Raw genomic sequence first — 144,179 nt, 5'->3', positions numbered from 1 at the left:
TTCTGTGCCAAAAATCCATGTTAAACAAAAGGCAAGGCAAGGCATCTTTATTTATACAGCGCATTTCAGACCAAGGCAACTCAATGTGCTTTACATAAAGACAAAACTTTTTTTAAAAACAGCGTAAAACAAAAAACAAAACACAGTTAAAAGCAGGAGCAAATTAGGATAAAAAAAAGTGAAAGAAAAGAAAATAGATAAAGTTTAAAGGTATTAAAAAGAGCTCAGCTATAAGCACATGAAAAGAGAAATGATTTTAACCTGGATTTAAAAGTGCTCATAGTTGGGGCTGATTTCAGATCTGCTGGTAGTTTGTTCCAGTTGTGTGCATCATCACAGCTAAATGCTGCTTCACCATGTCTACTTTAAACTCATTAGTTTAAACTCCACTATCTGACCTGAGTCAGTAGATCTCAGAGCTCTTTCTACTCTACTAACATGTCATTCATGTATTCTGGACCAAAACCATTCAGTGATTTGTAAACCAGTAGCAGAACTTTAAAATCTATTCTGTAGCTGACTGGGAGCCAATGTACTGGGGGGAACTGGAGTGATGTGATCTGATCTCTTTGTTCTGGTTCAAACTTGAGCTGCAGCTGTTTGATACTTTTATGGGGGAGTCCTGTCAGAGGACCTTTACAGCAGTCTATTGGAGATAAAAGCATGACTCAGCTTTTCCTGATCAGTTTGGGACATAAAACCCTTAACTCTGGATATGTTGATAAAAGGCTGATTTGGTGACTCATTTGATATGGCTGTTGAAGGTCGGATCTGAGTTTATCAGCACGCCAAGGTTTCGGACTTGGTCTTTAGTTTCTAAAGACAGTGACTCAAGGTGTTTACTGACAGCAACCCTCTTCTCTTTATTACCAAAAACAATGATCTCAGTTTTAACTGAAGAAAATTTCGGTTCATCCAATTTTTGACTTGCTCTAAACAGTGACGTAATGGACAGTTCAGAGTATTCTGCCTTCTTGGAGACCCTGAATGGAGTCCTGCATGGGGCTCCGGTAGGGGACTCCATAGTTCTGCTGGGAGACTTCAACGCCCACGTGGGCAATGATGGAGACACCTGGAGAGGCGTGATTGGGAGGAACGGCATCCCTGATCTAAATCCGAGCGGCCGTTTGTTATTAGACTTCTGTGCTAGTCACGGATTGTCTATAACTAACACCATGTTCGAACATAAGGATGCTCATAAGGGTACATGGTACCACTCGAGTGAAGAGAGGGTCAGAGCTGTCAACTGATCACCATCTGGTGATGAGTTGGGTCAGAGGATGGGGGAAGATTCTGGACAGACCGGGTAAGCCCAACTGAGTAGTGTGGGAGAACTGGGAACATCTGGAGGAGGCCCCTGTCCGAGAGATCTTCAACTCACACCTCCGGCAGAGCTTTTCTGGCATCCCTGTGGAGGTTGGGGGCATTGAACCGGAGTGGGCAATGTTCAAAGCTTCCATTGCTGAAGCTGCAGCGGTGAACTGTGGCCTCAAGGTCTTAGGTGCCTCAAGGGGCGGTAACCCTTGATCACCAAGGTGGACAGAAGGAGGCCTTCCGGGATATATAATCCCAGAAGACTCCCGAGGAAGTTGCAAGGTACCGACGGGCCAGAAGGGCTGCAGCCTCTGCTGTGTCAGAGGCAAAGCAGCGAGTGTGGGAGAAGTTTGGAGAAGTCATAGAGAAGGACTTTCAGGTGGCACCAAGGTGCTTCTAGAAAACCATTCAACATCTCAGGAGGGGGAAAAAGGGAACTGTCCAAGCTGTTAACAGTAAAGACGGGACGCTGGGGACCTCAGCTAATGAGGTAATCGGGCGGTGGAAGGAGCACTTTGAGGAACTCCTTAATCCGACTAACAAGCCCTCTTTTGTAGAGGCAGAGCTGGAGGCTGATGGGGAATCATTGTCAATATCTCTGGCTGAAGTCACTGAGGTAGTCAAACAACTCCACAATGGCAAAGCCCCAGGGGTTGATGAGATTCGTCCAGAAATGCTGAAAGCTTTGGGTTTGGAGGGGCTGTCTTGGTTGACACGTCTCTCCATCATTGTGTGGAAGTCTGGGACAGTGCCAAGGGAGTGGCAGACCGGGGTGGTATTTCCCCTATTTAAAAAGGGGGACCAGAGGGTGTGTGCCAATTACAGGGGTATCACACTACTCAGCCTCCCTGGTAAAGTCTACTGCAAGGTGCTGGAAAGGAGAGTTCGTCCTATAGTCGAACCTCAGATTGAAGAGGAACAATGCGGATTCCGGAGAATCGGAGCAGCGGGGGCGGTGTTGCAGTCGCGCTACCACACTGTTGTGACGAAAAGAGAGCTGAGCCGGAAGGCAAAGCTCTCGATCTACTGGTCAATCTTCGTTCCTACCCTCACCTATGGTCATGAAAGCTGGGTCATGACCGAAAGAACAAGGTCAAGGTACAAGCGGCCTGGTTTCCTCAGGAGGCTGGCTGGAGTCTCCCTTAGAGATAGGGGGAGAAGTTCAGCCATCTGTGAGGAACTCGGAGTAGAGCCGCTGCTCCTTTGCGTTGAAAGGAGCCAGTTGAGGTGGCCCCCTGGGCGCCTCCCTAGGGAGGTGTTCCAGGCACGTCCAGCTGGGAGGAGGCCTCGGGGAAGACCCAGGACTAGGTGGAGAGATTATATCTCCACACTGGTTCCGACCCCGGATTAGCAGTTGAGTTGTGAGTGAGTGGACTGCAGTCATCTGGAGACAGTGCAAGATATATCTGTGTGTCATCTGCATAACTATGATAGTTGACATTAGAATTCTGCAGAATTTGACCCAAAGGCAGCATATATAAGTTGAACAGAAGGGGTCCAAGGGCTGACCCTGAAGAACTCCACATGTCATAGCCACTCGATCGGATGGTCACAAAATAACTCCACTCCTCCAAGTAGGACCTGAACCATTTTAGGACTGTCCTGCAGAGTCCTGCCAAGGTTCCCAACCTGTTCAGCAGTATACTGTGATCAACTGTGTCAAAGGCAGCACTGAGATCCAACGGGACTAGAACTGACACCTTGCCCGAGTCAGTGTTCAACCTTATGTCATTTAACACTCTAATAAGAGCTGTTTCTGTACTGTGGTGAGGTCGGAAGCCTAATTGAAATTTGTCAAAAAGTCCACTGGAGTTCAGGAAGTTGCTGACTTGATTAAAAATCACTTTCTCAACAATCTTGGCTATAAAGGGGAGATTTGAGACGGGTCTGTAGTTGGTTAAAATGGTGGTATCCAACATTCTCTTATTTAAGAGTGGCTTGATGGCAGCGGAGCTTACAAAAGTTTTAAATGTCAGTTGGCATTGTGTCAAAACATGTCGACGATTTATGATGCTGAACTGTTTCTTCTACCGTGTTTTGGTCAAGTGTATTAAATTAAAAAAAGCCTTCGTTTGCGGGGTCTTGTGAAAGTGGAGCAAATCTGTTCTCTGGTAGAATCCCTGTGTCTGGGGGCAGTTTACTCTTTTTGTAGTAGCTTCGCTTCGTGGTTGCTTTCTCCGTGGTATTGGGGTTGAAGAAACATTCCTGTGTGATGGCAGAGCAGGCCACTTGGTGTCATGATGAGTCTCTGTGTGCTGGGTTCTGCCTGATAAACGTCTTCTTATATTTGAGGGAGGCAATTTGCAGTGCTTTGGCTTTGCACCAAGAGAGTTCCAGGGAGGACTGTTTGATTTACTGGCATTTACACCTGGCTCCTGCCGTGTCTTGGTGGTGCTAGTTAGCTTTCTGTTAGCCTGCTCCATTTCAGTGTTTTGGGTTATCGGCAGAGTAGTTTCATTCCCATATTGTCCAATTATCTCCACGTTCACTTCGAGTGGAAGCATTTTTGCTTCCATTACTGCTATCTTCTGGAGCAGTTTGTGGAAATCATCCTTGGAAAAGGGAGGCATCTTGTTGCTAATTAGCTTCTGTTAGCTGAGCTGCTCAATCCCAGTCGGTGTGTAGCGTTTTGGTAGGCCAAGTTTGAGCAGTACTCGTAACAATATTTATTTATGGCAGTAGTCTACTATCTACAAAAAGTCTATAGTCCCAGTGATTTATTAGTATCCTGGAGCCGCTGCTCATAATTTATCATAGAAGAAAAACAAGAATAGCAGCAAGAATTGAAAGCAGAGCCGAGAGCCGAGAGCCGAGAGCCGAGAGCCGAGAGCCGAGAGCCGAGAGCTGATAACTAGCTGGCAATTTATTTTAAATATTTCAAATACTTATTGATCTAATTATCACAACCATGTAATTATGCAGACCTGTGTTACCAAACGGTGTTATGTAACCACCTGCAAATCAAACAAATCCGTCCTAACTGGGAGATGATCGTCACCCAAACTGGTTTTCCCATGTTAATGGTGTCTACAGTGGGAATACAGGAACAGAGGCGGGGACGAAGGAGGATAGGAAGAGAAGGAGAGGAAAGGGAAGGGAGGAGAAATGTGTGTGTGAGAAAGAGAGAGAGAGAGGGCGAGCAGGGGGAGGAGAGGGAAGCAGCAGTGGCAGCGCTGCATCATCACTACTGCCACTTCAGCGGAGAGGGGAGGCAGCTCGCTCTCTCTCTCTCTCTTACACGCACATTCATGCATACACACTCAATTACTTCACACACACACACACACACACACACACACACACACACACACACACACACACACACACACACACACACACACACACACACACACACACACACACACTGGAAGTCAGCCGCCTGCCTCTGAGCCTCACTAGAAGCTTCACGGAGAGAAGAGAGATTCCCAGTTTATCCATCACATCTGGATGCTCAAGCCTGCCTCCAGGACTCTTTCTGCTCCAGACGCTGTGTGTGTATGTGTAAGAGTGTGTGTGTGTGTGTGTGTGTGTGTGTTTGTGTGTGTTCACCCCCTGTCAGCGGACCGTGGATGAGGCTGCCACTTCCACATCTGACACCGCTTGTTTGGACTCTTCTTCTTGCTTTTGTTTGCTGAGGCAGCCGAGGAGAAGATTTAACATTGGGGATTTCTTGTTTTTTTTTCCTTTGCAAAGGGAAAAAGTGGATGCTTGTTGTGTGGTGACGTGCCGGAACGGAACGCTTACCTCCGGATTTACAGTTGACGGGAGGTGGGGGGGATGATAAACAGCTGTGAAGGGAGGACAGTTTGCATTGCAGCATCAGACTGGCATCTGTGGTTCTACGTTGGGGATCTTTTTTGTGCCTGTTGTGGTAGCAGCAGTGGCAGCAGTGGCAGCAGTGGCAGCAGTGGCAGCAGTGGCAGCAGTGGCAGCAGTGGCGGAGGTGGTCGCCGTTCTGGCGGTGGAGTCAGGCTGCAGGCACTGATGGATTACTGCAACTTTAAGGACTGGCTCTCTGCCCGTTGAGGGAGAAATTATGCTGATTTAAGAAGAAGAGGAGCACTCTTTGTTTTGCAGAAAACGGGACGAGCAACTTCAGGGTTAGACTTTGATGACAGGATGGCGGCTGCATTGAACTGAAACACTGCCCCCTCACCCCTCCCCCCGCCCCCGCCCCTGCCCCCGTCCTGCTCCCCCCCCTCCCCCCTCCAGTCCAAACATGAACTCTTCCTCCAATGTGAACCAAAGCGGCTCTTCCCCGTTCTGCCTGCTGGGCGCAGTGGGTTACTCCCGCAGCCTGGACACCTGCGTACTGGAGGTGGTCTTCATCCTCTTCCTCACCGTGCTCATCATCGCTGGCAACCTAGTGGTGATCTTTGTCTTCCACTGTGCCCCGTTGCTGCACCACCACACCACTAGCCACTTCATCCAGACGATGGCTTACGCTGACCTGCTCGTTGGCATCAGCTGCCTGGTGCCCTCGCTGTCCCTCCTGCACTACCTCCGCGGTCTGAATGAGGAGCTCACCTGCAAGGCGTTCGGCTACATGGTGTCCGTGCTCAAGAGCGTCTCCATGGCCTCACTGGCGTGCATCAGCGTAGATCGCTACATTGCCATCACCCGCCCGTTGTCGTACGCCACGCTGGTGACACCGTGCCGGCTGAGGGTGTGCATCGTCCTCATCTGGGTTTACTCTGCTCTGATCTTCCTCCCATCCTTCTTTGGCTGGGGGAAGCCGGGCTACCACGGGGACATATTTCAATGGTGCGCAGACTCCTGGAAGACCAACCCGGGGTTCAGCACCTTTATCGTGGCACTGCTCTACGCGCCAGCAGCGCTCACCGTCTGCTTCACCTATGGGAGTATATTCCGGATCTGCCAGCAGCACACGAGGGAGATCACTCAGCGCCATGCCCGCTTCAGCTCACAGATAGAGGGCGATAAAGGCGAGCACAGAGAGCGGTGCGAGGGCTGCCCGGACAAACGCTATGCCATGGTGCTTTTCCGCATCACCAGTGTCTTCTACGTGCTGTGGATGCCGTACATTCTGTACTTCCTCTTGGAGAGTGGCGGGCTGTATCACCACAAAGTGGCGTCCTTCCTCACGACGTGGTTAGCGATCAGCAACAGCTTCTGTAACTGTCTCATCTACAGCCTCTCCAACAGCGTCTTCCGGAAAGGTCTCGGCCGCCTTTTTAGCCCGTTGTTTCCTTCCTGCCTCGGCTGCATGGATGCCAAAAAGGCTCCAGCTCCCGTCCCGCGACCAGGCCCTCGATGCCAAGTATGATCCCCTAAGACGATGGATTCGGTTCTGTCACTTTGGAGGCGGTGACCCTCTGCGTGTGTGCGCGCTTAGCTCTCGGGGCTGCGTAGCACAACAAAGGTCTTTTTGGTCCCACAGTGAAATGTGTCAAGGACCCCCCGCCTGCGCGGAGAGAGGTGCCCAGGCAGGTCCCCAGGCAGGTGCCTAGCAGTCGGATTTTGCAGAGGCTGTGAAGCGAAATTCACAAGCTGGCGACACAGAATAAAGTTGATTTGTTGATGAAGACAATGGACTGCAGGATTAACAGTAAGAAGACTTACTTTAATAAACATTTTTAAAGGCCTGCACGAACTCAACAACTCCCAGATGCAAAAAAGAAGCACAGCATGACTTGTGTTGTGCGATCTGCTGAAATGCAAAAAAAAACATCTTTCAGGGTAGTAATTAGGGGATGCAAAAAAATAAAAATGAAAACACTTGAAACGCGGAGCTCCAGATGATTTAATGAGTGTGTGAAAAATGTGTGTGTGAGTTGAAAATGTGTAACGGATGGACTTTAAGCTCATCTCCCAGAGAAGAAGATTGAGGTTTTTATTAAGGAGTTTTTATCAAAAGCAGTCCTTTTTCTTTTGAAGCTGTTTTGCTCCAAGTATATTTACACAGTCTCTGGTTTCAAGTGAAAGTGTTGATTTAGGAATTAGCTTTACTTTTCCAAGATGGCTGTTGGGAGGTTTCCCCTGCCATTGTGTCCCTCGTCAAAGAGACATATTTATTAGGAGAGTTGTATTCTCTCTGTTTATTTCCTCCTCAGGTTCATTGGCAGTTCTTTTTTAGCCTCTCAGATTTTTTTGCCTTTTTTTTTCCGATCTCACTCGAAACAGCACACATAAAACCACGTAGCGTCTTAAGATAATCACCTCCGACCTCCAGTGTTGATGATGATGAATCTGCTGTCTGCCGGGGTCCACGTGACCTCCACACAAAGCCTACCTTCACTGTCGTGTAACTTTATTTATCGTGTCTCTCTGAGCCCTGCAGCGCTATCGTTGTTCATCACAAGCTCGAACCTCAGAGGGGTCAGGGGGTCAGAGCAACTGCTTGTGACTTCATGTAAATACACTTCAGAGATGACATATTTAACCAGGGGCTAAATTGTAAAGTAAACCTCCAGTAAAACACATTAGTTTGAGGGTGAATGGTATATATATATATATATATATATATGTTTTATAAGAGATCTATATATATATATATATATACATAGAGATCTTATAAAACATATATATATGTTTTATAAGATCATTTATTTGTCACAGAAGAAGAAGAATTATTTCTTTACACTACAAGAATGTTTGAAAGGTTTAAAGTCACGATGAAATGATGTTTCTGAGAGCGTCTTGCTCCGGAGTTTGGCATTTTTGTGGTTGGAAATGAAAAAATAAGAAAAAGTGTTTACACAGATAACACAACATTTTAAGGCAATAGCATACAGTATAAAGGTCATTTCAGAGGCAAGGCAAAGCAATATAAATGTATATTTTCTGAGAAAAAGGCATGCTAAACTTTAAACCGGAACTGAAAACCAAACCACAGATTACAACAGGCTGCTGTTGTAGTTTATTTATTGATTGGTTTTATTTAAGGGGGGGGGGGGGGGGGGGGGGGGTTCTTATGCACTGGTCAATTCAGAGTTTTTTTCTATTTCTCTTCCTGAACTTGTTTTATTCAGATTGGTGGCAAAAAAACATTTATTGATCGACTTTGTCTTTGTGTCTGTAGATTTCTCCGAAATTCACCCAAAGTTAGCATTAGATAATGATTAATTTGCAGATTTAAACATGCAATGTCAGAAAACTTATATACATTTATACAACTTAATATACAAATGAATCATCTTAATCTCAGTATTGAACTGGGGACGTTTCATGATGATATCTGTTAATATTTTTGACTCTACTCACCTGTAATTTCTCAAAATGTGTGAATTCTATATTCTCATGGTTTTACATTCACAGCCTCATTTATACAACATTTATTCAGAAAAACATGCAGAAAATCGATTTTATTTAAGACTGTTCCCGGTATTTGCTGATTTCTGGAGTGATAAAAAGAGATATCTGTGAAAGCATGAAACAAGATACATATTTCTTAACTTAATGCCTCAGTTGCATATTTAAGTATGAAATTTCAAATAAATATGTCAGTAATCAACTCTGGAAGTTGCATTGTGATATCTCAGAGTTATTTATTTTTTTATTTTTTTAAAACTCAGATCAGGGTTAGCTTGAGCCACATTTTTACTTTTTCTTCAAGTATTATGTGTAAATCACAGTTTTGATGAACACATCCTGCTAATATGACTTTGTCAGCCCCCATTCATTGAGACTGTTGTGGAGTTAAATATATATACATAAATTATCAGTGTCAAGCTGCTCGTAAATGAAATATTTGATGAAACATTATCACATGAGAAACCTCTTATATTTTGAAATCCATCTTTGTTCCATAGTGTTAGGCGAGGTAGTGCGTTATGGCGTTCGTTCGTCTCACGGTGCCTCTGTGACTCATCTTCATACGAGGTCACAGCAGACTTTGTTGACTAGAATGGACTTGAGTCTCACTGTCACGTTGTCATGTTGCGACGTTGTTGGTGAGCGCCACTCGTACACAAGGAGCAAGGCTCTCCTGATTGGTTAGCATGACACAAAAAGAGGACAGCATGAACATCATTCAGAAAGTTGGCTGAATAAAAGTCTTAAACCGCAGATTTTTATATTAAATTATTACAGTGTTTCAATTAAAAAACAATTAATCTTTCAGTCTGACTACAGGCGCAGTTCCAGTTGAAAACATTCACTTCCTCTGGTCCTCTGCAAAACACTCGTGGAGTGTAAAGCTGACCAGATGAATGGTTGATGAGAAAATCAAAGGACAACCAGACAGAGACATGTATTGCAATGTATTCAAATGGTTATTAATTCTATATCATTTCCTCACATTCCCTGAAGATTTTAGATGTTAAGTTCAATCTGTAAGAAGTATCCGTTATTGCCTATATAAGTAAGATGATATTCACCAACGTCATTGGCCGATGTTTATCTGCTGTGTTGCATAAGTTGTTCATATGCTGAATTTGTGCTCCTTTAAAGTGTAAATAAATGGCTGATTACTTTAAAACTGTTTTTTTTTTTTTAAGTTAAGATTTGTTTGTTTCCTTGGCACAAAACGGAAAAAAACAAACAAAATATCCAGCGACAAAAAGTTTTTGGCCAAATTGTTTTTAAAACATTTGTATCAGCCCAGAGTTTCTAGACCAGCCTGAATATACTGTGCGGCGCTCACAAACATTTGGTGTAGTGTATTAAATAAGTATAATAGGCATTACATGTGAAGTGAAACTTAATTACTTAACAAACACATTTATTTTGAACCCAAACCATAATATTTTACTAAATCTAAACACGTCCCTTTGATGCTTAGACTTAATTAACATTAATAAGTTTGTTTTGAATTCACAACGTTAATCAAGCTAACTGCGACCGTGCACTGTCAAAAGTGTCGGTATGTGACACGTAGGGAATGGGAATGGGTGGCAGCGGTTACCGTGTCTGTGGTTTGCAGAAACATAAAATGCCAATGTTTAATTCTGTCGACTGAGTTGGTTTTATCACTTTGAAAACAATCAAAAAAGTTGAGACTGAAATGTATTTTTTTTTACCTTGAAAACCGTCGTCGCTCGTCAGATTAATCGGATTAAATGCGAAATTAATTGCAAATACATTTAAATGTTTAAGGAAAGTCGTGTTTTACTTCATCGTTTCATGGTGACTTTAAAAGCAGCTGTAAGGTGTTTGCTTTATTTGACGTTTCTCCTCCAGAGACGCCACATTTCACAACAGGGGGTTCAGGGGTCAGAGGTCAGAGGGGTTCAGAGCACGTTTACCGGTGCGATGGACTCACCAGCTGCTGTCAGGGGGGATTGAACCTCCCACCGACCCTGATGCCCCACAATGCGTTCTATTTATACAACATTTTCCTGTGTAACGATGTGTTATGTATCTGTTATGAAAAGTGTTTTGATCCCTGCATGATTCAATCTGGATCGATGTTTCTGTCTCATGATGCTACTGAAAGCAATTTACTTGACTGTGCTCCTTGTCTCAGCATCCTAACAGCTGTAGTGTAACACAGACGTCTTATCGCGTTTCCTTAACAAGGGCAACGAGTTCCTGTTCATGTCAGAGAGAAAAAACCCTCCGGCCTGCCTAAGATCTCCTCCTGCCGTCGGGTCAAAACCGCAAAAATATGCAAAAACAACAAGTTTTACGATTATTGAAACAGTGAAATATTTGCGCTGTTTTTCCTCGACAGCAGTGCAAACGCTGCACAAAACAGATGGAAAGGGCTTTCGCTGTCTTAACTCTGGTTGAGCCATTTTGCTATCCAGCATGTGATCTGAAAAAGTTGCTGCAGATTATTGTAAATGAGATGTAATGGTTTAAATAAAGTGAGATGTTCTGATTCCGTGTGTTTGGATTCATTTTAAAAAATAATAATACCAAAACACAGGTTTATATATTATGGCCCCCGACTGTGGAACAGCCTGGAGAACCTCAGGGCCGCAGATAATGTTGTTGATGTTTTTAAAGAGGCTCAAGACCCTCCTTTTTATTCAGGCTTTTAACTGACCTTTTTGATTCTTTCTCATTCCTTTTCTGCTTCTTATTTTTTTGGATTATTTTTAGTTAGTTCCTTATTTTACTGTTTTGACTGTTTTTATTCCCTCAGTTTTTAGCTTCTATACCTCTTATCTTGTTTTACTGTTTTAAGCCCTCGGTTTTCCAGTGTTTCCACCAGGACCACACCGGGAGTTGTCTCTGGTCCACCGATGCGGGTGCTGTCCCGTGGACGGCCCTGGCCCGGGTGTCAGAGAGCTGTACACCGTGGTGTGGAGCCTCCTGTCTGCAAACGCCTAAACAGTGGCACCAATGGTCAAAATGACTCATTTTGTCTGCAAAAGGCTCTAACTCCGCCAAAACATTTAAAATGTGGACCAAAAGCAAATTTTGCCCTCAAACAACACAACTTGCACACAAGTGCATAAGCGCTTCCAATCAGTCATTAGACAAGGGGCATCAAAATACAAAATTCAGCTCTCAATGTGAATCAGTGCTGCATTACTGGTCAGCAGCTTACATATCAGTGCCAATTTGCTTTCTTGCAAAAAATAGATCCAGAATCATATACAATGATTTTTCAAATTTTATTGAATGCAGTATTCATTCTTTTTTTTTGAGATTGTGGCTAAGAAATGAAATATTCCAACAGAAACCACATATATATAGTATAAAAATCCATCACTGTGTAAGACATAAGGAAAATGAAAATAAAAATTCTGTACAATAAAGAAAAAAATCTCTTCTAGTCAATTCTCTCTTGACGAAAAAGGCCACATAGCCTCATCTACATCACACTCAGTATTTTCTCTTGCGATGCACCGAGGGAAAAATCTTCTTGCATGCCTGATCCAGCCTTGGCATGCATCTGCATCTATATCTTGGGCAGCAGCGGTCATTGCATCGATCAAGTGCATCTGGTCATAGGGGCGATGATCGTAAACCTTCCATCTCCATGCCCTGAAGAATTCCTCTATAGGATTTAAAAATGGAGAGTATGGAGGAAGCCTGCAGACTGATTGCAAATGGAAAAGTTGTGTGAAGCAGTGTCAAACAGGTACTTCAGTGATTTCATACTGGTCAAGAAGTTTCTAAGAGATTGGGACATACAGTATATGTTCTGTTTGGTTACCACAGCTAAAGCACTGGAGTTTGGACTGCTTGAATGACATCTGCGTTAACTGATTTGCAAAAGGGTGCGGGAAGTGTGTCAAAACAATGACAATGGGTTAACTCATTTGCAAGAGGTGTCTTTTGCTCTGCTGAGAGAGTGATGATGAAGACTGAGAGGTCACCAGTTTCTTCAACCAGGTCAAAGCAATCAAACAAAAACTGAAAGCCTCCATTTCCATCCCTGATGATGCTCAAATTTGTCCCAGAGCTGAAGAAAGTCTTTCCGTTTGTCCTTATCAATGTATGTCAGTCTGTCCTGACCTCTACAGTCGGAAACATGTCAAAAAGGTGGAAAAGGCCCCCCAAAAAACTTTAAAAGTTAAGAAGAAAGGAATAAAACATAAAAGATTAAAAGCTTTATTACAAAATGGTTCTGGTTGCAACAGCAATATGTAAATATCACTGACAAATATTAAAAAATAATGTAATGTAATGTAACTGTGGCGCCCTGGGAGAGGGTTACAGTTTTTTTTTTGTGCAGTTTACGACAGAGATCTACTTTGCGGACATAAATGCTATTTTTACACTTCATTCCAGTTTAGCGAAGAGGTTTTGAAGATAAAGCAGGCTCACAATAACTCTGTAAATAAATTGTAAGATTACACCTGGAAGTGTTTCTTAAGGGGGTTGTTTTAGGAGAACAGACTCTGTTTAATATCAGATCATTTCATAGTCACCGTGTTCCATCCTGCTGCAGTTGACTACACGTTTATTAGTAATGTGTCCACCCATTTTGTGCATTCCTCCGGCTCCAGCATGTCCCTCTCCTGCTTTATTTGGCTCACATGACTCTTTGTGTTTCTGTGGCAGCGAATGTTCCCGCTGTGCTCACATGATGTGACCGTCAATGTTGGATGCAGTTCATTGGACTCACATGAAAGTTATTGATCAGGAGAGAATACACTGTGGGATTGTTTTGTGTTTTGTTTTTTTGTCCGGACTGTGTGTTCTGGCCTTCAGAGTAGAGCTATGATCAGGCTGTGGATGATCACTGAACAGGCCTACCAGGCACAGGCCCAGGGGCCTATAAAGTCAGGGGCCCTGACTCATAAAATGATGCTGAAAAACCCCACAAATGATCACAAAGAGATGCTAAATAACTGAAAGTATACACAAACGACTGGAGACAAATATGACCACAAAAGCACACAAAATGATAAAAATAAATGTAACGCATCACAAAAATATGCTAATTGACTGAGAATAGATGCAAAAGGGGCAACCGGTGGCACAGTGGTTAGAGCAGTCCCCCCATGTAAAGAGGCTGAAGGTCCTCGAGGCAGCGGCCACAGGTTCAACTCTGGCCTGCGGCCCTTTGCTGAACGCCTCTCACTCCATTTCCTGTCTGTCCTATTACAAAGGCTTGAAAATCAAAAATAGATGCAAAACCACCTCAAAAATAGATGCAAAAGAGAGATACCAACATGCCAAGTTTCCTTTACATGTCCTTTTTTTTTACTTAATTGTTGAATATGAAGAATGAGCAGAACACCTCCATCTAGTGTCTCAAGATCATAGTATCAACAACAAAAATTAAGTCCAGCAGTCGGGTTGCCAGGTTTGTCAGACCTGGCCCAGTATCCTACAGAAGTCAGTTTGAACCATTATAGTCTATATGTTTAGGTCATATCTCCATGACAACACTTAGGAGGGTGATTTTTTTTGTACCAGACACGGGACTCCCACTCCTGTTTATCTAGTAACACATTATCTAGCCAATGTGAGCTAATGTGGCTAATTCTTTAAATGTAGCTAGACGGCTGTATCTCCCTCCCCCCCAACATCACATCAATGCCCTTTTTTGGTAAGAGGAAATGTGGAGGAGTCAAAGTCTGACAAGATGGCTGCTCCCAGAGGCTCATATGATTGGATCAAGTTGAGAGAATGGACCCCAGCGGAGAGGGTACGTCCATTTTTTATGTTTGAGCCTGTTTGAACCCATCCCCTCCGGCAAATCGCACCATAAAAACAAGGATTAGAGGAGTTTGACTGACAGTTACTGTTAGCCGTTACCGTTAGCTGTTACCGTTAAGTAAACAGTTAGCTTACCAATCAGGGAGAAATGTAGCCATTAGCTACATTTCATAGCTGGGACAAATAACCCAGAGCCAGCATACAGTAGCTGTCTTTGTCAAACCTGTCAAATTTTTTTTTGAAATATTAATTCAGACTAAATTGATTTTTTTTAATGGAAAAGCACTACTTTCATTCTGTACCCCTCTATACGGCCTGTGGGTGTATTATTATTATTATTGTTAAATATAGCTTTTAATGAAGATTCTACATATTCGACCTTTATTGTCTCTTAAATGTCTTGTTTTAACGTGCTAAAAGTTGGAATAAATTTAAAAAAATGCTGCTACAACATCGGTTGACAGGTGGGGATTGTTGTAACAAAGTGTTAATCCCAAGTGATACACATATAAGCCAATATAGAGATAAAAATCAATTCATTATCATTATTCATCATTATTGCATTATACTATGTACAAATGCACTGTGCTCAGTCTTATTGTTACTTGAGCAGTTACTTTAGCTGCTAAAGAAACTTCCCAGTCTCTAATTGTGTTTGATGACTTTGTAATCCAGCAGAAGCTGCTTCCTGCTTCACGTGGAGTTCGTTTGCGTGGCTCACACAGATCCCACAGAGCCTCCCCTCTCACAGCTTTGATCCCCCTGATTCGAAAACATGTCATGTCAAAGTTTATGTTTTTATTTTCCTGTGGGAAAATCATGATGTTGTGAGATGCAGATCGCAAGTCGTAGTCTCCACCCACCTCCTTCCCCCCCTCCAACCTCGGGGGAAATGCCCGTTCACCGAGGCCAACAGTGCCAAATTTGGACCAGGACTGAGAACTGAAAGGGAGGTGGAGGGAGGGTGAGATTTCATGTATTTAGCTTGGAACAGTCCGGCTCGGCTCTCCAGCACAAACACACACGCACACACACGCACACACGCACACACACGCACACACACGCACACACAACCACACACAACCACACACACACACACACACACACACACACACACACACACACACACACACACACACACACACACACACACACACACACACACACACACACACACACACACACACACACACAAATGCATTTTAAAGATAATTTTATGCTTTATTTAGAGACAGAGAAAGAAGGGAAGACCTGCAGCAAAGGGGCCTAGGCTGGACTCGAACCAAGGAATCAGCTTTAATGTTACATACGTGTGCACTCCTTAATACTGCACTCAGTCTTGGCTTTGCCTGATGCTCACAATAATCTTCTATCAACCCCAACACACAATGTAAGTAGTAGTTTTAGATTCGATTCCAATTCCGATTCTTTGTGTCACAATTCGATTCGGATTCAATTCAAACCTTTGAAACTGGTATTTTGCAGTATAACTCTGTTTGTAGTTTTTTATACAATATAATATTTGAGTGTGAAGTATATTTTGAAAGACCTTTTATCCTGAAATTCCACAACAAAAAGTTAATATAAATGTGAATATTATGCAATTAACATTATTTCCATATTGATTTGGTATTTGGGCCTGGTTGTGTAACACTTTATTCTGAAAACTGAAAGTATTGCTTTTCCATGAAAAAATATAATTAGTCTGAATTAATATTGAATTTTTTTTTTGACGGGATTGACAATGACTTTCTGTCACGTTCCATTGTCCCAGCAGCTGATTGACCGGAGACAGACCAGAGTTGAAATAGGCCAAATATTCACTCCATGGACTGAGAGAAAGGAGAGAAACGGCATTCAAACGCACGCCCAAATGTCTACGGTTCTCCTTGATCAGTAAACTAACTTTCATGTTTACTTAGTTGTGACTGCTAACGCTAACGGCTAATGGTAACTGTCAGTCAAACTCCTCTGTAATCCTTGTTTTTTATGGTGTGATTTGCTGGAGGGGATGGGTTCAAACAGGTTCAAACAGACTCTGGTCTCCTGTAGCTACTGGGCCGACCAACCTGGCAACTCGACTGCTGGAATTGTTTTTTGTTGCTGCGACTACGATCTTGAGACACTAGATGGCGGTGTTCTGCTCATTCTCCATATTCAACCTAAAATACTTCATCTGCTCTCTGCAGATAAGCGCTTTATACTGCAGAGTGAGACAGAATGACAGTAAAGTGTTTACCTTCATGTCAGCTCCTTTGTCCCATTTCAATGCATTTAGCATAAATGTCAGAATATGGTAGACTACAAATATAGGGAGTGGGCGTTCGTAGTTTTGCAGAAGAACTTGACTTCCATTTTGCAAAGCTTGGATATTGAATGAGTCATGTCCAGCTCCTGCCCTGGAAGTAGTGAAGTAGACTTTTAAAAATCGATTCTTGGAAGTTATGAATCGATTATGAATTTTAGAAGATAAGTCGATTTTTATCCATCCATCCATCTTCAACCACTATCGGGGTCACAGGGGGGCTGGAGCCCATTCCAGCTGACATTGGGCTTGAGGCAGGGTACACTCTGGACAGGACGCCAGTCTATCACATGGCACATAGAGACAAACAGAGACAGACAACCATTCACACTCACATTCACACCTACGGGCAATTTAGAGTCATCAATTAACCTAACACCTGCATGTCTTTGGACTGTGGGAGGAAACCGGAGAACCCGGAAAAAACCCATGCAGAACCAGGAACCCTCTTGCTGTGAGGCGACAGTACTAACCACCACACTACCGTGCCGCCCCTCGATTTTTACATTATTCGATTTTTTTTGCACACCTCTAGTGTTAGGGAGGAAGTTGACAATCAGAGCAGTGAGTCGAGGCCAAAAAGTTTCAAACAACTGCTGTTCATCATCCGCAGCCATCTTTGTTGTTTACTTCTTACCGAGCCATCGAAGGGGCAACTACGACGGTGCATCCCTGTAATCATCTATTACAACCACCCATAAACAGCGAGTGTGATTTGATGTTTTTCCCCTGATAATGCTAACGTTACACTGTGAACAACAAATCCATGTTGAAATCTGCGGTAGGAGAGGTAGTTAGCATTTTAGAAGTGACGCGATGGTTTGTGTTTCCTCGGCCCACGTGTCACTCTTCCACCAAGTTTCAGACCAACAAACATGGCCGTGTGTGTGTGTGTGTGTGTGTGTGTGTGCGTGTGTGTGTGTGTGTGTGCGTGTGTGTGTTTACTACACTGCATTTATCTGACAGCTTTAGTTACTTTTTTATCCCCTTCCTGTCCAGTGAAAACCATGTATCTCCAGATTTTTTTGATGTTAAATGTTTGTGATAAACCGAAGGATGAAGTGTTACTTTACTTGTTGAGAAAATTCTCCTCCTTCTAAAGAGAAATAAAGTTTTTTAAAAAGCCTTTTAACCCAGCACAGTGCTTTCTGTCATTTTCCTGACTAAAAGTTATATTTTGACCCCTAAAGTCGTAGCATTTGGAGACCTAAAGTCGTAGCATTTGGAGAATAAAAGTCGTAGTATTTCTAGGATCACCTAGAAAATGAATAGAAGCTTAAAACACGAAAAGAGTTTTATTCTTTTTAGAGATACGTGGTTCTCACAGGACAGCCCCGGTCAAACCTCTGTATTTCATTTTTTTTAAAGTTTAGAAACAACAGTGAACATAGTAATAGAATCCCAATCAGAACATCCTTAAATGAAGCATGTACAGACAGAAGAGTCTGCTTCAACATTATAAAGCTGTTTAGAGAAACCAGCTCCTTCAGTTTCACTTCATTCTGCAGCTGGTTCCATGCAGAGGGCACAGCAGAGCTAAAAGTCTTTTCCCCCAGTTCAGTACGGACTCTAGGCCCAGTTAGGAAGATCAGATCCTCAGAGCGGAGCTGACAGGTTCCTGTGCTTGTTCCAATGACATATTTGATGAGTATAGTCTTATGAATAAGGACGTGCCAATGATGGAGTCTGAGCAGGGCAAACCATCCAACTCGAGCATACAAGGAGCAGTTCTGTGTGGGAGTCTTTAAATTAGTGACAAACCTCAGTGCTCCGTGGTCGACCGTGTCCAAAGACTGTAGGCACTTTGAAGATGCATTCATATATTAAACATCACCGTAGTCCGACACAGACATAGACGTTGCAGCAACACGTCTCTTTTTGACTTCAAAGGAAAAACAAGATTTGTTTGTCTGTAAACGTGAGAACTGAAAAAATAAAACTCACAATGACAGAAGTACAAGAGTGCACACAAACTTATCTTTTATACCTTTTTTTTCAGACAAAAATAAAATTTGTTAATAGCAGCATGATGTAATCTGGGTTCTTGTGTGTGTTTTTTGTGAGTGTGTGTATGTGTGTGAGCCCCTGATAACCAGAAATAGAGACAATATAAACACTGATGACTATCGCGGCCAAAGAACACTTTGCCGCAAAAGAACTATGTACCACTGTGTTAAAGCAGCTCCTTAACCATCCATTAATCATAGATCATGACCATGTTAGGTTTGAAACAATACCACGCAGTAAAAGTAGACTTTCTCCTCAGAAAATGTTTGTTTTAGTGTTTTAACGGTAGATTGATCTGAGATTATGTTGAATATAATTTGCCTCATTAGGAAGACTGACATGTGTAGCAGTGTGTGTCTGGAGCTGCTCAGGTTTGCGGTGGGAACCTCTCGTACAGAAAGCTGAAATTCCTCGGCTTCCCTCTCTGTTCATTATTCTTACTTCCTGCCATTCTTCCCCAGGCCACACTCAGTGGATCATTTCATTACAGCTGTTTTATTTTTACCCTACAAAGGCAGAGAGCAGTTACTGTAGTAAGTATGCAACTGGTCCATTAAATTATGCTATAATTAATATGAATTCCCCAGGGTTAGCCTCGTCCTTCACACCGGTCTTTTGTCAGTCGTCACTGCGTTTTTATTCTAAAACAGCGTGTTCAAAACAAAATCCCCCCCTTGCCACACAAGCATTTTAGCTCCGCATCAAAAATAATCGTCGTCAATGTTTACACGTATGAAAAAGCATGTGACCATTTGCTTCCACTGGGCGCTGTCAACAGGAAGCAGATTGTGTGGACGTTACTTTGGAAGAACAGAACAAAAAAAACACCCATACCGCCAAAGAATGACACTCATTTTCCTTAATATACAGAAAAATACACCTTCTGAATTCAAGGTTCCTTTTGAATCAAAATGTTGGCTAAATTACCTACCTACCCGTACCATGCCCCGTGCTTTAGGGTACTTGTCCCCCCATCCAGGCCCGTTTGAACTCACACTACCTGAGCCTCGTGCAAATGCTTCTTGCCTGTCCATACGTCATCACGCCGTAACACGTCACACGCATTGATGACGTCATCGCGATGCGTCGCTTTGTTTCCAAATCTTTCCGTAGACCTCAGAGTTTTTGTGCATCTTGTCGACTGTTTTTGAATCTTTTCATCGACCAAATCTGCAGTAAACACTCCACCTCCGCATCACACCAACGTGAACCTTTCGCCGCTATTGTTTTAAATGTATGCGCATGGTCCGTCCTTCTTTTTTCTATGTTCCAACAGGCGCACAGAAAATGACGTCAGAACGGCCGTAGGCCTTGTGCTCGTGCTCATAATGGCATGGGCGGCAAGCGTACTGCAGCTAGGCGCGGTACAGTTGCACTCACACTGGTCAAACTTCACCCGTGGAACCTGTTTGGGAACGGTACGGATGGACAGTGTGAGTGCGCCCTTAGTCTTTTAACCGTTCAAACAATCACCAGCTCTGGTTTGATCCAAACAAATCCTGAATTCAACGAGTATGATGTGAAATGATCGACCCAGTTTTCCCGCTGTCTGATGAGCAGCAGGTGCTCGAAACATCTCAAAAAACTACAACTGGTTATGTAGCTACCAACAAACTGTTATCTCCGCTTACTGATCCGTTTGTTTAAGAAAATGAACTTTAGTTTGAGGATTATTTGCAGTTCAACATGTTTGGTAAAGTCTGTGCGAAGAATATTAACACTTTTAAAATGGATCGACCACACATGGTTGTTGTTTACATGCAATAATTATTTTTGCAGCAGAAAGATAAAGTTCCAATCTTTCAGGTCATCATGTTGTATATGCTTTTGATAACGTCATCATGTTATGTGAAGTCTGGTGCAAAACGATCTTCCTGTTTCCATGATCATGTATAAAACGATCAAAAATAAAAAAGTATCCAATATCTGGAGAGTTCTTTCTTTCTGCAGCAGCAGGCGAAGGATTCTATCTCTCCTGTCAGTACGTTGAACGTTAATGGCGACGTCATCACGTTACATGTCGGGTTCAATTGCGAATAAAAATGATCAAAACGTCTTTTTACACTCAGCTCATGAAAATGTTCATATCTTAAAAAACTAATAAATGTTTATAGATCAATAACTTATGGAGTATAGGAAATATTTTCAAACATTTAAACATTTGTTTTGTGTGTTTATTTAGTGTTTATTGAGTTTAGTTCTTTTTATTTCTGACACAATAAGAAAAATTCCTTTTATTAATCCCGCAAGGGATTAATGTTATTATATTATTCAGGTTACACAAACACAGGCCTGAAATACACACACATGCACAAACAGGACCTATATACATGCAATTAATGGAGAGATGTCAGAGCGAGGGGGCTGCCAATGGATCGGCGCCCGAGCAGTTGGGGGTTCAGTGCCTTGCTCAACCGCGCCTCGGCAGTGCCCAGGAGATGAACTGGCACCTCTCCATCCACCAGTCCACAACCGAACCAGTGACCCTCTGGTTCCCAGCCGAGTCACCTATGGACTGGACCTATGGCTACTGTCGCCCTGTCGCTAAAATACTTTTATTAATTATTATGGTTTGATGACTTGCATAACCTTTTATGTGTGATGTGAAGCATTTGAAGTTACTCCAATAAATGACGTCACAATAAGCAAAAAATACAAACGTAGACACTGGAGGAGCGTTTCTATTCAAAGAGTTAAATAACATGTAAGTTTGTGATTTTAAGGTGGTTTAACCACCAAATCACATGAGATTCATCAGAAACCAAGAGTGAGACGGCAGCTGCTGTCTTCTGCAGGTTATTTGACAGATTCTTCACGCTCCCATTAAATGATGTTTTAGATACAAACAGACCGAACGTGAGACAGAAATGAAGATGGTTCATCAACAGGATGTCTGAGGTGACTGAGTTTGTTCTTTTTACTGTGGAGGGACTTTCTGAAGGAGATTACATTACTGGACAATTTACTCTTGAGTGAAAGGAATCCATGTAAACAAACAAACTACTTCTACGCAGCAATAAAACCTTAAGTCTTAAAGAGAATTTCATTATCCTAATGTCCTGCCTCTGGTTTTAAACAGTGTTGGGCAAACTGAATCCACTTTATTGCACAATAACGTTACAGAACAGTCTCTCCACATGGAAGAATTGACAGGAAATTAAGTTCAACAGTGACAGACGATGATGAACAAACTTAACGAGGGGAGCGGCAGCGTTTTTGACAACATGACCATGACCCAGAATGTAATGTTGACAACGTGGCCTTTCTGTGTTTCAGTTTTTCAGAAAACCTCAGGTTTTGGGAGGTTGTTTTGAAACACTTGTTTACATGCAGTTTAAAAACGTATTATTAAATTAGAATTAAAATTATATTTGTGTTAAGACTAAGTCTATTTTTATTCCAGCTCAAGGGTTCACTATGTCAGACGCCACAACCGTAATTGGTTAATTTTCCCATCTAAAATTGGTATTGGTCTGAACATTCCCAAATCGGTCTGGCCTAAATACAAATATGAGGTTTTTTAGCTCAAGGGGGAAAATCCCAGTAATGTTACATGTTAGAGGCTTCAGCGGTGTTTTCTGCTGCAGGTTGAACAAGCTGTTCATTCACTTAATGAGATAACATCAGCGATTTAAGCTGCAGCATGGACACAATCTGATGAACACTTAGTGAGCTGATGGGACCACAAACCGCCAGGGACTCACACGCTGCCAATTAACAACCGCGGTGAGCAAAGAGCCAAAGATAACCGGCGACGACTTCAGTCCATAACCAGAGTCTTTTCATGCCTGTTAATCTGTAAACATCCCTCCTGCCAAACTCCACAAATGAGATTGTTGTGCAGCTTTGCCAGAAGCAGACCACAGCTGTCGCGTCAACAAAGCTGTTTTCACTTTGAATTGATTTTGAATGAACGCTGTAACACACTCATCGTCCAAATTGAGTCCACGCCACTCTTTTTTTTTCCTGCCGTGAACCCACATTAACCGCGCCGCTGTTTGTTTTTTCTTTTTTCCTCTGAAAGCTGAGTTAACGTAAAGATGCTGCTGCTGCGTATTTTCGGAAACCTTTGCTAACTGTGTTCACGACAGGTATCTGGCACCAGAACATGTTCAACAAACAGGCTTCAGTTCCAGTAACACTTCAGCAGTCAGCTGCTGTTGTAGCAGCTCCAAGGATCAAATAAACCCTCATCCAGCTGAAATGTTTTTTATATTCTTAAGTGGTATTGTCGGTGCCACTGTTGCAAAGACAACCAGATGGGGCTCTTTCTGTTTTCCTCAAAGCTAACGTTAGCAACAAAAACAAGACATGCTGCACTTGTTTCCAAACAAACTGCTCAGTAGAGACGATGATGACATATCTGTTGAATTTCATTAAACATTTCACGTTTCCTTGTTTATTGAAGTAATGTTATCGCTGATATGATTCACTTGGCTCTCATTTATTTGAAAGACAGATAAAGTGCAAAGTCTGGCAATCAGCAAAGTGTTTTGTGCATGAACTACAGAGCTTTTATTACGAAAGGTAAGAGAAAAAGTGGAGCTACCTGCGCTGCTTTTGTCTGATTCATGCATGTATTTCAAGACCAAAAGTCATAGTATTTGGAGACCAAAAATTGTTTTATTGGGAGACCTAAAGTCGTAATATTTGGAGGATGTATGATGTATGATTCATGGATGTATGAGGTCTAGTAGCAGACCTCTGTGTTGTTGTCTTATAATCCTCACGCCTAGACACTTGATGATGTCTTAACTTGTGGTGCCGTTATTTCCAAACGTAGCACAGCTAACAAGCGTTTATTGATGATCTTACTGTGGTAACTTGCGTCACTGCTTTATGCTTAAGCAGCAATCCTATTATTATATGTCCTAAAGGGTCCGGCTCGGTCTGTGTGACGTAAATGTCCTCATCCGCCCATGTCTGTGAGGGTGTAAGAGGACTGTCAGCGTGCAGCCCAGAAAAAGTGGCCGTGCAGACTTGTCCGCAGCTGTTCATGAGTGGTACAGATACAGATAGTATCAACACAACTATTACGCCTTGTGGCCTTTGCAGATGTCTTTGGACGAAGTATAATTGAGGGTTAAGGTTGGGTGGGGGTTTACATAAAAGGCCTCAAACTACAAATAAAATAGAAAAAAGAAAAAACTAAATTTCTAACATTTTAATGCAAAAACTGTTCTTATTCTTACATTCAGCATTTGCAAAGTAAATATAAGGGTTAGTGACTTATTCCCATGACCTCCTTCTTCCTTTATTCATTCCACCCTTATATGTTTCCTACCCTCCTTGCTCCCTTACTCCTTCCTTTCCTCCCTCCTCAAAAGCATCAGCAGCAGCGTCGGGGTTCAATCTATTATTCAGCGAAGGTTCTATGCCGCACACAAACACAACATCAATAATGGAACCAGCAGCTAATTAATCATTGAAAACAGCAGGAGCGTAATCTATGGACCACTATGGAGTGTGTGTGTGTGTGTGTGTGTGTGTGTGTGTGTGTGTGTGTGTGTGTGTGTGTGTGTGTGTGTGTGTGTGTGTGTGTGTGTGTGTGTGTGTGTGTGTGTGGGTGTGTGTGGAGGCAGATATGCTTCCTGCTGCTGTAATCACACCCGCACCGTCCCTCCTGCGGGACGGGCTGCTGTGCTGTTCAACTGCGTGACACCTCTAAGCACATTAACCAGTTCTTAAGTACAAATTCAAGATGCTTTAATAGGGTATTTGCATGTTATACAACTTTACACCTCTACTCCACTATATCTCGGAGGTAAATCTTGTATTTTTTATTCCTATTTATTACTACATTTCATTGACAGCTTTAGTTACTTTTCAGATGACAGGAGACCAAAAGTTGTATTTTCGAGACCAAAAGTCGTAGTAATTAGAAACTAAAAGTCGTGGTATTTGGAGATCAAAGTCGTAGTATTAGAGACCAAAAGTCGTAGTATTTGGAGACTTAAAGTCTTAGTATTTGGAGACCAAAAGTTGTAGTATCTGGAGACTTAAAATCGTAGTATTTGGGGACCAAAAGTTGTTTTAAAAAGCCTCTTGGATCGGCTTGAAAATGCATCGTCACACGGTTTAAATTACAAAAAGTTGACTTTTTAGAAATACGTGGTTCTCAGGACTGCCACGCTACAAACATGATGATCTTATAGAATATGATGCAATAATGAAGATAAAACTAGCCAACAGGATATAAAGGAGCTAAACCTTAAACATCTACAGCAAGACTATTCATCCAGAAACACCAGCTATAATAGGAAAACATTTTACTGCACTATACATGCTTTTACTTTAACTCATACTTATTAATAAAGTGATGTGACAGCGCACTAAAATCCTGTTCAAACACTATTATCAAACACAAAAGGCACCTCTTTTCTTATAATTTAATATTTTGGAGACACATGGTTTCCACATGATAGTAACGCCTTTGTAAACCAGTTTGAACTGTTTAGCAAAGCGGTACCACCTGAATGAAACATCAATAAAACATGCAGGTGGTGTGGCCAAAGCTCTTTGGCCCTCATCATATTTAAAGGTCAGCTGAGTGACTAACTAGCTTACCCAGATCACTATCCTCTAATTTTTCTATTTTGACTTTGAGGGCAGAATAATTCACTTAGGTTTTTTTTTTATATGATTATCTCCTCTCTCTCTTGATTTTCCTGATTCTGGCCCTCGGGCATATCAGAGCGAAATGTACTTGCGTATGTAAACAGCAGGAAGTAATGTAATTAATCAACTAGTCTGTAGTACATTAAATCAATCTGCACCTATTAAGCGATAATCAATTGGTTGCTCGAGTCATTTTTGTCAAGCTCCTCTGCTTTTTTTTGTCACATGTGACAGTAAAAATCGTCAGCGTAGACTGTTCAGACAAACCAACAACATTGAAGACATCACTGTGAATGCCATTAATTATGCCCACCAGATGTAAAAGCCTGGAGGGTTCATACGTCAAGTCGTGTGTTTATGTGTCTGTCAGCAATATTTCTTTCTTTCTAATATTTCTTGTGCAAACGTGTAAACTCAACTGTCACCTTTGTTGTCTAAACTTAACCGTCACCTTTTGTTGTCTAAACTTAACCATCACCTTTTGTTGTCTAAACTTAACCGTCACCTTTTGTTGTCTAAACTTAACCGTCACCTTTTGTTGTCTAAACTTAACTGTCACCTTTTGTTGTCTAAACTTAACTGTCACCTTTGTTGTCTTAACTTAACCGTCACCTTTTGTTGTCTAAACTTAACTGTCACCTTTGTTGTCTAAACTTCACCGTCACCTTTTGTTGTCTAAACTTAACTGTCACCTTTGTTGTCTAAACTTAACCGTCACCTTTGTTGTCTAAACTTAACCGTCACCTTTGTTGTCTAAATTTAACTGTCACCTTTTGTTGTTTAAGCTTAACCATCACCTTTTGTTGTTTAAACTTAACTGTCACCTTTGGTTGCCTAAACTTGTATGTTGGATATTTTCTGAACTTTAGACGACTCCTTTTGTTTCAGATTGTTTGTTTGTCTCCCAGTCAACTTCTGTTTCATTTATACAAACTGCCCACACTACCATGACACAGGACTGGAGTGAAATCAGCAGAATAAATCTGGATCTCCTTAGGAATTGGAAATAAGTAAACAAGTTTTAAGTTTTTATGATTAACAGTTTTAATAAGCAAATAAATATACATGTAACAAGGACAGTAAAGGGCAATATACACACATACAAGTAAAGTATATTAAATCCTGACCAATGATTTTTTGAATACAGTTGTGAATTGGTGAGCCTGCTACAGTACCAAAGGACGTAAACATAACATAATTCTACTTAAAATAATTCAGATTTTCACGTTTTGACGCCTCCCCTCCTTTTTTCTTTCCCTGACTCATTTGGGAAATCTTTTCCCACAGTTTTGCATGGATTTTTAATAATTCAGAAAGAGTTTTCAGAGACACACTGAGCTGTTCCACTCCTAGGGGGGAGTCGAGCTGATTTTGGGTCCCGGCTGGATGGATGAGCCTCCGGCTGCTTCCCCACAATACAGCCCAGTGTTGAGGAGAGAGACAGCAGCTCTGTTTTCAGCCCGTCTCATGATCTGCAGGTGCAGCAGCAGAAACGCAGTGAGGCTGCAGCGCTTGTGCTCCTCTGCACCCTCCAGCCAGTGTGACTTCAGATCTCATCTTTTATATCTTGAGTTGCACAAACACTTTGTTCATTAATCGATTCTTATAATTTCAGAAAAAAAAACGTGGGAAAAGCTCACCACAAGTTTGTAGAGGCTCGTACGGTTCTTCTAAATTTGTAGTTTGGACGAAAAACAGCTTAAAACCAAAATAATTGAATTGAAATGTTAATCTTAAATATGTTTATAAAAAATGTTGGATGATGCCGGATCACACATGCTGTAGGTGTTAGCCAGAAAGCTGCTATGCGATGCAAAGCAGGTCTCTGTTGCACGTTTCTGTGCAAAACCAACATCCCTACTCACCATCACTGAAGCTACTACAACTGCAGTAAAACTACTAAAAGTAGTGATACCACACAGTAGAAATACTCTGCTACAAGTAAAAGTCCTGCATTCAAAATGTTACTGAAGTAAAAGTACAAACATATTAGCATCAAAAGGTACTTAAAGTACAAAAAGTAAAATTACTCATTATGCATATAATTATTGATAGGTTAATGTAAATATCACTTTACTGTTGCAGCTGATAAAGGTGGGGGTCATTTTATTTACTTTATATTCTGCTGTGTAGCATATATCAATATATGTTATTTAATTTGCTGACAATATTTTGCATTAATAATCTGAATCTGTAAAGTAACTTAAAATTACCAAATAAATGTAGTGGAGTTTAAAGTACAGTATTTGTTCTGAAATGTAGTGGAGTAGAAGTATAAAGTAGAATAAAATGGAATTACTCAAGTAAAGATTCCCCAAAGCAATTTCAGTCAGAAGCAACTGGACTTGGTTCTTTGTCTAGGAAGACGTTTCACCTCTCATCCAAGAGGCTTCATCAGTTCATGTACGCATCTGACCAAGCTGGGACTGGTCCAGGACCAGGACCAGGACCGTTAATGCTCTAACAATGCTGCCCTTTTATCCCTTCAGGAGATTCAACAATCTAACCTCAAAGAACAACTGTTCACAAATGGCCTCCTGTGACCCCAACGACTGTCGTTCAGACTCAATAGAGCACTAACGAAGTCCAAACCTACTTCCCACCAACGACTGCCACTCTATCGACGGTCGTTGGCACATGGAGCACAAAGGGTTCCAGTGACATCATCGGCCTTGTGAGAGGTTAAATACCTGGATCTCCACACCAGTTAATTGGACCAGTCCCAGTCTGGTTGGTCCTGGTCCTGGTCCTGGTCCTGGTCCTGGTCCTGGTCCTGGTCCTGGTCCTGGTCCAGTCCCATCCTGGGCAGATGGTACATGAACTGATGAAGCCTCTTGGATGAGAGGTGAAACTTCTTCCTAGACAAATATCCAAGTCCAGTTGCTTTGGGGATAATGATGACCTGGACAAATGAGAACATTCACAGGCTCAAGTAAAGTACCATAAAATGAAATTAAAATACACTACTTGAGTGAATGTACTTAGTTACTTTACACCATGCAAAGCTTCACAAAGAGGTAAAACACCAACCGACAACAAATGCAGAAAAGACAAAACAGAGGTGGATAAAAACAAATGGACATCCACAGGGTTTTAAAAGGTCTTGAAATGTATGATATTTAACTTCAGGATTCCTGCATAAACCCTGCCTTTATTATAATGTTTTTTAACACCATAAGGATATTTTTGGGATCATCATTAATGTCCAGAGAGGATTTAAAGTTTAGTCAGTTTGTGCTGCTGCAGCTGGTCTCAGGTCAGACCGTCACAGAGGTTTGCTGCCATCTTCTGGTTTAGTTTATCACCTTTTTCTTCCTTCTTTTTCCTTCTTCACCACCTCAAGACTCAGTTTGTATTTGTTTTCTTTCTTTAACTGACACTTCACTGCTCCTTTCACTAATTCTTTTCTGTCTTCAATTTTACTCTGTAACATCTTCTCTCTTTGCATCCCTTTGTATATCCCTCTTTCAACCTCCTTTTTGGGTTTCTTCCTCATTTAAAATCATTAATTTAGCTATTTATTTTATTTGTATTTATTCTTTATTTAAATGTTAAGCAATTGAGTGATAGGAAACATTATGTTTACTTATTCATTTTTTTATTTATTCTTTATTTAAATTGTCAGCAAATGAATGACACGTGATGTTTATTTAGCTGTTTTTTGTATGTAGTCTTTATTAAGATGTTAAGCAACTGACTGACACTGAACAGAGTTCATGTAAATATGTATTTTATTTGTATTATTTCTTTAATTTGTCAGTGTTCCTTTTTAGAATTGGTTGACAATGTAATACATAGTTTGTGTAATAATATTAAATATTCTTTGATGAAGATATTTGTTTTGGGGAGCAGCCTTTTGAGTCATTTCAGTGCAGAAAAGGTTTATTTTCATTTCAGTTAAAAATAAATTGGTTTTCCCCTAAAATCCATATGGCTCTCCTTTCAACCATCAAATGTGAATCAAATCGTTTTGAAACATGAGCTTTTGAGAAGCATTAAACTGTCGATACCTTAGACAGCCTTATTAGAAGTTGCATACTATAAGGGGGTACCTGAACGCAACACGTGTAGCGTAAAGTTTGACGGTCTTTACCCTGAAGCTTCCTCAGTTCTGTCAGGACCTGGAGCTTGATATGAGCTCAAGAGAAAACCCTGAGACCTGTGAGCAAACTCCTCCATGAAACAAACTCCTCCATCAGAAACAAACTCCTCCATCAGAAACAAACTCCTCCATGAAACAAACTCCTCCATCAGAAACAAACTCCTCCATGAAACAAACTCCTCCATCAGAAACAACTCCTCCATCAGAAACAAACTCCTCCATCAGAAACAAACTCCTCCATCAGAAACAAACTCCTCCATCAGAAACAAACTCCTCCATCAGAAACAAACTCCTCCATCAGAAACAAACTCCTCCATGAAATAAACTCCTCCATCAGAAACAAACTCCTCCATGAAACAAGCTCCTCCATCAGAAACAAACTCCTCCATCAGAAACAAACTCCTCCATCAGAAACAAACTCCTCCATCAGAAACAAACTCCTCCATCAGAGACAAACTCCTCCATCAGAAACAAACTCCTCCATGAAACAAACTCCTCCATGAAACAAACTCCTCCATCAGAAACAAACTCCTCCATCAGAGACAAAATCCTCCATCAGAAACAAACTCCTCCATCAGAAACAAACTCCTCCATCAGAAACAAACTCCTCCATCAGAAACAAACTCCTCCATCAGAGACAAACTCCTCCCTCAGAAACAAACTCCTCCATGAAACAAACTCCTCCATCAGAAACAAACTCCTCCATCATAAACAAACTCCTCCCTCAGAAACAAACTCCTCCATCTGAGACAAGCTCCTAAAGCAGAGACAAACTCCTCCATCAGAGACAAGCTCCTAAAGCAGAGACAAACTCCTCCATGAGGAACAAACTCCTCCATCAGAGACAAACTCCTGCATCAGAGACAAACTCCTCCATCAGGGACAAACTCCTCCATCAGAGACAAACTCCTGCATCAGAGACAAACTCCTCCAGCAGAGACAAACACCTCCATCAGGGACAAACTCCTCCATCAGAAACAAACTCCTCCATCAGGGACAAACTCCTCCATCAGAGACAAACTCCTCCAGCAGAGACAAACTCCTCCACCAGGGACAAACTCCTCCAGCTGAGACAAACTCCTCCATCAGGGACAAACTCCTCCATCAGGGACAAACTCCTCCATCAGAAACAAACTCCTGCATCAGAGACAAACTTCTCCATCAGAAACAAACTCCTGCATCAGAGACAAACCTCTCCATCAGAGACAAACTCCTGCATCAGAGACAAACTCCTGCATCAGAGACAAACTCCTGCATCAGAGACAAACCTCTCCATCAGAAACAAACTCCTCCATCAGAAACAAACTCCTCCATCAGAAACAAACTCCTCCATCAGGGACAAACTCCTCCAGCAGAGACAAACTCCTCCATCAGGGACAAACTCCTCCATCAGAAACAAACTCCTCCATCAGGGACAAACTCCTCCATCAGAGACAAACTCCTCCAGCAGAGACAAACTCCTCCACCAGGGACAAACTCCTCCAGCTGAGACAAACTCCTCCATCAGGGACAAACTCCTCCATCAGGGACAAACTCCTCCATCAGAAACAAACTCCTGCATCAGAGACAAACTCCTCCATCAGAAACAAACTCCTGCATCAGAGACAAACCTCTCCATCAGAAACAAACTCCTCCATCAGAAACAAACTCCTCCATCAGAAACAAACTCCTCCATCAGGGACAAACTCCTCCATCAGAAACAAACTCCTGCATCAGGGACACACTCCTCCATCAGAAACAAACTCCTGCATCAGAGACAAACCTCTCCATCAGAAACAAACTCCTCCATCAGAAACAAACTCCTCCATCAGAAACAAACTCCTCCATCAGGGACAAACTCCCCCATCAGAGACAAATCTCCATCAGAGACAAACTCCTCCATCAGAGACAAACTCCTCCATCAGAGACAAACTCCTCCATCAGAGACAAACTCCATCAGAGACAAACTCCATCAGAGACAAACTCCTCCATCAGAGGGTGCTGTGGTCTCAGTTAATCATCTTCACACTTGTGTCTCAGAGGGAAGATGGACGAGACGATCAGTGACCCTCTGTTGTCCTGATCATTGTCTCTCTTTTTAGGTCCTGACTCCTGACATAACACACTAGAATTTAAAACTGTGATACAGCAACAAAACCGTTTTCAATGACATGGCAAAAAAAGAAAAAGTCACTGGCATATATGCCATATAGACTGTATGTATATATATATATAGAGAGAGAGACAGAGAGACAGAGAGAGAGGGAGATTTTATTTGTTAACAACCTGCATACATTGGATTTTCTTCCATTTCTAGATCATTAAAATAAAAATAATAATATAATCTAATAAAAAAATCTAATAAAATAATATTTCAGTTTATAATAATACTATAATAAATAATCAAATATAATTTAAGAAATAATCAAATATAATTTAAGAAATAATCAGATATAATATAAGAAATAATCAAATATAATTTAAGAAATGATCATATATAATATAAGAAATAATCAAATATAATTTAAGAAATAATCAGATATAATATCAGAAATGATCAAATTTAAAAGAAATGTGATTTAGTGCACTGCCACAACCTACTGAAAACTACTAATAAATATCCCTATGTCTCATTTACAATACAAATCACGTTAAAGCTTGTTTTCTGGTTTTTAAATACATAAGTACTCTATATGAAAAGGTTAAGCCTACTCTTGTATACTCCTGTGAGTATTTAACACATAAATATATGGAAAGTATTCTCTCATGTAATTAAGAACTTTACTGAAAAATATAAAAATCACGATATCTCGATATATTATTTCATCACGATACAATTCAATGAAATAATTATAAATGATAAATGATTATGATGATTTGCCCTGCTTTAATATCTAATGATCTAGAACAGCGGTGTAAAACTCCAATTCACAGTCGGCCAAACTCAATATTTACTAAAAAAAAAAGACTCTAAGGGCGCGCTCACACTATCCTCCCGGACCGAGACCCGGACTTTAGGGTACTTGTCCCCCCTCCCTCTCCCCCCCGCGCCCCAGCCCCGTTTGTACTCACACTACCAGGGCCTCGGCCAATGCTTCTTGCTGTCCATACGCCTTCAAGCCGTAACACGTCACACGCATTGATCGCGTGTGTGGCTTTGTTTACAAATCTTTCCATAGACCTCGGAGTTTTTGTGCGTCTTGTCGACTGTTTTTGAATATTTTCATCCGACCAAATCTGCAGTAAACACTCCACCTCCGCATCACACCAACATGAACCTTTCACCGCCATTGTTGTTGTTGTTAAATGTCCGAGCATGGTCCGTCCTTCTATTTACATGTCCGAACAGGCGGACATAACGCTACTGCCGTATGGCTCGTGCTCGTACATGTGCAAACGGCTCCGCTAAAGCCCACCTCTTTCAAGCGGGCCGTGGCGGCCCAGCTGGCCCCAGTTGAGCGCGGAGCGGGTGCGCTCACACTACTTAAAGGTACTAGACTTTAGCTGAAAAACCGGTTTTGGCCGCGGCCAAAAGGACAGTGTGATCACGCTCTAAATGTGCATGTGTTCCCTTCTCTCCAGATGTGTAATGTTGAACCTTTCCAGTGCAGGTCCTTGTTCTTGTCGTGGTGTTTCTTCTCTTTGATTCTTTGGTTACAGCCACGGTGACAAACAGCTCTTTACCTTCAGACACAGATCATCTGAAAGCTCCTGTTCTCCATCTTTCTTTGGGTCGTTTTTGGGGAGGGGTGGATTAAGCTTGTCTGCAGAGACTGGTAGCATGGATGCTCATGTTTGTCAACAGAAAGTAGACGTGTATGTGCTTTATACTCGCGGGCCAGCTCTCAGAGAACCTGGATATGATCGTGCGGGCCAAATATAATTACACCGCGGGCCAGATTTGGCCCACGGGCCGGAGTTTGACACCCCTGATCTAGAGGGTTCGGTCATCATCAACATGGATGTTAAATGGGAACCGTGCGATCAACCTTCCTATGTTGAAGTTTTTTGCAAAGGTGAACAAACTGTTGTGCGTCTGCGCTGCAGTGCATCATGGTCCCAATGCTGCGGAGATAAGATGACAGACTGCCATCAGTGAGGGCGGCATGTGCCCACGTTGCGTAATCCAACACCTTCTGGCTTTTTTCTCACCGCTAAAAATACCAGCAGGATCTGGACCTCCATCTGATACCGTCCCCACCGTCTGCACTCGCATGCTTCTGCCTCACCAAACACAAACACACACACCCCTTTACTGCAGATTTAATCCATCAAACAGGCGTCGCACCGTCTCCATTCTTTACAGAACAAGTGAAGACAAGTCTGCCAACAGGGACAGAGGACGTGGTGCAGTCTGTGGCTAGAAGACGCTGCAATAAGAGAAGAGAAAGAAGGAGTTCAGTTCATGTCTGCATGGCCACAGCAGCGGGACACTATCAGGGCCGTCACAAGTGTTGAGTTGTGTCAGTCTGTATTTCAAAACCTCTTGGACAGATGGACAGCCACTTGGACAGATAGACGTCTATGTGGATGGATTACTGAACAGGCCTACATGGCTCAGGCCCAGGGGCCCAATGGGTCAGGGGCCCTTAGTCACAAAAATGTTGCTGGAAAGAACAAAAACAAAACAAAAAGATGTTAAGTGACTGAAATAGATGCAAAACCACCAGAAAAAGATGCAAAATGACTAAAAGTAGATGCAAAACCAGCACAAAAAGATGCAAAATGACTAAAAATTGATGCAAAACCATCACAAAAAGATGCAAAACTACTCAAAATGGATGCAAAACCACCACAAAAAGATGCAAAATGTCTAAAAATAGATGCAAACCCACCACAAAAAGATGCAAAAATACAAAAAATTGATGCAAAACCACCACAAAAAGATGCAAAATGACAAAAAATTGATGCAAATCCACCGCAAAAAAAGATGCAAAATGACTAAAAATTGATACAAAACCAGCACAAAAAGATGCAAAATGACTAAGAATAGATACAAAACCAAAAAAAAAGATGCAAAATGACTAAAAATTGATGCAAAACTAGCACAAAAAGCTGCAAAATGACTAGAAATTGATGCATAACCACCACAAAAAGATGCAAAATGACTAAAAATTGATGCAAAACCAGCACAAAAAGATGCCAAATGACTAAAAATAGATGCAAAAATACTAAAAATTGTTGCAAAGCCACCACAAAAAGATGCAAAATGACTAAGAATTGATGCAAAACCAGCACAAAAAGATGCCAAATGACTAAAAAATAGATGCAAAAATACTAAAAATAGATGCAAAACCAGCACAAAAAGATGCAAAATGACTAAATAGGTACAAAACCACCATAAAAAGATGAAAAATGACAAAAAATTGATGCAAAACCACCATAAAAAGATGCAAAATGACTAAAAATTGATGCAAAACCACCATAAAAAGATGCAAAATGACTAAAAGTAGATGCAAAACCACCACAAAAAGATGCAAAATGGCTAAAAATAAATGCAAAACCACCACAAAAAGATGCAAAATGACTAAAATAGATGCAAAACCAGCACAAAAAGATGCAAAAATACAAAAAATTGATGCAAAGCCACCACAAAAAGCTGCAAAATGACTAGAATTGATGCAAAACCACCACAAAAAGATGCAAAATGACTAAAAATTGATGCAAAACCACCACAAAAAGATGCCAAATGACTAAAAATAGAAGCAAAAATACTAAAAATAGATACAAAACCAAAAAAAAAGATGCAAAATGACTAAAAATTGATGCAAAACCACAGCAAAAAAGATGCAAAATGACTAAAAATTGATACAAACCAACCACAAAAAGATGCAAAATGACTAAAAATTGATGCAAAACCACTACAAAAAGATGCAAAAATACTAAAAATTGATGCAAAACCACCACAAAAAGATGCAAAATGACTAAAAATTGATGCAAAACCACTACAAAAAGATGCAAAATGACTAAAATAGATGCAAAACCACCACAAAAAGATGCAAAATGACTAAAAATTTATGCAAAACCAGCACAAAAAGATGCCAAATGACTAAAAATAGAGACAAAACCACCACAAAAAGATGCAAAATGACTAAAAATTGATGCCAAACCACCACAAAAAGATGCAAAATGACTAAAAATTGATGCAAAACCACCATAAAAAGATGCAAAATGACTAAAAATTGATGCAAAACCACCATAAAAAGATGCAAAATGACTAAAAGTAGATGCAAAACCACCACAAAAAGATGCAAAATGGCTAAAAACTGATGCAAAACCACCACAAAAAGATGCAAAATGTCTAAAAAATAGATGCAAAACCACCACAAAAAGATGCAAAAATGACTAAAAACTGTTGCAAAACCAGCACCAAAAGATGCAAAATGACTAAAAAAAATTCAAAACCATCACAAAAAGATGCAAAATGACTAACAATCGATGCAAAACCACCACAAAAAAGATGTAAAAATATTAAAAATCGATGCAAAACCACCATAAAAAGATGCAAAATGACTAAAATAGATACAAACCAGCACAAAAAGAAGCAAAATGACTAAAAACTGATGCAAAACCAGCACAAAAAGATGCAAAATGACTAAAAATAGATACAAAACCACCACAAAAAGATGCAAAAATATTAAAAATTGACGCAAAACCAGCATAAAAAGATGCAAAATGACTAAAATAGAAACAAACCAGCACAAAAAGATGCAAAATGACTAAAAACTGATGCAAAACTAGCACAAAAAAATGCAAAACGACTAAAAATAGATATAAACCACCACAAAAAGATGCAAAAATACTAAAAATAGATGCAAAACCACCACAAAAAAAGGAACAAAACATCAAGTAAAATGCTAGAATTCAAAAATTAGTTTTTGGTCACAGGTTTGATCTTCAGCTGAACAGCTGTTTTTTTATTATAGTCACTTAACACGACGCTGACCTCTCTGCTGGAGAAGGAAGTCTAATTTACTGTGGAGAGGTGGAAACCATTTAATCAGGTACAGAAGCTTTCAAACCGATTGCATTCAGGTGATTTTAGAAAGATTCTCTGGAAAGAAAAGAATAAGGACCGCTGTAGGAGAAAGGAGTTTATTCAAGAGATGTAAATAAATATCCCAGTCATAAAGCATCAGATAAAAACATCAACACTTTGACTGATGGAGATTGTTTTATCTCCCTCCTGAACATAAGTGGGATTGGTTTTTATTCCAGAGGCAAAAGAAAGTGTGATACGTGTGTTTTTTAGGTCTCCGGTGTTGTAATGTGCTCGCTGCTCGGCACCGAGGTGAGATTCAGTGGGATACTGCAGACCAAATAAGCTTCCTGCAGAGTTCCATACATATTTGTGCTTCAGCTTTATTCATACAAACAGCTGGTTTGAATGTCTTATTTGATCTTCTCAGTGTGTAATCAGACGTTTCTTTTCTGTTCAGCTCAGATGTAATTAGCTCTGCAGCAGAGTGCGACTGGAGGAATAACTCGCCCTGATGAGGTCAGCCACAAACACCACACACACATTATCTACAACTTCTTTTCATGTCGCCTCGGTTTCTGTCACACATCCTTTTTTGAATTTCCGTGTTTTGCATCTGTGATTTCAAACAGCAGAGACAGGAACTAAAATAAACCAGGACTGTCGTATGGAAGTTCAGAAACTACAAAACTATCGAGTCATTTGAAGTCATAATCCGTCACATTTGACATACGTTGTTCCTAGCAGCCTCTTTGGTGGTAAGATGTAAGATGTGCCGACGGGCCTGTTCATTCAGAGCCTCCATCTGGTCACGTTCACGGTCACTATGTGTGTTGACCATCCCCCACCACAGTGACTTCCTGGTTGATCCAATCAGGAAGTGCCAAAAACTGCAGTTCTCTGAGTGGCAGGTTTCATAACAGAGCAGCTTCTCATTGACCCCCATGTTAAACAGGCCGTTTTCACAGCATCATTAAACCTGTTTAAGGCCTGGGACAAAAAAACATTCTAGTCTGTATGTTTACGGCATATCTCCATGACAACACTGAGGGGAGTGGATTTTTTTGTACCAGGTTAGTTTTTATTTTATTGGAGGTTAAAGTCTGTGAATAATTAGGGGCGTGGCCTCTTGAGTGACAGCTAGCCTCTGACCCTCACTTCTCCTCTGACGTAAATGTCAGCCAGATGGACGCATCTCCCTCCCCCCACATACATGCCCTTTTTTGGTAAAAGGGAATGAGGCGGAGTCTGACAAGATGGAGACTCCCTGAGGCGAGGACGATTGGATCAAGTTGAGAACGGAGAGGCTGCGTCCATTTTTTTATACAGTCTTTGGTCAACACACATAGTGAGCGTGAATGTGACACGATGGAGGCTCTGAAAGAACAGGCTTGCCTGCAGTTACATCTTACCACCAAAGAGGCCGCTAATGAGAACATTCACAGGCTTAGAAACAACGTATCTCAATTCTTATAGTAGTACATCTTTTAGGTTTAAGAGCATGCAAAAATTTTGCCACATCTTTTTTTATTTTACCACTGGGTTATATTGAGTTTGAATAAGGTTCTTACGTTTTCCATATTCTTCGCTCTATAACTTGCTGATTTTACGGTGACTGTTGTAAAAGTCTAAACACTGAGACAAGGAGACGACCTAAGAAGCTTTATGCAACGATCCTATATTCACCCCTTAAGCTCAGGGAAATATTAGTTTTTTAGGGACTCACATAAGTTTAAACTTAGTCATTTATGCAACCGGGCAGTGGCGTTTAAAATATGGTTTGTGGCGTTAACATCAGGCTCATCTCCAGTACAGAAGCTTCATCTGTCTTTCGGTTGTTTATTTGTGCGTTACAAAATCAGATCCAAGTGGCTTTGAGGGTTCCTGAGTTGAATATTGCTTTTGACACTTTTTGTACTTTTAGTCAGAGAAATAATCCACGATAACGTCTGAGCAGGATCAACTTTATCAGTGCTTTAACTCAAGTATTTGGTCTCAGTGTGAAAACGCTTCCGCTGCAAACTCAAGTTTAATGGTCAATGGAGTTGAAGCGTGCTTTCCTTAAATGTTTCTCACCTGTTTCTTAGTAATTCATTCATTCATTAATTTTGATAAAGTATCTGGAGACTGTAACCGTCACCAGCCGTGTTTCCGTTTGATTCTCAAGCGTTTCCATCGACTGGTTTGGAGTGAATTAACCTCACAGTTCTTTGCTATGAGCTACACATGGCTGTGATCCTCCAGTAAACAGTGAAGAAGGTTGAGTTGGTAACAGGAAACAAGCGAACCATCTTACGAGAGAAAAATGGAGAGAAGTCCGAATAATGTGCACAAGTACCCACAAAATGAATACAGTGAGTGGGACGGCCAGTGCCATGTAAAGAGGCTGACAGGCCTCGAGGCAGCGGCCGAGGGTTCGACTCTGACCTGCTGCCCTTTGCTCCATGTCTCTCACCACATTTCATATCTGTCCTCTGTAATGGAAAGGCTTGAAAAACTCTCAAAAAATAGATAAATTGACGCAGCGTGAGGACAATAAGCTTCATCACTCACTCGAGCATATTTGAGCTTTGTGACCCAAAAACCCAACAGACGAGTGACAGCAGGAGACTTTACAACATTTTAAAATCTTATTCTCTGGAGAATGAATCATTAAAACATCTCTCTCTTGGTGCATTGAAATGAAGAATACTTAATCTACTATATACTATAATGTTTAAATAGGGATTATATACCATCAACATGAATACAGAGTTATTGTAAAACGAACTCTTAATATTTATACATATCCGAGCTCTTCGATCACTACTGTGATCACTACTGTATTTACATTCAGAGATATAAATGTTTCTTTCCCCGTCGTTACATATTCAAACATATTAACATGTTTTTATATATATATATATATATATATATATATATATATATTTAAAACTCACACACATCCATATGTACAGATAGTAAATATATTTACATACAGTAGGTCACGTTGTCATGGTGACATTTGAATTCTCGAGTCGCTTTGGAAACACGCTGAGGTTCCCGAAGGCAGAGAGAAATATTGCTTTGTGTTTTTATTGACATTTTCTGAGCAAGTAGAGTCCAACAAAGTCTTGTCTGCTGCCTCGTCTCAGCATTAACCCGACCTGGTTGCCCTAGGTGTTTCCTCCTCCATATTGCTTTAAATATTGCTATTGGAGGGAGAGCAGCGCTGCAGCAGCAATTGAGAGGCGCTGACAGAGTTTAATAGGGATGAGGGATTCAACGGGAGGTCGAGTCTGTCGCCGGCGGGGTCAGAACAGATCCTGAGGTCCCAGGTGGATGATGATTGGTGTGGCGATGGTCTGCGGCTGGTAGAAGGCACTGTCGATGTACAGGCCGCCTGCAGACACAACAGAAACCATCATTAACACTTCATATAGTTCCTAGTTGTGTCACGAGCATGATTGGAAACGCTTCAACCGGGATTACATACTGCTGTCGTTGTCCTAGCTGTTGTTGTTGTTCTCAGGAGGGTAAAGTAAAGGAGCTCCCAGGATTCTTAGCACTCAGGGGAAGCCAGTGGCTTCAGCCTGTCACATGTACTGTATTGACCTCTATCAAAGGCAGCAGCACGACACAGTTGTGTCTCTCCACAAAAGTGTCAACAAACCTGCTGCAGCTTTAATCTGCAGGATCATTCTGGTTTATTAGATCTTATTTTTTTAGGTTCTTTCTATGAAAAGCCATTGGATCTTTTGTAACCAAGCCCTGCCGCGTTATGGCCTAAACCGGATGCTGCTTTTTTTCTCTGCACCTACAGTATGTTGACAGGTTGGAGCAGCCACACTGCAAAAAGAGACAGTGGATGGTCTTTTGGCAGTCGTATTGACATCATAACAAAATGGCAAATGAGTAAAAACAGATGGTACACACCAATCAAAGATGCCAGAAATCTAAAAATAGGTGCAAAACAACAATGAAGTAAAAAAAAAATCTAAAAATAGATGCAAAACAACACAAAAAGATGCAAAAAAATCTAGAAACAGATGCAAAACCACCACAAAAAGATGCAAAATATCTAAAAAATAAATGCAAAACACCACAAAAAGATGCAAATTGACTGAAAACAGGTCATATTGACATCACAACAGCACTTTCAATCTCAACGTGTGCATATTGTCACTGTGTGGCAGAAACTGTGTATCTCCAAATTTTGTAATTTGTCTTTTTCTTCATAAATCAGTGCCTTTGGCCGCTCTGTGTGTCTGTTTGTGAAAAGTATTAAAAGTGTAACACCATTTGACCCTCAAACTGCCATTAAAACCTCACATTCTTGAAAAATGACGGTTTTGGGCTCCATGAAGAAGTCAAGAATGTGTAAGATGTGGAACAGACATGGACAAAATGTAGATATATATATATTTAACTCTGTCCTCACACGGCACTTATTATAGTATTATCCCAGTGATAATGGCAAAGTCATTTTTAAACAATGTTACTGCTGCTTATTATCCGTCTCTTTTTAAAACAAATCTTGTAAAGGGGTCTTAAACATGTACTTGATGGCGACTTGGCTTGAACCGACATTCGAACCTGTTTCTCCATGTATTTCTGTGTGGATTTAAATGTGTCAGTATTGAGTGGAGCGCTGCTGTGAACCCTCTGAACCTGCACACCGACAATATCCATCCACAAAGGGTTTTTACATCAGCACTATTCAATTAATGTGGACTAGGGGCTGGTTGACGAAAATGATCCAAAATGAGGGGCCGGAAAAAAAACAAAAACATGAGCATCACATTAATGGATATCGAACAAAAGAATTTCCCCCCGGGGATCAATAAAGTATTCTGATTCTGATTCTGATTCTGATTGTAAAACATTACAGCAACAAAGCAGTACATATATTGTCTTTATTTTATCAATGTAAATATTAGTCATGGCCTCAAAGTTTGTCAAAAACAATCCTTGTTAAATGAACAAACCTGTGAACCAGAGGTTTTCACTTAATTATTGGACTAAAGGACAAGTTTGAGGCTCTTGTCCTTTACTTGAGTATTTTATTTCCATGCTACTTCATTCTTCTACTCCACTACAAATTAGTGGAAATATTCTACTTTTTACTCCACTGCATTTATCTGATTACTTCAGTTACTAGTTACTTTACCAGGCTGACAAGTACATATGAAACTTTAGTTTATTCATCAGAAACTGGACTGACACAAATGAACGTAGCATAAATACAGAGTAGCATGATTTTTATCACCTTATCCTCTTTACACAGATATAATAATAATAATAATAATTCATTTATTTTATATAGCGCTTTTCAGAGACCCAAAGTCGCTTACAGAGTAGGACATATAATATACAGACGATAAACAACAGGAGACAAGGATGACAGGGAAGCAAGGCGAAGGGGGCATGGGGTAATGGTGATACAGACAAATAGCCAGAAACAGGTACAACAATAGAGGTGGGGGGATGGATTGAAGAGCAGTGGGGGGGGGGGGGGGGGGGGTCAAGGGGAGGGGCTGAAATGGGTGAGGAGAGCGGAAGGAGGGTGGGGGGGGGTCGGGGGGAGAGGCCGGGAGTGAATGTAGTTATGGGTAGGGGAGGTTGTAGGCTTGTGAGAAAAGGAAGGTTTTTAGACGGGATTTAAATGTTGTGAGTGATGGAGAGTCGCGGATGGGCTGGGGGAGAGAGTTCCAGAGTCGGGGTGCAGTTCTAGAGAAAGCTCTGTGTCCGAAGGTTTTGAGTTTGGAAGGTGGCATGGTCAGAGTTAGGGAGGAGGAGGATCGGAGGGCTCGGGAGGGGCGGTGGGGGGTAAGGAGGTCAGAGAGGTAGGGTGGTGCCAGATGGTGGAGAGCTTTGCAGGTGAGGAGGAGTATTTTGAAGTCGATATGGCTGCAGAGTAAACACGGGCTTCACAGAGACCGAAACTAAAACTTCTCTGTCCATTCTCTGGTGAACTGACGGTTTTCTGTGACAACTTTCTTTTTTTCAGAGTAGAAAGAGAGATTGTGGTGGTGATTTAACCACGGATTTTCCCCACACAGAAACGATTGCAAGAAAAACCAGAGCTTGGCAAGCTCTTGCCTGGAGGATTCAGAAACCCACGAAGAAGAGCGTTTGGAGCGTTGAGGCCGCACGTGGACAGGAAGTCTCCCAGCGCGCCGATATTTGACGCGCTGAGACAGTTGCGCTGAGATAGATGAGAGAGGACCGCGGCCATGAATGACTTTTTCAAACAGGCTTCGACTCAAAGGGTCAGAAAATTTTCCCACGTGGGCCGGATCCGGACCGGGGGCCGCCAATTGAATAGCCCTGCTTTACCCTGACAGGCTCTGAGTGTTATCACAAGTGTCTGACTGGATTATGGAAAGATGGAGAAGTCTCGTTGTGAAATCTCGCGGGATGTTGCCCTTGTAAAGATTAAGTAACTTTAAATCTCCCCAGGATATTTGTGGATTAAATCGTGTATGAATCACAAGTTACTCAGCTGTTGACAAAAATATTCATTTATTTCAACAGAATATAATCTACAAACAGGTCAAAACAAAATATCTCCCTCAGAAGAAAGTATTTTCAAGTCAACACAAAATGGCTCAATAGCTCAAATACTCGACAACAACAGCAACTGTCAACTCAAACTTCCAACGTCCAAACAAAAGAAAAAAAGCTTCCTCGGTGCAACTGATTATTGTAAAGTCGTTTCTTATTATTATATTCACAGAAACAAAAAACACCATTATAAAAAAAGAGAAATTAAACTAGTTCAATTAGTTCCCTACAGCTGACATCTATTAGGCTTTTTACAGTTAGTAGTTAACCTGTGTGTGTGTGTGTGTGTGTGTGTGTGTGTGTGTGTGTGTGTGTGTTAAGTTCCCTATAGGTTAAGTTAGTTCCCTCCATTGTGTAAATAGTTGACGTTTTTTTTCTTTCCCTACAGTGACTGTTTAGTTTCTTACTGTAGATTATAATAGGTAGTGTGTATGTTTAGTCATTAATTTAGTTCCCTACGGATGAGATGTATACGACAGCATATTAGGGCCACGTATGAAAATAAATAATCAATAACTGACCCGGGGCTAATGTTTCAAGAAAAAAGTGGCAAATTTGCGAGAAAAAAAGTAGCAGATTCATGTCCGAAAGTCAGAAAAATACATTGTTTTGTTTTGCTGTTAGTTCCCCACAGAGAGGTTAAGCTCCTCATAGTTTATTTATTTAGTTCCCTTGTTTACATAATGGTTTATTTAGTAGCTGGTGTATGTTAAGTGTTTAATGTGTTCCTTACAAAAGATATTTTAGTAACCTATGTTGGATACTTTGTTGTCACAGTCCGTTTCATTTTAGTTCCCTATAGTCTCTGTTGAGTGAATCCCACAGTGCACGGTGTTTAGTTCCCTCCTTAAGAAACACTCCACCTCTGCATCACACCAACGTGGACCTTTCGCCGCCATTGTTTTAAATGTCTGCGCATGGTCCCTCCTTCTTTTTTATATGTCCCAACAGGCGCACAGGAAATGACCTCAGAGAGGTCGCCGTAGGCCTCGTGCTCGTACACGTGCGCACGCTCGTGCTCGTACATGTACAAACGTGCTTTATAAAGGCCCACCTCTCCCAAACGGACCGTGGCCGGCAAGCGTGCCGCAACTAGACGCTGTACGGTTGCACTCCCACTGGTCAAACGAACTAGACTTTAGCAGTGAAACATGCTTGGGCACGGTACGGATGGACAGTGTGAGTGCGCCCTAAGCACTCAGTTTTTTTGTCACATAATGATTTGAGACCAAAGAGCTTATTGGTGAAACTCTGCTCTGCCACACTTTCTAATGGCCCGGTTTGATGTGGCTGGTTGCTAACGAGGGAACTTGCTTTACAACAGTGGTACTGACGTTTGGGTTTACAGGTCAAACGTTTGTGGATTCCAGCGTTGGTTTTTGCTGTTTGAAGCTTGTGTTGTGAATGTGCAGTAAAAGTCCGGATGTAAGTTTAACAAGCAGCTTCCTGTGAAGTGGGTGAGGTGAGGTTCCTAATAGGGGTAGAGGTGGGAGATGGGGTATGTTGTGGGAACTCGGATGACTGGGACAACTACTGAGGGAATTCTGGAGGGAAAACCTGAGGAAGAGCAAACACATAAAAATAAAAAAACTCAAATGATGAGATGTACTGATGAAGAAATGGATGGATTATTGATCAGAGAGAGTGATTGTGAGTTTACCGTAGGGAGGGAGGGCGCCTGCAGGGCTGTAACCATAGGGAGCACCAAAGCCTTAAAGAAAGACGAGAGACGTTGGAATTACTGCACAAAAGACAAAGTGATGATGAATATTAATGTACGCAGCTGGCAGGAGATGATCCTTCATGCGGTTTTTCAACATTGTTTCTTGTTTCTCCTCATAGTTCACAGAATATATCAAGAACAAGTTCAGTTAAAGAGGAACTCAACTTTTTAATGAACATTTCTAAACTTACTGATGCAGTTAAAGAGCAAAATGAAATATTCTAAACATGCTTTTATGTGGCAAACAAACCGTTTTGAAATATTAATTAGAAGTTTTTTTTAAGAAAAAAAACATTTTGATTAACTTGACTTTAAGGTTGTAATTAATTATTTCAATTACCTTCTAGTCTGTTGCTTATTTCTTAAATAACTTTTCGTTCATTAAATAAGCCAGTGAGACATTTTTTTTTGTGTATAAACTATTAGCGGACACTGCAGCGGCTAACCCGGATGGCTCGGGACGGGGAGTTGAACAACTTAAAGCATCTTTTTTATCCACTAATACTCAAAATAACAGCAAACCTCTGCAGTAGCACGAGAAGAGTCCTGACATAGAAAACAAAGCACCAACAATGTGGAATGGCATTCTTCTTCAATCACGCTAATCCCCTTGCCTAAGCGTCTCCATCGGCGTCTCATTGTCCAGATTCAAAACAATAAGCCACTGGTTTATCAGAGCACGGTCAGAGTACGGCAATGGCAGCCAATGAAAAGTTTCTGGGTTGTAAGCTTTCATTTTTGTTTGGCAGCCGGGAAAGATACAAACACAAACCCTTCTGTCTCACTTCACTTCAAGTTGTAGGCTAGTCGTCTTTACCTGGGGGCCAGTGTACAGGGGCCAGTAGGTAAGTCTTTAAAACACTCTTTTAATAAACTCTGGGTTCACTAACTACGTTGTTGGTGCTTTGTTTTATGTGTAGGGACTCTTCTCATGCTGCTGCAGAGGTTTGGTGGTATTTGGAGCCGTATTAGTGGTTAAAAAAGACTTTTGAATATGTTCAACTTGCTGCCCCCAGCTAATCCATGTTAGCCGCGGCAGGCTGTTAGCCACTCTCTGATATCCAAGTTAATCTTTCATATACTGAAAAAAATTGTCTCGATGGATTATTTGATGACCGAATTTTCCAAAAAAGACCCTGGGATGATTTTATGCCGGAATTTCACTTTAAGAGCCAGGCGGGCTGTTTGCAGTGTTTGTGCTAAGCTAACAAGCTGCTAGCTTTGTATCTACTGTACATGCATACAATCACTGTTAATCCTCTCATCTAATTCTCTGCCAGAAAGCAAATTAATGTATTTCCTCTTAAACCCTTAACACAAAACCTAATTGATAACCCTAAATGTCCTCTTTTTAAAGTACTGCCGTGCACATGTGGAGCCTTTTGATTACTTTTCTGATGAATAAATCCATTTTGATGTTATAATTAAGACTGTACATGAACCTGCTATAAAAACTGTAATTTTACCAGCCAATTATCACATTTGTCCAAAGTGAAACAACAATATGTCGCACATTTGTCGATCCATTCTTTATGTTAAATAACTGTTGTTTAGGATAAACTTTGCTTCTCTCCTTTGCCTTTTGCTTATAAATCGTATAATAAAAAGAAGCAGATTATTTCAAACTTGTAATCTTCTGATGTGAAACAGCTGCAGTATGAGATGTATTCAGGTCCTTTGTCCTGCTGCTGCACTCACCAGGGGGGATGTATCCATGTGTGGGCGGGGTGCTGATGTAGGGAGCTCTGGGGATGACGGGGACACGTGGAGGTCTGGCAGCGAGGGCCGGGAGGGTCAGCACTGAGGCTACGGGCCGCTTTGGCTAAACACACACACACACACACACACACACACACACACACACACACACACACACACACACACACACACACACACACACACACACACACACACACACACACACACACACACACACACACACACACACACACACACACACACACACACACACACACACACACACACACACACACACACACACACACACACACACACACACACACACACACACACACACACAGCGGGCGCATATGAGCACTGCACATGATGGTTTGACTGAAAGCTGACTGTAGAAACACTTGATGTACTCACAGGGGGGTTGGGCCTTTTCTTCTTGTTGCTCGTAGATTTGGAGCCAGAGAACAGGCTGTTCAGGGCGGCGAGTGCTGCGCTGGCTTTGGCTACTTTCTTATTGGGACCCGTTCCCCGAAACACCTGCTTGTCCACCTCCACCTGTCACGGCACACAGAGAGGAGGACGTCTTCTGATGAAGTTTGTATAGAGTGGAAATGTAATGTTTCTTTTTTTATCTTGATGTTCATCTTTCAGTAGGGCTAAAATGATTAGCTGGTTAAGAGATTTATAGAATTGGAGCTAAAACTACCGATTAAAAGTATTAAGAGTATTAGATTAAGAGTATTTTTGGGTCATCTTGGGCTTTTGATGATGGACATTGTTCACTACGGTATGCCAGATAGTTCATCTACGAAAATAATCATTAGTTGCAATGTAATTTAGTGCACAACCATTCCACTGTAAAAATGTCTTTAAAAAGTCATAGTAGAGAAAGTAAAAAAATAGTACAGAAAGTGGATAAAAGGCCAGTGGAGCTGCTCAGTGGCCAGCAGATGGGCAGCTTCCAGGTGTGAATGTGAAAGTGTGTGAATGTGATCAGGGCCTTCCTGAAAAAGAGAACACTGCTCTCAGTGTTCTCCCCCTCAATAAATAAAGGAGTTACAGAAGAAGTTACATGTAATGTAAGAAAGTTGTAGCATAGAAAGTAACATTATAGTATATCATAAACATGTCATCGAATAAAGTCAGTATGATGTAGCACAGGGCTGCCCAGCCCTGCTCCTGGAGGGGCCACTGTCCTGCATGTTTTAGGTTTCACTCTGCTCCAACACACCTGAAGCTAATGATGTGCTCGTTATCAAGCAGCTGAAGTGTGTCACAGGTGTGAAAATCTTTAGACTCAAGTGTGTTGGAGCAGAGAGAAACCTAAAACATGCAGGACAGTGGCCCTCCAGGAGCAGGGTTGGGCAGCCCTGGTGCAGCACTATAAGCGGTTCAGCACATTTGATGAAGTTGTACCTTTGTTTCGTACCCACATGGTTGAAGGCACATGCTTTTGGATAAAAGCATCAGTAGCGTAATGATTCTTTGTTGAAGACACTACTCTTTATTCAGCATGGATGACGCTAACTAAATGCTTCTTTTGTTTCTTCTACACAGACTGGACTGAAAATACGGGCTTACATACATACATTTTTGTTTCGTACCCACATGGATAAAAGCATCAGTAGCGTAACAAAGAATCATTTCTTTGTTGATGACACTATTCTTTATCTGCTTCAGCATGGATGACGCTAACTAAATGCTTCTTTTGTTTCTTCTACACAGACTGGACGGAATATACGGACTTACATACATACATTTTTTCGTTTTCCTTATACAAACTACATGAACAAAAACGAACTCCTTCCGACTGATTCACAGGGTGAAATTGCTTTCATGCTCAGCTTTCTTTCAAAACTTTTTTTTCTTTGGCTTTTAAAAAAAAAAAAAAAAAAGTGTGTGAAGATGTTTTGATATGCAGGAAGCCCCCGACATCAAACACGCTCCCTCCCTCCCTCATCAATTCCTAATAGCACCCTCTGAAAGGCAGACAGGAAGTCTACGAAGCTGTGCGCACATGTGTAATCCTACCTCGATGATGAAGCGCTTGTCATAGCTGCTGCCGCTCTCCGATATCAGCTCGTATTTGAGGCCACGCCGTTTCTCATTCAGCTCCATCACCGGGTTTTTACCTCCCGCCGTCAGAATCGGGCCTGGAGCTCTGGACTGCAGACGGACAGAGAGAGGAGAGTCTTCAGGTTTCTTTTCACATACTGGATCCTTTTGGAGCCTTTCCTACTCAGTTAGTCTACTCTAGTTTTATTTTTAAATTTTTAATTAATTAATTATCTTTTTTTTGTCTATTTTACCACAAGTTTGTCAAAAACTGTGTTGTATGTATGACTTTTTTTCATTATTTTTTCCGACACACCGTATCCTCCAGACTATAAGCCACACATTTTTCATGATTTGGTTGTTTCTGCGACTTATACTGTGGTGCGACATATATCAAAATATGATATTTCACATGTTTGTTATTTTCACACTGACATAGGGAACTCTAGACTTGTGTGCCAGTGTACGCTCCTACTATTACTCTATTACTGTACAACTGAAGATGAAAACGGTAATCGAGCAGCAGAGAGAAAGGAGTTTGGCGAAAAGCTGAGGATACTTGAACTGCAATCAGATCAGATCAGAAATACTGTAATAATCCCAGGGGGAAATTGTTTAAATGAAGAAAAACAAAAAAAGCTAATCTCGGGCTGAAAGCTAGATGGCCACAGAAGAGGAAAAAGTTCACAAACTCGTGCTGGAACACCGTGCTGCAGAGACAGGCTGGTCAATGGTGCAATGACGTCTCCACGCCCAGGTCGTTGCCAAGGCGATGAATATAAATGACTTTCTCCTTAGATGAAATGTCTGATCTTGGTCTCTGATTTCATAAAATAAATTTCCCCCGAAGAATGCAACTTATACATGTTTTTTTCTTCTTCATTATGCATTTTTTAGCCGGTGCGACTTAAACTCCGGAAAATACGGTATTATACAATGACTATTTTTTAAACATTTTTTGACATTCTATGACTTTTTCATGACTTGTTCAACAATATACGATCCTCTGCTACTGTGATTTAGATTGGGAAACGATTAGTACCACTTTCTTTATTTCTTCTATTATGCTTTTCTTCTTCTAGATGGATGCCTTTGACATTCACATTTTGGAATGGCTATTTATGCTTTCTCTGTAAATGTTCCTTGTTTACTATTTTAATATAATGTGTACTTATGCCATACAGCTAAAAAAGTATGAACATTCATATATTGTATGGAAAACTTAATTAATAAAAAAAAAAGTTTACAAAACCAAAAAATGCGATGCCTTTTTTGATATTCTATACTATGTGAAAATACAGCCAACAATCATTTTACATTCATAGCAAATGATGAAAAAAAGGCCACAAAGTCGGGCTCTCTGTCAAGTATTGGTATGCTTTTGTTTAATTATAACTTAATATCAATATTATCTGTTATGACAACTACAAACTTCAGGCCTCTGAAATGAAGATAATCATCTGAAAATGGAAAATCATCCAATTTATGTTGTTTAATGGTAATAAATTGATTCTGTTTTTAATCTTAGTTGCAGTCATAGTAGCAATTTTTGTTTCTGTACTATTATATTATTTGTGTATTTCATTCTATTTTTTGTGCTTTATTTTTTTTACTGTATTATTACAGTTTTTACCTTAACTCTTGGTTTTTTAGAGTTTGTCATACATTAATAACCTGTTTTTTAAAAGTGCTATAAAGCACAAATTATTAATAGTTGATTTTTAACTACACGTACCAACATGAGAAGGATCAAAAACCAGAGGCTTTTTAATTTATGAAATATCTTTTCAGATGAGACCATTTTCCTGCCAAAGGCTCAGAGTGTTCAGTGTTTTCTGCACACATGTATTTATTTATGTTTATATTTTATACATTCTACAGATGGAGAGTCTCAGAAAGAGAAGATTACATTTTTTACATTATTTTGGCACTTTTGTCCTCAGTGACTTAAAATTATTCATTCAAGACCTGACACTTTAACTAAAATTAGAATTGTGAATTAACCTCTTTATCGACATGCTGTAGTGTGTTAGGAACCTTCATCACATCACAGGCTGGTGAGATGGTGTTAATAATCTGTGTGTGTGTGTGTGTGTGTGTGTGTGTGTGTCTGTGTGCGTTCCCCACCTCCTGTGTGTCTGTGGAGGAGGTGATGGAGGTGGAGCTGGAGCTGGTGGACATCCTGTCGTTCTTGCCTTCGCCATCTGATTTCTCGTCGGCGCTCAGGGAATCCACATCTCCGTCGCCACCGAGCACGAATCCCAGAGCCTGCAGCGCCTGGGGAGGACACACCACGCATGGTTCATTATTTCATTACCTTCAGTAAATAGACCGGTCCCTAACTGCGCTCACGCTGACCATCTAATTGTAAAAGTCATTTGCTCTAATGTCCCGACATGTTCACATCCAATATCAAGACGTCCTTCCACCTGACAGAAGCTGCAGTGAGGCTGCAAAGTGGCCATCAACAACAACAAAAACGACAACAACGACGACGACAACAACGACAACAACAGCAGCAGCAGCGACGACGACGACGACGACGACGACAACGACACGTAATGGCTGTACTGGGAATGTGTGACTAAAAGAATAAATGTGTGAACCTCAGAAAGTGTGAGCAGTCCAACTTAACATGTTCAATAGAAGCTTTGACACAAATGAAACATCCTCTGTTCTCTCATCCACTTTATTTTGGGACACACTATTTTATGACTTTTTTCAACACACTATGTCATGACTGTTTAAGATAGGCTATGACTGATTTAAGCATATTTTGGACATTTTATACCTTGACTTTTTTTTTACTTTTTCACCATACTTAACTATGATTATTTCCCCCCCGAAATATTATACAATTACTTTTTTGGCTTATTTATCTCACACTATTCTGACTTTTTTCAACAAATGATCCCATGACTGCTTTAGACATTTTATATTTTGACTTTTTCAACATACAATACCGCAATTTTCTTCGACATGTTTTCGACAAACAATACTATGACTTTTTTTTAAACATACTATGACTTTTTTTCCAACATTTTTTCAACATACTTTACTATGCCTTTTTTTCCACATACAATGACTTTTTAAACAAACTATATTAGGGCTTTTAAAAGTATTCATATTATAGCATGTCGACAAAAGTTTAAAATAAAGTAATAGTATAGTATGTTTTTAATGACTTATTGAAGACATTATAAGTTATTGCTTTTCTACAATAGGCTCTGAGTTTTCAGGCTTTCCCCCACAAAAGTTGTCATACCTTGAGGGCCACTTGGAGCTTGGCGGTTCTCTTTGAGTTCCCGGTGGCCTGATACGTGGTTCCCTGGATCTCCACCGACATGGTGAAGACCGGAGCGTGCACTGGGCCGGACTGAGACAGCAGGCGGTACTGGAGGCCCGGGTGGATCTGATTGAGACGCATCAGAGCGTTCATGGGGTGGTTCGGATCCGTCATCCTCCAGTCCAGCACTAAAGGAGGAGAGACGTTCACGTTAGCGACAGGACATGAGGACACATCTCTGGGTCACAGATTTAATGCTGCATAATAAAACAACACAAAGACTCTGATCTGACACTGGTTGGATTGATGTAAGAACATGATTTTAAACTGTATTAAAGATTACATATAACACTTTAATAAAACTCAACAAGTGCTTGCAAGAATTAGAAGGACAGCAATATTCAAGAGTAGTAGTAGTTCAAAGAATTCAATTACAGCAGGTTGAATTGCTGTTAACATTACTGAGGTTTCAAAATGCAGGTAGGCAGATTTCAAGGACCAGTAGTGTGTTCTCAAAAGACGATGATGGCGGTGTTTTTTGAAGTTTCAGCTGCAGCCTGAGATGGTTGGATGTATCTTTTCTACACTTCCAGGCAGCCATTGATTTCCATTCATTTCGGAAAAGTATGGAAATAAATCAGCACACTCTTGAAATGTTCTGAAGTTGCGCAGTTCAATGATTTTCAAGCAGAAGGGAACATAAAGTATGTGAAGGGGGAATAAATGGGATTAATGTGGGAACAATAAGGATCAGGGCTTCACTGGTCGTAACACATGTACGAGTGAAAGGAAACACGCAGCTCAGGTTTTTGGTAACGCTGAAGATGAAAGTGGTTCATATTAATGTGGGAGTAACACATGTTCCAAATGAACTTCATTCATTTCAAAGTACAAAAGCTATAAAAAGAAACAGATCTACCTACAATATATATATATATATATATATATATATATATATATATATATATATATATATATACACACAATATTCATATAACTTAAAAAGAAAAAAGAAAAGAAAAAAAGACCAGCAACCTTGAACCTACCTGTCGAAAGAGGTACCAAGTATAATTTTTCAATTTTTTTTTTCAGTTTAATTTATTATTGGATGGTTGATTGATGGAATCATTAATTATTTGTCAACTGTTAAATTAATCATCAACTGTTTTGATTACAGATTAAAAAAGTACATTTCGGCTTTGTAAATGTGAATATTTCCTGTTTTCTTTCCTCCTCTGTGACAGGAAACTGAACACCTTTGAGTTGTGGACAAAACAAGACATTTGAGGACGTCACCTTGGGGCTTTGGAAACATGAACATGTTTCACCATTTAAGAAACCATACAACTCAGCGATTAATCAAGAATTAACTGTGACTTAAATTCTTAGAACAGCGCAGGCTGCCTTAAAAAAATATTTGCAATAAATGATCTACAGCTAAACATTTTGCTGCTATGAGGTTTGTAGTAAACATGCAACGCCTCTGGTCCCTTCAATTGTTATTATGATCGAAAAACAGATTTCAAATCAAAGTGTGTGCTGACGAACCTGGAAGACGAAACTTAAAACGTAAAGAGACTCGCTGAGCTCTTGAGCACGGACTCCATCAGGGTAATAAAAGAGTGTCTGAGCTCTGTCCCTGTTGATAACTAGCTGATGAGAGGACACCGACCCTGGTGTTACACAGAGACTCTTCACACCTCCACACTGACGAGAGGTGAGGAGGGCTCTCTGCCTTCCCGGAGCTGCAGCATTAATATCTCACACACGAAGTGAAATGAAACCGTGACACTTGGTGACATCTATCAAGAGTAAAAAGTGCTGACTGTCTCTGTAATAAAGGCTTTTTTCCAACACTGTCAGCTGAGCAATCTACATGGATGGGACCACAATAAGATGCAAATTTGCTAAAATAGATGAAAAACCGATACAAAAAGATTAAAATGACTAAAAAAGATGAAAAACCACAACAAAAAGATTCAAAAAGACTTAAAATAGATGCAAAACAATCCCAAAGGGTAGCAAAATGACTAAAACAAGATGTATAAGATTATTGGACACTGGGAAACCAGTCAGTCTACTTTCTCTGTAAAAAAGGTTGAGCACATCCTCATAGAACTGTAGTTACATCCAGGTAACTACTACATGTCCCAGCAGATCCTCCAGCCCAGTTTAAACTGGTTTGGTCCTCCAGCCCAGTTTAAACTGGTTTGGTCCTCCAGCCCAGTTTAAACTCGTTTGGTCCTCCAGCCCAGTTTAAACTGGTTCAGTCCTCCAGTTTTTTTTGACTTCCTCATACAAAACAATCGGCTCCTGCCTTCAGAGATTGGTCTTCACAGGACCACAACCCTGGCATCAATAGATATTGTAGCTTCTATGATTCTTACCGTTATGATAAAAACCAACACCCCTAGCTGTGATAATTATTTTAATACTCTCTTCTATTTTTTCCCCCATATAGCACCCCACAGATGTCACCTTCTGTACAACAGGTGTCAGTGTTTTGTTGTGCAGTCAGTGCGTGTGCGTGCGAGTGTGTGTGTGTGTGTGTATGTGTGTGTGATGAATGTGAGGCTCTTCAAGTGTGGCTAAGGGTGAATATGAATGGAGACGCTGTGTGAGGAGATGATGGATGCGAAGGTGCTGATGGACAGGTTCTGCGAGGAAGAGAGGGGGAGGTGTTAGTGCACTGTGTGTGTGTGTGTGTGGTGAGATAATTGCGTGGCAGCAGACTGCAATATTAATCCCTCTCTATCTCTTCTTCCCGTCACCGGCTTTGAACTGGAAGCAGATGAGTTCCCGGGGACGACGTCCCAGAGAGGGCCGATTAAATTACTGTGACTGTGTGTGTGTCTGTGTGTACCTGTGTGTGCCTGTGTGTGTGTGTGTGTCTGTGTGTTATGGGGCTCCACCTGTGTCTTTTATAGGAAAAGCGTGCACAGCAGCGTGTACATGCCTGTGTGATTAATAGAACATTTTGTTACACATGCGTGCGTCCGTGCTTGCGTGCGTGGGTTGTTACGTGTGCACAGACTTAATCTCGCGTAACAAGAAGCAGCTTGCTACACTTAGAGCGTGTGCACTTCAGTCTGTCACTGTCTTTCAGGGGTTCATATGTTTTGATTGTTCACAACCGTAAGTAGATCTTGACTGAGCGCACCATTGCGCGTACATGAACACGTAAGGTAGTTTCTCTGTGTTCCATTTTTATCCAGTAGATGGCACCACTGAGAAAATACACCAAACAGACTTCATCCATTGTTTTATATTTGACCAGAAAGATGATTGAAAAATCATTAAACTACAGTTGATCAGGGGAAACATATTTCCCTGGAAACATTCATATATTTGAACTTTTGTAAAGGACTAAAGTAAGCACAACTGTCCTTAAATTAATAAATAAAGAAATACATAAAGCAGCCGTTCAAATGAGCCCATTGATTTTCTGTTTAAAAGGTGTCTGAGTTGTTTATTATTTATGAAAATAGAATCTTGAAATGAAAGCTAAATTCTGAACAGTTTCGATCCATATTCTCCTGCTCCTCTGACATCACTACACTGAATGATGTATGATTTAATAGACTACACTATGGTTTTAGTTTCTCACTGGTTAGGGTGCTCGGCTTACAGTTTAATCCCACTGGTGCCATTTATTTTGTGTATATATTTGATCAAACTACAGTAGAAGAACAAAAAAGTATGAAGCCTAATTTTGTATTTTCTTCAATCTCAGCCCATTTTTTAAACAAAATGTTTGACTGAAATAAATTAAGGATAAAGCTCAAGGCAACGCAAGTTTCTTTGTTTAGCACATTTCAACAACAGGACAATTCAAAGTGCTTTACATCAAATATACAGCAAGTAAAATCATTATGAAACACAGAAATATATTAATCACATTAATGTAACGTAATTAAGTTAGAATTAAAACCTAGATAATAGTAATAATAATAATGATAGTGACAGACCGACGTGCACACGCTCTAAGTGAAGCACGCTGCTTCTTGTTACGTAACAACACACACACGCAATCACGTGTAAAAAATGTTTTATTATCTTCATGCGAGCGTTTATGCGTGCATTCTCAAAAAACGCGTAACTCTTACGCGTAGTCACTCTGTGTAGTGTGATTGCTGATGCGCAGCAGTCATCACGCGTGAACGCTGTTATAAGTCAATGGGGAAACTACATGACATGTCACCCGCTGCTTTGCTGCACAGGCGTCAAAGCACGCGCTTGTGACACGCTCAGTCGACAGCTGTGTAAGTATTCTGAAATGTATGGACCGCCATAGTGTCTGTTTGTGTGTGTGTGTCTGTTTGTGACTGTGTGTCTGTGTGTGTGTGTGTGTGCCTGTGTGTGTTTGTGTGTGTCCGCATGTGTCTGTGTGTTTTGTGTGTCTGTGTGTGCGTCTTTGCCTGTGTGTGTGTGTGCCTGTGTGTTTTGTGTGTCTGTGTGTGCGTCTGTGCCTGTGTGTGTGTGTGCCTGTGTGTTTTGTGTGTGTGCGTCTGTGCCTGTGTTTGCGTGTATCTGTGTGTTTGTGTGTGTCTGTGTGTGTGTGCATGTGTTATGTGTCTGTGTGTGTGTTTTGTTTCTGTGTGAGTGTGTGCGTGTCTGTGTTGTGTTTCTGTGCCTGTTTGTGTGTGTGTTGTGTGCCTGTGTGTTGTGTTTCTGTGTGTGTCTGTGTGTGCCTGTGTGTGCCTGTGTGTGCTTGTGTTGTGTTAAGAGTCAGGCTCCTGTCATGTCTGCAGGTGAAGCTGTGGTTGAGTCTCTGAATACTGTCCCTGGTCTCTAAGATGGGCCTGGACCGCACACAGCACTTGAACCTGACAGCAGGCTGCTCTGGGTAAAGCTCTCCGCTGCATCCTGATGAAGACCTTGGCGGCTGACAGACAGTTTGACACTAAGACAGTGACGCGCAGACCTTTTCTCACCTGAACACAGGAGCATGCCGACTCCTGATAACCCCTGAATGGGTCTTTCAGCTCTGGCAGCTTCCTTTCCTCCTCTTTCTTTTCCACGCGCAGCTAGTTTTGAAACCTGATAACTTCACACAATTTTCTGCTTCGAGGAAACATTTCAGTTAAAAAGCCGCCGCGGCGACGGCTCCTTGAAAAATTTGAACTGCTTACTGAACCCCTTTCATGCAGTCGGCTGATACAGAGAGCCGGTGACAATTCAGCGCACTAAAGTGGATTCCTAATGTGATCTCGTGGAGATAGCAGACGTTGACTGCTGAATTTCAAACGCTGGCCCACAATGCACCACAGCCAGGCAGAGTGGAGGCCCTTTCTCTCCTCTGATGAAGTGAGGAGAGTCTGACAGCAGCGTTCACCTGACAGGACGCTCTGATCCTCAAAACGCTCAGTGCTTTCGGCTCCACTGACTCACTCCTCCACCTTAAACACAAAGCCTGTCAGAAAGCACCTTGTTTACAGTCAACGCACACACGCACGCACGCACGCACACACACACACACACACACACACACACACACACACACACACACACACACACACACACACACACACACACACACACACACACACACACACACACACACACACACACACACACACACACACACACACACACACACACACACACACACACACACACACACACACACACACACACACACACACACACACTTTTGTCTCTGTCATTAGCTGCAACTGAGCAACACAGTCTTCAATCAATAACCACTTATCAGCTGTTAAGAGACAAGCGTCGAGGTTTCTGCTGCAGGACCTGATGTGGCTTTGAGCGGCCGTGTGCGCTTACATGGAACATTCTGACGTTTCCAGTCTAGAGTATTCACAGTTTTTAATCCTATCGTGGTGGAAAGGCATCATGGGACACAAGTTTGAGTCGTCAGAACTAAATAATGACTTTCACCTGAGGGGCGGTGACGCTTGATGTATTTGTGCCCCTAATCCAGTCTACATGGGAACAAGACACCCAAACTTTTTTTGTGGTGGTTTTGCATCTATTTTTTGTCATTTTGCATCTTCTTGTGGTGGTTTTGCATCTATTTTTTGTCATTTTGCATCTTTTTGTGGTGGTTTTGCACCTATTTTTAGTAATTTTGCTTCCCTTTGTAGTCACTTTGCATGCTTTTGTGGTCATTTTGCATCTGTTTTTAGTCATTTTGCTTCCCTATGTAGTCATTTTGCATACTTTTGTGGTCATTTTGCATCTGTTTTTAGTCATTTTGCTTCCCTATGTAGTCATTTTGCATACTTTTGTGGTAATTTTGCATCTGTTTTTAGTCATTTTGCATCTATTTTTAGTCATTTTGCTCCCCTTTGTAGTCATTTTGGATCTTTTGTGGCGGTTTTGCATATATTTTTAGTCATTTTGATTCCCTGTGTAGTCCTTTCACATCTGTTTTTAGTTGAAAACGGTTACAGTCGGGTGCAAGCAGACGCATTTTCAAGTGCAAGTTCTGCCTGGTGCAAGAAGCTGATTGTTGTGCGACATAAGTCACAATATGGCGAGCACAGATGATTCACCGGAGTGCCACTCAGCATGACCGGAGAGAGAGTTGTGTATGAGACGAGGACGGTTCTCCACCGTTGACCTGAAACACATCATTTGAGGTCACAGACACCCGTTTGATAAGATTTCTTCATCTGAACAGATGTTGGTTATATATAAGACCAGAAGAGTCGCTCTTATGACAGTTTAAATAGTGAAAATACACTCTTCCCCTCTGGAACTCCATCAAGGACGCCAGGAGCTCCACGGACCTGCGGTTGAGACCCATTGTGCTAATGTCCATCTGACAGCATCACACAGATCACCGGGACGATGGGTCTTTGGGTGCTTTGAATGTTTAAATATAGTTGACTTCCTGTTTCTACAGTTTCACAGCATCAGAGCTGCTATTCAGTTTTATAGTTATAGAATCAGTTGCCTTTTGGGAAAGTGTTTGTTCAGTGCGATACCAAAGTGTTTCCTTTCTTTTTTTTAAATGAAAATAGTTCTATAATGAAGTTGCCAGTGGGTGGATTTGTGTTGCTACAGTCTGTTTGAAATAAATAAAAAAAATCCTCATGCTTCATTTTGTCCAGGATCCAGTGACCCTTACACCAGGATATGAACACTTTACTGTCTTCACCGTGAGTTGGATGATGAATCAACATGCAACATAACTGCATCGTGTCTGATCCTGCAGCCCTGAACACAGGATTTAATAAAAGACTACTATATATATATATATATATAAAATGGAACCTTAAATAATCCTTCACTTGGCCACAGTAATGTGTCCTGACTTTCAGAGAAACTTCTTTGCTCAAAGTCACCTTTCATCCGTTTGATGAAGTCTCTGTCGTCTGATCCGACGTCCCCCCGAAGCCTCTTCTGACAGCCTGCAGACAAACATACACACTGATCAGCTGAAACATCACATACACGCCATCTAAACATCATCATGATATTCTCACACACAGGAGACAGAAACTCAACGCACACACCTTCCAACAGCCTCGGTGAGGGCTTGCTGGCAGGGAGAGGATCCATATTCAGGACCTTGTAGAGCTGTCCAAAGGAGAGGAGGCGTAATGCATGCTGAAACACACACACACACACACACACACACACACGCACACGCACACGCACACGCACGCGCACGCGCACACGCACAGCAGAATAAGGGCACATCAGTGTGTCTCAGAACAGGCAGCAGAAGATATCACTTATTCTCCAATCAATGCGGTTTAATTATCGGGGACGCTTGTGTGTGCGAGCGGCCTGACGCTTGTGTAAACCAACCAATTCTTTCGGGAGGAACTTCATGCATAATAGAGAGGAGGAACAAACACTGGGCAAGAGAGGAAAAGAAAAAGAAAGAAAAATATTCCCAGAGAGAAAAAACAAAGGAAGAAACAGAAAGAGAGGAGGAGGGATATACAAGTTTATCTTCCTATTTCTCCCACATTTCCCACCTGGGGGCTGACTTTGTTGCTGTGCAGCAGCAGGGGTGGTACAGTAGTGGTGTTGGTGTGGGCGGGAGCTGGGAAGAGCATTCCCACGCTCATTAGGTGGCTAATTAGGCTGTCGGATCGTCAGGCTCTGAGGGGCCACTTATCGGGGGTCAGAGACGGGGCTTCTGCGGACACTCAGCAATTTATAGTGCTGACGTTGGGCTCGGGGCTTCACCGGGGCGGACGAGGACTCACTTGAAATAACCCTCCTTCAGCCAGCGCCACTCGTCCAGTTTCCTGAAAGAAACGCTGACTTTGGTGCAGTGGGCGGCGAGAAAGTGCACCCCGGTGGGACGTTTCAAGGTCTCAGGCCCAGATAGTGATTAGGCTCAGTTAAGTACTGTAAGCGTCTGCGGCTGCTTTTATAGCAGGAGAACAGGAAGGGAAGCTTTATAACGCTTGGGAGGCAGCAGGATGTAAAGACAACGTCCATAAAGCAGCGAGTTCAAAGACTTCCTGTCACGCAACGTATGTGAAAAGTGCTTTTACACAGATTCACCTGAGGGGAGAAACACAGAATTACACATCCAGTCGCTCCAATTAAATGTGTTTTCATCCCAGACTTCATGAAGTTTGAAGTTGACTTTTATATTTAACTTCATCACCTCTGGGACGAGTTAGAGAGCGGGAAGCTGTGGCCCGGAGGACAGGGACAACCGCCTGTTAATGGGAGCATTTAATGCCCTGATGCTGCTCTTGTCCTCGCTACTGTCAAAGTGCCCCTGGGCAAGGCACCGCACCTCTAGTAAACTGAAAGCATCTTGTCAAGCTGCAGCAGCCGATAAAACTAAAATACTGCGGCTGGTTCAAATTCCTTTGACTGATCATAAAGACGAGGTTTCACCTCAAACCTTGGAGACTGCGGTGCACTTTATTGTGGAATATATCACACATGGATATTTTAGGACATCCATACTTTTTTATTTTGGAAGCAGGAAAGAAAAGATTGTTCAGGCAGAGTAATTAGAGAGCAGCCCTTGGTTAGACCGAGGTATCTAATGGTTCCAGCTGCTATAAGAGCATTTTCTTATCCAACAGTAAAGTAGTAAAGTAAAAGGAAGACTTTTAAAGACATCTGAACACAATCTGAGGATGAAAATTAAACTAATTGGTAGCTGCAGAATTATTATAATGTCAGAAACAATTTCTAATGTAAAGATCTTCTGTCTGAAGAGTTGACGTTTATCACTGAAGAAGACACTGACTACATGTACGTGAGTCTTTACTCCACAATTTTATGCAAAAAAAAAAAAGGTACAATCTACATTTTTTGTTTAAGGGAAAACAGTAAAAAAAAAAGAGTGAGTTGTGAAAAACGGCATCAGGGTGCAAAGAAGCGTATACGGCATTTCAGAATGTTTGTCATGGTACCTCCAGGTGGCAGAACGCGAGCAGCTTCCACTGACCTGAAGCCGACCAGCTGCTACTGTGTTACACAATGAAAACGTGTTGTGTTTGGGGCTGAGCTGCCTGATATAGAGCAAAAGGAGTGGGGTTTTATTGATTTCCTTCAGAAAATACTAAATGTATCCAGGTGAACCTGTAGGTGAGGGGGTTAAAGAGAGTGGACGTTGTTAAAAGATGACTGTAAGACTGCCTGGTGGAGAAGGAGACTCTTCTAACAAGGCAGACTGGGAACAAACCTCCATCATCGTGTTGGTGGAGATATTTACTCACACAGATCTGTGTCTCCAGACGGACACTTTTTGGCTAAATTCTATCAAACTTTCTGTTTAACAAATCTAAATGATGGTGTAATGTTTAGAGTTAATTTAATGGTGTTAAACTAAAGTCTTACTTCTTATAATTGTAACCAAATATATAAATGATGATGTAAAGTTTAGAGTTCATTTAATGGAGTTAAACTAAAGTCTAACTTCTTATCTTTGTAATCAAATATCGTTTTAATGGTCTGATTTATCTACCGTGTAAAGAGGCTGTAGGTCCTCGAGGCAGCAGCCGCAGATTCGACTCTGACCTGCGGCCCTTTGCTGCCTGTCTCCCCCTCGCTTTCCCATATTTCCTGTCTGTCCTATCTAATAAAAAGGAAAACTGACAGAAAAATAATCTTAAACCCCCCCCCCCCCAAAAAATATGGTAAATACCAAAAGCCGATGTGAAAATTGCACATCCCCCCCCCTCACATGGTTATTCCCACCGAGGAGCTCGTAGAATATTTTGATTACATAAGTTTATGAGATGAGATAACCTTTGACCTTTTCAACATGGCGGCGCGCAACGCAAGAGTCGTGAATGGTAAGCACTTCACGCCAGTAAACATTTTATGCTGCTGTTAGTGGTTCATTTTTGTAGCCTATACAATGTTCAATATCATGTGTCAACACTTAGTGTCTTTCTTAAACTGTACCGTTATTGTTTGGTTTACCAACCCAAGTAACAGGTCAGAACCTGTGGGTTCGCCATGTTTCATTTCACTATGACAACAAAAGCACTTGCACACAACGCACTGGTAGCTTGAAGTACGCAAATGTAAAAGAACCATCTTTTCCATGGCACGTGAAGGCAGCCTGAGCCGTGTGCTCCTCTCTAGTGGGACACCCCGATCTCCTCTCCGCAAACACTGGGAGCTGCTGGTCGACATTAACATCAATGCTGTCAACACATCCAGGACCAAACTTAATTCACAATAAAATGACTTTAACAGCTCCAAAATATACCGTAAAGTCTTCTTCATTTAGATTTAATGTAAACCACCACCTGAGCTGCTGAGGCTGTGGGTCCCCCAAATGCTCTTATGTATTTCTCTCATCAACGTCATTTGCCCATGTACAAATATGAAATTTCACCTGTAGATTCTTAGAAATGTGTAAAGAAATTCTACTTCTACTTTGGTGCAGATCACCCAGGAATTCAAGCCATTTCCTCTGATTTCTCGATCTCTTTGCCCTGCGGAGGGGTTTGTTTACTAGTGTAGCCATCGGAGAACGCTCCGGCTTTTGCCAACTGGAAGAGCGATTGTTATTGATGTGACGTCATGCTGAATTGTCGCATTGAGCATAGACTGTCTATGGTATTGAGTGACAGCAGCAGCAGAAGGGGATGATGGGTAAAGTGGACTGACCTGTGCGCTGTGTGTGATGGCGTCCGCCTGCTGGGCGCTGAGGTGAGACAGGACGTCTGTGGGTTCCCTCTCACAGGGGTCGTGAACTCCCGGACCTCCTGTGTGAAGAAGAACCACAACAGGTTCTGACTCAGAGGGGTCACAGACGACCTCCTGACGGCAACACACACTTTGAACCCAGTTTCATTCCTCTCGACAGGAAAAACACACACTGAAATAATTAAGCGACTCCCCGCTGTGAACGCAGCGGCAACTCATCAATGATTCAGGGCATTCAGACATTTCAATGCAGAGGGAAAGTCATCTAAAAAATCCAATCACATCATCACAAAGACTAACTCGCTGCTCTGCACCCAGAGAGCGTGGGAGCTGACGGTTTCCCAGAACAAGGATTAGAAAACGTATTTCTATTTGTCAGGGCTGAATAGGAGACATTTTTCACTTGGTTCTGCAGTAGGAGGAAAAATATCTTGCAGGATAAATGTTTACAAGTAGTGTCACACTTTTACTGAATGCAATACAAGTAATGGTTGAAGTAAAGCGTCACTGGGGCTCTCTCAGGAGCCCTGAGTGCACCGAGGTTACAGCCGGGTCATCCTCCAACCAACACGTTCATTAAACACATTTCTAAATGTCTCTCCTGATAATAAAGAGCTTCTCAGTTTATCGACCTGCCCACTCTTAAAGCTGGATTGCAGTCCCTGGGCTCACTCCTTTTCTGGAACTTTAAATGTGTGTATTTTGTTTTGTTCATTTGTTATCAGGGTTTCACTCAAAGGTCGCAGCTTCATGTCACAAGGTAACAGCCCATCAGCACGTCACAAACACATAAAAAACAGACTCCTTTCCACATCTTTTTATTCTTTCACTCACTCATAAAAGAAAACATTTCCACTGCCAGTTAGAGCCACTGTAAAACAAACGACTCAAACTAAACACTAACTCAGATTTTATCCATGAAAAAAGAAAAAGAAAAGTGGCTTAGGGTCGCAATTCAATATGATAATTTATCGCCTTTTAACAGAATCGATACACAATTAAGCCTTCTATATTGACAAAAAAACAAGCACCGAAATTGCAGTTTTGTTTTTAGAATTAAAAAAAAATCTTTACAATATTTAATGCACAGTTCAATGTGATTAACATCAATTTGATTTGATACCCCATGATTTCACATATGTGAGCAGATATCATAATGAGATAAAGTCACCTTTCATATCACCCCGATGATAGAAGAAGGAAAATATGAATTCACTTGGACGACACTTTTCATTTGGATCTTTGCACATTATGTTCTTGCTGCACTAAAGCTGTTAACAGGGTTACGGTCATATTCAAGCATTTTCAAGGTCCATTTTCAGCATCTTACAACTGTGGTAAAATAATAAATCAAAACATACTCAAAAGGATTATTTCATGGCTTCATTTCAGCCTCTCCAACTTTTTTTATTTATTTATTTTGAAAACTCAACTTTAAAATTCAAGCATTTTCAAGGATTTCAGGAGCGAGCCTTGTGTTAATAAAAAGAGAAAATACTAATTGTTAAGTTTTTAATTCTGGCAGGAATAAACAAAAACAGGCTTCCCTATGTGATTATTTCATATTAGTGAATGAAATGAGCAGAGAACATGCTGCTGTATCTTGAAATATAACAGGATATGAAACATTATATATCCAGATGCTCTTGTTCAGACGCTGCCCCCCGACCTCAATGACCTCCCACAGTGAGGCGTCCAGCTCAGTTTATTGAGAAATTACACGAGGGGCAGCCTCTTTGCAAGTGCAAAGCGGCTGAAGGTTTTTTCCTGTCGGTCCTATAATAAAGGCTTGGAAATCTTAGAAAATAAATTACGTCAAAAATGAACATAATGTATGTAAGGGTCAGAGTTTAAAGGGTCCTCCAAACCACACAAATATTGCTGTAACGCAGTTGAGCCATTTTTTGTTTCGACACTGTAATAAAAAAATATATACAATAGACAATATTTATTCATAAGATGATAAATTATCATCCTGTATTACCGGCCAGTACTAGTGCAGGCGTTTGTTTACTTCAGTTTCTTTTTCCTCTCTCTGAAGAAGATCCACACATTTGTTTTTCTCCTAACTTGAGCAGACAGGTTCAGTCTGGCTCACCTCTGTTTATATCTTTCTATAAACTCTGTATGCGCTGCAATATTTTTATGTTACCCAGAGTTCACAGAAAAACTGAAAGTAGCCTCGAGCCATGGGCTGAGTGTAAATGGAAACAACAAACAGAGCCTTAGGGGGTGTTTCTGTGAAGGACGGGTCACTGACCTGGCAGCAGGATCCCTGAGGCGACACACTCCATGACGCGACGCAGGGCCTCGCCTGGACCCAGCGGCCGGTTACAGGTGGCTATGGCCTTCTCACAGATCAGCTCCAGAGGCTGCAGAGAGAGGACACGTAATAGTAACTAATTCCAGTCAGGATTCTGGTCCTGGGACACAAAGATCATTACACATCAGGGCAAAATAAGCCGTTTCAAAGCCGTAAAGTCCTGGAGCCTCATTGCAGAAACATTTCATGAGTGCTAGTCCTGTGTTAAGTTTCCTCGCTTCCTATAGAAGCAGTTCCTAAACTCATGGCTGTGTCACATCTTATCTCAGACCTCCTAACTCATCTAAGGAAATGAATCATGAATCTGTGTTTAGACTGTTCACAAGACTTCCTGTATCCATGACAACAGCTCTCTCACTTTTCACTGGCTAACATTAACAGACAAGGAAACTAGACCCTGCTGTAGTCTCTGTGCTCCAATAACAGCTAGCTGAGCAAACTTGGAACCTGGCAGAACCCCGGCCAACTTTCCCCTGTCCTGTTAGCTAATGTTAGCTAGCTAGCTTAACGGACAAGAAAACCTTTTTAGGAAGCTATCTTCCATACAGACCCTTCCTAAATCTTTGTGCTCCAATAACAGCAGGCTGAGCAAACTTGGAACCTGGCAGAACCCCAGTCAACTTTCCCCTGTCCTGTTAGCTAATGTTAGCGAGCTAGCTTAACGGACAAGAAAACCTTTTTTAGGAAGCTTTCTTCCATACAGACCCTTCCTAAGTCTTTGTGCTCCAATAACAGCAAGCTGAGCAAACTTGGAACCTGGCAGAACCCCAGTCAACTTTCCCCTGTCCTGTTAGCTAATGTTAGCTAGCTAGCTTAACGGACAAGAAAACCTTTTTTAGGAAGCTTTCTTCCATACAGACCCTTCCTAAGTCTTTCTGCTCCAATAACAGCAAGCTGAGCAAACTTGGAACCTGGCAGAACCCCAGTCAACTTTCCCCTGTTCTGTTAGCTAATGTTAGCTAGCTAGCTTAACTAGCTTTCTTCCATATAGACCCAACAGCTGAGCAAACTTGGAGCCCAGCAGAACCTCGGACAACTTAGGACATAGGACCCTTTTGGAACATAAGACCCTTTTGGAACATAGGACCCTTTTTGAACATAGAAGCCTTTTGGAACATAGGAGCTTTTTGGAACATAAGAGCTTTTTGGAACATAGGAGCCTTTTGGAACATAGGAGCCTTTTGGAACATAGGAGCTTTTTGGAACATAGGAGCCTTTTGGAACATAGGAGCTTTTTGGAACATAGGAGCCTTTTGGAACATAGGAGCTTTTTGGAACATAGGAGCCTTTTGGAACATAGGAGCTTTTTGGAACGTAGGAGCCTTTTTGGAACATAGGAGCTTTTTGGAACATAGGAGCCTTTAGGAACATAGGAGCCTTTTGGAACATAGGAGCCTTTTTGAATATAGGACCCTTTAGGAACATCGGACCAAATTGGAACACAGGACCCTTTAGGAACATAGGAGCTTTTTGGAACATAGGAGCCTTTTGGAACATAGGAGCTTTTTGGAACATAGGAGCCTTTTGGAACATAGGAGCCTTTAGGAACATAGGAGCCTTTAGGAACATAGGAGCCTTTTGGAACATAGGAGCCTTTTTGAATATAGGACCCTTTAGGAACATCGGACCAAATTGGAACACAGGACCCTTTAGGAACATAGGAGCTTTTTGGAACATAGGAGCCTTTTGGAACATAGGAGCCTTTCGGAACATAGGATCCTTTAGGAACATCGGACCCTTTTGGAACACAGGACCCTTTTGGAACATAGAAGCCTTTTGGAACATAGGATCCTTTAGGAACATAGAAGCCTTTTGGAACATAGGATCCTTTAGGAACGTAGGATCCTTTAGAAACGTAGGATCCTTTAGGAACGTAGGACCCTTTAGGAACATAGGACACTTTTGGAACATAGGAGCCTTTTGGAACATAGGACCCTCTTGGAACAAAGGACCCTTTTTGAACATAGGGCCCTTTTGGAACATCGAACCCTTTTGGAACATTGGACACTTTTGGAACATAGGACCCTTTAGGAACATAGGACCCCGGGATCTTAGGGATGACCTACATCAAGAGTTAAAGCCTTGATCTTTTCTGACTACTGATGATTCAGGTCATCTTAAAAGTATGTCAGTGACCAACCTATTTCTGCTTCTCTAACGTTAAGCAAAACCTGGCTGTTGTTAATCTGACATTAAGCTAACTCCCTTTTAAGTAGCTATAGCTAACAGGAAAAGGGGAAAGTTGTGCGAGGTTGTGGTGGTACTAAGCTTGTCATTGTTATACAGACCCAATAACAGTGGTCCTGCCATTTGTTTTGCAGTTGTTTTAAATTTGGGAGATCTTAACTTAAAATCTTCAGTTAGAACGGTTCTGGAATGAATAAATCCCTATCCTGAGATAAGGTTTTCTGAATTCATGTTTCTGTAATAAAAGGGTTTCAGACAGGAACTTTCCCTGTTTTTTGCTTTCTGCCCGAGTGAACACTGTGTGAGTGTTTTGTGTACTTTAGTTTGTGTAACCTAAATCCTTTTTGTCCCATTCTGATTCTGCGGCCATCACCTACCCATCCTTTGAGAGGCTGCCACTCAGACAGTCTGTTGCACACGTCTCTGAAAATCCTCAAGACGATGACGCAAGACTTGAGGTCTGTGACTCGGGCCTGAGGGGACAGACGGACAGAAGTTAGTGACAGCATGACAAGCATTTCAACAAGACAGCAGTCAGCAGAGCAGCTGAGACATGTGGGACTTCAGCAGCGGTACGTTCACCACCTTCCTTCATCAGATTTAAGAATATAGGAAAGGCATGTTTCAGCTTTTTTCAGTCACTATTTAATGTTTGAGTTTATACTGTGATAGGTTTATAATTGTTGTTTTATGGTGACTGAATGAACAGGAACAAACAAACAAACAAATCTCATTGTGAGAGACTGAGTTTTAAATTGAAATGTTTATTTCCAATATATAAATAAATGAATAATAATAATTTGAAATAATAATAATTAAAAGCAAAATAATCACACTATTGTAGACAGACACAAAACTACAAAAATATAATTATAATTAAAAAAGGAGTGGGAAGAAGTACAATTAATTGAATCCCACACGTCTCTCTAATTACTATAATTATTAATATTTATAATCAATGATATTAATTATAATTATTTGAATCATCGCTAACCATGACTTTATAACAATATATAAATGAATTGCAACATATTTATCCTCTTATTCCTATCTCTTATATTAACTACAATACAATATTTATTTATATAATTCTATGACTAAAAATGTAATGGAATACAAATTACATTACAATACAATTTACACTATAATAATATACCATATATGATCATATTAATACTATTACATATATGGATACTCTCACTCATGAAACATAAGGAGGAATTTTATTTACAGAGATATGTGATGTATCTATATACGCTCTATACTTTGATTGTTTTGTAACAGATTTAAACAGATTTATTTGGGGGTTTTTTGTGTTGTATTCTAATATTCTAATAATGTTTTTTAGGTGTGGTTTTCATACAAGCCTGTGTATGTTTCTGCCACACCCACACATGTGCTTTTTATGTGGTATCACTGTGTTTTATATTGTTTATATGTGAAATAAAACTAATCTTATTGTCAAAACAAGTCTGAAAGTTGTTTTGCATCACAGCAGCTGCATTTACAGCATCCCAGAAAAGACAAAAGAGACGAGAGAAGACAAGCATTAAGACATCAAGACAGGACTCAAAAATGCATCCATTCAACAGAACCTCACAATATCAGAAGACAACATTTAAGGCCCATCAATCGAGGATTGACTGGTGCACAAAAGAGTGCTTCGGTATAGACTTGTTCGGTTTTGGTACCCTATATCTCCGGTTTGATGGTAACAAATTGTATTGGGTCAGAAGAAATGTTGTTGGCCATAGTTAGTGTTTTTTTTTACGTGCCACTATGATGTCAGAATGATGTCAGAATGACCGTCAAAAGACCATTTCACCTCCACGCTTTGCCTCAAAACAGTGAAAACTGTACTATTATTGTTGACCCCACGTAACAAAAGTTCTCTGCAGTTAGTGACATGAATATACATGAAATTATTGAAATTATAATACCTACTGAATTATGTTGGAGATTATTGAAACTTCAATTTGCACAGGATGACTGTTGCCAACAATAGAGTGGGTGATTTAATTTAAAGCTGGTGGAAGGAGACGAACGCCACTAATCGTAGCTGCAGTTATTACATCGGTGGAGGTCCTGGGGTCATATTAGTCCTGTCTGAGTGTGATGAAACACAATGGGCTGATATTACTTTGGCATGTAGCTCTCCTTCCCTGAGGGAAGCTGCTCATCACTTTACCTGACCTTGACTCTCGTCTCCCTCTCAGCTGAGTCGGGACGAGCTGCAGCTTATCTGAAACCTGATTTGGTTAAAGAATCCCTTTTGTGACCTTCAGAGGTTCGTCCCGTCAGCATTCACATGCCATCTCTTCTTTCCCCAATATATCAATGACTTTCCGTCCACAACTTTGTCATGCTTTATTTCCATTTCATCTGTTGTATGATGAAAGGAGCTTGTATCGTGGAGAACAAAGAACATGTATGCATGAAATGAGTCCAATAAAAAGTGACACAATATGGATTTATTTCTGTACCACTCATGATTAATCTACAAACATTAATATTAAACCCTTACTTGCCAGTTAATTGATGTTTGCACACCTGGATACTGGACGAAACATGTGACTTAAAGCTATTCTTACCTTTATAGCCTTTTGACACTTTTCTTTTGTAATCTTAAAATGCTCCTAAAAAGTGTATGGACCTTAAATGTTAAAGAAATCCACCAGGTGTTGAGACTCATCAATATTAAATTCTCATATATTGCTGATAAAAGTCTGACCAATCATTTTATTCAGTCCGAATAAAATGTCATCATCGCTCTGTTTTACTTGCACTGCTCATGCTGTGTTTCAGGGCCATGGGAAATCCGAGGTTTCGGACCTCCGACTAGGCAAAGTGCACTGTAATACCTGTCAAAGTGGAACCTCTTACTAGCAATTTTGGAGGATATCGACCTACCCCAAATTCGCTTGTAGGAGGTTCCACTTTGACAGGTATTACAGTACAGTTTGCCTAGTTGAAGGTCCGAAATCTCGGATTACCCATGGTACTTCAACGCAGCATTTCTCTCTTAATGACATGTCAGAGGTCAGGCAGGGGGAAGAGGGTGGCAAGTGCTGAGTGCTTTAACTGAAAAATGCCAGAACGGTAAGAATTGCTTTAAAGCGGCAGTAGGTATAAAAAGTATCCCGTCATGTGCTAGATTTTCTCTCAGACCACTTAAATTATTATATGACGAAAGAGTATTATGGATTTTTGCCCAACATCGCCAAAAATAAACGGCGTACCACAGGTTTAAAAGACCCTTTTACACAGCCTGTTCAAAATGGGAGCGTTGCGCCATTATTCTACCTTGGCGTTCTGTTCTAAAGGTACCAACACGGAACAGGGGGGTCAGAGTCGCTCCACCATTAAACTGGCAGCAACGGAGCTGAATAGATATTGGTTTATGTTTTTTTCTAAAATCACAAATTCAGGCATTATGCCAGCGTCGAGGCTTTCCATCCAAATGGACCTCAAACTGTAATTTAATATCCAGGAAGAATATGCAAATGAATGCATGTTTTCCACCTGCCGCTGTGTGCAAATATTAGTGGAGTGGAGCACACTGAAATAAACAGTCGGGTGCCGTTAAAGACAAGGACACCCACCCACACAGATTTATCCTGCCGCTCACCACTGTTATGCGCTTGTACCATGCAGAAGTTGTAAGGAAAGACCAGAAATCACATCCTCAGTGCTGAGTATTTATTCAGCACATCAAAACACTTCGGGTTCATTATTAAAAAAAATACAGACACATACCTGTGTGTGTACCTAAACATAACCTTAAAAAGGTCACTCATGCTTTAGTTGCAACTGGTTAATATTGCAGGAGGAAAAAAAGAAAAAGGTTTTGCAGACATGTTACGGATATTTTACACATATGTTCATTCAGCAGTTTTGCGGGGACATCAGCTATGAAACAGCTGCTGCTGAAGTCCGCCGACACTCGAGCAGCTTCAGCTCTGTGCGCTTCATTAAGATCCTGTCTTTATTACATGATTACGTTTCCTCCTCAACATATCCTTCTGTTGCACATTAAACAAACGTTCAGAGACAGGGGTGGAACATTCAGGCTGCCAGGACTCTGAAGACACAGAGTGAGTGTGTCACCCGCCCAGCTGTGCTCACCTGGAACCACTTGGCATGGCGGAGCGAAGCCAGCGCAGCATGGCACTTCTGCCTGTCCAGGACATCCTCCTCCTCCACCTCCTCCACCTCCTGTTTCTGCTCCTTGCTGTCGTCCGGGTGGCCGTCCACTGGAGAGACGGACAGGATGAGACGGGACAGACTGAGCGTGACCTCCCACACTCACACGCAGGCACACAAGGCAGCAGGCTAGGATGGCTAATAATTATTAGGCAAACCCACTGATCTGACTGAATGAGCTACAGTAGGAGGGGGAGAATTTGACAGTGTTTTTTCAGAGGGAGAGTTTCTCATGCATGAGGCAGGATATTTTATAACATTGACAGGAGGAACCAGAGCAGACGTGAGCGCATGCCGCCCTGGCCGGAGTCTCACTCTAGATGCAGATCAGTGGCTAGAGGCGGCGGGACACACGCCAGATTAGTGTGTTATCAACGGCTCAAGGGGGAAAATAAGAGCATGGTAACCACCCTGAAACAAACGCCAGGTTAAAGATTCACACTGTGAAGAAGATTTGAGAGATACTGGCTCAGGAATGCCTGAGATCAGGGTGCGTTAGCTAGTCTACTCGAAGTCATCCTGCAGTTTTCTGGGGCCCCATGCTAGTATTTTCGCACTTGTGGGGTCGGTCAGATGTTTATGTTTGACTGAAAACAGTCTCTCCACACCGGGGTTCCTGTGGGGAGCACTCCTGCCATGACTGGAGGAGGGCGAGCCATGGGAGAAGAACAACAGCAGAAGAAGAGTGACAGCAGATGACAACGACAACAACATAAACATCTGAGAGTGAGAACGCCACCCTGGAAAGAAAGTGAAGGCTGTTTGTTCTCGGGGGAGGGGGGAGGAGGGGCCCGCTGTGGGACAGTCAAGCAGACGGACAAAAGGGAGAAACAGACTGCAGACCACACTGCACAGCTCAGGCTGTCAGGCATCTCATCCAGGAAGTCTAAGACATTATCTTTACACTTCAGCTCGCCAAGTTGCAAATCTTAGCCGCTGATGTCCCATCCCTGTGGGATCAGTGCCGTTATGGTTCAAAGATGTCTTAATGAGCAACAGCCAGCACAGATTAAATCACAGCCACTTTCTACCAAGCTGACAGTAATGCTGACACAGAGCATTCAAAATAAGCTCCCCTCGCACAGACGAGGTCACAGTGGAGTCTCTAATTCCAGATCTACGCAGCGTTCGAATTCCAATTTATCCGTCTGTATGTGATACATCAGCAGTAACGTGAGCACAGGAGCGGTGTGTGTGTGGTTCAGCAGTCTGTTGCCGTAGAGACCGCAGTGAAAAGCTCAACAGGATGGAAGAGGTGGAAGACAAACGAAGGAGCTGATGAGAGACACAGGGTTAGTTCCTGTGTCGCTCCTCCTCCCAGACCGAGGGACTGAGGACCTTCATGTTCTTGCCCCTGGGACTTCTGGGTAATTTTTATGGACCACACTGATTGGCATAGTTTGTCAAAGTGAGCTGAAGGAGTTTCACTTCCAGGTGCTCTCTCAGGTTCACTTGCTTTGAGCACCTGGGAACCTCAAAATAAATTTGGGGATTGATGTGACACATTTTGCATCCTTTTGTGATGGGTTTGAATCTATTTTTAGTTATTCTGCTTCCCTTTGTGATGGTTTTGCATCTATTTTTAATAATTTTGCATCTGTGTGGTGTTTTGCATCTATTTTTAGTCATTTTGCATCTTTTGTCGTGGTTTGCTTCTGTTTTTAGTTATTACATTTATTTTATTATTGGGCAATGAGAGGCAGTGTTTGTTTGCAGTTATCCATCTGACTACGAACAACACTCGACTTTGTTGCTCCTTTACAAAAGAAGATAATGAAACAGAGGAAGTTAGCTCCGTGGTATAACTCACAAACCCGCGAATTAAAAGCATTGCGTCCTTACAAATCGCCAAAATTAGAAAGTAAATGGCGCTCTACTAAATTGGAGGAATCTCGCTTAGCTTGGCATGAAAGTCTAAAAACCTATAGGAAGGCCCTCCGTAATGCCAGAGCAGCCTATTACTCATCTTTAATAGAGGAGAATAAGAACAATCCTTGATTTCTTTTCAGCACTGTAGCCAGGCTGACAGAGAGCCACAGCTCTATTGAGTCATGTATTCCTATAACCCTCAGTAGTAATGAGACCATGCGTTCTGACAAAATTATAACTATTAGAGACAAAATCAACTCACCTGGCACCAATTTTTCTTCAAACCCAGGAACCTTAGAAACAACTGTATGGCCTGATATATTCTTGGACTGCTTTTCTAAAGTCGACCTTAACAAATTAACCTCTACTATTTCAGCATCAAAGCCTTCTACTTGTCTCCTAGACTCTATTCAAACTAGGTTACTTAAAGAAGTGTTACCTTTAGTTAGCACTCCTGTATTAGATATGATTAACATGTCTTTATCAGCAGGTTATGTACCACAGTCTTTTAAAGTAGCTGTAATTAAACCTCTTCTTAAAAGTCCAGTCTTGATCCTGAGGTACTAGCCAACTATAGACCTATATCTAACCTTCCTTTTCTCTCTAAGACCCACGAGAAATTAGTCGCCAATCAGCTGTGTGACTTTTTACATAATGATGAGTTATTTGAGGATTCCCAGTCAGGATTTAGAGTGAATCATAGCACTGAGACAGCACTGGTGAAAATGACTAACGACCTTCTAATAGCTTCAGATAAAGGACTTGTCTCTGTGCCTCCAGACGCACATGAGTACAATCAATTGCTCCAACCACAATTTTTTTTTTTTAATTCATTTTAAGAATTCGTTTTGATCTGTTCTTAACATGTGACTGCTTATGCTTAATGACAGCTGAGGTTTGTTCATTATTTTCAGCCAGATTTTGCTGTACTGCACCGCAAATCCACAGGCTCAAATGTACGTACACCACCTCAGACCACATGAGATTTGATAGTAGCTCCCGCTCACGTCCAAATTGATAAATGCCGAAGTTTGCATGGAAATGGTCATACGCACATTTGATAAATGAGGGCGATTGTGTCTCAGAAAGATGCAGAAAAACTAGTCCATGCATTTGTTACCTCTAGGCTGGACTACTGCAACTCCTTATTATCAGGCTGCTCCAATAAGTCTGTTAAGAGTCTTCAGTTGGTCCAAAATGCTGCAGCTCGAGTACTGACTAAAACAAATAGAAGAGAACATATTTCTCCTGTATTAGCTTCTCTGCACTGGCTACCTGTAAAATCTAGAATAGAATTTAAAATCCTTCTCCTTACGTACAAAGCTCTTATTGGTCAGGCTCTTTCGTATCTTGAAGAGCTCATAGTACCGTATCACCCGACTAGATAGCTGCGCTCTGAGAATGCAGGGCTACTCGTCGTTCCTAGAGTCTCCAAAAGTAGAAATGGAGGCAGAGCCTTCAGCTACCAAGCTCCTCTCCTGTGGAACAAACTCCCAAATGTTATTCGGGAGGCTGACACTGTCCCCTTATTTAAGAGTAAACTTAAAACTTTCCTCTTTGATAAAGCTTACAGCTAGGACTTATGAGCTCTTAGCAATGTTGTTATTTTTAAGCTGATTTTGTTCTGCTTAATTCTGCTGCTATAGGCCTAGTCTGCCGGGGGATAATACTTTTCTTGATACTCTGAGCTTCTCTCCTCTCTGTCTGTATCATTCATGTCTCATCAATGTATGTTACTAATTCAACTTCTTCCCCGGAGTTGTTTGTGCTTTGTCGTCTCGCAGGTCTCTGCTGATCGTGGTGGTGCCTGCTGCCGTGGTCCTGCATGACGCTTACTGCTACTACTAAAATCTATAACCTCAGCTGTGCTTGTTTCTACTATTCTGCTGTATAACCGACATAACATGTAAATCATATTCGCATTACTGTAGATATTATTATTGTTACTGGAAGTGTCTGTCTCTGTCTTTGTCTCTCTCTGTCCATCTGTGTGTCTTTTTGTCTTTTCTCTCTCTCTCTCCTTTTCTTCCTCCCTAACCGGTGCAGACAGATGTCCGTCCTCCACAGAGCTGGGTCTGTCTGACGTTCCTGCCTGTTATAGGGAAGGTTTTCGTTGCCACTGTACTCTACGGAGGAATTGTTGGGTTTGTGTAAATCATAAATAAGTCATAGAGTGTGGTCTTTACCTACTCTGTAAAGTGTCCTGGGATAACTTTTGTTATGATTTGGCACTTTAAATAAAATTGAATTGAATTGAATTAAGGTTATTTTTATTGTTACAATATTGTGGATTCAGTTCTTAAAGGAGCTGCTAAACAGGTTGCATGTCACTTTTTAATTAAAAAAAAGGAATACAGTAATAAAACGAGTAACATAAATAATTACTTTTGATACCAAGTAAAGAATCTTATCACTTTAATGATTTTTATTTTTGCATCTATTTTTAAGTCATTATGCATCTTTTACTCTGGTGACAGGCTCAAGACTCCATAGGTTAAGAGAATATTGAATAATGTTAAAATACTTGAGATATTCCCAGCTGTGTGGTTAAAGACCGGACATTTTAAGTATCTATGTGGTTCGATTGATTGTGTTTTGAATGAGCTGAGGTGTTTCCCAGAGGCTCGTCATGAAGGATCACATCACTCACAGGTCAGGACCACCCCCAATAAATTCTCCCTGACATCATCGGCTTAGGGGGAATTTTGATTAGTGACCAGGACATCAAATAAATTCAATTAACACCGTTTTTACAACATGAAATTATGGGATGTCATTCTGAGCCAATACAAAATTGATCACCAGATCAGAGGTTAGCCCCCTTGTGACTGAAGCAGAGAAGCACATCTGGGCTGCTGGGTAATGTAGTCACTAAGCCCTTTTAGTTATGTGCTCGGTGACAGACATGGACCAGAATTTCATGGTGACCCGGAGAGAAGTCCAGTCGACAGAGGAAGGGGAGGAGGGGAGGTATAGAGGAGCATGTCTGAGGCAGAGAGTGAGCGGGTTGGTTTGATTTGGTTGTTGGGGAAACCCTCTTGTACCCGGGGTTTCCTGCTGCTGGGTTGGGGGGGGGGGGCGCCTCATCAGCAGCGGCGGAGAAGTGTCGGTCCACACGGCGCGCTGACCTGCGGAGCTACGGCAACAGAACCAACAGTCAGTGAGCAGAGGCCAGCTACAGGAAGTACACTCTACAAACCAGGGCAACTGTCACTCACCGGAACAACCGCTTCCTTCAGCAACTCTTGTTTATGATATGTATTTATGTCTCCTGATGAAAGTAGCAGGGCTGGGTTACATGGACAATAGTTCTGTAACTTTTTAACAGCTTACATGGACGCTGAATAAAGTGATCCGATAAGATGTCCCAAAGCATTTAATCAGAGTAGAACTTTTTTTGACTCGTGCAAAGTGTCTCCGCACGCTCTGAAGCGCCTAATCTGCCGGAAACATAACAGAAGAGGTCGTTTTTTATTCTTAAAATAAAATTCATTCAATAACTGTATCTCCCATTTTCAACATCATTCACCCTCATCATTGCGTCCTTACATCGACCGCTCAACACCGGTAACTTGGTTTTCGGAGTTTACTAATAAGGAACAACTGTCGTACAGAAGAGATGACCCTGCCCCTCTTCTTTTTCTTCTTTTGTGTGTGTTAGTCTGTCACTCTTGTGTTGATCGACTAACGCCACCTAAAGTTACAAACACAGGGTTTTTACGGTGACTCAAACTTGCACGATTGCACCACCAATATGCAAATCAGCGTATGGTGTAATTTGCGCCTAAACCCTCTAAAAACCCAAGGAAAAGCCTGCAAACATGCGCAGAATGAGCTTATTTATTCCAACGAGAGACAAATTTGCATTAACGTGGCTTTTAGGCACCAATATTTCCCCATTCCCATTAGGCCGCTCGCGTCTGATTGAGGTTTTTACAAGGTTATTATTGACAGATCATTAGTGAAACATTAAGGTCCATGTAAACGCACCCGTTGTCAATAAAATGTTTGTTTTTGATCCTGCACCCAACAACAGTTTCTGCAGTAATCTTGGCATGAAAACTTAGCCGTGGTGTCATGGGATCAGCTGATGCATTAACCAGGGCCATTTTCTGCAGGTCTTCCCCCTTCTCTGTCTCTGTCACTATCTACATTAAGCATTAAAAGTAGGGATGCTCGATATTGGCTTTTCTGCCGATATCCGATATTCCGATATTGTCCAACCCTTAATTTCCGATACCGATATCACCCGATACCGATATATGCAGCCTTTTTACACCAAAATTCATCAGATATCACCTATTATGGAATTAACACATTATGCCTAATTCTATTGTGATGCCCCACTGGATGCATACATAAATGCAACACGGCTTTTCAAATGTAAACACAGTCTGTACAAAATAAGTTATTGAAAAAAGTGCCATTAATTTATTTGATTGTGTTTTTAGAGAGAATATTTTGCCTCAAACAAAACTACAGACAACATCACAACAAGGAAGATGCATAGCTTCAGTCCAGAGTAGTAAACAAACATAGTTTTCTTTTTCCAGACTGAGTAACGACAGAGCCGTAACTTGGCAAATAATACAATCATTAAATTAGCAGTCAAGCTCAACATGCTAACCTGTATTGGATCTAAGGGATACAGCACCAGAAATTAGCTTCTCTACATGACTAAACAATGCTGTACAATTCAGGTAAGCACTGGTCTGAGAAATACTTGTGACTGGGCACGAGATAACGGGGCTCGAGGAACTCCACACGTTTGGTGAATCCGGCATCTTGAACGATAGAAAAAGTTTGTTTCTCGGTGTCGGCTGTTGCTTCTTCTCATCACTTTGCTGCACAGACGTAGCGCATAACTCCGCATGCTTCTTCTTGAGGTGGGTGATCAAATTTGATGTTTTAAAGGAAGACGCCTTGTCTCCTCCTCTCATAACCAACGCCTTGCAGTCATTGCAAAGCGCACATTTACTGTTAGGAGGTGACACTTGGAAATACTTCCAAACCTCGGACATCTCATGCACTGGGAGAGCTGAAGCTTGTTAGCCACGGTTAGCAACCTACGAGTGAAGCGTGTTGTTGTTGTTATACGTCATCAAGCACGCGCCTGTAAACGGCCCGTGTTGCATTCAGGTACACTCGGAAATGCTGAAGCCTACAGAACTAACATCGGTTGTAAAAACCCGATACCGATAATTCCCGATATTACATTTTTAACTCAATATCGGCAGATAATATCGGTGGGCCGATATTATCGGACATCCCTAATTAAAAGTGTAAAATAGATTGGTGCAGAGGTCCTTGTTTGTGCCGACAGGATGTTGAACCTGAAGGCAAAAGTGTTTTCCCCTCGTTGTGACTCATCAGCTGTGCTTCACTCCTCTTTTGCCAGAATCCATTTTTCTACCTTTTGTGACGGCAGGACTCAATCTTTCTCCCACTGGGAGCGCCACCACACTGAGACTCGCCGCTCGCCGTAACAGCAGCTCTTTACTTGTGACTTTTTTTTATTTCACTTTCGTTTGTGGGAGAAAACAAACACGGTCAATGCGCTGATGCCCAACGTTAAAATTCCCTTCAGTTTGTTTTTTTTAATTTTCACTGCTAATGATCACCAGAGATGAATCGTCTGGTTGGTGTGAGGGATTATTACACCTCTGCTATGTGAAGTGTGTGTTTAACATGTCCGGCCAACAAGAACAACTTCTGAATATCTGAACTCCTGCTCGTCAGACGTGGGAGGATACACAGGAGGATACCTTAGACAGATGTCTCCTTTTTCCGCAATCCAAACCCAAAACATCCCCTGCGGAAATCATCCTTCACCGGACGTCTGCTGTTTCCACCACCCTTGACCCAGATCCATTTCATCCCTTCTCCTTTTACCCTCTGTTCTCCTCTCAGCTTTCAGCCCAATCTTCCCCCTTCTCTCTCAAATGAAGCTCAGGTTTCATCGTACTTTTATACCTTTACATTCCCTCTCTGTTCTGCTCCCTCTCAGCCCTCTGCTGTCATATAAAAGCTCAAATAATAAAAACAGGGGGAAGCATCCTCCCGAACGGGAAGCACAGTAGGGGTGCGCGGGAGAGAAAAGGGGAGTAAATACCTTCTTCTTGCGTGGCGGCGTGCTCCTCCCTCATCTTTAAGGAGGAGAGGGTGATGTTCAGCGTGAGTCGGGGGTCTTTGGTGCTGCAGACCCGGATGGCTGCCTCGGGCACGCACGACTGCACCTCGTATTTGTCCTCCGTCATCGTCTGCAAGAGACAACGGCTGCTTCATTAATTAAAAATTGAACATCACAGTCAGAACATCGGCTCGTGCTGTTTGTAAAAAACAAGGCTGCTGCTTGTTTCACTTTATTAGAACACGCTCCCTGAGAAAGGCCCGGTGCACCGGCCTGCAAATAAAATACTTTAAAGAAATACACTCTAGTTACTGCATTAACTGTGGCTAAAAGTCCCTCGTATTTACCCCTTCAAAGACCTTTTAGTCACCATGAGTCTTACTTTCTGTATCACTCTCAGTGGGTCTGAACTGTGAGATTAACGTGAAGATTGCCCAACATAAAACATGCAGAGAAAGAAATGCAATGCACGTCTTGTTCACCTGATTGACATTGTAATACATTTAGTAATTAAATATTTGCTTCTGTTGCTAAATAAAATTAATAAACTATGAAGCGAGAGAGAGATATTCTTCCCGGTCTATGACAATGATTTGTCCCCTTATGCAGTGTGCAGCAAAGTAACAACAAAACAGGTCTTTGAGCCTAAGTTCCCTTGTTTAAAAAGGAGATTTCATTACCCTGACAGCATTTTCAACTGCTGAGCAAAATGCTTCTAGACTGGATTCAACCAATCAGAGCAATGAAACGTGGCGGCCGGGTCACAAACTTCTTCATATATATATTTAGTAGTTGTTGTCTCTTTGTCTTTTGCTCTGACATCTCTCCATGATTGCATGTATTTTTGCGGGACTAATAAAGGTATGTTTTCTTCTTTCTTTCTTTCTTTTGTCTTGTTATATCTTAAGAGCACTGATGTGAGGGTTTCTACCTCTACCATGCACCTTTGCAATAAGATATTCTATTCTTTTCTCTTCTCATGAAAAGGTTCGTAGGATATCATACGGAAACTTCTGAACACAAATTCGTTGATATCTTAATAAGGTTTTTTCTGGCCAAAATTTGGGCTGAGGCGGGCAGGGAAGCGAAAATTTGGCTATGCATGCGCTCGTCAAGTCACATGTGCATGAAGGGCCCAGCCACTGAATAATGAACTAACCTGATGTGCACAAAACCACGTCCACCTTTCTTATTCATACAACTGTGTCACCCACAGCCCAAGTACCAAAACAGTTCCCTACAAAGTATCACTCACTGTTTACATTATTATTATTATTTCCACCCTTATTATTTGTGAGCAGTAAGTGTGCCAGGGCTGACGGCAAAACATGGAAGTTTAGCATCGCGCTGGTTCACGTAATCTAAAACGGATTTTATCAGAAAATAAGATCTGTGACTCACGTTTATGATACTTACACATTTTGTTCAGTTTTTTGTTTGTTTGTTCCCCGTGGGTAAACAAGCAGCGCATCAATGTCATTTTGTGGCCCAGAGCCGAAATCAAACGCACCCCTTCTGCTGGGGTCGAGTTGGTTGAACAGGGTTGAAAACATCGCCACTGAGCTTCTATAGAACTATATTGGTTTTCAATCAAGATTCCAGTGCAGAGGCAGACAATTTCAGGGAGGCGGGCACCGCAGAAAAAACCCTGATTAAGAAATTGGAATGAAAGTCGACCATGAGACATGAGGGCCAAGAAATGGTCTTCTACAACAAGGCAACAAAACTACCTTTAGGTGACGTGAGCGGTTTATGGCCAACAAATACTGACGTTAGGGTTAGGCATGAAAACCACTTTGGTGCAAAACAATAAATAATAGATTCAAAGCACCACAAACGACAAAATCTGATGCAAAACAATCACAAAATGACCACAAGGAGTTGCAAAAAGACTGAAAGTAGACTTTGAGTTTGGGTGTTTAGTTACGGCCATGCCCAGCTCGCCAAATTCGCTGTCTTATACCACGTCTCCATCAATACGCGGAATAAACACACATTTCAGTGCGTTGCTTTCTCCAAAAACGTGGCATACACATGCAATAAATCCATGGAAAATGCATGAAATACTGCGCATTACTTTTTGTTGTAATATGGATGAAAATTGCTCTGTCCTTAAAGTGATCGTCACCGAGACGTTACACTTCCTGCACTGATGTTTCATAATAAAAGCCTTCCCTTTGCTGTTGGGATTTGAATTTGAGGGATGAGATCTTTATGAAATCAAACCTCTTTTTCTGATTTGAGAGTTTCATATCAAATATTTAGGAGCTGAAAGAAAATCAAAAACATGATCATGACATGAAACCACATTGCGCGTCAGCACCAAAAAGACTGTCATTCAATATTTGCCACCCCGTTGTTATTGCAGGCCAATTCCCAGCATGCCGAGCTCTCTTGTTTTTCCTGCCAATTCTTGTTTTCAAGTGCATCCTCTCTACTCCTCTCTCTGCAGTGAAATGACCCCCATCCATCAACCTCTCTGCCTGTCAATCCCTCCCCGTAACGGCCCAGGAAATGAGAACTTCAACCGGTTTCCTCCATTGATGATGATGAAGCACACGCGGCAGATATGTCAGGTAATTAACTGCAGACGGGGGCACAGGAAGCACATTCAGGCTCACAAGTGCATCAGCGCTGCTTTGTTAGTTGGTAGAGAGGCTCCGTGGAGACCTTTTCAAATTATTTGTACAACTTTTAGCATGTTTAAAAGCCCACAAAGCGTTCAGGGTTGGCGGGATGCTTCACATACAATTTAAAATAACAAGTGAGTGGTGTAAAGGGGGGTGTTCAGGGCTGTGAAGATAAAACTGACTCTGCTGCTTCAGACGTCTCAAGGAGACACGAGTGGCAGAGAGATAAATCGAGTCTAGTCTCAGCAGCACAGGCCTCTTCCTTTTCATATCAGCTCCACTTCGAACCATCTCCTTCTAAAAATAATCTTTTCATCTGCTTTAAGTAATTTAAAAAAAACTCTTCTGAAATACATCATCATGTTTAAGACATCATTATTCCGGGGACAGAACTCACCAAGAGGAAAAACCTTGTGAGACGCAGCGTTTTAACAATGTTGTGCCCCGTTCAGGTTTAAAGGGATAGTTGTGATGGAGAGGCAGGCTGTTGTTGTTGACTCGGCAATATAAGCAGAATTGTTTGAATATTTTCACCACTTTACGTTGCCGTCAGACAGTTTAAAGTCATAATCCGTAAGGTTTGAGATACCTCTTTTCTAACAACAAAGGTAATTATTGTAAAAAAGAAGTGCTTCTGGAGGCTTTTAGCTGCTCTACACCTCCCTACTCAATGAGAAGATATGGGCGATAAATGATGAACTCTCTGCCTCCTGCACCCTCTGTGTGGGTTTATATTAATTGTATTGTGTTCTGCGTTTTCTCTGTCTCTTCTCCAGTGTCACTCGTCAGACTCACACACAAAGAACCTCGTGGTTATTCTCTGTGGACGGATGTTTCAGTGAAGCCTTGAAGGACTCTTTTGAAAAGCCTGGCCCGTCTCAAGGTTGCGTCCTCAGCTGCGTTTCATGCTCTGTGCTGAACGCGCTGCAGTGTTGCAGGAGTTTCTCGTGTGTGTACCTGGATCTGCAGCGGCAGGTTGGCGCTGACCGTGTACAGCAGCAGTTTGGTGGGTTTCTCCCGGCACATCAGCACCAGCTCCAGGTCCATGTCCCCTTTGATCAGCAGGCCTTTGGCCACCAGGCCCACACGCGTCACCCCGCACAGCACCGGCGTGCCGTCCGGCCTGAGGGCAGAGGGATGACAGCCAGCGTTAATTTATTTTTATTTTTATTTATTCTTTATTTAAATGGTCAGTGTTTGACTGATACTGAATATAATTTTTATTTATCTATTTACTTTTATTTATCCTTTATTTAAATGGTCAGCATTAGACTGATACTGAATATAATGTTTATTTATTTATTTACTTTTATTTATCCTTTATTTAAATGGTCAGCATTAGACTGATACTGAATATAATGTTTATTTATTTATTTACTTTTATTGATTCTTTATTTAAATGGTCAGCATTTGACTGATACTGAATATAATGTTTATTTATCTATTTACTTTTATCTATTCTTTATTTAAATTGTCAGTGTTTGACTGATTCTGAATATAATGTTTATTTATCTATTTTTATTCTTTATTTACTCAGTGTTTATTTCTAGAATTTATTAACAATGTCAAACATTGTAGCTCTTAAATTCAGCCGCCGTATCAGTAATCAGTGAATATTTAATCTACTATGTTCAACTTATTTTTATGTATTATTTTCATAAACGGTATATTTAGTAGTTTTTGGTAGTTTGTGAAGTGCAAAATTACAACTACATGGTTATTCTTATATATCTATATTGAATTTATTATGATTTCATATCTTTAGATAATTTATTTATATTTATATATTATTTATTATTTTTTAACTTACATTGAAAGTTCAAGGAAATTCACTGTTCCTCAGTTTTTAAGTTCAATAAATGATGCTTCCAAACTCTAGACGTAGTATTTAAGGAACTTTTGTTACGCTTTGACACTATAAATAAGACTTCTTGGGACGTTCTGGACGTTAACTTCATTTGTGTGATGACTTTGGTAACTTCTCCTACACATCAACAGAACAATATATTTCTCTGTGGTTGTGGTTCATTTGTGTTGAATCAGCTCCACAGAGACGCTTTGTTACTACAGAGCCTCTGTGTGCGTGTTTTTTTAGGCCACGAGCCAAACTGTTGGGAATTTACGACAGTTTGCTGAGCTTGGTTAATCATCCAATCATCACACGCTCCCCCCCGATGCAGATTTACAGCACAACAGTTTTATGAGGGGAAGTGAATCTGCACTGTGCCGAGGAAAACGGCTCAAGGTCCAAAAATAACCTGGACTGAGAAATAAATCGGCTACTGCTACAAGAAGACGTACTACATGTATAAAGAAAGCAGGGATGACCAAAAGTTGGCTCGTCACCGTTCAAACATTAAAGGACCCAAAAATCATGGATGTGTTCTGAGCCGATGGGCCCCGGGGCAAAGACATGTGAGAGGCCCCTCACATTCTGCGTAGAAACAAATTCAGTCAACTTTAAGTCACTTTTTACTCATTTGTTTCTCTTTTGTTGTGTGTGTCTTTGCTCAGCTGGTGTCTTTTTATGGTAGTTTTGCATCTCATTTTAGTCATTTTGCCTCTTTTTGTATTGTTTTGCATCTATTTTAGTAATTTTGCAACTTTTTGTGTTGGTTTTGTATCTATTTTTAGTAATTTTGCATCTTTTTGTGGTGGTTTTGCATCTATTTTTAGTCATTTTGCATCTACTTTTAGACATTTTGCATCTTTTTGTGGTGGTTTTGCATCTATTTTTAGACATTTTGCATCTTTTTGTGGTGGTTTTGCATCATATTTTTAGTCATTTTGCATCTTTTTGTGTTGGTTTTGTATCTATTTTTAGTCATTTTGCATCTTTTTGTGGTGGTTTTCCATCTATTTTTAGTCATTTTGCATCTTTTTGTGGTGGTTTTGCATCTATTTTTAGTCATTTTGCATTTATTTTTAGACATTTTGCATCTTTTTGTGGTGGTTTTGCATCTATTTTTAGTCATTTTGCATCTTTTTATGGTGGTTTTGCATCTATTTCTGGTCATTTTGCATCTTTTTCTGGTCATTTTGCATCTTTATGTGGTGGCTATTCATCATATTTTTAGTCATTTTGCATCCTTTTGTGTTGTTTTTTCATCTATTTTTAGTCATTTTGCATCTTTTTGTGGTGGTTTTGCATCTATTTTTAGACATTTTGCATCTTTAAGTGGTGTTTTTGCATCTATTTTTAGATGTTTTACACTTGTCTGGTCGTTTTGTATCTTCTCGTGGTCATTTTGTGTCCCTTTGTATTCCTTTTGTAACTCGTAATTTTGAGGTCTCTGTGTAGTTATTTTGTAGTTGTTTTGCATCTCTGTGATGTTTTGCATCTATTTTTGTTCATTTTGAGTATCTTTGTTGTCATATGTAGTCCCTTGTATTTGTTTTCCATCTTTATTAGTTGTTTAATTTTCTATATGGTCATTTTGTGTCGTTTGTGATCATTATGTGTATGTTTTGAGTCCATTTCCAGTTATTTAGCGTGTCTCTTTAGTTACTTTGTGTCTCTTTGAGATTATTTTGTGTTTTCTTTCAGCAACTCTTTGTGTTCAACTGGGCCTGTGCCTGGGAGTCCCCATTGGATAATCAATCCATGCCTAAAATAGGAGCACATTCAGGGGGACATACTTGGTCTCTGCGGCGTCTTCCTCCACCTTTTTGTCCCCTGCCTCGTTATTGGTGGAGGTCTTCCCTGAGGATTTGTTGAGGCCATCCATCCAATCAGAGACTTTTTTGAGAGCTCCTTCCACGGTGGACACCAGTGTCTGGACGGCATCCAGCTCCTCTGGAGCCGGGTAGATGCTGGCATGCTTGGCCATGACGTGGCGGTCGTCGTTTGCAAACGATCTGAACGACCTCTGAGGGGAGAGAGAGAGAGACAGAGAGAGAGAGAGAGAGAGAGAGAGAAAGAGAGAGAGCGAGAGAGAGGGAGAGAGAGAGAGAGAGAGAAAGAGAGAGAGAAAGAGATAAAGGGGGAGAGAGAGAGAGAAAGAGAGAGAGAAAGGTAGGGAGAGAGACGGCGAGAGAAAGGGAGAGAGAGAGAGAGAGAGAGAGAGAGACAGAGAGAGAGACAGAGAGAGAGACAGAGAGAGAGACAGAGACAGAGAGAGAGAGACAGCATTATTTTTGTAGGCACATTTGGATTCCCGCTGATGTTCACGCGCAGCATGAATCACAGTGAAGCTCAAGGACGTTCAGAGAGGAAACATGATGGACGGAGCTGGACTTAAACCTGTGATCTTTACAACTCTTTGCCTCAGGAACATGAATCAGCACAAATGCCATCAGTGGGAACACACTTACTCACTTCTTATATCTAAATACCTGAAAAAAAGGATTTCTCTGAAAGGTTGAGGATGTCTCTATCATGCGCATGGACACACCTTTACAGTTTCTCACATATGTTGCCATAAAATAGGGAACAAACAGAAGAGCACACACACAAATATGCAACACATGTGCATGTGATTGTAAATATTGTCATCTTATTATAATCATGTCAAATATATGAATGAGATAGATGACATATACGATTTATTACTTATGTCTCTCTTGTGATGAACAGGGACAAATTCGGTTTTGCCTTGTCCCTGACATATAAACTAATAAATAAACAAAATAAATAAATAACAATATCAAATACTTATGGACTAACTTAGAATCATTGCTACAGATTTTGGTTTCTTTTAACCAGATGTTACCGTACTTGGATGAGACAGTGGAGCTGAGCAATAAGCCAGTGGCGCTTCACTGGCAGACTATTGCTAGTTGGTGTTGTCGGAAGCCGTTTTCCTTCTCTATCTTTACCACGTATGCTAGTGCTTGCTAGCTAACTTTAGCCTTGTTAGCAAGGCGCAACTAAACACTGATCAAGACTTTTTGTCATTGACCACAATGTTGCAGTGAAGAGAGAGGGTCAAAGTCCTGAGACTTTAACAGAGACAACACCAAAAAACAGTTGCCGTGGATACACATTACTAAACCTTTACAGGTGGCCGTGTAGCCGCCCTCTAAAGCATCCCCTGCTTCATGGTCTATCTGACTCTAAATGGGACCATAATTTACTAAATGAACATCATGTTGTAATGAAGAAGACTTGAGACTAGAGATTGAGACATAAACTCATTAGGAAAATGTTTACTGAGGAAATAAATCAACAGAGAAGTTTAGGCTCATTTTCTCTTTGACCTCTATACAATCACACTTCTATATAGAGCCACTGCTGGACATTAGAGAAAGTGTAAAGTAGGCTAATTATTCTCATTGACTTCTATACAATCACACTTTTTTTTGGAGTCAGTGTTGGACCGCACTGATGTGGTTGGATGGATACAAAGTCCCTGCAGCCAAACGTTCAACAATCCCACGGGTGATATATTCAGGTGTCATAAAGGTAATGTCCATTTCCTTCACATGCTTGATTTTCAGCATATGTCAAACACATTCAGCTGCTGTACAGCTGCTCACTCAGCGGTTTTTAAGGCTGATGATACTGAAACTGATCTGATGGTTCATCATCATCATCATCATCGTCATCACTCATCAAAGCAGTGGTGGCTCTGGGTTATTACAGAGGAACTAATCTGAGTTTGGAAGCAGATGAAATCCAAAGCAAAATAGATTTATTTGAACTTGAACGCACTTGATTTTTTAATTCAATGCCTGGTGTTGTTTTTCCTTTAACTTCCTCCTCAGACATTCTGCTGCAAACGCAGGAGCTTGTTTTTCGGTGTCCTGAGAGGCTCATCCCAGCCTGCACGACGACAGCAACACCTGAAGCGACCTGTGCTGCTGCCAATCTCTGTGGCCTAGATTCGGCTGCCGTTACTAAACATTAACATTTCTGACATGCTTTCGGAGGGATAGAGCTCATCCCTGTGAGAGGGGGAAAAAACAACAAAAACGCTGGTGTGCAAAATTAGCTCGCTGCTCGTTTTTTAAAAGTGTGATGAGCTTCACGCCGGCTTTCGGTCCAAGGTCAAACTGCTATCCCTCTCAATCATCCCTTCATCTTCAACTCTGATCCTCTCTTTTCCTCCCCTCCCTCTCCTTCTCTCTCTCCCTTCCTGCCCACAGCGTGTAAGCACACCCTCATTACGGTGAGTTATTTATGATGGTGCTTTAATAATTCATGGCCATGAGTCCCGGGGGCTTGTGCTGGAGTTGCGAGGGTCATTCATCACGACCTAGCTAATCTCTCGCTGAACTGCCGGCGGGGCATTCGAGGCTATGTAGCGGCAAGTGTGGGGCAGCGTCAACAACTATAAACGTACACACCAACATTAACAAGATCTAAATGAAAGATTAAGACTTTCACGGCCTCAACACGGAGTCTTGATCCCTGCCCGGCGTCAGGCTCACTCCTTTTATTTGTTACCCACAAGACAGCTGGCTCCAGGCTCGCACCGCAATCTCAAGGTGATGACATTCACTGCTTTAATTAAGTGCATTGCAGGTTTGTCGGTGGATGTCATTCACTCACATCTGACACGCAGATCAGAAATAATTCCCCTCACATTTTCATCGCTGTGTAAGATCAGTCGAGAGGACGACAAACCAGTTCACAGATAGGTGAAGGGAACTGAGCAACACAACCAGCACATACAAACTTCAAAATGTTGATTCATCGCCGTCTCTGTGCCTACGGATTACATACAGACTTCACACTCTGATAAGTCATCCCTGGTATTGTCGTGGCGTTAGTGTTTCAATGACACTTTGACGCCACTTCAGAAGATCAACCTTCACTTCATATTCAACATTTTATTTAAGCTCATTTCAACAGCTGACACAAAAACATGCATCTTTATCATCAAGTCTCTGGTTTATTTTTCTCAGCTTTTCCCCTTTTCTTACCAGAGCTTCTGGCCTCTACAGCTACAGACGTACTTTTCGATGGGTAACAATTACATTTTTTGCTACATTTTTTTCAACCACCCATTTAATACAGACAACAACTGACTGACCTTAGTCTCTTTTACCGGATAGTGTAGAGAAAAAGCCTGCCATCCGGCACGTCTCTCACGTCTCTCACATCTCTCACGTCTCTCCCTGCCATCTTTTTTGCAAGGGCACTGTAGCTGCATATCCAGTGCGTCCAAAACAATTGTAATCAGTTTTAACGGAGCACTTTGTACATTTTTCTCCCATCTTTTTTTAAAATTGTATATTGCATTCGAACTAATAGTTCTTCCTAGCACCTTGCTTTTTCAAACGTGCGTTGCAACTATGGCAGGCGCTTTGTGCAAAGAAGCGGTTTACCCTCGTTTTCTCAATTCACCGGTCACGTTGCCTTTTTAATTTGCTTTTTCCTTCTCCTGTGGCGTGGCATATCTATGATCTTGCATTATAAACAAAAGTGAAGTGTAGGCTTTCAAATTTTCCGGGACAGTGATAAGTGCGTCTTGCTGAGCTCCTTTTCCAGACTTCCACAGTCACACTAGCTCTGAGCGAAAATGCATTTTAACCTTACCAATACCACGTAGTGCTTAATGTCCCTCTCGGCCATTCCTAGTTTTTTTATAGACTGAAGGACATGGACACCAATGTACAACAATGAGGACTTCGTTATGAATGAAGATGCTGATTTAAGGTAATAAATGACTAAAAACGCTACAGTGTCCCTTTAAGAAAAACAAACAAGCCAGAGCATTTTCCCCCTACCCCAGAACGTGCAGAAAATCATTGTAGATCAGATCAGAGAGACCTGGAGATTGGTCTGAGCCTGGACTAACCTTAGCCTAGACCCGTACAAAACCTTCAACCAATCAATGAGATGTGACCGTTAAATGTTTCACATGTGTTTCAGCACACCTCTTGTTATCCTTCTGTTCTGATTTTGTCCAACAAGTAACCCAACTCATCATGCCATGGTCTTTTCCGGTCTCGTAGTAAATTCCACCGTGCTGCCCCGAGCTAATCCCTGTTAGCCATGTTCGGCTGTTAGTGACTCTCCTGGATTTCTCCGTTAATAGTTTATTCACAAAAAAAAAACTGTCTCTATGGCTTTGCTGCATGCAAGTGCCAAAAAAAGACCACAGGATGATTTTGCGCCGGAATTACACTTTAAGCTGCCTTGTAAACTCATTCAAGATGGTTTCTTTTTGCGATCTAATAGAAACCATCAGTACAGTTTGTGAAGCCTGTTAAAAACAACATTTTCAACAGCATGAAATACACCATCAACAGAAAAAGTATTAGTCCATTAACGGCTATGAAACTCACAACAGAAACAAACAGGAACCTCACCATGTCCAGGCAGCGGCAGGTCCTGGGGAGGGGTCTAGGTGAGGACCAGGGTCCCGTCACTCGGCCTCTTCATGCAGTCACACGTCTCTCTGCAGGAAGAGAACAAAAAGCCTTGAGTAAATGTGTATTTTTCTATTATATCCATAAACACTGACATATTTGTACACACGTTGCCTTGGTGATCCAGCTTTAACCTTTGTATTTGTTGCATATACTGTGTGTGATCCATGATTTAAAGCTTACTCTAAGCTGCTCTGAAAAAGCATCAGCTGAACGCCTAAATTGTGCGGCTGCATTATCAAGGCTCAAATAATAATCCCAGATAGCAACCATTGTTGCTTTCACATTTTTAGTTCAACTAGTGTTCACAAACCTTTTAACACATCTCCGATAGGTCTGAAAGACGAGAAGTAAAAAAGTAGTCAGAAACAGGACATTCAGGTTCAGACAGGCTTCATCAGAGAGAAGCTGCTGAAGATTCTCCCCTCTTTATACACCGTTCAATCCACCAGAGCCACCCTGACACTCCACTGTCCAGAAGGAGTTTAGAGGCTGAACATTTGATTTCAACACCAAGGAACCATGTGCAGCTCTCTCTCTCTCAGCCTCCACTCTTCTGGTTTTCACACTGGCTGCAGGGATTTGCTCCCATTCAGACACACGAAAATCACTTGCCCCTTTTCGACCAACCCAGACCTGGTTCTAGTGCTGGGCTGGTGCTGGTTCACTGTTGGTTCAACTTGGGAACCTTCTCAGAACCTGTTTGGTTTCCCACAGGCTAGAGAGCCCAGGGAGAGCCATGCCATTACGCCCACTTCAAGCACAACAACAATGGTGGACTACAACATATTTGTGCTGCTTGTCCTGAATACAATGGATGTTTTGTTTGAGAAAAAAGGTAATTAACTAACATGTTTTGATTCTTATCAGCATTGAATGTAAGTTGTTAATGTTGTCTTTGTTGGAAGCTAGCTAGCCTTACTTAGCACAGACTGCCTGCAATTGATCACAATGCTGTTGAAATAAATGATCTATTTATGTCTTTAAAGACGACATCAGAATCCAATGACTGCAGCTGGAGCTGTGTTCAATGAAAACTACTGTTACTGTTACAGACATGTACATGTTTATGTTTGCTTTCCAAGTTGTTAATAGTCCTTTGATTTACTGAAAGGAACCCTGTATAATTATTGCGCATAACTGAATAAACATTTTTAAAAACTTAACTTAAACGGTGTATCTCTGTTGATTAAGCAAACTAAAGAAGACATGTCTCTTTAGAAAAGTTGTTCATTTAGACAAAAAAAACCCCAATGAAATACACAAAACTCTAAAATCAAAAGATTTTTTAAAGCATGCAGAAGTGGTGCTGGTTCTAGACCAGCAAAGAGTTGGTGCCACTCTGGAACCAGTTTTCCTGGCTGAGAGTAGGTTCTGCGTCTGTGGAAACAGTAAGAATCGGTTCAAGATTGGGCACCGGCTCTGAACCAGCCCTCAAAATGTCTTGGTCAAAAAAGGGGTAACTGAGGCCCAACACTCAGGTTGGTGTTTTGGTGTTGAGGTCAGGAGTGTGCACCACCAGTACTAGCCAACCATGGGCAGGTCTTCATGAATGTAGAATGCTGAAAAAGTAGTTATGTCCAAAAGGAAGCTTCACGAAGCTATATGAAGTATTTTCTTTATTTTCACTGTTCAACAAAGGGTTGAAAGCACAACACATCATCAGCACTTTGAGCCTATTGGGGGCGGTAGTAGCTCAGTCCATAGGTGACTGGGCTAGGAACCGGAGGGTTGCTGGTTCGAGTCCCTGTGTGGACCATGAATGGAGTGTGGACTGGTGGCTGGAGAGGTCTCCTATCTCCTGGGCACTGCCGAGGTGCTGTTGAGCAAGGCACCGAACCCCCAACTGCTCGGGGCGCCGGTCACTGGCAGCCCCCTCGCTCTAACATCTCTCCATTGGTTGCATGTATATAGGTCCTGTCTGTGCATGTGTGTGTATTTCGGGCCTGTGTATGAAAAATAATAGAGTGAAAATTGAATTTCCCCATTCGCGGGACTAATAAAGGAATTCTTCTTCTTCTTTTCTTTAAACCAAGAGCTCCATCTAGTGGCTTCATAAAATCACCAAAATGCTTCATGAAGCTTCACAAGGAAAAAGGAGACTACCGGAGCGCACCAATGATGCGCTGCTGAGTATAACTCAGTTGAGCAGTTGTGACAGCTCCAAACTTAAAGTCATAATCCACAAGATTTGAGAAACATTATTTCTAGCGGCCTCTTTGGCGGTAAGATGTCACTACATTCAGAGCCTCAATCTTGTCATGTTCCCGGTCACTATAGCTGTGTTGATTTTTTTTCTTTTTGCTCTTTTGTAAACTTTACCGACAAACATTCACCTCTCTACTTCTGGTCCGTCCCCTGTATGTTATAAGGGATGCAGGATAATATATCGGTATTGGCCGACATTGACTTTGAAATGTAGCATCAGATATCGGCTAGCACGACAATATAATAAACAGATAAATAACCAGACTGCTGCTTCCTTGATTCCATCAGATGAAATGCCCAACGGGTGGAGGATTACATGCACAGCATGACGTGATACGTAGGATCTATCTTACTTGTTTTGTTCAAAAGAAATTGTCATATATAAATTTGGTTTATAGAGCATAAGTTTAAGTGTTTTTTCTTATTTTGAACAAGGAAAATGTATGTATGTATGTGTAATATTTCATAATTTTAAGCTTTGTATTTTATGTCTGCATTTGCCATTGTGCCAAAAAAAAGAGTCTGCATAATAATATATGAATTCAACTTCAGAAGAGACTTGATGATCCCTGCAATTAGGTTGGGGGAAAAAAGAGTAGATATCGGTCTCGATATTATAATATCTGCTTTTTCGGATATCTGCAAAAAATTCCATATCATGCAACCCTATATGTTCCCCTCTTACACCCACACACACACATGCTCCTATTACACTTCTGCCCTCACTACAAGCCTGGCTCAGAAGTTGGAAGTTCCAGATTTCAGATTACAAGTGAACGCAGCATAACCATTAGTGACGGGCTCCAGTAGTAGACCGACCGCTGTAAACAGCGTCACTAACATGGAGACTTATTTACATCTAGAGAGGGAATGTCTCCACAGACACACAGATGTGAATACTCAGCAAAGAGGTAACAAGTGCTTTCATTAGTGGGTCATATGATAAATCACCATTGTTTTAACCAGGCCCCCACCACAGCGACTTCCTGATCAAATCAGGAAGTGCCAAAAACTGCAGTTCTCTGAGTGTCCACTAGGAGCAGGTTTCATAACAGAGCAGTTTCTCATTGACCCCCATGTTAAACAGGCCGTTTTCACAGCATAATTAAACCTGTTTAAGGCCTGGTACAAAAAAACATTCTAGTCTGTATGTTTAGGTCATATCTCCATGACAACACTGAGGGGGTGAATTTTTTTGGACCAGGCTAGTTTTTATTTTATCGGAGGTTAAAATGTATGAATAATTAGGGGCGTGGCCTATTGAGTGACAGTTAGCCTCTGGCCCTCACTTCTCCTCAGAGGTAAACGTCAGCCAGATGGACGTACCTCCCTTCCCCCCGAACGTCACATACATGCCCTTTTTTGGTCAGAGGAAATGAGGAGGAGTTAATGTCTTCTCATGCTGCTGCAGAGGTTTGCTGTTACTTTGAGAGGAATGAGTGGTTAAAAAAGACGTTTTAATGCCTTCACCGTGCTGCCCCGAGCTAATCACTGTTAGCCACGTCCAGCTGTTAGCAACTCTACCGGATATCTCCATTAATAGTTTATACACAAAAAAACTGTCTCAATGGCTTATTTGGGATAAGTCAGACCATTTTACGCGGGAATTACACTTTAAGTCTGATGTAGCACAACCTTTAAGATACGATTTCCAGTTCCGAACGTTCCATCGAACAAAAAAAACAACAGCCGAACCTGTGAACAATTACCATCACTCCTTTCTTCAGTGAGACACCTTTTTATTGTTAAGAAAGAGGTCAAACGACAAAGTTGACAATTACTGTTCAGACAACAGGGAACACAACACCGGCACATTGTAGAAATACGAGACTTGGAACCGGAAATCGTTTTTCAAAAGTGTGCTACTACACAACTTAACAGCCAGATAGATTAACCAAAATAAAGAGCCATTACTGTCAGAGTCTTCCTGGAACAACACTTTTAGTTGGTTTATTGGGCAGATCTATACAACTGAGAATCATTCACAAGCTTAAATTGTGTGTTTACCAGAGATGTGCTCATAAGATTCTTGGAAATAATTCATTAAGCATGAAATAAAAAATAAAATACACACAACAAATACTGATCAACTAAAGAAACTTAAGTTGAATGAGACCAAAATGGGAGGATGAGTGCTTTCATTAGTGGGTCATATGATCAATCACCATTGTTGTAACCAGGCCCCCACCACAGCGACTTCCTGATCCAATCAGAAAGTGCCAAAAACTGCAGTTCTCTGAGGGTCCACTAGGAGCAGGTTTCATAATAAAGCAGTTTCTCATTGACCCCCATGTTAAACAGGCCGTTTCACAGCATCATTAAACCTGTTTAAGGCCTGGGACTAAAAACATTCTAGTCTGTATGTTTAGGTCATATCTCCATGACAACACTGAGGGGGGTGAATTTTTTTGTACCAGGCTAGTTTTTATTTTATCGGAGGTTAAAGTCTGTGAATAATTAGGGGCGTGGCCTCTTGAGTAACAGCTAGCCTCTGGCCCTCACTTCTCCTCTGAGGTAAACGTCAGCCAGATGGACGTAACTCCCTCCCCCCCAACGTCACATACATGCCCTTTTTTGGTAAGAGGAAATGAGGAGGTGTTAATGTCTGACAAGATGGTGACTCCCATAGGCGAGGACGATTGGATCAATGAGAGAACGGACCTCAACTGAGATACTTGTCCATTTATTATACAGTCTGTGTTGTTAACTCACTCTGTGATAGAGAGGAACTGAACACACAATTAACTAGATGGACATCTGAAGGATTATATCTTTAATTTCATTAATGTTTTTAGTTTGTTCACCCAACAAACCCGTTTCTCACCGCTGCCAAAATATTTCCCAATTACGTTTAACTGTTCATGCAGTTGTTTTTTGTTGATCATGTGACCCGTCCTGTACAGTTAATTTATTTATAGTGAATAAATGTTCCTATTGCCTTTGCTGTCTCATCACAGTGTAAGTCACTCAGCCCATGTTCTTCTGCGATGAGCTTCTACTGAACAGATGTTTCATGTTTTATATAATGGAACATTTGAAAAAAAAACAAAAAAACTTCTCATCCTGATTAAAAGTAAAGCAGCTTTTAACAATGCACTCTGTTTTTCCACAAACCACTTTGATTCTGCTGCTGCTGTGAAATTGTTTTTACGTTATACGGCCGGAGACACACACAAACACACACACACACACGCACAAACACACACACACACACACACACACACACACACACACACACACACACAACGCTAACACATTAATTAAATTACGCACAATATATTCCCACTGTTAAATGCATTAGGTGAAGCAGCTTTGCTTTGCCCACGAGGTCAAATGTTGATGAGATGTGAGCCTGAGCCTGTGGTGTGACTGTGTGGAGGTGGTGGAGGAGGAGAGGGGGCGGGCGCTGCTGCTGTATAAATTCCCGGGGGAATCGCCAGGGTCGAGCTGAGCATCAATTAGATTCTCCGTCACCTTGACCTCCTTTTCAATGACGGAGGCGAGCATGCTGACGGCGCTCACAGCTACAACTCTGCTTTTACTTGCTGCTGAACTCGAATTGTTTTTTTTTTTTTAAGCATCCTGGAGAATAAACAACACAGTTTAAAGAGAAATAGCAGGAAAAGGCATGTTGATCAATACGGCACAGCAATTACTGGGCCAGCTGCTGAGATGTCTGCCTCTCAAAGCCCCACGTTGCCTGCTCCTACCCCCGTTTTGGAACACAAAACTCCCAAAACAGCCCAACTTCAAAGCATTTACAACTGCTCAATAATGGAGGACGTGGTTACGTGTGCGAGAGCGGGAGCTCAACACATGAATGCTAACAAGCCCCGTTCTGACATCCACAACGAGGAGAAGGGAAGACAGGAGTGTGTTTTTGCAGCCGTATTCAGTTTGATGATGCACCACCTCCTCACATTCCTGCTGCATCTCTGCTCTGATCTCTGGCGGCTAAATTGACTGTCGATGAGGAGGAAGAGGGAGGGAGAGGAAGGGGATGCGGTGGCAGATTGAGGGCGACATGTCACACGTTACTTTACTGTGACGCCCAATGAAAAGTGACACGTTTGTAAACAAAAATCATTCAGAAATTCAGAAGTCAGACTTTGCAACTACGGGGCTGTTAAAGTGTAATTCCAACAAAAATCATCCCATGGTCTTTTTCTGCATTTACCAGAGAAACCCGGTAGAGTTGCTAACAGTCAGACGTGGCTAACACTGATGATGTCTTTTTTAACCACTAATACTGCTGAAAATAACAGCAAACCTCTGCAGTAGCATCAGAAGAGTCCAAACACAGAAAACAAAGCACCAATGGGCTCCTTCCTTTGGGATTGAGTTTGGTAATCCACTTGAATAGACTTTACTATGAGAGGAGCTGGTACAGGGGCCAGTAGGTAAGTCTTTAAAACACTCTTTTAATAAACTCTGGGTTCACTAACTACGCTGTTGCTGCTTTGTTTTCTGTCTAGGGACTCTTCTCATGCTGCTGCAGAGGTTTGCTGTTACTTTGAGAGGAATGAGTGGTTAAAAAAGACGTTTTAATGCCTTCACCGTGCTGCCCCGAGCTAATCACTGTTAGCCACGTCCAGCTGTTAGCAACTCTACTGAATATCTCCGTTAATAGTTTATACACAAAAAAACTGTCTCAATGGCTTATTTGGGATAAGTCAGACCATTTTACGCGGGAATTACACTTTAAGTCTGATGTAGCACAACCTTTAAGATACGATTTCCAGGTCTGAACGTTCCGTCGAACAAAAAAAACAACAGCCGAACCTGTGAACAATTACCATCACTCCTTTCTTCAGTGAGACACCTTTTTATTGTTAAGAAAGAGGTCAAACGACAAAGTTGACAATTACTGTTCAGACAACAGGGAACACAACACTGGCACATTGTAGAAATACGAGACTTGGAACCGGAAATCGTTTTTCAAAAGTGTGCTACTACACAACTTAACAGCCAGATAGATTAACCAAAATAAAGAGCCATTACTGTCAGAGCCTTCCTGGAACCACACTTTTAGTTGGTTTATTGGGCAGATCTATACAACTGAGAATCATTCACAAGCTTAAATTGTGTGTTTACCAGAGATGTGCTCATAAGATTCTTGGAAATAATTCATTAAGCATGAAAAAAAAACATTAAAAAAAATTACTGATCAACTAAAGAAACTTTAGTTGAATGAGACCAAAATGGGAGGATGAGTAGACTGATTGACTGATGGTACATTTTTTTTCTCCTCCAGACACGTGTTAGCAAAGCCCGGGTTTATTGATGTTTTTTAAGATTATCTTGTGAGTTTTGATAAAAGGTTGTTTTTTTTTACATCCCCAGATTTGCTCTGAGGTCCATCCTGGCCACACCGATTTAAAATATAAAACAATGTTTATGATCCGATATCCTGTTGTGAGTGGGGAACGCTGAGGACGCAGTCCCACAGGAAAAAACGAAGTAGACTAACAATTATTACTCTTACATCAGATTATATTTACTTTTATATTACGTTCATAATTGTATAAGCTCTCAAAGTGTTTGTTATGATTTGGTGTCGTCTCCATGACTTCATCCATATTTTGATCTTTTTTCCTTTGTGAATTCAGACAGAACCGTCAACTAGTTTCCATCTTCAGCCGACTCTCTGTGGAGTTGGCCGATTCTCCGGTCTGAGCCCAGGCGAGCAAAGACGTTAGTTTACTCCAAAGTCATGTTTGATTGTGCGAGATGCTAGGTGGGAGTTTCAGAGAAGTTGTTCATGAACGAAAATTTGGTTGCTGTGTGGTGTACTACACGCTATAAGGCTGGTAAGTTCTGCCCAGTTTTTTGTTTTTTTTCACATTTTTTTATGAATTTGCAGATGGTCAAAGTAGAAGAAGTACAGCAGTTGTACAGTGTGTAAATACATCTGCCTTAAAGTAAAGAATCATGAACAAAAACAAAAACCCCAACATAAATCCCACTATCGACCCATGTCACACATGGTCACAGTAACCAACTAAATAATTGAACACCATATAAAAAAATAAATAAGGTAATTCAAGAAAAAGAGACGAAAAAAAAGTGTGTGTGTGTGTGTGGGGGGGGGGGGGGTCTCTCTCTCCTTCCGAGCACTAGGAAGTGTCCTCAGCATCGTCAGGAGTAACAGTGAGACTATTACTAAAAAGAGCCAGCAGTGGGTCCCAGGTTTGGTGGAATGGTTTCAAAGATCCCCTCTGTGAAAACCTTAACATCTTAACTGTAGACATTGTAAAATTTCACATATCCCACTGTTGTGAGTCGGTGGAGAAACATGTTTCCATTTAAGGAGAATGTTACGTCAGGCGAGCAGGGTGGTAAAGGCCACGACATGTTGTGTAGTAATGGGCAGATTTTTAGACGGAGGGAGCCCAAAAAGAGCAGTCAGAGGATTTGGTTCCAAATTTGTGTTAAGAGCCTGTTTGAGGGTTTGAAATATATCGGACCAAAATTCAAAAAGCTTCAAGCACGTCCAGAACATGTGTGCTTGGTCAGCTGAGGACTGCTTACAACGGTTACAAGAGTCACTGTGACTAGGGTATATCTTAGCCAGTTTAGCGTTGGTGAAATGGGCTCTATGAAGCACCTTCCACTGTAACAGGCCGTGCCTGGCACAAATCGAGGATGAGTGGACCAGTTTCAGAATGTCCCTCCACTGGTCATCAGTAATGTCTCAACCCCAAATCCTTTTCCCATGCATTTTTAGGTGAGGCAGTGGGAACTGGAGTCAGAAGAGCAATCTTATTATAAATGACAGATATCAGTCGCTTGTGTTGTACGTTACGAGACAGGAATTGGTCCATCTCAGATTCAGGGGGCGGTTTGAAAAATGTAGGAATTGCTGTTGGATAAAATGTCTATTTGAAGGTACGGAAAAAAGTGGCTCTTAGGCAGGCTGTATTTGTCCGACATAGATGCAAAGGACGCAAAAACACCTTTGTCATACAGGTCATTAAGCTTTTTGGGGCCCTTATCTGACCATATGTGGAATACAGGGTCGGTGCAGGAAGGGAGAAACACATAATTGTTCAAAACTGGGGCAAGGATCGAAGCCCTTTGCAAGCCGTAAGGCTTCCTGAACTGGATACAAATTTTAATGGTATTGACAACAACTGGATTGCATGAGACCTTGTGGGCAGTTATGGGAAGCTGTGAGAAAATCATAGAGTGCAAAGAGCAGGAGAAAGATGTTATCTCAGTATGAAACCAGGGCAGGCAGACGTCTGCAACTCCACTGCGGAGCCAATATAAAAGTTTATAAATCTCGCAAGCCCAGAAGTAGTGGCGTAAATTAGGGAGTGCTAGTCCCCCTTCAGGTTTAGAGAGTTGAAGAAAATGTTTTTTGATACGGGCTGGTTTATTTTGCCAGATAAAGGTGTTAAGTTGTTGGTCTAGGGCGGCAGTAGCTCAGTCCATAGGTGACTTGGCTGGGAACCGGAGGGTCGCTAGTTCGAGTCCCTGTGTGGACCATGAATGGAGCGTGGACTGGTGGCGGGAGAGGTGCCAGTTCATCTCCTGGGCACTGCCGCGGGGCTGTTGAGCAAGGCACCGAACCCCCAACTGGTCGGGGCGCTGGTCACTGGCAGCCCCCTCGCACTAACATCTCTCCATTAATTGCATCTACGTATATAGGTATAGGCATGTGTGTGTATTTTCGGGCCTGTGTGTGTGTGTAAAATGAAAATTAATAATAGAAATAAAAAATAGAATTTCCCCATTGCGGGACAAATAAAGGAATTCTTCTTCTTCTATGTTAAGTCAAATTGCGAGGTGTTGAAAAAGGTACAGAAACTTTGGTAAAATTACTATCTTAAAAGATTAACACGGCCTGCAAGGGACAGAGGGAGGCCCGACCATCTAGAAAAGTCTGACTTGCATTTATCCAATAGCGGCTGGAAGTTCTTTTGGAAAAGGTCCCTGAAGGAGCTGGTGATGAACACCCCCAAATACTTGAACCTCTCGTCAGCTGTTTTAAAGGGGAATATGGATTTTTTTGGAGTGACCTCACCAAGTTGTTGTCAAAGAATAACTCACTTTTCTGAATATTCAATTTATACCCCGATAGGTGTCCAAACTGATCCAGAATTGATACAACTGGAGGGAGGGAGGATGTGGGATTTGAAATAAATAAGAGAAGGTCATCGGCATATAAGGAGAGTTTGTGGACCAGGCCAAAACGAGTGATGCCTTCAAACTCATTCTGGTTTTGGAGCCAGATGGCTAATGACTCGATGGCTATTTTGAACAACAATGGTGAGAGATAAATACAATTAGAAACAAAGCCAAATTTCTCCTAAATGAAAAATAGAAAGCCCCACTCCACCCGGTCGAGGGCTTTCTTTGCATCCAGCGCCACTACGACCTCGGTAGTGTCCGGCCCAAGTGAGAATATCATGTTGAGCAGTCTTCTGGTGTTGAAGAATGGATGTTTCCTGGTCTGGTCTAGTGAAATTACTGATGACATCACACTTTGGAGGCAGAGGGTGAGGACCTTAGCAAGGATCTTACAATCTATGTTTAAAATTGACCAGTCTGTAGCTGCCACAGGATCCCTGTCTTTCTTCAGGAAAAATGAAATAGATGGCTCGTACAAGGTTTCTGGCAGTCCCGCCTGTTTTAATTCTGCAGACATCATATGTGTAATCCAGGATAATGACTGGGACCAAAAAATAATTGTTCTATTTCGATAGACATCAATTTACAGGAGCTGAGGTCCCATGCAGTCTACAGGAAGCCGTGTTGAGGGTCATTTATGTTCCCATTTTGTGCGTAAATAGAGACGTATGTTATTAACGTTCTAAACATCACTTCCCTCATGCTTTCATGCGTCTTTTACGTTGTAAATTGGAATGGGCGTCGAGTAAAACATCATCTATAGCGGAGATCAGATTTAAAAAGTTACTACAATAAAGTTTGAAAAAAAAAAGCATGGCGACGACGGAGGAGATAACGATCCTGTGTCTGTTGAGAAGGAGGCAAACTGGCGGGCAGCTTTGTAGACGCCGGTGGTCTGTGAGACAGTAAAGGAAATTCCAGAGTGTGGACAGAGAATTCCAGATATTGGTTTTACAGATGAGAGAAACTGACGACAAACGTCACTTTCAGTAGTTCAGGATGACTTTTGATGACTTGCTTGCTCCTGATATTCATGGCACTCTTTGTGTATAATGCCCGACAATACCCCCGCGATTTCCAGTGGTACTGCAACGTTTGGTCCGTATTTGTACGCATCCGCAAGCTTGCAGAATATGTGCAGAAATACGGACAAAATGTACACAGAGTACGAACAGAAGGCTTATTCCAGATCTGTATGCATATCTAACGTAGAGCATAAATGAGCCTTTACAGGGGCAGGACTTATCAGCTGTATAGGAAAAAAATGTATCATTACTTACTTTGGGAATATCCCATTTCTAAAGGTAGGATTTCACTTTTAAACCATGCAGAGGGGATCCTGCAGATAGGGAGCAAGATGGCTCAGGAGGTAGAGCTGTCGTAGAGCGGTCGTCCAGTGGTGGGACGGTTCCTGGCTCCTGCACAGAGTGTCTAGTGTCCTCGTCACTGAACCCGGAGCTGATGAGCTGATAAGTTGGCACCTTGCACCGCAGCCACTGCCAAAAGTGTGTGACTGTGTGAAAGGGTGAACATTGGCTCGTGTAGCAAAGCGCTTTGAGAGTAGAGTGAGTAGACTAGAAAAGCACCATATAAATGAACGTCCATATCAGCTGCTCCAACCAAAAACTTCCAAGAATAAAATGGAAAAACAAAATCCATAATCCTGTCCACTATGAAACCATTTCCACTTTAATTAATCACACTTGCCTTTTGCGTGATGACAAAAAAGACTGAAGCACAAGGACAACAGGACCGAGAGTCTCTACTAGCATACAGTATTCTGCTGCACTTTTCATAAATCCCCCATACATACGGACTCATTTTCTAATAACCTTTCATCTCCCTGCAGAGGGGAGGTGATTAAACAAAGATAATTAAGAATACAGCAATGACTTTTTAAGGACGTTGATGGTACCGTAGCAGCAGCAGCAGATGGCGAGCACAGCGTGTGACAAAAAGACAATGAGAACAGGCCAGAGAGTAAGGCAAGGATGGTTGTTTTCATCCTCTAAATATAAATAGACTTTCTACAACAAACTCTTCAGCATCGTACTGACATGCTTTGCACACATAAAGCCAATACAATGAATGGTCCAAACATATGTAGCTTTACACGCTTCTACCCCCTCTGAGTCAAGTTTATTTGCATAGCCCTTTATCACAGTTACAGTCTGAAAGAGCTTCCCGACGCCCACATTATGAGACAATAAATGAAAACGACACACTCAGATCTTCAGCGAGGAACAAAAACCCTAGGAGAGCTTTTCATTTTATTTCACCAAAGAGACAATTCACGGCAACAATTAAGCCTTTAGAACCAAAGTAGATTCAAAACAGTTAAGTGTTACAGATGTAGCGCTTTGTTTTGCGTGGAGGACAAATAGCCATCGCTGGTTCTTTAGACCGGCAGATGAAGGTTCACTTCCATGTGAAGAAAGGCACTAAGGGCGCACTCACACTGTCCTTCCGCACCGCGCCCCAGGCCCGCTTGTACTCACACTGCCTGGGCCTCGCGCAAATGCTTCTTGCTGTCCATACGTCATCACGCCGTAACACGTCACACGCATTGATTGACGTCATGGCGATGCGTCGCTTTGTTTACAAATCTTTCCATAGACCTCAGAGTTTTAGTGCGTCTTGTCGACTGTTTTTGAATATTTTCATCCGACCAAATCTGCAGTAAACACTCCAACACCGCATCACACCAACGTGAACCGCCATTGTTGTTGTTAAATGTCCGCGCATTGTCCCTTCTTCTATTTTCTATGTCCGAACAGGCGCACATAAAGGACGTCAGAACCGCCGTAGGCCTCGTGCCCGGCTCGTGCTCGTGCTCGTGCGCATGCTCGTGCTCGTACATGTGCAAACAGGCTCTACAAAAGCCCACCTCTCTCAGACGGGCCGCGGACGGCCCGCTGTCCGCAGTTATGCGCGGAGCGGGTGCACTCACACTGCTCAAACGCACTAGGCTTTAGCTGAAAAACCGGTTTTGGCCCGGGACGGAAGGACAGTGTGAGTGCACCCTAAGAGGGCTCAGTTCCAGGAAAGGCTTTCAAATGGGTGGAAGCTACAACCGGACGAGTCACCGGATGAAATCGGCACACAGTGCAAGTGTCCACACTTACAGAAATACTTCCCTTTCTGGAATTTTCACACTTTTCTTTTGTAATCTTAAAATGCTCCTAAATGTAAAAGAAATCCACCAGGTGTTGAAATTCATAAATATTCAGTTCTCATATATTTCTGATAAAGTCTGACCAATCATTTTATTCGGTCCGAATAAAAGCGTCTCTTCCAGTCGCCTCCCGCTGTCACCGTTTGATTGGCGCACTTCTCTGCAGAGCGACAGAGCGGCCTGTGAGAGAGCGAGGAACTTTGGGGGGGGGGGGGGGGGGGGCTGTTCATGTTAAAATTTTGTTTAAAGCTTCATTTGGAAGTGACTACTGAATTAAATGTGAAATGTTTTGACACTATACAATATCTGTATCCTGACATTTACCACACACACACACACACACACACACACACACACACACACACACACACACACACACACACACACACACACACACACACACACACACACACACACACACACACACACACACACACACACACACACACACACACACACACACACACACACACACACACACAAGCTACATACCTGCAGGAGAGGTAACAAAGCAGCTGTTGTCAGACAAAAGGCTGGAGGTTGAAAGCACAGCTTTATGTAAGAGAAATAGAGTCTACTAAAGTATGCTTTTAGACCAACAAACAAAAAGAGTTTTGAGCACAGTTTTTAACAACAAGCAACACAACATTCTTGTTTTAAAATATGACTGACAGCCGTGATTGTGGTGTGCATGAAGGCACTGCTTCCACTCATCCATAGTAACTCCACCAGAGTCAGAGGTCAGACTGCATTCTAGCTAAAAATGCATCCACTCATGCTGCTGTAATGCACTCTGGACAAAAACATCCACCTAATGGCTGCACTCCACCACTCCAAAAACTCTCCCATCCTCAGGTATTCTCTCCCTAATGCTCTCCCCTGTCCCCGTTTTTGAGGGATGGTGGATGAACTCGGGGAGGGTATTATTCTGGGGACAGTGTTTATTTAGGTCGCTTTCACTGCCGGGAACTTTTATGAGCAGGCTTTTATGTTCACGCAAGACTTCAAATACTGCGTTGCACAATCCTGCGAGCGGGGTGGGATGTAAAAAAAAAAAAGAGAAAAAAAGTCTTGTTCTCAATTACAAAGCTTTTGCGACTATCATTTGATCTGCCAACAAAAGGCAATACAGACTCTCTCAGAATAACCCAAACACTTGGGGGTTCTGCTCCCAAATGATGTCTCCAAACTACAGTGCTCCAAACTAATGAAAAAGCAAATCATTATAAAGTGGCACATTATATAAAATCAAGTTGGACAGCAGGTAAATGGAGATCCTCTCTGTCAGATAATGCAGAATGGCTTTTAGGTTGGGTTTTTTTTTGTAAATGACCCAGTTTATTAATGGTATTATGCAGCCTCGCCTGACACATTAAGGCCCTGCACACCACAGATGTGCAGATATATGAACAGTGGCCTTTGTGAATGTTAGCAGCGGAGAACATATTTCACTGTGTGTGCAGATCTCAGCAAATTACATTAAAGGATGTATCTGCAGAGCCAGAATATTATGTGTGGAATTCAGTATTAGATGAGCTATAATGTGAGATAGTCATCACGTTTTCTTCTTGTCTGAACTGAAGTGAGAAAGTTCACGTTTAATCCTCTGTTTAGGTTCAGTTCACCCAAATACATCATACTGGCATTGCACTTATTTGGCAGACACTCGTATCTAGGGGTGTCATGAGAACCGATACTTTCGATACCTTTCGATAAAAACACAGATGCCTATTTTTTTGAGGCACTGAAGGTTTGGCTGCTGTGACTCTTAACGTCTTAAATACAAGCCCAAACAGCGCTTTCCTGGTTGATCCAATAAGGAAGTGCAAATGTCAGTTCTCAGAGTGTCCACTAGGAGCAGGTTTCATAATAGAGCAGTTTCTCATTGACTCCCATGTTAAACACGCCGTTTTCACAGCATAATTACCCCTGTTTAAAACCTGGTACAAAAGAGCATTCTAGTCTGTATGTTAAGGTCATATCTCCATGCTCCTAAGGAGCAATAAAAGTTTTGAGTTTAGAGTAATTTCTTCAAATCTATTCCCATGAGACCGCCATGAGAGATCGCCATGACAACACTAAGGGGGTACATTTTTTTGGCGAGGCAAACAGCGAGGACTCGCCCCGAAAATCAGTATTTCAAAACTAATTATGTCTTCTTCTAAGTTTGTCCTGGAGGATTTTACAATCTCTGTAGAAGGAAACTCTAATTAGGGGTCTAGCATCACATGACTGACGACCAGTTACAGCAGCGGTAAACTGGCGAAGCTGGAGCATGCAGAATGGTGCTGTGCTTCTTGTGTGCTTCACACTTGGATGCTGTATTTTTCCTAACACAAAGCAGATTTTTTTGCCCACTTTTAGCTGTTCGGAGTACACTGACAGTCTGTCAACACAAGTGGAGGACATGAAGGGAGGTCAGGAACATAAGAACTACTTCTTGTTCACTTCATTTCAAGAACAATGTGAGTCCTGACCTTCTGACCTCCATGATCGGCCCGATCTCTCCGGGCTTCCTGCGAACACACAGGCCATGCGTGCGGGTGCAGCAGTACCGCAGTGAGCAGATCATAATGTATTACAGTGCAGGTACTGTAACCCTGAACATTATGACTCCTCACAGCAGAGAACATAATTCATCGGCTGCACAGATTCCCTGTGATCCTGCAGAGCTAGGACTCTGCTGCAGAGCCAATAAAACCGACTACAAACGTTATATAAGTGAGTCACAGCTGGCAGAGGGCACACACACACACACACGCACGCACGCACGTGCACACGCACACGCACGCTTATGTTTACCTTTACAAAATACTGTAGTAATCTCCCAGCATGCTCTGGTTTTACAGCCTGATCCTGAGCAGCAGCTCAGGAGAGGACAGCACCAGGTTCAGATCTGAGCCTAAATTCACCTCTCTGAGACTGGAACACAAAAAAAACTAGAATGAGCCCCTTGTGGATGTATGCCTCCACCAAACAGTCATGGTGCAGTTCACAGCCAAACTGTCCAGACTTACAGGACATATGCAGTGAAGCCAAACATTCACACACACTGACACACACGGGGATTCATCTGCTGCCTATAGTACTACCACTGGACAAGCTGGTCTACCTCCAGAGCCACAGCTGCCCTATTGAATGTTAATTTGGGCGAAACGTGGATGCTTCAAACACCTCTTCAAGATCTATAGAACCACCACAGTTTCAAGATTAGTGTCAATGACCACCAGCAGCAGGTCCTGAGTGTAATGATTCCGAGGGGAGAAGTGAACGTGAACACAGATTATGACCGATCGCTTCGCCCCATAACCACTGAAGTAAATATTGGACCCATTTTTCACAAAACACATCTCTCCAGAACATTCTGACACCAAAATGTAATTTTCAGACGGACAAATCAAATGGTTTGAGACCGGTTTCTGTCTCAGCAACAAACTCTTGAGAGATCTGTGACCACAGCTGAGAAAATGTTCACAAAAATGTGTGATGCTAAATATGGCTGTTAGCTGTGTAAATATAAAGCAATATATAACAACATTATGCACATGTAACGTTTCATCCATCCCCTTTCAAACGAGGCCACGCCCACTTAGGAGGCAGGAAGTAGAGACTGTTGGTGCTGCCTGACATGTGCTATCTTTAGTTTATATATATATACAGTATATGTAGGTAAGGCATTGAATAATGGACGGAAACATTATGATGTCACAGTGAAGTTGACCTGACATTTTGGAAAGATTTCTGACAGACTTTTCTGTGACATGTTGTCAGAACTAATGTAGGAAAGAGAAACAACCGCCGTAGAGGCATTAAAAGGAGATTTTAATGTTGCATTACATTCTGTATTTTTCAGCGACTATCTAATGAGTAAACACGCTTAAATTCTGCCATCATTAGCATGTCGAGCAGCGTTCAGAAGAAGGGCCAAGGGTCAGAGCCGAGCAGATAACATAAGAAGAAGAGTTCAAATAAATAATGCTTATTTAGAGCAGCTAGAAGTCTGTGGCAGGAAGGTGTGAAGAGAAGAGCCTAAAAAAACAGCTTGTATGTTTGAGGTAAGTGAAAATAATGTGTGAAAAATCCTCAAAATAAGTTCTGACGTTAATCAACACCCGCTTGCCTCTCTGAAGTTACTTAGATCTGTGACGGAGTTGACGTGACGCTCTTTGTTGTTAGGAAGCTGTTATCGGCACATTTTTTTCGAGACGATTGGGATCATGCTCTCTGGGAAAGTGATAATTGGCGCCATCAGGCGCCTCCGAGGCCAAAGCAGGTGAAGCGAAGCAGCACAGGGCACAGTCCCGGCGCCTGCAGTGACACCCTTAAAAAACGGCATTCAAAACAACACATCGACTGCTTTTGAAACACGCCGTTTCTGCTCACTTCACACTTCCTCTATTAGCAAGATCTGCCTTTGTCTCTGTTACTTAGCTGAGGTGACATGGATTGCTATTTTCAGAATAATTAAGGCTGGAAATGTTTTTTATGGAAAAGAGGAAAAGTTATAGAGACGTTTTCTGCAGTGTTGAGGTTTTGGGCACACAGCAAGTGTCTCTATAAGTGGAAAGAGTGTCAGTGTTTCAAGGCAAGTCAAAGGGAGTCCAGAACAAATCGAGTCCAGTTCAAGGCCGTGATAGTGTCTTTCCAATGCCAATATAGTGTTTAAGGAGTCGGGATGCACCAATAATCTACATTAATGTATCCTTTTAACATCAAACTCATCAACTTTCTGTGTGTCCTCAGTGCGTAAGGTCGGCAACCCACCTGACCATCCTGAAACATGGACCCTGTCTCATTTCCATGCTTTGGGTGTGACTTTTTGGCATGATATCTATTCATTTCTTTCTTTAATAGTGTTATTATGCATGTGGGTCTACTTGTGGGTGTTATTCTTTAGCCTGCCAATCAACTGTTTTCAAAGCTCAATAACAGAGATTATTATCTATTATTATATATAATGGAGATATTTGATTTAGATTTTCTCTAGGGCTGCCCCCAAATAGTCGGAGCTGTGTCTTGTCAAAATTAAATGAAAACATATGTGACTGGCGGCTGGCCTAAAAGGCTGAAGGGCTCTTAATTTGAAGGGCCGGATAAAGGAAGTTGTGAATTTTTTTAAAGAGAGCAGGTCCCTTCGACCTCGCGGTCAGACATGTAATAATTAATAGCCAAATATATATATGTGTGCGTCAATTAGTCGACTAATCGCTCTAAATGATGACTGGTCAACCGGGGGGGGGGGGGGGGGCAGCCCTAATTTTTCAGTCCACTACCCAATCAATGTCTTGTGAGGAACTACTGACAGTTTGGGAGGGCAGGTGATAACGCAAGAGGCGACCGCTCGTTCAAAATAAAAATCATGGTAACTTTATTAATCCCAAGAGGGGAAATACAATTTTTTCACTGTTATTATTATTATTATTATTGATGTTACAGAAAATACACACATGCTAACAGGAACTGCATACATGTAATTAAAGCTATTCTTTTTAATTTAAAATGTTTCTAATAAGCTTATGGCACTCTAAAATGTGTTGAAAGGCGGGTAGACGCTGAAGCATGCAGGAAGGTTTACTAGTGGGAGGTTCCACTTTGACAAGCATCACAATGTACTTTGCGTAGTTGGAGGTCCGGAACTTCAGACTTCCCATGGCACTTGAACGCAGCCTTTCTCTCTCAACGCACGTGTCAGGAGAGGAAGCATCCGACGTCAGGCAGGGGGAAGATTGTGGCACTTTGGAGGGAAGTGCTGAGTGCTCTAATGCAAGAAAGGTAAGAATTGCTTTAATAGAGAGATGTCAGAGCAAGGGGGCTGCCAATGGATTGGTTAGGGGTTCAGTGCCTTGCTCAACGGTGCCCATAAGATAAACTGGTACCTCTCCAGCCACCAGTTCCCACTCCATTCTTGGTCCATACAGGGACTCGTACCAGCGTCCAGGTTTCCAGCCAAGGGGGCTACTGCCGCCCCGAACAACAATAACGGCTCTTAAAGAGGTTAGCTTAGATGCTGCAATAGCATCAATTTTATCAGGAAGGTTTTTCTGATGGAAAAGATAGTTCTCTCTTCTTCTGATTGACTTCTGCAAGAGTTTGATTGACAGATGATTCATCCAATCACCTGTTTGGTATGTGTGTTGTATCGGTTACTGATGACGTCTTCTCAGATAGTTGATTTTTTTGTCTACCTTGATACAGAAGAAAAAAATCTAAATGTTACGACTCTGAGGACGATGACCTGCAGTTATGAGGAGAGCCTACATGATTTTTAAGTGGATTTACAAACTTTAATCTTGAAGAGATATTGATCATGCATCTTTATCATCATCATAAATTGGGGCACACAGGGCTCAAACTGAGGAACATTTGTAGAGTAAGATCGATTCATTTTATTCTTTCCTGCCAAATGGCCAGTGACTCGTGGCATGTTTCCACCCAGTGAGCGGGCGGTGCCAGACCTCTGCACCACCTGATGGGCAGCTTCACAGCTTCACCAGCTTCACAGCTTCACCAGGCAGATATCTGCATGCTCCCCTGCCATCAGGGGTCTCTGGAGAACGCTGCAGTATAGAGGTAAAGGTTGGGCGGGCCCTGAAGCCAGTTTATAAAGCCCAGCTGGGGGACACCCACACAGAGGGCTCAGGAAACACAGCTGCTTTGTTATGAAACAGCAGCTCCGGTGGTTTAATTTTTTCAGTGGAGGATTAGGCCTTCATTAATGCATTAATGGATCAGTGGTGCACTGTGGGCCTGAAATCATCCAAGTAAGCACAACACTCTCATCCCTGTCTGCCACTAAAAGCAGTAAGAGTGTGTGTGCGTGTCTCTCATTGTTTTTGTGTATCAGACGTGTGTCATGTTGAGAGCATGCAGGGTTTTTTTATAATTATTTTTTATTCTAAAATAGATCCTAGAAAAATATGTCTTCAACTCAGAATCTAAAATCAGGAGGTTTGCTGTTGCGTGAAATGACTGCTGCTTCCCACAACAACAGAGGACTCATGCAGGATTATGAATGAGGGTGAAAAAAATGGCAGCAAGCGTAGACGAGACTGACACAGCTGCACAGGTCGCTGTCAGTGCAGTCGACTTTTTAAAATCTACATATTCATTCCACTGATAGGAAAAGTGCTTCGGGCAAAATGGCAACTCCTGCTAGTTGTGATCCAGGACTGGATGCTGCTCTCAGAACATGATGGCAGTTCTGCTTAGAAAAGGGGTTGTGGGAGCAATGATGAAAATATTAAACACGCCGGATGGGAGGATATTTTCTTAACAACGTTAAACCTGCACCGGTAAAAGTTTGGATCACATAACGTGAGCACGGAGAATCCTCGACTAAGTCCTTCAGCGTCTATCACCTGATTTTGTTTTTAGCTAATACAGCCAACTCCCCGACTGTTTTGGTTAACTCTCTTTACATCAAAACAGGCTGCGATAAACCAACGACACAACCCGCACAGCAACCAAACTTCAGACACATACTAGTTGGTGAACAAAGTCGAGCGTTAAGCAGCTAAAGAGGCAGATATTTCCCTCAGGAGGGGGTGGAGACCAAACACAGAGCTAAAAGAATTTTGGACATATACAGTAGTCACCAGGCACAAACCCTTCTCTAGAGGAATGATCATGTTCAATGCGTCATATCGCTCAAATCTGTATAACGTATGCTAAAAGGTAAAGCAAGTCATTAAACAATAATAATTAATAAAAGTATTTTCATCAGACATGAAAAAAAAATACAAAAAGCGGACATGTTTCTTCATCAAATTTTTACTAAATAAACATTGATCCAAAATTCTTAACACTCGATAAGTCATTTGAGCTAAGAACATTTATTAGTTTTTAAGATAGAATATTTTTTCATGAGCAGTTTTGATAGTTCCATCTGCATCTCTTTGTGGTCGTTTTGTGTCTCTTTGTGGTCGTTTGGGGTCTCTGAGGTCGTTTTGTGTCTCTTTGTAGTTGTTCATGTCTCTTTGTGGTCATTTTGTGTTTCTTTAACACAATAAGTCATTTGAGCTATAAACATTAATTAGTTTTTAAGATATAATATTTTTTATGAGCAGTTTTGATAGTTTCATCTGCACCTCTTTGTGGCCGTTTTGTGTCTCTTTGTGGTCATTTTCTGTCTCTTGTAGCCATTTTGTGTCCCTTTTTAGTTGTTTTGAGTCTCTTTGTGGTTGTTTTTGGGTCACGTGATGACGTAATCATGAGCGTTCAACAGAGAGACAGAAGCCCTGGCTTTCTGCTGCAGAAATAAGGAATGATCCAGATATTATTCTTTTTATTTACGCATCTGTCGTCCCTTGGCAGGTCTGAACAAAAAAACAACAAAGTAACAAACAGTACACAGTAGAAGATGCACTGTGGTACAACGTATACAACGTAGACAAAGCTTCAGTACATCCCAAATGTATGCTCGTCAAATAAAAGCAGGCCATGAATGATCTCTGGGATAGAAATTCAGGTCAGTGAGTACAGAGCTGAGCGGCTTTAAACAGCCTTTTTAAGTTGCTTTTGAAAGTGCTGATGGAGCTGCTGCTCCACTGATTTGTGGCTTTAAAGGTTAAACTGATGCTCTGAAACTCTCTGGATTGTAACTTTTCAAAGTTGGAAGTTGGAACCTTTCTCTCATGCCATTCAAATGTTTTGTTGAGCAGTTTTTTTCTTGTTGTCTGTTTGGGCCCGAAATCACATTTTAAAAAGGGTGTCGTATTCACAAAACATTTGATCTTAGCGCTAAGAGTTCTCCTAAGAAGCACTAAAAGTTCTTAGTTCAGAACAATTTCTTCAAACCTATTCCCAAAGCCTCTAAGACCAACATTTCCTAAGGAGTGGGAGGGACTCCTAAGATAAGACTAGAGGGCGGGATTGACCTCGTTACTATGGATGACATGTTCATCCCTTCTATGCCCACAGTGATTGGCTGAGAGGAAATTAGTCCCTAAGAGTGCATGTATGATAGAAACACTTCAGTGGGGATGTGAATGAACTGCAGCACTTTGTGGGGTCTGGATAGGGAATTTAACGACAGCTAAGACACGCCAAAGATCATCTGAGCAAACAGCTGTATTTTTCCCATTGTCAAACAGGGCTGAGTTGTACCAACTTTAATCTGCGGTGATATTGGGTGGGGTTTTTTTTGGTTGGTGATGTGATGGCATCCCTGACCAACTCTACCACGTCCATAATGCTGTCTCCATTAAGGCCATACCTTTTTAAAAGCTCACTATCATTGAATCTCTCTAAAATGTTGACTGCAGCAGCCATGTTAGCTCCTTCCTCATTTAGTCTGAGTGATTTAGGAGCACTCCAGATGACTCCTACGTTTTTATAGATTTAGGAGCTACTTTTAGTGCTAAAATGCTTTGTGAACTACACTTATCTTAAAAAGTTAGGAGTCCTAAAATTAGAAGTGAAACGTCCCTTATTTTTAAGAGTTACTCCTAAATCAGCAAGTGAGGACCTACTCTGAGCTTTTGAATCTCTTTGTAGTAGATATACATCGTTTTGTAGTTTTGTGTCTCTTTATGGTCATTTTATGTCTCTATGTTAATTTTGTGTCTCTTTGGGGTCATTTTGTGTCTCTTTGGGGTCATTTTGTGTCTCTTCGTAGTCATTTTGTGTCTCTTTGTAGTCATTTTGTGTCCCTTTGTGGCTGTTTTGCATCTCTTCATGGTCGATATGTATCTCTTCAAGTGACATTTTGCAGGTGAGGGCAAGGGAGGGCCCTTGACACCCAGGTCTGTGCCCGAAAGCCCGTTCAGTACTTCGTCCATGATCAGAACTGCTCCCAACAGAATCAATTAATCAATCAATTAATTATACTTTATTCATCCCTGAGGAGAAATTCTTTAAGAACATGTCACAAGAGCATGATGTCAGACTAAAGTGTGATTATCAGACAAACACTGATCATCTTCAGAGATTGTCTCTGCTGTGTGTCAACACGTTCTGCAGTGACACCTTATTGGCAAACTAATCAATCAGCCGGTGAATGAACGATAAAACTTTTTCAACCTATCCGAAAAAGTTTCTCTGCCAAGAAGTAGAAGAAAACTGAGTCAAACTGTGGGTGTCAGGATATCGTCACAAGGTAAAAATGGAGCCGCCGATCGCTGCATCTCCCAGATGAAACCGCCTTTGTATCGATGAAGACTCAAAGGAGGATTTCTGCCAGGAAATTATAAGAGAAGAGCAGAGAGCTGAGAGAGACCTGCTTTATTATTCCGCTCCACAGAAAGGAGCTGGCCTTGCATTTTTATTGCTTGCCGTACTATCTTCTTTATTATCCTTATACTGTTTGTAAAGCACTTTTGGCTCGCCCCCGGAACATTTTATATACAGCCGATTAAGTTTACATTTCTTGCTTGTGGGTGGGTTTTGTTTTTGAGTGTGTTGGTATGAATCACTGCAGGAAATGATCCCATTAAATGACAATAAAAATACCATACCAGTGTGGCTGTAAGTTCAGACTCTCGTACCACAGATTACAGACACTTTGCATGTCTGTTGACCGATTTAAAATTTGATCTCTTGATACATTACCCTCCGTTTCAAGCATCGGTTGGTTTCTCGTCATTGCAGGTAAGGAGAGCAGTTTGCAAAGAGATTTTCATGTTGTATGCCTTGAACAATAGAAAACAACATGGTTTAAAAATGGTTTTAATCAGCTGTGACGTACATGATGTGTATGTGGCCAGAATTTGTTCATACAGTTTATCCAGCGTATCCTCATCTTTAAAGCATCTGAGACTACTGGTTTTGCAGGTTTTAGCCTATTTACTACACATCTATGGAGCCAGAATTGGTTCATATATCCAGTGCATAAAACAATGACTCATGACCTATGTATGTGATTTCACATGCACAGAGTTTAACCATGGTGCGCAGATTTGAATCCCTTGAGCCCGACAGGATCTCCTCTCTTTCGCGGGAGAGGCAGCTTTTCTGCTCGAGGGTTATTCTGGACTTTGATCGACAGCTCTCAGGGAGCACAGGGTTGCCAGGTTGGGGAGTTTCGTGTATAGAATACTGGCAAGAGGAGAGACAGTGGCCGCATTGGCAGGAGGAGAGTCGGTAATATTGTCCATAGAACATATGTAATATTCACTATTCATACATTTTCAAGTCGGCTGTAGCTGAAATTACTTGTTAGCTACGTTTCATTAGCTACCTATAACACCTATCAATCTTTTTGCTCACTCCGTTTCCATCCTGGATTTATTATCTAAAAAAGCTTTTCCAGGACATCCTGGGCTAGTACATTTAAAACATGCAGCCTTATACTATAGGCTAGGCCTACAATGGTTCGTTCAATTGCCGATGCAGCCACTGTCACTCCTCCTATACGTGAAACTCCTAAAACCTGGCAGCCTCGGGCTCCCTGAGAGCTGTCAAGTCCAGTGGCTCCATCCCCAAAGGGTGAAAAAAGGATTCAAATCTGTTTGCGATGGTTAATATCTGTGCGTGTGAAATCACAGACAATGCTCATGAGTCATTGTTTTGTGCGCTGGAGATACGAACCAATTCTGAAAAGGCGACAGTTTATAAGACATGGATGTAGCCACTGTGACGTCACCCGTTTGTGTACCACCAAATCTGGCATTTTGGCTTTCACCATCTTGTTTTTTTTTTTATATACATATTTGTACAAAAAGGGCAGAGCTGACCGCAGAGCCAATGGGGATGCGCTAAGCTAAATGATAAAGAGCAAAAGATCCAGTGGAGAATTGAGCAAGGAGCTACATGTGTGGCAGCTCAACTACCCCTAAAATGTAACCCAAAAAATGCTTTTTAAATTGGTGAAATATGTACTGCTGTGTGTACATTTCATTAACTAAATACGCGCTAGCAGGCTGTCTGTAACTCTGAAGTTTTCTTCCCCCAACGAGCAGCGACAATTACTTCACTGGAACCTCACCAACTGAAACACTATCTCTATTTCACTTTTAATTAGTGCAAGGAAACTCAATCAATAATCAAGTCTTTAGCACACTGATACCTAACAATTGATTTGTGATTTGCAATTAACTCAAATTCAAGCTTCATGCTCCAAATTAGTTCTGTCCTGCATTATTTATCTCTTTCTATATTTTTCATGTATTCAACATGTCGAAAAGCAGTTTGTAATAGGGCTGTAACGATACACCAATCTCACGATACTACACGATATACGATATTCAGCTTATGATACAATATATATCACGATATTCAGATTCGATATAATTCCATACACACACATCATTTTCTGACAGATTAAAAAGGTACAGTGGGATTGTGGCGACATCTTGTGAGTGTTCCATTTACTTGGATTGAATTAATTAAACTGAAAACTAAAAACATCAACAACACAATATGTGTCTGACTGAGTCTACAGCTTGCAAATACTGGACAAAATGAATCAAAGATGTGTTGAGAAAATTAGTTCCATTCATTGAAACAGTGATACTAGCTTACAAGCCTACGAATATTTAATACGGTCTCAAATCCTGACAAATAAAGAAGGCAATGGACTCCGCGACCTTGGTGAAGCAGAGGTAAAATTGTGTAAGAACCGCCATCCATGTCCAGGGTTTGTTTTAGGTCTTGGACAACTACGATTTGGACCTTTTGGACAACTATTTAAAGCTGAGGCTTTATGGCTCATTGCGCAATACACTGAGCAATGGACAGTAGGAGAAATATGTGTTTTTTAAAAATCGAAGCATGTAAACCGTAAAAATACAAAAATGACCCTGAAAACTAGCATTATAGGGCATATTTGCATTACAATTTTGCACAAAAGGTGCTGGATAAATAAAGTTCGATTTGATTTGTTCTTTTTCTTTCAAAGCATCTTTAAGTACCTTATACAATTTTTATATCTTTATTAGATAACTTCCTGGATGCACCTTGGACTACTTGCACTGCCAACAACCAATCAGAATAGAGTGACACACGTAGTCTGTGGTATGTTTGTGTGTGTGTGTGTGTGTCAGCCAGATAATGGAGACATCATGTGTCTGTCCACGTTGGATCACTCTGTACGTTTTCATTTTAAACCGCTCTGCTTCCTCCCAACAGGCGTCCACCTCCATCTCTGTGTTATCTGTGCGTCTGCTGGAGAGATATAACCCAAAAGAAAATCGGAGATGCAGCATATTTCAAAGAATGAGACAAGCTCGTTCGCAACCTGCAAAAAACTGCTCAAAACACATCATTTTCTTCTTTGTCCTGAACACCTTTTTAAAAAACCTTTTATTGCTTTTAATCAGCATTTTTTATTCTATTTCCTTGTTTTTATCATATGATTTACTCCATAATCATAGCTACTTTTAAAACTGGTTACTTGTCACTTAAGTTCCTTTAATTTTAACTATTTGTTTATTCTCTTTTATTTATTATTTCATTTTGGATCTTCTTGTGTGCCACCTGTTAATATGCGCATATTGTTTAATGGTTGCCTTCTCCTTTTTATACTTTTAATGCAAAGCACTTTAAGCTCCATTTTGTATGAAAGGTGCTCTATAAATAAAGTTTGTTATTATTATTATTTTGATGCTGGAGGATTTTTTACAAAGCTCCAATATTTCTCATGGTTCAATATTGTAAAATGAGGCATAATGGCAAAATGTACGGTCACCAAGGACATATTCTGCTACAGCTGAAGATTATTATTTTACAAGAAATGTCATCGAACGCAGATGATGAATCCATGATGTGTGTTTGTATCTGCCTGTTTATGCTTTGAGTATTCATTCAGGCTCGTCCCAATTCAGATCCTTTCACATCTCAATAAAGATCATGGTTCACGATATAGATGTGTAGGTTTTCTGTCTATCGTGTGTGTACATTTTATATAATTTTGAGGATATTTGAGGATATTTTCTTAATAGAAACATCACATCAGACACAAACCTTTATTTCAGTCCATCTTAATGTTGTGTAAATACTTTATTGTTTGATCCAAACTTAAAACTTTGAATGTTATATGGAGTGTAAAGATGAATCCATATATATGTTATTGTAAAATCCAGTCAAAATGCTACCTTGTGTATCAGTGGCCTTTGTTTACTATTGTTGATGTTTTCATTGCTTTAACCATTCATACACAAGGCTTGCCATCTTTTTAGTGCTGTTACATAGATTTTGGAGGACGTGCACAGGATGAAATTTCTTTCCCAGACTAGCCTGGGAGTGAACTCTGAATAAAAGTCCCACTGTAAGAAGCTAATTATAATATCCAACAGCGTAGTATTGGGCATCAGTCCAGGCAGCCTTCATGGGCCAAGGCCAATTCACTGCATCCATTCACCTCCGAGAGAGAGAGAGAGAGAGAGAGAGAGAGAGAGAGAGAGAGAGACTTATCACCTCACCGTACCACAACAGACCTGCTGCCACCATCACCTGAGGTTTCAAATGAAGCTGTGACTGCACGTTTAAATCCACTTTCAAACTTTGGAGCCAGTCAGCGCACAGAGCAGCCTGTACTGTTGGTTACACAAGCCCCTACGTTTTGAAATCAAAGTACAGTTTTCCCTTTTTCTTAAAATCAGGAAGAGAATGCGCAGCTGTCCTTGTGAATGCCTCTATGTTTAGTTCTTCATGACAAGGTGAAAAAAACGTTATCTAATGGATCCATGTCCCAATTCTGACAGTTTTTAGCTGAATTCTATCAAACTTTCTGTTTTACCTACAAATGTTAACAACAATGGTCAAAAGGACACATCGGTGAATTAGCCATGTGCTCCTCTCTAGTGGGACACCCTGATCTCCTCTCCGTTAACACTGGAGCTGCTGGTCGTCCACATTAACATCAATGCTGCCAACACATCTGAGACCATACTTTAGTCCTTCACAATAAAATGAAGGACCACCCCTGTTTTAGGTTACCACACCAAATAGGCCTACCCCAGACATAATATATAATTTGTTAGAAATTGTTAATAATAATGCAAAATTATATTTTTTTCTTTATCCGATTACTCGATTAATACAACAATTCTGCATGACGTCACAACAATAACATACGTTCTTCCAGGTGGCAAAAGCCGGAGCGTTCTCCGATGGCACCACTATTAAACAAACCCTTATGTGTCATTTGACCAGAGTAAATGGCTTGAATTTCTGGGTGATCTGCACCAAAGTCGAATTAGAATATATTTACACACTTCTAACAATCTACAAGTGAAATTTGAGCATTTACACGTCAAATTAGTGGATGAAAGTGACGTTAATGAGAGAAAGCTGTAAGAACGTGGGTGGTAGTTTACAATAAAAATGACTTTACGGTATATTTTGGAGCTGTTAAAGTCCTTTTATTGTGGAAGACTGAAGTTTGTTCCTGGATGTGTTGACAGCATTGATATTAATGTGGATGACCAGCAGCTCCCAGTGTTTACAGAGAGGAGATATAAAGGGTTAGCACACGGCTGATTCAGCGGTGTTAGCGTCTTTTTAACCACTCTTAAAAACACAAAGATAAATTAGACTGGTAAAACGATATTTGGTTACAAAGATAAAAAGTTAAACTTTCATTTAACACCATTAAATTAACCCTATTAACTCTCACCATCCTTTAGTTTTGTAGGTTCAACAGAAAGTTTGATAGAATTTAGCCAAAAAGTGTCCGTCTGGTTACACAGATGTGTTCTCTGTGAGAAAATGTCTCCACAAACACGATGATGGAGGTTTGTTCCCAGTCTGCCCCATTAGAAACCACCCGGCAGTCTTATGGTCTTCTCTGTAGCACTCGTACTTTTAATGATGTCCACTTGCTTTAACCTCAACCTTTATTTACCCACAGGTCCCGCTGCTTTTTTTCTGAAGGAAATCAATAAAACCCTACACCTTTTGCTGTATATCAGACGGCTCAACCCCAAACACAACACGTTTTCATTTTGAACTGTGTAACACAGTAGCAGCTGGTCGGCTTCAGGTCAGTGGAAGCTGCTCGCGTTCTGCCACCTGGAAGTACCTTGATGCCTGTTGTTTGCAAACTTTCTGAAATGCCCTATTGATGGAATACTCGATTACAAAAAGATTCAATAGCTGCAGCCCTAAACTCAACATGCTGTTTGAGATTTGCGAGGATCTGACAGAACTAATTCGGCAGCTTCACTGTGTTTTTTTGTGTTGTGAAGTAAACCTTTAACTCCCAGTGAGATGGGGAAGGTTTAACACATTCCTTTTTGTTTTGTGGACACCTGCCGCGCTTATGTAGCCTTTACAAGAACCCGGTCTGGATAAACACAAGATCAGCGCTTGACAAGCTCAAACCAGAGTGTTTTTACAGTTTGGAGTCAAAAGGTTCTCTTATTTGCCAAAAGTGCTGTTCTCTATTGTAAGAGCAGATTTAGTGTAAGATACCAAACAGAGCATCCAAACAACATCTAAAACTTTTTTCACGGTGCCAGTAAAGCTGCAGTCCGAAAACCTCTGTGGCTTCCGTGCATCAACAGGTCGCTTCTCCCAAATATCCTCTCAGTTGACACAGCTCCCTCTCTCAAATTCAACATTATTTTCTCTTTAAAATAATCTCTAGGAGTTTGAGACTTTACCTCAGCAGCTGACAGCAGAGGAAGTCACGGAGGACTGACGGACTTACAAACTTAGACGAACCTTAAAGTAGAGGCCGATGCGTCGATCAGACCCAACTTTAAAGACCCAAATGGACACTTTGCATTGACGAACAGTCTAACCAATACAGATTTTGAAGCATTTCCACTCTTCAATCCCTCGTGTTTGCACAGATTCAAGGAATTATACCGTATTATGCCTTCAGATTGCAGCAGTGCGTTCCATACACGGCTTGCAGCGTGTCACCACGTTGACAAACTGGCAAGCAGACGGTTTACAGTCTCCAGTCTTCACTCTCTCCGGCAGCCTGTTTCAGCAGGAATCCTATCATATTAAAGACGTTATGATAACATTTCATTGTGTCTTTAACTTCCACACTAAAAAAAAGAAACCATCTTTCTGCAGTCGGCCTTCTGTCGACACTAAGCCATCCATTTTCATGCCCTGAATTGGAGCTCTAACTCTGAGAACGCCGCTCTCACAAACTTTCTGTTGCCTCTAATCTTTTCTATGATCAGTTGCTGTCTGTCCCACTTCTTCACAGATGTTGGCTGTAATCCCAAATACTAAAACGGTGCGAAGCAATTAGGATACAAAAAGACTTTGATCTCTGCAATAGTAATGCTCTGCCAGTGCCGCCTACATTGGTATATTTTCTTATTATTATGATTGTTTAGGTGTTCAGTAAGGACTGAGATTTTTACAAAACTCACTCAGCTTTCTGTGGATGTAATCTAATAATAATAATAATAATAATAATAATAATAATAATAATAATAGATCAACTTCATATAGCGCTTTTCTCAGTACTCAAAGGCGCTTTACACATGAAAAAAAAAGACAATCAAATAGGAAGCACGTTGACCAACACTAGAACAAAAGAACATCACATTAATAGAAAAACAGAGGATGGAAGATGGTGGATTTTAGTTGCTGTAGGTGATCCTGAAAAGATGGGATTTAAGCTGACTCTTGAATGACAGGAGTGTTTCTGAGTTCCGGATGGCGAGGGGCAGGGAGTTCCAGAGGGTAGGGGCGGCGATGGCAAAGACTCGGTCCCCCAGTGTGAGAAACTTGGTTTTGGTGATGGGGGTGAGAAGGTTGGCGCCAGCAGAGCGGACGCGGCGAGTGGGGGAGTGGCGATGGAGAAGATCAGTCAGGTATGAGGGTGCAAGGTTAATCTAAGCCAACTGAGCCACCAGAGCAGCCCATATTACAGCGGGAGCCCTGAGCAAAAACCCCTCAACGTCTGAACCTAAACACACTGTGAAAAACACAAAAAGTTGAGGTTTTTTTGCGTCCTCACCTGGAGAGATAAAAGCAGAAAACACTGGCATCTTTTGCAGCTCATGATGCGCCCAGTAGACTCAGGTGAAGCAGAAAGAAGAGTCCCGTCTGAAGCAGGATGGAGACGACTAATGGCTTTCATTAGTGCAGCTCTGGATGCACAGCGGGTTTTTTCTGGACGCCACCTCATCGTGCTCACAGCTCACGTACTGCCTCACAGCACTCCTGCAGAGTAAAACAACATCTCCACCTGACCTCAGCACCTGAGGGCCTCTCAGTGTCCAGCCTTTCTACTCTCCAGAATTTAACCCGCAGTCGGAGATGTGACGGTGTGACGTGGCTCCATAACAAACCTGCTCTTACAACAGCACGTCATGTGAAATAGCAGGAGCCAGGACTGGTATTTTTAGACTAAAAAGGACATAAGAGAGCTTCAAACTAAGGCTGCTGGGTGATGTGACATATTGGATTTCTGATCAATGAGCAGATCAGCTTTATGGGAATATTGGACAGACAGGATTTTTGCCTCAAGTAGCTCATTTGTCAGGTATTCAGTGAAGTGGACTAAATGAAATATAAATGATACAAATATTGATATAAAAACACATTTGTGACTTGTGTACGAGTGTTCCTTCACCTGGAGGAGCTGTCTGAACCCTACCAGAGCACCAACGCCTGGGTGGATATTTCCATCCCTGTGAAGTTCTCTGCCGACGAGCCTCAAACAAGCGGAGCTCGTCCTCCACGGGCCGAGCGGCACTTCAAGATATGCGAGGGGAGATCTTACGGGGCAGTGATGACGGCGCCCGCTGCAGGGAATGGTGACAACAATCAGGTGGGCCCGTGACGACTGCAGAGCCACAAGTGAGGCTCAGCCTGCAGGACATAAACACGCCGAACTGGAACTGATCCGCTTTAACACCAGATTTAGACTCAGACTCAAAACCACTTTAAGGTTACAGACATAAAAATATAAAGAATATTTAAAACTACAGTGTTTATTCTTCCTGCCTGCAGACACTCAGCAGGAGTTTAGATGATGATGACGTCTCGTCTTGCAGTTTGGTAGTAAATAGCTGAAAAACTTTTGATATTTGTTTTATTTGGTTTGAATTAAAGCAATTCTCACCTTTCTGGCACTTTTCTTTTGTAATCTTAAAATGCTCCTAATAATCATATGGCACACTAAAATGAAAAAGAAATCCAACAGGTGTTGAAGGAGCCTGGTGAATGTTCTCACTTGTCCAGGTCATAGTTATCATCAAAGTAATTTCAGTCAAAAGCAACTGGACTTGGTTATTTGTCTAAGAAGACGTTTCACCTCTCATCCATTGATGAAACATCTTCCTAGACAAATAACCAAGTCCATTTGTTTTTGACTGAAATTGCTTTGAGGGGGACCAGGTGTTGAAACTCAAAAATATGAAATTCTCATATATTTCTGATAAAAGTCTGACAAATCATTGTATGCGGTCTGAAGAAAATTATTTGCAGAGCTTCCTGCCTGTCATCGTCTGTCCGTTTTTTTCTAATATATGTGAAGTCTGTTTAATATTTGTTGTTTGTATACCTGGAGTTTTGTAACAAAAATAATTTCCCCCTGGGATTATTAAAGTATTTCTGATTCTGATTTCACTTGTGCTGCTCATGCTGCGTTCGAGTGCCATGGGAAGTCCGAAGTTTCGGACCTTCAACTAGGCAAAGTGCACTGGAATGCCTGTGGAACCTCCCACAAGTGAATTCGGCGTAGGTCGATCTCCTCCAAATTCGATAATAGCATTTCTCTTTCAACGCACGTGTGGGGGGAGGAGCATCAGAGGTCAGGCAGGAGGGTGGGACTTTGGAGGGAAGCACTGTGTGCTCTAATGCAGCAAAGGTAATAATTGCTTTAAGGTCAAGATACCACAATTATAAACTTTAATGCAATACTGGTATAAAAAAAATTCTACATGAATATTATTTTGCCTGGTTGTGATTGTTTTCGTTTTCACACTTTATTTATCTCCTCATTTGTTTGTCCCTTTCTTTTGTCCTTTTTTATTGACCATGTGTATTTTATTTTATTTCCCCTTCCTGTTAAACATTGTTGAATAACTGTCAGAAACTTAACGTGCCAAGCCTCTTGTGGGTTTTCTGGATTTTATTTGCATGTCCTTTTTTTCTTAAAGTCTCTTAAATGTTTTCTTGTTACTGTTTATTGTGTTAAAAACAAAAGCAAATCAAATCAAAAACTGAAATGCTGGATACCTCTTTTGATATTACAGCAATGGAGAAAAAAAAGTATTTTGCACACAGTGCCAGTTGAGAAAAAGACAGATGGAAGCAGGGAACTTTACAACACAATTTAAGTTTGCTGAGGTGCACCTGAACGCATCATGAAGTCCCTAAGAACCCATACACTTTACCGTTCGTTGTTTGTTTACAGAAGTCTATGACTGTAGGAAACTGCAGGCTATGGGTAAGCTAATGTTAGTTGCACGGTGTGTGTGTGTTGTTGTTGTTATTTATTACTACTTAATGTATAATTAACGGAGATTGTGTCGTTTTAAAACATGTGTACAAAAAAGTGCTGATGCTTTTGAGGAACTTAGTTTGAATGTTTCATTGGACTTCCTCGACAGACTAAAGTGATCAGAAAGCAGCATGCAAAACTTTGAAATACTCAGACTTCATAAGACTATAGTGTGTGTGCAAGTTCAGCACATAGTGAGTAAAGAGGAGCTGAGCTGCTGCGAGGACTAATTCACGTTCATTCATTATTCAAAAGTTTAGAGCATTAGGAGTGTAGAAACTGCCCCGTGACTGGTTCATCTGTTGCTCCTGCTGACCATCAATATTTTTATATTACAAATCAATCCATGTGAAATGTGTTATGTGAAAGAGGATCGTCACCAAAACAAGCACTTTAGCATCTTTCAGCTCTTTGTTGTTCAGTGTGAGCGCTCTCGTCAGTGTTGTTTCCAGCAGCAGCGGCTGTTGTTGTTGTTGTTGTCAGCCCTGATTAAAAAGCCTCTGTACTCTACCTGCAGACACACAGTCAGAGACTCGCTGGTGAGGAAAGTCGAGCGTTTAGCAGCTTCCTCAGGAGCTGGTGGAAACCAAGCCCCCACCACAGAGACTTCCTGGTGGATCCAGTCAGGAAGTGCCAAAAACTGCAGTTCTCTGAGTGTCCACTAGGAGCAGGTTTCATAACAGAGCAGTTTCTCATTGACCCCATGTTAAACAGGCCGTTTTCACAGCATCATTAAACCTGTTTAAGGCCTGGGACAAAAAAACATTCTAGTCTGTTCTATTAGGTCATATCTCCATGACAACACAGAGGGGGTGAATTTTCTTGTACCAGGCTAGTTTTTATTTTATTGGAGGTTAAAGTTTATGAATAATTAGGGGCGTGGCCTCTTGAGTGACAGCTAACCCTCACTTCTCCTCTGAGGTTAACGTCAGCCAGATGGACGCATCTCCCTCCCCCCAACGTCACATACATGCCCTCTTTTGGTCAGAGGAAATGAGGCGGAGTCTGACAAGATGGAGACTCCCATAGGTGAGGACGATTGGAGCAAGTTGAGAGAACGGACCTCGACTTAGAGGCTACGTTATTATACAGTCTATGGTGGAAATGGCTAGACAGAAAAACAACACTGCTAACACCATAGCAACGTTATACGGAGTTAATGTATCAGTTTACAGCTTCTTCAGCTGCCCCCCCAAAAAGGGTTAAAAAATACGGTAAAGCATGAATTCAAAAACATCCGTCAGTGAAAACCACACGACCAATTAACATCGATTAACTTCTTCCACAAAATAATGAAACGAGTTAAATCCTGTTTCTGAGTATTTAGAGGAAATAAATCGCTGCGCAGTGTTTTAGGTGCTTGACGATGATAATTTGGACATTTATTTCTGACTGATGGCCAACCCTTGTGCAAGCAGGCAACTGAGCCCATCAGGAACCTCTAAGACATACTTTCTGCCTTTTGCGGACAGTCCACAGTTACTTCCTGCAAACTTCATGGACAACAGCAAAGGCAAAAGAGCCTCACTAATCTGTTCTAACAGAATATTGTCTGTTCTTACTCTAGCTAAAAACGTTGGCGCGTCTCATCTTCATTTCACCTGTTCAATTGACTTTAAGGTGAGATAACAGACACTCAACTGTGCTGCATTACAGACACCTGAACTAAACACCTTGTTCATGGAGTCACAGCACCATGATTGATAATCGTTCTGTTATCGTGGCTAACCAATATCACGTTGAATGATAATGTTGTCATATCGCCCAAGCCTAGTCGCACGTTTTACCCCCATGAGTTGTATTTATTTATTTATTTTAAATAATATATTTCTTTAACTGTTTCACTTTTTTCATTGTGGGTTCACGGTAAATATATAACATCCATAGTATTGATGGCGTTGAAGAAAATTCTCGATATTCTGCCAAAAGACAAAGACAATAAAAGCGTGTGGATAGGTTTGGATTTTTCAGAAATCCTCTTTCTGAGATATGAGATTATTATATTCAGAGATAAAAATGAACCAGGCCATAGTGAACTGATAATGAATCAGTCTTGTCATGTGAAATATCAGTTGGGCCGTTTTGAGCGGCTTAAACTCAAAGTTAATCGATTTCAAATTAAAGCCACAGCTGGCCTCAGACGTTCAGATTAAACATTTGGGAAGAAAGAGCGCTGGCATCAGATTGGTCCTTTGAACGTTGAAGTGTGGGGTTGATAAAGAAAAGGTCGATCGGTGCCTCCCTGAACAAAACATTAACTGTGCAGCATTTGAAACAACTCGTTAGCTCTTCCTGTGCAGATTTAGTCTAATTAATTCGCTCATTTGCAAAACATGGAAAGAGATGTGTCTGCTGTTATTAAAACTAGTGCAGGAGGGAACACTTGTGTAGAAATGTAGGTGTGCTCAGTGATCCCTCGACGTGTCTTGAAAGGTAAAATGTAATGTTGTCGAGCTGATGGCCCTGTGATGGAAGTCCATGAGGGGGTTTTCTAAACGAGTCCTGGCGCCGGCAGAAAAGCAGCTGACTGGCAGCTACCACGATCCAAAACATCCCGAGTGCTGCAGGGCTTCTGTTTTCAGAGCACATCAAACAGCTCAGGAGAAGAGACGTCCTCGGGGGGGAAAAAACACCACCGTGTCCTGGATGATGAGGTATTTATTTCAACCAGTCAGAGAGATGGCTGCTGGTTCAGATCCGATTCTCCTCTGACATCACCGGTGCTCTAAAACAAGGCTGCTCTCCGAGGTTAATAGTGCACGAGGACTTGAGCTCTGCAGACTCTTTTGGGTGGGGTGAAGGTGCAGCTGAAATAAGAGAAGACGGAGCTGAGGGCGAACAGGAGCCTCTGTGCTCAGGTTTCACCGATCCACCCAACAGAGTCGTTCAGTTCCTCCAGAAAAGAGACGCAGATCTGACGCGTGAGAGACATGAGACCAGTTTGATGCTCAGTCTCAGCAGCGGGACGGGTAAACAATATGCTCATGTAGCCACCACTAAATATTAATATCAATTCATAATTAATGTGGGTGCAACATTTCATGGGGTCGATACTGTGCAGTTGGGTGGTCAACTGCTAATGATGTTGACTACAGAAAATGTTTGCATGATTTCTTTTCTTTGCATATTTAATTCAGTTGTCTCACTTTAAAGATATAAAAAGTTGTTTTGTTGCGGAAAATACTGTTCAAAATAACAGCAAACCTCTGCAGCAGCAGGGAAGAGTCCCTACACAGAAAACAAAGCATCAATGGGCTCCTTTCTTTTGGATTGACTTTGGTAATCCACTTGAATGGACTTTACTATGAGAGGAGCTGGTACAGGGGCCAGTAAGTAAGTCTTTAAAACACTCTTTTAATAAACTCTGGGTTCACTAACTACGTTGTTGCTGCTTTGTTTTCTGTGTAGGGACTCTTCTCATGCTACTGCAGAGGTTTGCTGTTATTTTCAGCCGTATTAGTGGTTAAAAAAGACATTTGAATGCCTTCACCGTACTGCCCCGAGCTAATCACTGTTAGCCACATCCTGCTGTTAGCGACTCTACCGGATTACTCCGTTAGTAGTTGTTAGACGAAAAAAAATGTCTCGATGTCTTATTTGATGTTTGTAAGTGCTGAAAAAGACCATGGGATACATTTGCGCAGAAATAACACTTTAACTAACGTCTAAATGATATGAAGGATATTTTCCGTGTTACTTTTACCTCTTTTCTCCCTTTCTCCCATTCATTCCAGTCTCCATTCTCTGCAGAATGCATTTAAAAAGACAAAAAAAATGTTTTTAAATCTAGTATGCCTCTGAATCGTGTGACGCGTCAGAACAGCCTCTTTACCTTTACAGCTTTCACGCTCCGAGCCGTAGATGGGAGCGAGCTGGTCTCATCCTAATGACTCGGCTCGTGGCAGGCAACTTGGGTCAAGTTATCGGGGTTACTAGAGCCGAAGAACTTAAGAGCCAGGCGGTGGGTGCAGCGATGAACTCGGGCTTTATTACGTCACAGTGGGCCGTGTTCACGGGCATTAAGGGCGCTTTGTTTTGCTCGCACTCGACTGGAGTATGGACCGTGCTATCATCATTCACACCGTAGACTCAGATTGATAACCCCACTACACTTTTATTTAGACTATTCAGAACACACCTGTCCCACTACGTTAACAGTTAAACGGTTATTAATAACCCTAATTTGGGCATTTCTTTTCTTTTTTAAAAAACAACTCAAACGGGATATTAAATAAAATGACAAGAAAATGACCGTACGTTTTCCATCAATGGCGCAGTTGATTAATCGCTGCAGATTTATTGAAGCACTACATGTCTTGGCTGTCAACAAACCAAATGTGAAGCTCACGGTGGCACCAGAGGAAAGTCAGCAGGACTGATCTATCCTCTGGGGAACATGCATCCAAATGAAAAGTTACTTTGGCTGAAACTCATGCCATTGAATTGTTATTTAGGCTGCCTGAGGACATTAAACACGGCCCTCCTCCAAAAAAGTTGGGCCGTTTTCGGACTAATCTAAAAAGTTGTGGGTCCATTTCATAAATCTAGAGTTGTAATACAGAAGCTGATGTAACTCTACGCTTAAAATTGTTCTCACGTCTAATTTAAACAGTCTAATCGATACAGCAGGGATAAATGCAAACCGATGCCATGCCTCCTTCTGCACCACATGCCAGAAAATCATGTTGCAGTGATGAAATTAAGTTTTCATCGTCCACCTGTCTCCACCTCTCACAGCTGCTGAACATCTGTTGTCCCTGAAATGATTCGGCATATTCCGTCAGCTGACACACGGATCAATCAGGTGACTGTTTTGGCACGACAGATGGACCACGAAGTAAAAAACAGGAGTCCGCGCTAGTGTCAACAACAAAAGACGTTGACACCGTTTTCATCCTGAGCACACCGTTCACACCTCTGTCAGAGCCTTGCGGTGGATTTACTGTTGAGAAAACATTAGTGTATTCCTTACACGCAGGTCAGGACAACTCTTAATTGAAAAACAAAATGCCACGCGCACACTTGATCCTCATGTCCAGCGGCAGCTCCAGCATCCTCGTCAACACTTTAAGCTGCAGCCGTGTCCAGAAGGCGGCCCGCCGACCAACGTTAGGCTCCAGTTACCGTTTCTATTTACATTCCTTTAGCTCAGAGGAGCCACCTGCTCCGGGGTGGGGGGTGGTGGGGGTGGGGGGGTCACTCTGCTTACAGAGCACGCCGGGCAACGGCTGAGAGCTGCACCGGTAAGTGTTTATCAGGTTCAAACTGATGCAGGAGCAGCTTTAATGTGACAGCGAGCACAGAAATACTTTGACTCATTAGGATCTCTCAGGAGCAGCTAGGGCTGGGAGGGTCCTTGTGTCCCCTGATGACACCTCAGAAAGACACACACTTATGTCGTGAGACATAGGCCTATCACAATAACAAATTTGGCTGGGTGATAAGTTAGCCCAGAAATTATTGCGATAAGCGATAATATTGCCGTTTTGAGACCAATTTTCAACTGATATAATGACAATGGCATAATATTGCAAGGTGAAAGATCGGGCCTCTGAGTATGCTGCATCCAGACCTGCTTCATCCAACCCAACCCAAACCGTCCACAGTGGGAAACATCCGAGACTGGTCGATATAGCAATATCATTTTGACATTTTTACTCCAACGTCTGATTAAATATCCTGGCTCCAGACCCCCCTGAGTCTCTGCCCACATCTCTGATTCCTGCAGCGCCTCAAATAACCTGGAGAGAAACAGCACCAGAAAAGTGCAGCAGTACCAGCTGCAGGAAGTGGTGTAAGAGAGACAGTAGGGCACCAGTAAAAGGCAAAACATGGACTAAAACGGCTCATTTTATTCAAATGGCCGACTCCCTGTTGGGTTTAGGGTTTGGCTCCAGGAGGCTTTTCTGTGCGCCCCCCACGCTACACGTACCTGCCGACTTACGCAAGTCCCACTTGAAAAAAAGTTCTGCTTTTGATTTTGATGATTGAAAATGAAAGGACATTTCACTGGAATTGGACCTTGTTGGATTTAATGTGACGGATGAATTTGATTGGTTTTCAGTTTAGAATTGAACACTACACTGAAAGAAAATGATCTGGTTTCTTTGAGGAATATGAACATGATTTCTTCGTCCTTTCTGTCATTTAACAAAAAAAAAGTCAAAGTTCTCAAACGTTAAATGTCTAAACGCAAGAACTTTGCCTCAATAACATCCAGTGAAAAACTTTTATTTAGTTCAAATTATCAATGCAAACAGACAGAAATTCACAACAATTTCTCAGCATCCTTTGGAGGCCAGTTACAGAAATATAATGTGAAACTATACATTTAGGTTTTTTCTGTGTAAAATCCCTTCTTAAGAATCAATGTTCCTGTTTTTACATAATAGATTCAGGTTTATTTTAAAGGCTACCTTAATCCACTCCTCACACGTCCTTACATTGAAGCAGTTATCCCCTGTGAGCAGAGCCTTTCATTGTGTCATCACACAACGCACAGCACCCTCTGCACCAAACTCCACTTAAAACATGAGCAATTTAAGGATGACCCTGCTCAGCTGCTTAAATAAGCCTGCTGAAGCCTCATGTTAACCTGTTACAGTGTTACCACATTACACATGTGGCTGCTAATTGAATTATCGATCCTTTACCGCTGCAATTTTACTTCAGTCACACTGATATTGAAACTTATCAAACAACAGGATCTTTTCGGGGTGTAAATGTCCTCAGAATGTTTCAGCATTGACCAAAGACTGGAGGGAAACCTGCAGCGTCCATGTGCGATGGTTGATTCAGTGTGTATGTGAATCATCAGAGCTTTATTATAGAGATGCACATAAACAGGTGCACTGCACATGAAGACAATGCAAACTTCATGATGAGCAGCTTCTTGTGTCGGGGAAGAGGGAATGTTGTTTTCAAATAAAGTGCTAAAATTAAATATTGAACATTAGATGAAAAACATGGGGTTTAATCATTGCCAGGGCAGTCTTTATTTATTGTTTATATACATAAATATATCATTCTTAATGTGATTATTAGGTCATGTTAAATGATTTTTGGTGTCTGCAAAAGTAAGTGACAGCCCAGAAGGACTCAGGTCCCTTTAAAGGTTCAAAAGGAAAAGGGGAAAAAAGAGCCGTTCGGGACTGTGAGTGGGCACCACGCGGCGGTGGGCATCCCTCTCAACTGTCACCAAAAGCGGCCACTTACCTTCACAGACAGTCCGTTCACCACCGGGAGGAGGAGGAGGGAGCTCGGCGGTCACAATGTTGCCAAAGAAAGACACTTTGTTGCTGTTTTTGTGTCCTCTGAGGTAAATTAAGTCCCGCTCTTGTGTCACTTTGTATCCGGACTCACAGCGTGGAGAGGAAGCACCGGCGACGGAAGCGGCGGCAACAACAACAGCGGCAGCGGCGGCGGCAGCAGAAACGGTCTGTTCGGCCAGAGCTGCTGTCAGCGCTCAGCACAGGGGGGTTGCGGCTGCGCATGCGCCCCACCGCCTGCTACTGCGATACAAAGATCGTCTAATGAGGCGATGCACCACCAGCAGAGATTTTAAAAGACAACTCGAGGCCACGTCCTCAGTCTTTATTACATCTGTGTATGAGTATATTTGAGTTTTCTTTTTAATATTCTTTTTTTTTAAGATTGAATAAATATAAAGCAAAACAAGCTACATAAGATTCAATGTTAATCAATTCATTTAAACAGTAGTTCTATGGAAGATTATTAGGGTCAAGCTTATGGAAATAAAATGAGAGAAGGAAGATCTTTTCTCTTTTTTTTTAAATATAGGATTTTCATCTTTATTCTCGACATTTTGACTGTATTCTCGTTATTGTGACTTTATTTTCAAAATGATTCAACTTTATTCTCAACATTTAGGCTTTATTCTCAACATTTCATTGAAATGTTTTATCGCAGTATAACTCATTTTTTACCTTATTCTTGTCATTTCGACTTTACTCTCTAAGCCTGTGATTGTTCTCGTTTGTCAAAGTCATCATTATCCCCAAAGAAATGTCAGTCAGAAGCAACTGGACTTGGTTCTTTGAAAACAAACAACCAAGTCCAGTTGCTTCTGACTGAAATTTCTTTGGGGATAGACTTAGACTTAGACTTAGACAAACTTTATTGTCATTCACACACATTTTCATGTATACAAACGAAATTCCGTTGCAAGGCTCCAGAAACCACCAAAAAATATACAATATAAAAGGTAAATATAAAATATAAAAGGAGGCAAGATATAGACATATCTACAACAAATAAAATATAAAATAAAATATAAAATAAAATAAAATATAATATAGCATCTAAGTTGACAGAGTTGACAGCTGTTTGAAGTGAGTATTAGCAGCAGAATATTAATTATAAATAATAAATAAACAGTGAACGGTGTAGTGAACAGTGAATATAAACAGAGAGTAACAGAATGGAATGAGTAGTGCATAGTGTCCAAGTAAAGTGACGCAGTGTCCAGTAAAGTGACAAGTGAGTGTGTGTGTGTGTGTGTGTGGGGGGGGGGGTTATTTGGAGTTTAAAAGTCTTATTGCGTGGGGGATGAAACTGTTGTGGAGTCTGGATATTCTGCTCTTGAAGCTGCTGAACCTCTTACCAGAGGGCAGCAGGGAGAACAGAACATGATGGGGGTGAGAGGGGTCCTTGATGATGGACTCTGCCCTGGTCAGGCAGCGTCTGCGTGCAGTCTCCTGGATGGCAGGAAGAGCTGTACAGATGATACCCTCCGCTGTTCTCACCACTCTTTCTACACGTTTCCAGTCTTCCACTTTCTTCTCATAATTGCGACTTTAATGTCAAAATGATTCAACTTTATTCTCTATATTTCATTTTTAATTTGTAAACATTAAACTTTTATTCTCTTGTCTTTTTTATTTATCGTCAACATTTCAACTTTATTCTCAATATTTTTACTTATTTCTCGTCATTTCAACTATTATGGAATTATTTCTATTTTGCTCTCGACATTACTTTATCCTCAACATTTAGACTTTATTTTCGAAAATTTTCTTTCTGTCAATTTCTTTAATCCTTATGGCCTTAATACTCTTCCGTATGGTTTACTTGTTTCATTCCACAGTCCAAAACCCCAAATAAAGTGATAGAACACTGAATAAAGTTTATCATAATGAAACATAACACTTTCAGAAAATGGAGCCAGTGACTTTTTTTCAGTTTTTCCATTTTGAAATCAAGTATGTGTATTTATAAAGCACAGTTTAAACCCCATGGTTAACTTAAGTGTCAGCAAGTACATTTACCTTTTCTAACTGTATTAGCCCACAGACAGTTTTTGTAATCACTTTAATGTAATTCTATCCACAAGTTACACTCATATGTTGAGGTTTTAATTGGGCCTTCAGGGCTTCCATTGCCTGTAGTATTGACCAGTGAAAAGATATATTCTCATGCACAGCACACAACACGATTGTTCTCACAGAGATGGGAGTTCCCTGCAGATGTGGCAGTGTGAGTTGAGCTTCTGTATGTTGATGAACTCTTTGACATTGTGCCGAAAACAATATTAATAGTAATAGCAATGCAGTTCTATCAAGAATGTCAGTAAAGCAAGTCTCAAGATGAACTGCTTTAATTCTCTATGCAAACTTTCCCCCTCGGCTGATTAAATGCCTGCAGCAGGACAGATATGCATGTTCCATCTGCAGGCTCTAATTTGCACACTGCCGTGCCATTACCCTGTGTGTCTGCACTCTGCACTCTGTTTACTTTGAAATTATGTGCAGCCCCAAACCAGCATGCTGCAAAGTAACCGCTGTGCTCAAACCACTGTGACTCTTTAAACTGGCTGTTTTTTATCTTGAACGCTACTTTTCACTGCACGCAACATTTATTGTGTGACTCGCTGTGTTACAAATGGAAAATATGCAACAATATTCACAGAAAAAGTGACATGACCGGACCTTTATCTCAACAAACTGAATGAACTTTGAAAGCGCTGTCGTCCACCACAGTGTATCTGCAGTGCTGAATAATTTATTTCCCTACTTGGTGAAGTTCACCATGCGGCGCTGTAATTACACAGCAGATTAAAAGTGTGACCGCTCGACTTATAATGAATGTTTGTGTACTCCCAGCATTGTGATTAGGTCGAGGCTACAAAAACACTTTTGATAAAGTTTTCATTTGAATGTTAAATATTGAAAAAAGTACGTTGACTTTTTAAATATTTAACAATCAGAAACATTACCCAGAGTTGCCTGAACAAAACTATAAAAATGTTAATCATGCTTTGGTTGTTGCAAACAAATTATGTAGGAAAACAAAGTCTTTCTAAATGTTTTCGCTGTTCCAAATTAGTGCTTTATATAGTCATTTTTTAGGAAACAGATTTAGACAGGCTAGGAGGATCATTTAATCCAATTTATGTATATTAGGAAAGTCTCATTTTGCACAGTCTATGTGTTTAATGCACCCGGTTTATGGACAAAACTGGCTAGACCATCCTCATCCAAAAAACAGCATTATATAGGTTGATTGCTTAAGCAGCATAATGACCCATATTGACGTTTGTAGTTGGGCGCCGACCGCCAGTGGCCATTGTAATTATCATGGGAACAAAGAGGAAGTAAGATGACGTAGTTATAGGAGTCGTGAAGTTTCCGAGGCAGGTCGGGGAATCATGGTGATACATTACGCTGCAATGCGATATGTCGCGCTACGTCACGATGCGCTACGTCACGATGCGCTACGTCACGATGCACTACCTCACGATGTGCTACGTCACAATGCATCGCTATCGTTACAATACGTTACAATACGTTACAATACGTTACGATGCGATACGCTACGATGCGATACGTTACGATGCGATACGTTACGATATGATACATTACGATATGATAAGTTACAATATGATACGTTACGATATGATATGATAAATTATGATATGATAAGTTACGATATGATAAGTCATGATATGATAAGTTACGATATGATATATTACGATATGTTTCGATGCTATACGTAAAGATACGATGTGATACCTTAAGATACAGTTTGTTACATTATGATGCCTAATTATCGCGGGAACAATGAGGAAGTAAGATGACGTAGTTATAAGAGTCGGGAAATTTGCGATGCAGGTTGGGGAATGATGGTGACATTTTTTTTAACCAACTTCTGTCCATCATGTCACAACATCCTTTTGAGCCGATCCTTGATCTATTTCTAAACCTAACCAAGTGTTTTAGAAAAAATAATAATATTATAATTTTATCCTCCACATATTGTCTTCATTTTCAAAACATTTCAATTTTATTTTCCACATTTTGTCTTCACCGTTAAAGGATCAATATGTAGAATCTTTATTTTAAGCTATATTTAAAAAAGAATCCCCCCACGGGGCATTTTCAGGGGTACAGAATGAAAATATTGCTTTTTCATAAAAATATATTTTGTGTGAATTAATATTTTAAATTGTTTTTTGTGGGGTTTGACAATGACATGTCACGTTCTGTTTCCATGGTAGCAGCCAATAGTGTTGGGCGTTGCTGGTTGCCAGGGTTGTCTGTTGTTGGGTGCAGCTACTTGTGGTGATTGGTGAAATGTCGTGTTTTTGCGACTACGATGTTGAGACACTAGATGGCGGTGTTCAGCTCATTCTCCACATTCAACCTCTAACATTTCGTCTGCAAAATGTCTGAATTTTAATAGTGGATAGACCTCCTGCCTCCATAGACAATAATGCATAAAGAGAAGCTGCTCCCCTGAATGCGATGGTTTTCTTTTGGAATAATATTTTAATTTTATTCTCCACATATCGTCTTTACTTACAAAACATTTAAATTTTATTTTCAACATTTTGTCTTTACCGTTAAAGGTTGAATATGTAGAATCTTTATTAAAAGCCGTGATGACGCATCGCTCCAGTGAACAGCAGAAGCTAAAGAGACATCTACTAAAAACTTCTTGACATGACAAGAAAAATGTCCTTAAAAGTGATGTGCTTTACCATGAGATCATGTTGCTCTACCTCATATACCTCATGTACCTCATGTACCTCATGTAGCTTGTTCAATATTATAAATAGACAGCCATGCCACAAAAAGTCTAGATTATGGAGTCAGCAGCACGTCGAGTACTGTCAGTATCCTGTTACTCAGTGGGGTTTTCAGGGTAACATGCATTAAGCGACTTGGCATCAGCCTGTCAGTGATATTTGAAAGCACCTGGACTGTCCTGCAGTAACCTGTGAAATCTGAAAGGTGCACATCTCTTTATTTCTCCTCTAACGGGGAGCTCATTTAAATAGAAGGAAAGGACAGTGAGATCTGTGTGAAAATTCACAGCCAAGGTGTGAAGACTGTTGAAGTTTCATCTTCACAGTTTTCTAACTATTGCATTTCTCTGTCGGTTAGATTCTGCTGAATGACAAAAACCTGTTTTATGTAGAAAGGAACAACCTGACGGTGATGGGGTCTCGCTGCTCATCGTCCTCAATCAACTAAATGCCTGGTTGACAAAAGTTTATTTTTTGAAAGCTTTTTTTCCCCAGAGGTTTAACTGCACCTCCTGGTCTGGTCTATCTCAGCAGGTGGAGTTGTACACCACCTGGTGATAAAGTTGAAAGAGTTCCTGAAGTCACACATTTAGAACAGAGCAAACTTCCGGTGTTTAGGGAGCAAAAGATATGATACGTCCCAAAACAATATGATACATTACGCTGCAATGCGATACGTCGTGCTACGTCACGATGCATCGCGATCATTCCGTACGTTACAATACGATACATTAAGATATGATACGATACGAAATAATACGATACGAAATGATACGATACGAAATGATACCGTACGAAATGATATGTTGCGAAGTGATACATTACGGTGTGATACGTTACGATGTGATACGTTACGATGTGATACGTTACGATGTGATACGTTACGATGTGATACGTTACGATATGATACGTTACGATATGATACGTTACGATATGATACGTTACGATACGATACGATACGTTACGTTACGATACAATACAATACATTACGTTACGATGCGATGCATTACGATATAAGTTACAATATGATAAGTTACGATATGATTCGATTCGATACATAAAGATACAGTATGTTACAATATGAAACGTTACGATATGATACGTTGCGATATGATACGTTACGATATGATACGTTACGATATGATACGTTACGATATGTTACGTTACCATATGATGCGTTACGATATGATGCGTTACGAAATGATGCGTTACGATACAATAGGTTACGATAAGATACGTTACAATATGATACATTAAAATATGATACGTTAAAATATGATACGTTAAAATATGATACGTTATGATACAATACGATACGATAATTTACGATACGATACGATACGATGCGATACGTTACGATACGATACGTTACGATACGTTACGATACGATACGTTACGATACAATACGGTATGTTGTGGTATGTTACGATATGATACGTTACGATTCGATACATTAGGATACGTTACGATATGATATGATACAATATATGAAACAATATATGATACAATAATAATAAGTTGCCATGCAATATTAGTTTATTGTCAGAACAAGTCTGAAAGTTGTTTTGCATCGCAGCTGCATTTACAGCATACCAGAAAAGACAAAAGAGATGAGAGAAGACAGACATTAAGACATCAAGACAGGACCCCAAAAATACATCCATTCAACAGAACCTCACAATATCAGAAGACAACATTAAAGGAGAACGCACATGAGGGTGCATTGGATCTGGGATTAAGCGTTGTTATTTAGTTGGAGGATTGACTGGTGCACAAAATAAAGAAAAACTGAAAAACTCTCAGCTGTGGCTGAAAGCTCATAAAATGTAATTAAACCTTCAGTTAAGAATATTAAGCTACTGTTTCAAAGGTCAATAATGAAATTGCATTTGTTGTTGCAAATAAAATATACATCAACTCACCTGAATATTTCTGTAGTATGAAGACAAATGAAGTAAAAGATTCACATGTATAAAAATGGAAATACTCAAGTAAAGTACAAATACCTCTAAACTGTGCTTGAGTAAATGTACATTCAATCACTGGAAAGGCCTATTGGAGAAAATTATATATATATATATATATATATATATATATATATATATATATATATATATATATATATATATTATTATTATTATTATTATTTTTATTGAGTGATAATTTTGGTTCCAAGAATCAGCAGCAGAGTGATGCCTCTTAGTTTTTTTCCTCCTCTCAGGTGCAGAAACTAAAGCTGTCCCCCAGCAGAGAGCAGGCAATTCAGGTATTCAGGTATCCTGCTGGTGAGTCGCCGCCACACTAACAAGTGCATCGTCCTCAACGTCACATATCACCCAGATGAGCACGACAGCAGCGGTTCACTCACATTAGTGCACAACGTCACAGATGCACCAATTTGCGTGTCTGGTTGGCTCCTCATGTTAATGAATGAATGATGATGGAAGATGACGTGTGGCAGCTGATCATTTAGACTCCCGTGGTGTCTGAGCTGATGTGTGTGCAGCTTCATCATCCCCTCACACACATGCACACGCACACGCATGTACACTATTTGCTGCTATTTTCTTTTTGTTTTTCTCAAATTCAAACTTCCTCTCTTTCACACTCACTCTCTATCTCTCTCTCTCTCATATACAAACACACACACACACACACACACACACACATGCTCTCCATCTGGTATGTGCTTAACGCCACAGACGTCAGGTCTCCCACATCTATCTATAACGGCTAGCATCACCAGCCGTCTCGGTCCTTCAAACAGCAGAGGAGGACGCTGCTTATCTTATCTGTCATGTTGCACCACTCTGTGGCTCTGCATGCTCAAGTAACCCTGTTTAGATGGAGAGACGCACTGGTTGTTGTTCTGCCGCATCAGCAAAGTGCTGGGTTACAGGGGTGAGCCTCTGTGTGTGTGTGTGAGAGAGAGAGAGAGAGCTCTGTCTGCGTCACTTAGCAGCAGGTGGACTGAAGAGTAAGAGCCTCCTTCTCTGCAGCAGCCTGTTCTCACACAAACACACAAGTTTCAGTGGTTTTCACACTCGTCATCTCTCTGCTCTTGTTTCACACTTATTACAGTCCTGTAGGTATGGAAGCTCTTTATGGACAAAACTGTCGAGCCATTAGCCTGATATTTAGACTGTATGAGATTAACGTATGAGCACCAAAGAGTGCAGAAGCATTAAGGCAGCGGCACACTGACTTCAAGGACGACAAAGGTCGACTGTTGTCTCGCATAAAAAGTGTCTTTTGAACACACCACAAAGACAAGCACTTATGTTCTGTGCCTGCGTGAGAGAAAATAACTCTTCATGCCAGCATGGATGGGTTACTGAACGGGCCTACAGGGCAGTCGGGGCCCTGACTCATAACATTTAGCTGGAAAATGATTTTAAAGAGATGCTGAATGACCACAAGTATACACAAAAATGACCATAAAGAAACAAAATGACTAAAGAGATGCAAAACAACCACAAAGAGATACTAAATGACTGATAATAGACACAAAACGACCACATAGAGACAAAAGACGATGACAAAGAAAAGCAAAATGATTAAAAATAGAAGAAAGAAAATGACATAGAAACATAAAATGACTAAAAGTAGATGCAAAACCACCACAAAAAGACTTAAAACAGGGGCTGTGTCCCAGGCTGATTGATGGCGTGTTTACTTTTGAGCAGAACAGATGATACCGATGCTCCGCTAAAACCTTTGACACCTTATCCTCAAAGCAATTTCAGTCAAAAACAACTGGACTGGTTGTTTGTCTAGGAAGACGTTTCACCTCTCATCCAAGAGGCTTCATCAGTTCATGTACGCATCTGACCAGGCTGGGACTGGTCCAACTAACTGGTGTGGAGATCCAGGTATTTAACCTCTCACAAGGCCGATGATGTCACTGACACCCTTTGTGCTCCAAGTGCCCACGCCCGTCGTTAGAGTGACAGTTGTTGGTGGGCAGTTGGTTTCGACTTCGTTAGTGCTCTATTGAGTCTGAACGACAGTCGTTGGGGTCACCCGGGCCATGTGTGAACAGTTGTCCTTTGAGGTTAGATTGTTGAATCTCCTGGGAAGGGATGAAAGGGCGGCATTGTAAATTGGAGATAAGTGGTGTCTCAGACCCCCTCCTCTGTTTAGCGATGGTTTCTCCACTTTTACATAGATGGCTTCTTTTACTCCTCTTTCAAACCATCTGTCCTCTCTGTCCAAGATTTGGACATTGCTGTCATCAAAGGAGTGGGCTTTCTCCTTGAGGTGTAAGTGGACAGCCGAGTCCAGGCCTGAGGAGTTAGCTCTCCTGTGTTGGGCCATGCGTTTATGCAGTGGTTGTTTTGTTTCTCCAATGTAAAGATCTTTGCATTCCTCGTTGCATTGGACAGCATAAACCAGGTTGCTTTTGTGGTGGTGTGGTGTTCTGTCCTTCGGATGTACTAGTCTCTGTCTGAGCGTGTTACCGGGTTTGAAATACACAGGGATGCAGTGTTTGTTGAAAATCCTCCTGAGTTTCTCCGATACCCCAGCCCCAATGGCTTGGGGTTACTCCTTTAAAGGAGTTCAAAGCCTTGGGTCAGCAACCCTGAAAACGGTGCGGGAACATGAAAGGTTGGCTCGGAAAATTGCAGATTACAGAAACCACCTACGGTTCAGTCTTAGTTGCAAACAACAAAGGCTTACACCAACTAGCCTATGTTTGAATTCCACTATGAGAGGGCATAGAGTGGAAAAAATCATAGAAAAGGCTCAAAACAAACTCCTCTGTGAGCGAATAAGGCAGGTCAATTTCACCATTGAAGGGCTTAAAGAGAAAGCGGACCTCTCACTCCAGAAACTGACATCAATCCTACCTGTCTCTATCATGGAAAGAGTTGTGGATTTCACCCAGAAAGCCCAACTATCTCAGCACAACAAGAGCAAAGAGAGACAAACCAAGAAATTTCACAATTTGCAATCCCGGGACACTGGCAAAAACACAGAAATACTCACTTGGAGGCAAAAAACTGACTTTCCAGCAAAGGAAGAAACACAAAACAGATGGGTTAAGAATTTGCTGGACAGAGATCTTTCCCACCCAGAGAAGGAGGTCTTAGCCAAGGGCTTGAACTTTGCCATGACACCAAAAGAGGTACCCGTTGTGGAGTTGATTACGGCTACGGAATCAGCTATAAAGATAAACAACCTTAATGGAACTGAGGCTGAACAGCTAAGGTTGAAAGTGTCAGCAGCGTTGTCCCAGGCTAAGGTCCCCCCATCCAACCTCACCATTGAGGAGAGAAAAGCAGTAACGGCACTGAGCAAAGACCACAGCATCACTATTCTTCCAGCAGACAAGGGTAGATGCACAGTTGTTCTCAATACAACTGATTATCAGGCAAAGATCTCTGCATTACTCAGTGACTCTAACACTTATGAAACTCTGAAACGAGACCCTACCAGCGGTTACAAAAAGAAGGTGATAGAATGTCTACAGCAACTACAAAAAGAAGGAGTCATTAGCAAACCACAGTATTACAGGCTTTACCCCCATGACTCAACCCCCTGCTTATATGGACTCCCAAAAATCCATAAAGAAGGGGCCAAGCATGTTGCCAATATTCTGGCACCACTGGTGGGAAACACCCCACGCCACATCCAAAACTCCATGGACTTTGTGAACAAAGTCCGAGACCTAAAAATGGATCCAGATGAAACCATGGTGTCCTACCATGTGACTTCCTTGTTCACCTGTATTCCAACCATGGAGGCCTTGGCCACGGTAAGAGAACGGCTCACACAGGACATTTCCTTACAAAACCGAACAAATCTCAAACCAGACCACATTTGCCAACTTCTGGATTTGTGCCTGAATACCACATATTTCCAGTTTAATGGCATTTTTTACAGACAGAAACACGGCTGTGCCATGGGTTCACCAGTATCCCCTATTGTGGCAAATCTGTACATGGAGGAGGTAGAGGGCAAGGCTTTGAACTCCTTTAAAGGAGTAACCCCAAGCCATTGGTTCAGATATGTGGACGACACATGGGTTAAGATCAAATCCAAAGAGGTGCAAACTTTTACTGAACATATCAACTCAGTGGACAGAAACATCAAGTTCACCAGAGAGGAAGTTAAGGACAACAGCTTGCCCTTCTTGGACTGTGACGTCCATATGGAGAATGACAGGAGCCTCCACATAGGGGTATACAGAAAACCCACTCACACGGATCAATATCTACTTTTTGACTCTCACCACCCTTTGGAACACAAGCTTGGCGTTATCAGAACACTGCAGCATAGAGCTGATAACGTACCCACTAGCTCACAAGCTCAAGGGGAAGAACGCAAGCACCTGAGAGGCGCCCTCACAACTTGTGGCTACCCCAGCTGGACCTTTGTTAAAACGGCAGCTGCCTCCAGAAAGAAAACCAAAGGGGTTGAGAAAGAGAAAGATAACAGGAGAAACAACATAGTCATCCCATATGTGGCTGGGGTATCGGAGAAACTCAGGAGGATTTTCAACAAACACTGCATCCCTGTGTATTTCAAACCCGGTAACACGCTCAGACAGAGACTAGTACATCCGAAGGACAGAACACCACACCACCACAAAAGCAACCTGGTTTATGCTGTCCAATGCAACGAGGAATGCAAAGATCTTTACATTGGAGAAACAAAACAACCACTGCATAAACGCATGGCCCAACACAGGAGAGCTAACTCCTCAGGCCTGGACTCGGCTGTCCACTTACACCTCAAGGAGAAAGCCCACTCCTTTGATGACAGCAATGTCCAAATCTTGGACAGAGAGGACAGATGGTTTGAAAGAGGAGTAAAAGAAGCCAACATGTAAAAGTGGAGAAACCATCGCTAAACAGAGGAGGGGGTCTGAGACACCACTTATCTCCAATTTACAATGCCGCCCTTTCATCCCATCCCAGGGGATTCAACAATCTAACCTCAAAGGACAACTGTTCACACATGGCCCGGGTGACCCCAACGACTGTCGTTCAGACTCAATCGAGCACTAACGAAGTCGAAATCAACTGCCCACCAACAACTGTCACTCTAACGACGGGCGTGAGCACTTGGAGCACAAAGGGTGTCAGTGACATCATCGGCCTTGTGAGAGGTTAAATACCTGGATCTCCACACCAGTTAGTTGGACCAGTCCCAGCCTGGTCGGATGCGTACATGAACTGATGAAGCCTCTTGGATGAGAGGTGAAACGTCTTCCTAGACAAACAACCAGTCCAGTTGTTTTTGACTGAAATTGCTTTGAGGATAACAATGACCTGGACGAATGAGAACATTCACAGCCTTTGACACCTTAAACACACTCTGAACTCACCGTAAGAGCTATGCAATGAAACAAAAATAAAGTATTACCATCTTTGTAATAGCATGTTTATAGAAAATGAATTCTCAATCACAATCATAAAGTATCCTTTTTAATCTTTTTTTGTTTTTTTAGCTTAATCACAACCTCAGAATAGAAGGGAATACACATATTTAACTTAACTTAACTGTCATTTTGCAGCTTTAACCTCCAAAAATTGTTATTAATGCACACAAAAATACCAGCAAGCAGTTTACTGAAATAACTGTCCCTTTCAGACCATCAGATGCCCTGAATCGCACCAAAACAGCGTTATTGCTAGCTTAAAATACACTGGTATAAAACAATGCAAAACAATAAAATGACATCACATTTTGATTAAACATTAAGCACCACATTAAAACTAAATGATGGCCAACCTTGTGCTCTTATCAGCTAGGTACTAAACAAACTTGTTAATCTGCATTTTCTTAACTTTTTGCACTTTTGATGGACACGTTTTCTCTGCACTTTCGGTAACTTC

The 144,179-nt window shown here is 41.5% G+C and overlaps 2 protein-coding genes across 3 annotated transcripts; one reads left to right on the top strand and one right to left on the bottom strand.

Annotated features, from left to right (window-relative positions):
- Positions 1-5,533: 5,533 nt before the first annotated feature.
- Positions 5,534-6,601, top strand: LOC310946641 (putative G-protein coupled receptor 21; the record flags this gene model as incomplete). The annotated part of the gene is made up of 1 exon (XM_083913154.1): positions 5,534-6,601. One exon carries the CDS (start codon positions 5,534-5,536, stop codon positions 6,599-6,601), a length of 1,068 nt encoding a protein of 355 aa, XP_083769280.1.
- A 35,196-nt stretch (positions 6,602-41,797) lies between these two features.
- LOC310945601 (spermatid perinuclear RNA-binding protein-like) lies at positions 41,798-131,689 on the bottom strand. Of its 2 annotated transcripts, XM_083911741.1 has the most exons (18): positions 131,505-131,689; positions 90,352-90,440; positions 85,732-85,961; positions 83,050-83,215; positions 79,445-79,592; positions 71,386-71,513; positions 67,638-67,733; positions 65,011-65,122; positions 62,712-62,809; positions 59,120-59,213; positions 58,949-59,014; positions 51,618-51,826; positions 50,480-50,629; positions 48,329-48,463; positions 46,712-46,852; positions 46,298-46,421; positions 44,537-44,587; positions 41,798-44,433 (listed from the first exon to the last, which is right to left on the bottom strand). In XM_083911741.1, exons 2-18 carry the CDS (start codon positions 90,352-90,354, stop codon positions 44,348-44,350), a joined length of 2,037 nt encoding a protein of 678 aa, XP_083767867.1. In that variant the 5' UTR covers positions 90,355-90,440; positions 131,505-131,689; the 3' UTR covers positions 41,798-44,347. The 2 variants fall into 2 exon arrangements, with proteins under 2 accessions (XP_083767867.1, XP_083767868.1); XM_083911742.1 differs by lacking the exon at positions 67,638-67,733.
- Between the last annotated feature and the right edge of the window lie 12,490 nt (positions 131,690-144,179).

Source organism: Echiichthys vipera (genome assembly GCF_963691815.1).
Source record: "Echiichthys vipera genome assembly, chromosome: 4".
NCBI lineage: Eukaryota > Metazoa > Chordata > Actinopteri > Perciformes > Trachinidae > Echiichthys > Echiichthys vipera.
The sequence above is the reverse complement of the archived record's forward strand: the minus strand, read 5'-3'. Positions and strand labels throughout refer to the sequence as shown.

What these genes read in the sequence shown, in the direction of transcription:
- LOC310945601 (XM_083911741.1), bottom strand. An exon ending in GGCAGCCTCTCAAAGGATGG is followed by an intron (nt 65,123 to 67,637) that starts GTAGGTGATGGC and finishes CTCTCTCTGCAG; the next exon opens with CCTCTGGAGCTGATCTGTGA. An exon ending in CCTCCACAGACACACAGGAG is followed by an intron (nt 48,464 to 50,479) that starts GTGGGGAACGCA and finishes GTCCGTCTGCAG; the next exon opens with TCCAGAGCTCCAGGCCCGAT.